A 144,179-nucleotide genomic window follows, 5' to 3' on the forward strand; every position below is an offset into this window, starting at 1 on the left:
ACTACCATTGACAAGCAAAAAATATTTGTAAGTTTTCAGTCTAAACTTTTCCTTTTCTGGATCAAGTGTGCGCTGTCTTGCTATAGTTTTATCTTGAATTTCCATTAATGGTCCCATAAATGCTGCACGTTTGGAATATGATCCCAATTTCCAGTACTCTGTAAATATAGCTTGCCGTATCTCAGCTGATAATCGTTCTTTGCATTTCATTCGACATATTGTTAACTCTTTAACTCGTCTCTCGGGTATTACTTTCCCTTAAAGCGTTTTATATTCCAGACCTAAGTTATGTTTAAATTTTTTTTTCTTATTTCAATATACGTGATTGTGTGGAGTTAGTGCTAAGTTGTGGCGGATGTAAGGGCTGTTCCACGGTTTCTTCATCTGAAGACGTTGAGTCATCGGCCGACGGTTGATACTGAGAGTCTTTTGTCGAATCATCACTAAAAAAGTCACTTTCTTCATTACATTTAGTAAAAACACCGGATGAAGTTTCTTCTATTTCTCCTCCTTCAATACATTCAGTAAAACCACCTGATGAGGTTTCTTCTGTTTCTCCTCCTTCAATACTTTCTTTAATACATTCAGTAAAAACACCTGATGAGGTGTCTTCTGTTTCTCCTTTTTTAATACATTTAGCAAAACCACCTGATGAGGTTTCTTCTGTTTCTCCTCCTAAAACAAAAAAATAATTATAACATATCGGCATACCCCTGTTAACAAACAACCCTACAAATTTCTGCTACGATATAATTATTATCAATGTAAAAGACTTCTAAACCATTCAAAGTTTATAAGAAACGACAAATATATCCAATGGTAAATTTTTCTAGAGTTAAACGAAAGCTAGAGTATAAAAAAATACTTATTGTAAATTTTCTAAAATAAAATTATTCCTTTTAAAAGTTGTAAATTAAAAATCGACATGGCACTAACAATCATAATATGAGATGTTTATGCGAAAGAAATAATTATTATGTATTATAAAATTTATATATTATTATAAAAAATATTTGAACGAAAAATATTTAAAATTGCTTTACGGAATTATGTAGTTTTGTATCCTGTGATTTAACCTGTATACTGAATAATTGTACAATGTTTTCTTAGCATTCTATTGCTGCATGATTCATTCATTAGTAACCCAAGAAATCCAAACAAACATACATAATAATTACATACTTATTAATAAAAATACTTACTTTCGTTATTTTCTTTAGATAAACACATTTTAACCAAACGTCTGGCTCTTTGTCCCAACATGCCGCTGTTTAACGATAACTATTATAACTTAGCTAAACAATGTTCAATATGCAATATCACCATATTCGCACACAAAATGTTATGTGAGACTACAGCTGAGACCTGTGTTTATCTGAGATTTAAGAACGTTTGACCTTGTAGAATCAACTACGATTTGTGTATAATATGCCTGAGTTTGTTAGGTGAATTACATATCTTACAATTTCATTATAACATGTCATATATACAGACGCCATTTCGTTTAGGTACCTTATAACATAAGTCGAGTTATGTGATTTAGTCGGTATTAGAACTGTAATGTAAGTGTATGTTGAAAAGGTACAATTTTCAGTGTGGTTATAAAGGAAGTAGATTGACTTATGTGCTTTGGTCAGTTGATGAGTCAGATCGAAATGCGATCATTTATGTAGAAAACCAAATTTGACAAATTTTGACTTATGTACTTTAGTCCGCCGACCTGACAATTATACTTAAAGATTTTCTAAGTTAAAGGAGACCGGTACGAAATCCTTTAGCTTATCATGAACGGTATCTTGGCTCCAAAACAGTCGCGACTGGAAAAAAAAAACTATTTTGATTAGCTGAAGACCGTGAACAACTCGTAAATGTAATTATCAACGTTAGGAAGACCTGATATTGAACAGAAAGAAGAAATGAATGTCTTTTGGCTTTCTATATTTTTTCACACTTGACCTGAAAGATCTTTATACGTAGGTATGTATATATGCTTTATAATATTTGGTTGAACCGTTCTAGGCTTCTGAAATGCCTACTATCAGTTTCAAAGATACATTTGGTCTCTGGTCAGATTAAAATAAAGCTATTCTAAATCTTCTTTTTTATGTAGTTAGCAAATTTTCTAAATGTCGCTCGTGTTATAAAACAAGTACCATATAGTTATTTATCAGGACTATCAACCATTTCGTCATCTCATCATCGCCAATATTGTACCGTCATAGACATATGTAATCTATATATTGGTCATGATCTATCTACAGGAATAGAAGAGTAGGAATCGTGATCCATCAATGAAAAATTAATTCCTTAACGTAAAATTAAATATATAACACGTTTATTCAACCCATTTGCGTCAGTTTTTAACTTTTATTTTTTTTTATTTTATTCTATTTTCATGAACTTCGATTCCCAACTACTCACGAAATCATGACACAAATTTATGGCTTAACGCCAACAAAGATTATACTGGTTAGTATATAAGCTACCGTTGACTATGTATTATAATAATATTGAATTGTCTATCCTAAGATTTTATAATGGGTACTCAACTGTGGAATATTGTATTTTTGGTTTTTATTTTTCTGGCCAAAAACAGCCCTGTTGAGGCAGGTAAGGCACAATACTATCGTGAACGTTAAAATATCTTAAATAATTTATACAATGTTATTATTATATTATATATATTTATATTATATTATTAGATTGTAGTAGATTTCTGGATTTTAGATATTATTATGCATTAGCATGGCTAATCTAGTAAAACCACGAATTTCTACATTCTTTTTAATTTCCTACCTTTTTTCAGAATTTGTAAATTTATTTCTTTATAATCGCTTTTAATTATTACTTTCATATTTATTTAGTTTTTTATTTTGTTATTTCCTGCTCATTTATTGATTATAACTTTCGGTATTTATAATGGTGACAGTTTCAAAATATGACCAACAACCTTAATCTCTCTGTTTTTGTTATTGCTTTAATGTTGGGGTATTAATATAGCTTTGCCATAACTTATTTTTTTTTTAACTATTGCTATATTTTTCTACTGAATATCTTCCTTGGAAACCTTCATCAGACATCTTTTTAAAACATTTATCATACTTTTTTTTTGGAACCCGTTTGTTATAAATCGATCGTACTGGAGCCAAATCACTCAATGAAAGTGTATACCAGCTTGTATAATGTATATGTCTAGTGGATTGGTACTATCTAACATGAAATGGTTTTTGCAATACCCTGGAATTAAAAAATGTTTGCCGCCTATAGTCTCGTACCTCCTAGTCAATTCTTTCAAGTTATCTGCTACACCGTCAGCAAAGTTTTCTCAAAACAACTCTATTTTATGCATTTGTAGCGTGACTGTCGCAGTCTAGGCGCAGACTAGTCAGGAAAACTGTTGCGACTATGATCTGATCCATAAAAGTTACATTTTGTCATGTGCTTGGGAATAGTTGTCCAGTGAGAGTTAAGTTGTGTTCGAATCCATGCTCTTTAACTTGTTATTAAGAATACTTGCCACTTAAATATGAAACAAATTACTTAAATTATAGCTAGGAACATTAATTTGTAGAGTACACACATTGCATATATGTATATATATATATATATATATATATATATATATATAAATATATATATATATATATATATATATAAATATAAATATATGAATATAGTATTCATATTTATATATATATATATATATATATATATATATATATATATATATATATATATATATATATATCTTCTTTAAGTTCCATCTTCTATAGAAGGTTGGAAATCATGGCTATACGGACTCTGGTGACTGCCGCTCTAAAAAGTATCTATATATATAGTGTGAGTTTAGAACCTTAATATATATATTTTTTAGTGGATTTTCTTGGGCTTAGGTTCATAAAAAAAATTTGATTTGATACTAAGACATTTTCATATATTTTTTCGACGTTTCGGCAGGAAATCCATGCTTTTTCAAGAAGTAATATTGACTAAAAAAACATTTTATGACAGACATAATATGGTTTAAAAGTTAAACTTTTGACTTACCAAGCATGTAAAAATTCGGTAATAACAAGTAGACGTCACAATTAAAATAATATTACGGTTGCGCATAAATGGCACAATCTTTTGAAAAAGAATTTTATAAGATTAAAAACAAAAACCCCTCTATAAAAAAGATCGCATGTTGTATATGAAATTCCCTGCTCGAATTGTGATGGAGTTTATATTGGACAAACCAGTCAGCTACTTAACTCAAGAATACGTTCCCACAAATATGACAAAAAAAACTCAACCGCCCTCACAAAACATGAAAACGAAAAAAAACATTATTTTGATTTTAAAAAAACCAAGATCCTGAGAAGTGAACCCAACAAGAAGAAGAGAGAGCTTCTAGAGTCTATACAAATAAAAAAAATAATAATGCGATGACTGATAAAAAAGATGTCAAAAATTTGAACAAAATATATTTTAACTTAATTTAAAAACACATAATAAGACAATCTCAGAACGCCTATGATGTTAAAATAACTGATTGTTTAAACGATAAACTAACATCAATAAACAACACATTAGATTTAAAATACATTTTACATGTAGTGACTTAGTGGGTATGTCCTATGTTTTTAATATTATTTTAATTGTGACGTCTACTTGTTATTACCAATATTACTTCTTGAAAAAGGCATGGATTTCCTGCCAAAACGTCGAAAAAATATATGAAAATGTCTTAGTATCAAATCAAAATTTTTTTATGAACCTAAGCCCAAGAAAATCCACTAATATATATAATAATTTCAAAACTCAACAGCTTTCGAGATAATCGCATTTTATAAATCAGCTGAATTATTTTGATTTAAGGCAATTACTCCAGGCAATGAAGGAAAAATAAACAAAAACGTTAATACCTTTAAATTTTGGTATAAAATACCTTTAACTAAAGTTAATGGTTCACGAAAGATTAAATAAAACAAATATATTAGCAGGATAATTAATAATAGGATTTGACAAAATAACAGAATAATAGGATTTTACATTAAACATTTTACGTTTTATGTTAAATTACATTACATTACAATACAAACAAAACATTCTGTTTACAAACCAAATTAAGAAATAGTTAAACTAAATAACATAATTTCTCTTTTTGTTTTTAGATGGCGTAGTTACGTCCGTATATAGTTATTTTGATAACTATTGTCTAGGACGGGAAAGATTTTTGTTATGGTTCAGAGTAGTGGCTATACCGCTCTGAGGAGATCTAAAGAGGTCGAAATACCTATAAGCGGCTGTCGCTGCCCTGTATCAAAACAAAAATCTAATACCGTCATTATGTTTTATTACTTTCCTCCGCTTGGAGTACCAGAAACTGAATTCACTACGAATTTTGACCATAATGAACGGCATGTGGAATGCAATTTTAGATTCCCTTGCCGAGTAATTTATCAAGCTGTTTGCTTTGCAAGTTTTAGAAAGCACAGTGGGAAAAATTTGAATTCGGTTTCGCTAGGTAGAAATCGTTTGATTTCTCTTTTTGTTTTTAGATGGCGTAGTTACGTCCGTATATCGTCATTTTGACAGGGAGAGATACAGTTTTGTGTCGCTTAACATAACTCACTAAAGTAAGTTCAATGGTGGAGATATCTCAAAACAGGCAAAAATGTAGTTACATTTTTGTTTTACTAACCGATGAAAATTTGTTCTTTCCCTTTATTGAGATTTTTTAGATAGTTAATCCATGTATATTTTTTTTATCTGTTTTGAGTCTACCAATTCCTCTACCACCATTTTTTGACCTTTTATAAAACACCATAATTCTTTTTTGCAGATTATAAAAATCATGTTCCATTTCTTTCGAAAAATTTTCGCAGTGATGATTTTGTATCCTTCTTACAAGTGTTTGTGGTTTTTTTTATTGTCTTGTAATAAGAGTCTACCTCTTGTATTTTGGTTAACGTATTTCTTTTCTTTACATTTTCTTTTCTTTACATAACGTCTGTTATTTCCTCTGCAGGTGAAGGTTAAGCTATTAAACTTTTCAATTTATTTCTGTTTTAGGTTCTGTGTTTTTAGGTAACAGTTTACGAATAATTGGGGGACATAAAGCCTACATTGAGGACCATCCGTGGATAGTTTCTATTAGAGGTAATTTCAAAAGACATAAATGCGGTGGATCTCTTTTAAATGAGGACACAGTTGTTACCGCTGCACATTGCCTTAAACACTGGTAAGTATTTTAAGTTTAACTTAACATGTAAGTACAACCCGCTACTAAAGGTAGCATACACTTTACGATCCCGGTAAGGTTAGTTCTACTTCAGAGGTCGCCACCCTCTCTACGCGAGCCGTGATTCACTCTCACTTCCTTTATCCGAGAGGCAACCATGTCTCAACTTATAAACCTTGTAAGATGACATCAAATTTCCTTACGCATCCTAGCATCCTTTTGCTAACCCACACAGGCCAGCGTGGACGAAAATTGACCAGAAATCCTCGTAAAATAAAAAACGAAAAAATTGTAAGGCTCTCAGTCTCGGTGGTAGAGAGACAGAGGGTGCTAAGAATCCCCGAAATCGACCAAGTCACCTTTACAAACGGCACCGGCAAATAATATGGTTTATAGCAACATAGCACCAGAACATGGATGGAGAACAAAAAACTTGAGGAACTTGAAAATGAGCTGAAGCATACAAAATGGGATATACTTTGATTATCCGAAGTAAGGCAAAAAAGTGAATAACAAATGGTACTTTGGTCGGGAAACCTATTGCATTAGAGGAGAGTCTTATAATGGTGGCGTCGGATTTTACAAAGTTACCGAAAAAAATCAGTTAAAGATTATCCAGTTCTACGCACCTACGAGTACCCACACAGACGAGGAAGTTAAATGATTATACGATGACGTTAACACTGCGATCCAAGAGGTAACTTCCAACTATATTATACGGATGGGAAACCTAAACGCCAAAATATGCCACAAGTAAGATAATCCGTAATCAGATAATCTCATTTTAAAAAATACTTGGCAATTACCAAATGGCTTAAGCAAAAACGAAATTTACTTTATCCTTTCTTTTCGGTTTTTCCTTGACAATTGTTGCCACAATAACATTATTCATTAGCCTTTTCACAGCCAGTCTCGTTCCAGTGTACAGTCTAGGTTGATTAATGTTAGGTAACGTAATAATAACTGATCCTACTTTCAATTGTAAATTTTTAGGTGGGAGTTCAAACAAAAGTTTTATCAAACAAACGTTGGTGATGTTTGAAGGAGACAAAATATTAATTTAAATCTTATAAACAGAAATGCCCCTCATAAATTATTACCCTATTATTTACATCTTTATTGAAAGTTTAATATAAATTTCTCTCGATGACCTCGTAAATATATTTAAAACTGATCTTGAAATTAAATGTTATTAAAAAAATAGTGATCGCATTAAAAAAAATACGAAATGTGCCCCTGTACCCCTGTTTAGATCCCCACCATTTAAAATATTCAGCATATGTAGTTATTTAATCTGCAAGATATAATAAGAAATAGGTAAAACTTATTGCTACTTGTGGGCTTGTTTAGTTAAACCCCTTACAATTAAAGCTGGCCCATTCTGCAGAAAATTAATCTTTACTTTTGATTTACCGCATACAATTAGTTTACTGAAACCAAAACCATACTGTCAGTACAGTTGCGCACCCAGAATTTGCCTGAGGGAGGGGTTTCGAAATTTTTTTATGCTACCTCCATTTTAAGTCCCTAAATTTGGGTTTTAGTTTAATTTAAAGTACTAAAGATAGCAGTGCCAAAGATTCAGGTATCTATTAACCTGCCTACCAACTAAAACCACCCTCTCTTATTTGTGCGCAGTTGACTGTCGCAAGTACCGTACTCTGAAAGTGAGGTGGCCGCTGTAAGGCTGAAGACATTTTTGGAACATTCCCATCTCTTATATAGGTTTTATCTATTGTTCTGAAGCTATTTTCTTGTGGTATTTTAAAGTAATTACGATTTTAATGGGAATAAGCCACAATTGAAGGTTAAACTAAGTTTATTGACGTTGGACATTAATGTTTTTAAGGTAAGTGAAATATTGCCACCTTTCCGTTTGGTTCTAAATAAATCCTACACTTTTATTAATAAATAAAAACAAATTTGAGTAGTAGTAAAGAAATTTATTTTCTTTAACAATAATAGATTTTAATTATATCAAAAAACTGAATAAATATTACTTTTTTATTGGGGTTGTGAATGGCAATATTCAGATTGTAGACCTCCTATCATTGCCACCCATGTCAATATTAGGCACTGCAGAACTACAGTTAACAGTAACACATTATTCTAAAAAAAATAAAGGCAATTAAATAATATAAACCTAACAAACATTTCTGAAAAATATAACTTAAGAACAGTGAGAGCAAGTAAACTTTTCTTTGTCATCTTTAGTCAGTCCTACACAAGCCTCGTGAATATAACGATAGCACACCATGTACAAGCGTATATCTTCTTTCCTGCAAATGTTATAAAAAAAAATACAAAGATTCTTCATTACTTGATTTTTTTGTCGTACTGCTCGTTGCCTTTTTCACAACTTTGATTGGATTATTCAATTTTGGTATTGGTGCTAACAAATCTTTGGTAACTTAATGAGCTTTACTGTTTAAAGTTGGCTTTCTTTTTACGGTAAATAGTTTATTTTCTGTGTAATCAGTAGTCCTGTATCTTTAAAAGAGATGTTTAAGCATTTGGAATAAGAAGTTTAGACTAGCTTGATTAGACCCCGGATTACATTTTGTTGTTTTTTTTACCGTATTGCCTCTTTGTTTATATTTTAATTTAGTTAGTGAACTGTCATATCAAAAGCTGCTGTTTCTCTTAGATCTTTTCATAGGTACATCTTAACTAAAGACATCGTCAAGTGAGTCATCGTAAAGACTAAAATCTGATAATAATTGAGACAGTAATTAAACGCTTCTTTTTTTTGTTATTAGTTTTCTCTGGCATTTGATATCCGCTTGTACTCGCCTCGTTTTTATATGCTTGTTCAACCGTTTTGTTAGAACTTCTAAAAACATCTAATAAATCTTGGAAGCTACTGTGATTTACTTTGTCTTTTTCTCTTTAAGTAATCAAACGTGGTGCAAAGGTAGCTTTAGGTATAGCGTCTGGTTTAAACGGATAAATGCCGGTAAATTTAAAACCGGAAATAATGTTTGTGGGTGTCATTACTTTAAGCTAAAATAGAGTAAAAAATGTCTCCAAACATCATTTTGGTAATCGCCTTGCCAGGGTTTGTTGTTAGAAACTGTAGAACTTCTTGGTCCCAAAATGTCTTAAAGCTTTCAAACACTAATTTGTCCATAGGTTGCAACTCTTGTGACGTGTTGTTAGAAAGACAAAATGAAGTTATGTCTATGCAATTATCTGCCTCAACTATGGAAATATTTAGGTGACTTTAAGCTCCGTCAAATATTAGTAGGGTAGGACCAGGGTTTCTGAATGAAAAAAAAAATGTTCAAGCCACAAAACAAATGTTTCGCATGTCGTACTACCTTTATTTGTGACAATAGGTTTTTAGCCAATGGGCAAGTGATCAGACCATTTAGGTTTAAACCTTTGGCCTTTAAATAGCACTAAAAGTGCTACAGGTTGACCAAGCGCATTTCCGCAACCTACAATTGACATGTTTTCTCCGTGCTCAGGTGCTGTTAAATGTACCCGTTTTGCTCTCCTTTTAACAAAACAATTTGTTTCTTATGGATTGTCAATCTGCATCCTTTTTTCGTCCATAATATATATGCTACCAGGTTTGTCAAAGTGGTTTTTCTATGATATCTCTCAGTTTATGAAAGAAGTCATCAACGAATAATATATTCATTTTTTGGGCTCGTATTCATTAGTTAAGCTTTTCGCCTAGCTACATCAGGACAAGAATTACTTAAGCCATATTATTCTACCAACTTTATTTGACTCTTTAGAAAACGTATTTGGTATATATTTTGTTGTAGCGTAAGAAAACACTAATTAGAAAACGTATTTGGTATGTATTTTGTTGTAGCGTAAGAAAACACGCTTTTCATTAGAATCTTGCTTGTAATAGGCATACCTACTTCAACTAATGTATAAATTATTTCGACAAGATTATTTTCTTGTGCTACAGATAACACCGGTGATCTTCCAAGCTTTCTTACAGGAGTAGTGTTCTGTGATAAAGACCTAGCGTTGACCGAGGAATGTTATAATGCTTAGCAGCCCCTTTGATTGATATTCCGCTCGCTATGATTTGCAGCCCCAAGCGTAGATCTTCTTCTGATTACTCAGTTCGTTTTCTTGGCATTCTGCAAAAGAGTTTAATATCTAGTCCCTAATATTGTCACTGGTATTATTAGAAATTATTAGATCATCATTTTGGCTTTACAACCCTGTGTGGGTCCTAGCCTCCCCAAGAATTTTTCTCCAGTCGTCCCTATCCATCGCCTTCCTCCGCCAAGCACGTATTTCCATATTTCTCATGTCTTCATCGATGTTATCTGGGAATCTTGTTCTGGGTCTTCCTCTTCTTCTTTGACCAATAGGTCTATCAAGGAGCGTTTTTCTAGCTGGGTCGGTTTGCTCCATCCGCATTACATGGCCTACCCACCTCAGACGTCCTATCTTTATGTGTTTTACGATATCTGGTTCCTGGTATATCCTACAGAGTTCGAAGTTGTATCGTCTTCTCCAGACACCATTTTCATTTACCGCTCCATAGATGCGCCTAGTATTTTTATTTCGAAACATCCTAACATGTTTTCATTGCTTTTTGTTAAAGTCCAGGTTTCTGAACCATATGTTAGGACTGGGCGTATTATTGTTTTGTAGAGTTTTACTTTTGTATTTCTTGATATAACTGTAGATTTAAAAAGGAAATTAAGCCCAAAATAGCATCTATTAGCCGTGCAAATTCTGCGGTTTATCTCTGCGGTAGTCTCATTTTCAGTATTGACGAGCGTTCCCAGGTATACAAATTCGTTAACTGCTTCGATGACGTCATTTTCTATAACAAGTGGCCGTAGTGTTTTTGGTTGCGTACCTATTTTCATGTATTTTGTTTTGTTGGTGTTTATTATTAAACCCATTTTTGTAGCCGCTTCCTTTAATGCTACGTACGCCTCTCGTGCTGCGTTTTCCGTTCTCCCAACAATATTGATATCATCAGCATATGCTAAGATTTGCACAGATTTGTTATATATTGAACCGGTAGTTGTGATTTGTGACGTACGAATTACTTTTTCCAGAGCTAGATTGAATAGTATACAGGAGAGTGGGTCTCCCTGACGTAGCCCGTTATTTGTTTTAAAAAGTTCAGAGAGTTCCCCCTGGATTCGTACTTTGCATTCAACTTTTTCAAGGGTTAGTTTGGTTAAACTTATCAACTGATTTGGTACTCCTAGGTCTATCATTGCTCTAAACCATTCTCTTCTATTTACAGAGTCGTAGGCTGCCTTGTAGTCTATAAATATATGGTGCGTGTCTACACCGTATTCCAGTGTTTTCTCTAGAATTTGTCTTAGGGTTAAAATCTGATGAATTGTTGATTTACCACCTCTGAAACCAGCCTGGTATTGTCCTATTATTCGCTCTGCATATGGTGTTATACGATGGCATAGTATATTGGAGAATATTTTATACGCTGCATTTAGGAGTTTAATTCCTCGATAGTTAGAGCATTCAAAGATATCACCCTTTTTGTGTATGGTGCAAAGTATTCCAATATTCCAATCATTGGGAAGGGACTTCTGTATCCATATTTCTTTTATAAGCTGCTGTAGGGGTATTATGATATCGTGGCCACCTTCTTTATATAATTCCTCTGGGAGATTATCTATTCCGGGTGATGTGTTTCTGGCTAGTTTGTTTACAGCGTCTTTAACTTCCAGGATCGTTGGTGGATCCTCCTCCCTCTCGTCTGCTCCGCTTACCTCGCAGCTTTCGTCTTCTGGGTTTTCTTCTTCCTCTGTATTAAGTATCTGGTTAAAATATTCCGTCCATCGGTTTAGTACGTCTGTTCTTGTTGTTAAGAGATCGCCATTTAAACTTCTACATTGATTTGTGTTTGCCTTAAAATTCTTTTCTGTTGATGTTAACTTTCTTATAGAATGTTCTGAATTCTTTCTCTCTGTCGAGGTTTTCTATATATTGAAGTTCCTTTTTAATTTATTAGATAGTAATGGCAATATTAGGAACAAATGACGTTCAGAAAAAAAATCCGTAAGTTAAAATTTCATTTGAAATAATTCATGCAATTCATAAAATAATAATTACTGGAGTGTACTTACCTAAACTTAATTACAAAAATCCAAAAAATTTTAATATATCTTGCGTAGGGTCAACGGGAAAAGCAGGTTTATTTAAAACGAGGACACGAAAAACAAATATCGAGCTTCTACATCTGATGGATACCATAGACTAAAACCGCCGAATAGAAAACACGTTTCTGATAGACAAAGATACTTGCCACTGTTGTCACCGTAGTTGCAAAGTCGATACTATCTGTAATACACGGGTCGCATTATTAAGAACAGTGGCAATATTTAGCGCACCTATCTTATTTTGGAAACGAATTCCAAAGTGGAGATCCAAACGTCAATAAACTTATTTTAACCTTTAATTGTGGCTTATTCCCATTAAAATACTAATTAGATCTTATCTCTGTCGTTGGTCCGGTTGGTGTTTCTCTTCTTCTTCTTTCTTTTTAATGACTGCTAATTGTGAACTGTATTCCATCCCTCCGTACTTCCCGTCATCTCCACGATCATCTCTTTTAGTCACAGAGTTCATACCTATTTCTTTATACATTCTATTTCTCTCCACTGTACATCTATTATTACACTCCAGCATTGTGTGAGTAACAGTGTCGGAATATTCGCAGTATAGGCGTTTATCTGTATCTGTCTTTCTGAACCTATGAAAATAGGCCCTAAAACAGACAATATACCCAGTCCCTTAGTCTCGGGATCAGCATGTTGGTCCACAGGATAACATCTTCCTTGTTATTGCACTCTTCTTGCCATCTTTCCATTGATCTTTCCCTTTCTTCTTTTTTTTATAGCTGTTGTCAAATGCTCTCTTCTCTCATAGAGATGTCTCTTTTCTACGACTTTCCCTTTTCTTGTACTGCTAACACATGCAGAGGAACACAACCCATAATAGCCCACAAGGCCGCCACAGAGACAGTCCTGTAGGCGCATGCTACTCGCAACGGACTCTATATCTAAATCTATCTATTCTAAATCTATATCTAGTATCTATACCTAAATATAATGAAAAATGTAATTAATTATTGTGTATTTATACAATAATTATTGTATTCTACATATTTAAAGTGGTAATTTATGTAATGAATTAGCGTTTTGGATTTTTTCTATTATGTGTGAAAGACAAGTTACATTTTCCTACTATTCTTTATCTATTTTAGTGTGCCACAGTGTCACTAACACAAAGATACTTTTGTTCTCAAACAATACTTAAGCAATAAACTACACTCTTTTTACCAGCTAAAAAGCCGTGTTAATGTGATTTTTCTTCCAACTATCGTTCCTAAATGATCTCAATTCTCACACATGTATAATTTTTATTGGTAAAACAAATCTCATGATCCATTCTACTTAACAAGCGATTGGTCAATTCATAGAAATATCTCTAAGCATTTGGTAATTTTTAAAAAGTCACAAATGGTGCTTATCTGTTAAAACAATTGTTACAGAGACAACTATTTAAAACACAGTAATTAAGAGCAATTTCAAAGCACTTTAGACGTACAAATAAACACTCATCTATCCGTTTAGAATTCAAATGTTTATGATAAACTACCGTTCGAATATATGAGTGGAACACGCAGAATTAAAAAAACTTAACACAGGGTCAAATAAAAGTTACTGCTTTCTAAATTAAAATGAATTTAAACTACGCAAATTAACAATTTAGAATGGTCGCATTCGAATCAACGGCTTCTAAATTTTTTGCCACCCGGTATTGATCGTACAGTTATGGTTTTTTAACTAGTGATTTATGTCCGGTAAAACAAGCTGAATAAGTTCGACCCAGCAAATAAATAATAAATTTACTTGAAAATTACACTGAAAAGGTAAAATGATAATTGTTAACATTACTACGATGGTAGATGCATAAACAATAATAATGGCCAAAAACTGTGTAAAGTTTTCTGAGTTAGAGAATTGTTATTTTAGACAGAGAGAGAAGACGAGGATAACTGATCTAGTGATAATTGATCAGTTATCGACCATAGCTAAATTAATTAAATTTTTAATATGACTATTAAAACATAGTGGTTAGTCATAAAAAGGTAAACATTAAAAGTTGTATTTAATAATACGTAAAAGAAAATTTATACAAAAAATTTAAAAAAGTGAAAAAGTGGATGTTTTTTTTTTTCAGTGGTAAAATCGGTTGTCAGGGTATTGTTTTAGGGCCGATTATCAATAGTTATTTTGAATTGTTGAAGTTGAAAGGCTTCTTCGCATCTTAAGTTCTACCAAGGAACAATTTTATTGGTCGATAATAAAACTGTTTTTCCTATATACTTACCTAATGCTTGAAGAATGGAATCCGTTATCATTTTAAGAACACCATTTACGTATGTGGACGTAACTAAAGCAGACAGTGTATTTTCAGTTTCTATCATATTTTTATATACTTATTTTAACATCTAGCGGTTCTAAGTTCCAATAACAGTGGGTAATTCTGATGAAATAATAATGACATAATAATGAGAAAGCGGTTTCTGCTTTGTAAATCATCGGAAGTATGCCATAGGAGGAAAGGCTCTGATTTGAAATTACAGATGCTAAGAGTAATTGCCGAGAATGTATTAATTGATATGTTGAAATGTGTATTAGAGCAGTGTTTCATACAGAAGCATCTGATATATTCAAACAAATTTCAAAAAATCTGTTCCTTCTAAGCGTAGGATTAGATCCACCATATTTTTCAAAACATTAAAGTCCCTTACGGCGATACAAAGCTAAGAAAACTGGAACATTAAATCAGTTGGTTCTTTATCTTTTTTTATGGTTAGGGAAAGACGTATGTATTTATGACTAAAGGAAAATATGAAAACACCATCACTGGGTTTACCGCAGTTGGTACGTATGTAGTCAAATCCTTTAGTTTTTTAGAAGAAAATCTTCTTCTTTTTCTTTTTCGTCTTCCTTAGCTTTTCCCTTTTCAGGAGTTGCTGTTCTTTACTCTCTTTGTCGCCAGTCATTTGTGTCCAACGGGTCTTCTTCACCGTAACCTTTCTCTCTCAAGTCCTCTGCCAAACAGTTCTTTTACCTTTTCCTGGGTTTTCTCTACCTCTCTTTTCATGAACTTCTACCAGCTTTATCTTTTGTTCTACATGGTTTTTAATTTTGTGTCAGCCATGATTAAATTATTGCTCAAATTGTTCTTAAATATTTTTTGAAACTGTACTCACCCTGGCGTTTTCCCTAATTAGGTCGTTATTGATCCTGTTCCTTCTAGTTTTACCCAACATCCACTGTAACTTTTTATTTTAGCTACCTCTATCTTATTCTTCTTAATCTTCTTTACAGTCCACACTTCACTGCCGTACAGGTTTTACCACACTCTTGTATATCTTTACTTTCAGCCCATCACAAAGTACCCTACTTATTCGCTTACAGTTGAATCAACCAGCCTGTATTCTATGACCTTTTTCTAGATCTAGTGTCCGATTTCCCTTATGTAAAAGCCAAGGTATTTAAATTCTCCCACTAGTCCTAGTTTTTCTCCAAGCAATTATATGTTCCCAACTATTCCTTTTTCCCCCAATCACATATACTCTGTTTTCGACCAACTAATCGTAAATCTCTTTCTCTTCAATAGTCTTTCTCTAAGCCTTTAACTTTTCCTACATTTATTTGCTCTTTTCTACTATCACAATATCATCAGCAATGAGCATTGATCAAGAAACCTCTTTCTTGCTTTGTCCGTCAGTAGATCCATAACAAAATTAAATACGTAGGGATTCAGCAAAGAGCCTTGATGCAAACCAATTGTCAATGAAAACTTTCGTCAATCCGACACAAGTCCTTACTTTGTAGGCTTCTTCATACATATCCTTCATGAGCCTTACGTACTTTTTAGGAACCCATATCTCTCTCATACATCTCTGTAGCTCTTGCTTTGGAACTGTGTCGTACGCCTTCTTAAGATCTAATATTACGAAATGCAGCTTTTTTTTTATTTTCGCCGCATTTCTCTATCAACTCTCTCAAACTGAACGAGGCATTATTTGTCCTCCTTCCTGGCACAAAACCCAAACTGTTCTTTTCCTATTGATGTTCCTTTTCTTAACCTTCACTTTAAAGTTCTCTCCCAAATGTTTATTGTGTGCGACATACGCTTTATAACTGTATTGTTCTTACAGTTCTGAATGCCGCCTTTATCTTTATACAATGATACCATCACATTCTCTCTCCATTCATTGGGCATCCTGTCTTCCTGATATATGCTACTCATCATTTGCTACAAAATATCAATCCCTTCGTCTTCTAGAACCCTGCAAACCGCTACAGGTATTCTATCAGGTCCTACTGCCTTATTATTTTTTATCCTATATCATGACTACACAGCCTAATCTCTCGCTATCTTCAGTATTACATTTTCATTTAGGATCCTGCATCCTTTGTTTCTCCTCTGGTGTTCTTTATTTTGCAATTTTTATAAGAAAATAGTCATTTTTTTAAAGTGGCCTTTCATATACATTCAATATAATGTAGTCGAAAGAGATTAAAGAAGAATGGTGAAGCTTAATATGAATTTTACAAGTCAGTGGACTAGCAATCGTCGGTAAGTAAGGTCTCCATAATATGTATGAGTCTTAATTAATTTGCTCTTTTTTTTTAATTCGGAATAAGTGATTTTTTAAGTATTCGCTAAATTTAATGACTTCATTTAGATCTTGTAGTAGAGAGGGGATATAAGTGGACAAGGTGTTGACTTCAATTAGGTGACCAAATTACACTAAAAGTCGGGAAATCAATGCAATTTCAGACGATTTTCTTCAAATTAGTTATAGCACGTCATATATCCTCGTAGGTTGCCCGGTCTGTATACGACTTCCTGGTCACCATATACAGCAAAGATCGAGAACTATCTTCTAATCTCAGTACTCTTCCAACTTTAGGCTGCTGGTTTTTTAACTCGTCCAAACGACCGAATTTCTTATAAAATACGGATGAGATTCCTTTAGTCATCTCAAGATCTTGGGCAACACAGTGGGCTAGAGAGACGTTATGCGGAACACTAAAAAGATCCTGCTGAACTTCTGTGGTCACGCCGAATCTAGCACTTTTTCTCTCTGCGTAATTTGACATAAATTCATTAAAGCTTGGTCGCCGATCATCTTTGATCTCATGTTGAAGGGTTCGTGCTTCTTCTGTTTCATTTGAGCCAGCATATGGTGCAAGACGATTTATGTGAACTATGTTGTAAAAACAACCTGTATAATATTGTAATCGTAGTATAGTTATTTTATCAAATTGTGAGCTCAGGTCGGCAGCTCTCGTGTTAACGTGTGTGCGACTGATGCCCTTCATAAGGGACCCGTCCTCCCCTCGATATGTAACTTAAGACAGACAGTGCCAATTTGCCTCTCGGCAAGAAAAGGCCGTGTGTGGTGTGATCGCGAAAATGTGCATGGTGCGTAAGCGATAAATGCGCTTGTAAACCCGGTGTTTTGTGTTAAAACGTATATAGTTGGTCTCTCTCAATTTTATCATTTCATGTATATCTGTTACTGCCTCCCCGCACTCACTGTAAAGCTAATATTTGTATAACTCTTTATGTAACTGTCAGAATTGCGATAATTGTCAATGTTTGAACCAGCCCTTAAGTCTATTGTGTAAATAAATCGAAGGAAAATACATTTTAATTGTTTTATTGCTTCAGTGGTCCTTGATAAATATTTTGAAGCAATTAGGTGTTCAAATACGCCTCTCTTAAATGTGGATAGTTTGGCAACAAAGTTTACCCTTTCCACCATTTGTGGTCTCTTCGAACCGCATATTGTTTATCGCAATTCCTCTTCCGATTTATCTTCATAAATCAAATTAATTTTCTCTTATTTAATTCTCTTCCCGTAAAAATTAAAATAAATATCGTTACTGAGTGCTCTTCACAAAATAAAACGTATAAGATAAACAATCTCACGGCACATGGAACATTACGTCACCACGCAAGTGTTTGAAGTGTTTCCACCCAACAATCTTAGATGTTAGATTTATCGCTCTTCGAGGTGCATCTCAAGTGAAATTGCTGACAAGAAACATGTGATGTGACTATGGATTTTTATGGATTTTTTAGATTCATGTCTATTTGGTGAGTTCGTTCCAAAATATATTTTTATAATCACGGTACAGGGACATTCAAAAGTTCGAACGCATATAATTAGTATACAGGACGAGTTTATATTTCGCAGGATTCGTACAGACATTATTTTCTGAGACTCTTGTTTATTATACGGGGTGGACTAAGCTGTATTTTAGACTCTAAAATTGTTTATTTTTCGTGTATCTCTCATAGATAAATATCTCGCAAAGCTTTCGATACATCTCTAACCGCAATGGATCAATTAAAGAAACAACGCAAACCGTTGAAATCAAAAATCTCTCGTATCTCTAATTGGTTAAGGGATAACTCTACTCAAGAAACGGATCCCTTGCAGTTCCAACTCCGTCGTACTGAATTAACGAATTGTTACGCCAAATATGATGACCTCATGGATCAGATTGAGGAACTGGACGAAGACAACACTGAAGAACGCGATAGGGAAGAAATTGAAGAAAAGTACTTCTCAACTCTGGCAGGTCTTCAACATAGAATGGAGATGCTCCAACCTCCTTCACACCAGTCCAGTTCCACTTCTCCACGTTTAGCTAGTGCTAAAGTGACTCTTCCCGAAATTAAAATTCAAATTTTCTCAGGATGCTTCTCAGAATGGAGTGCATTCTATCAGCTCTTCGAGACGTTAATTATTATTAACCCGGAACTCAACAACGTCCAGCGCTTTGTTTATCTCAAATCTTTTCTACGCAACGAACCTCTCCAGTTGGTAGAAAACATCCAAGTTTTAGAAGAAAACTTCCAAATCGCGTTAGAGACTCTTCGAAATCGCTACGAAAACAAATCGCGCGTAATTAGTTTGCTTATACAGCGTCTTTTGAAAGTTCCATCCTTAGTCAAAACTAATGCAAAGGCCTTACGTGAATTTTTGGTCACCGCAAAACAGACCTTACTCGCGCTAAAAAATATGAATGTACCCATCGAGCATTGGGATCTCTTATTAATAGAAATATTTTTGCAAAAAGTGGACTTTACTACTCACCGGTCTTTCGAATACGAGTTAGGGTCAAAAGATATTCCTACGCTAAATCAATTCTTTGATTTTTTAGAAAAAAAGTGTGACATTATGGAAAAGTTAAACTCCTCAGATAATAACGATAAAAAAGTTATTAAAACAAACTCTAAAACGGTTCTCTTCTCTTCGGCAAGTAATAAAAATAACTCATACTCCAAAACATGCGTATTTTGTAATAATGCTACACACACTATTTATGCATGCACAAAATTTGCTAATCTTTTCTTACAGGATAAGTATAAATTTGTTAATGAAAACAAACTATGTCGCAACTGTTTAGGAACTAAACACTTTTCACAAAATTGTTCGTCTCAACGTTTATGTGGTATATGCAAGAAAAGGCATCACACACTCTTGCACAATGACCATGAAAATAGCTCTTCTTCTAGTAGATCTTTTCAACGACAAAATCACGCAACCTCTCGCAATGTACAAAACACTTGGTCTGATGGTGAAGCCGGTCCAAGTAATTCTGTCTCTCTCTCTGAATCTCAAACCTCTCAGGTGTCAAATGTAATGACTTCTCTTTCTGCTCTGTCAATAAAGCAGGATGTTCTGCTGGCAACCGCTCTAGTCACTATTTATTCAAAGCATGGCGTACCCATACACGCTAGATGTATTTTAGATAGTGGATCTCAGTCGTCATTTGTCTCTAAAGATTTGGTTCAAAAATTAAATATCTCTCCTTACAGCAAAAGGTTACAAATCTCTACTATCTCTGAACATAGTTCATTCTCGAACAAAATGGTCGATCTAGAAATTTTTCCATACAAAAGAAATGGTAATGGTTGTTGCAGTTTCGCAACGATATATAAACAGTTATATAATATTAACAGACTTTGTGGTAGTTTTGATTCTCCCCGTATATCAAGATTCCATGTACAAGGGTGCATCTGTGTTAAAAACTACATATTACGAGACGGGCCATCTGCAAAATGACACACATTTGAGATAAGAATAGGAAGAGTCGAGTTTTATCTCTCAAACCACACACATGTGTGTGCGTTTGGATTAAGAGTACCTCACCACACTTGCCAGCGGTCCTTTGACCGAGGAAGTCGGTTTGATGTAGAAAAGTTGAAATTAGAAATTTTGTGGTTCCTGGTGTACGTCGATGAAGACGTTGGTAATAGCGGCTGGTGCTGTGATTTATGGGGTAAGCTACAATACACCATAATTTTGTTGCTGCATATATCAAGTACGTTTACTTGGTATATAGATGTCATATTTGCTTCGAACTTTTATCTGTTGTGCCGCGATCGCGATTGAACTTGATTGAGAACATTTCATTACCTTTATGTAGATTTGTATATTTTTCATATTATAATAATTTCACTATTCTTTTTGTATATATATATCACAGTGTTGTGTATTTTATTACCTAATATTAACTCATAATGTGTATTATGAGTATACTTTTGCATTGAGTTTAATAATTTGTTTTTATATGACATATATATTCATATTTTTATTTCTTTTTTGTATATTATTTCTATCTATAACGTGGTATATATACAATCGACAGTTTTGTTTTGTTTATGGTTCTCTTTTTGTGTGTAAGTTTGTACTACATATATTCTTCTTCTTTTAAGTTTATATTCTTCTTTATTTATAATTGTAGGTATATTGGGTTATGTATATTTATGGTTTATTTCACCTCTTTTTAAAATAGAGTTTTATACAGTCCACTTGCTTTCATTTCTTTTATTTTAATATACATACCCAATCCAAAAGGGGGCAACCAGCGTGTTCTAGATTGAACAAAATATCTTCTCTCCCCCTTCAGGATGACCCCAATTGTTATATTGAGGTCATCGTATGTGCAGAACGCAATGAAGACGTTGGTAATAGCGGCTGGTGCTGTGATTTATGGGGTAAGCTACAATACACCATAATTTTGTTGCTGCATATATCAAGTACGTTTACTTGGTATATAGATGTCATATTTGCTTCGAACTTTTATCTGTTGTGCCGCGATCGCGATTGAACTTGATTGAGAACATTTCATTACCTTTATGTAGATTTGTATATTTTTCATATTATAATAATTTCACTATTCTTTTTGTATATATATCACAGTGTTGTGTATTTTATTACCTAATATTAACTCATAATGTGTATTATGAGTATACTTTTGCATTGAGTTTAATAATTTGTTTTTATATGACATATATATTCATATTTTTATTTCTTTTTTGTATATTATTTCTATCTATAACGTGGTATATATACAATCGACAGTTTTGTTTTGTTTATGGTTCTCTTTTTGTGTGTAAGTTTGTACTACATATATTCTTCTTCTTTTAAGTTTATATTCTTCTTTATTTATAAAAGTTTATATTCTTCTTTATTTATAATTGTAGGTATATTGGGTTATGTATATTTATGGTTTATTTCACCTCTTTTTAAAATAGAGTTTTATACAGTCCACTTGCTTTCATTTCTTTTATTTAAATATACATACCCAATCTGAAAGGGGGAAACCAGCGAGTTCTAGATTGAACAGAATATCTTCTCTCCCCCTTCAGGATGACCAAAATTGTTATATTGAGGTCACCGTATGTGCAGAACGCAACAATGGTTTCAAAATCTCCTGTGCTATTTTAGACAACATAACTTGTAGACTCCCCCAGGTATCCATAAACAGAAGTAAATTTAATATCCCCTCTACAGTCACTCTCGCAGATCCCACCTACTCTGTCCCTGGAAATATAGATCTTCTTCTTGCCAGTGACATATATAGCGAATTGTTATCGGATGGTTTAATACGTTTAGGTAAAGGACTCCCTGTTCTCCAGAACACACACTTAGGGTACATTATGTTTGGTTCTTTACCTCCTTACGCACTTCACAAAGGAATTTATCGCTCACAGTTGTCTCCTACACACTCAAATGTCTCTTTATTTGTCCAGTCCACATCTGAGGAAGATAAGCTCGATAATATAATTCGACAATTCTTCGAAGTCGAAGAAGTGACCCCCTCTGTTAAAATCTCCTCCTCTGAGGATCTGGCTGAACAAATATTCACTGAAACAACTCAAATTCTACCTTCTGGTCGGTTTCAGGTAAGGCTTCCTCTCATTTCTGAAACAGCACATAAAATGCTGGGCAATTCTTACAATATGGCGAGGAAAAGGTTTATTAGTTTAGAAAATAAACTCTTAAAACACGAAAATGTATACTCTCAATATAAAGCATTCATCAATGAATATGTTTCTCTTGGACATGCCAAAAAGGTTCCTCTTTCTCTCACAAATGTGCACTTAGAAAATAAATACTTTTTACCTCATCACTCTGTCATAAAAGAAGAATCATTAACTACCAAATTACGGGTGGTTTTTGATGGCTCCATGAAAAGTTCCAGTGGCTATTCTCTTAATGACATCCTGTTGAAAGGAAAAACTCTTCAGCCTGAACTTTTCGACATTCTCCTTCGGTTTAGATTGTATACCTATGTCTTCACTTCCGACATACAAAAAATGTACAGGCAGGTACAAATTCATCCTGATCACACATTCCTCCAGAATATCCTCTGGCGGGATTCTCCAGAACAGGACATCGAATGTCTTGAGCTTCAAACCGTAACTTATGGAACAAAAAGCGCAAGCTTTCAAAGTACTCGTTGTTTGATGGAATTAGCTAAAACTCATCAAAACAACTCCCCATTGGCTTCCGATGCTCTCTTAACAGGCTGCTATGTAGATGACATTCTATATGGGGCCAATGACACGCAAACTCTTCTTAAGGCTCATAATGAGATAACTGACCTACTCAACAAGGCATGCATTTCTCTTCATAAATGGTGCTCTAATTCAAAAATGTTTTTAGAAAATGTTTCTACTCTCTCTACAAACTCTGCCTATGTTATTTCACCAGAGAATGCTTCTAATAAGGTTTTAGGTCTCTGTTGGAACCCCAGTACTGATACATTTTCAATTTCTGTACCTCAATTATCAATAAAGGATAATTACACAAAAAGGGAAGTACTCTCTATTATCGCTCAAATTTTTGATCCACAAGGGTTCATTAATCCCGTAACTGTTCTTGCTAAAATTATTATGCAAAAAATTTGGATTTCTAAAATTAATTGGAATGACTCCGTGGATTCAAATATTTTAAATGAATGGTTGAAGTTTATAACTGATCTCGCTGCTCTCAAAGACATAAGCATACCCAGATGTCTTTTCTCATGTCATGAAATTTCTTCTATTGAAATTCACTCTTTTTCTGACGCAAGTTTGAAAGCATATGCTGCTTGTTGTTATATACGGGTTATCTACAAATCAAAAAATGTCTCGTGCTCTCTCATTGCTTCGAAAAGTCGTATTGCTCCTTTAAAGACCATAACGCTTTCAAGGCTGGAACTTATGGGTGCTTTATTGGCTAGCAAGCTCACCACAAAGGTGGTTGATATCATAAAGGATAAATTGCCCTCTATTACCTCTATAAACATGTGGAGCGATTCTGAGATAGTTTTGGCGTGGCTCAGATCACATCACTCCAGATGGAATCAATTTGTCGCCAACAGGGTAGCTCAAATTCAAGAAAATTCTTCCCACTCTCATTGGAGACACGTAAAGTCTAAAGACAACCCTGCTGACATCCTCTCCAGAGGAATGATGCCCTCTAACATACTCAACTCCACTCTTTGGTTTCACGGTCCTCAGTTTTTGCAAACATTTGACCTAAATTTGTCTGAATATAGGCCGAAGTTTAATTCTAATAAATTACCTGAAGAAAGAAAAGTTGTTCTTCACACTCGAAGTGCTCAATTTGATTTCTTTGTCATGCTTTCTGAAAGGTTCTCCAGTTTCACGAAATATGTAAGGACTATAGCTTATGTACTCAGATTTGGTAATAACGCAAAGTCTGGCACTCAAAAATTATCCGGTGCACTTGAAGTATCTGAACTTCAAAATGCCGAAATGAAAATTATAAAATTATTGCAAAACTCAAGTTTCTCCTCAGAAATTGCTGATCTCAAAGGCAATAAGATTATTTCTAATAAGTCTCTCTTACAATTTGCTCCTTTTCTTGACAAAAATGAAATGCTCCGTGTAGGTGGACGTCTTAGGTATTCCGAAGTTACCTTTGATCAAAAATATCCTCTCCTCCTCCCCTCGAAAAATCATGTTGTTCGTCTGATTCTCAAAAAAGAACATCTTAGGCTCCATCATGCAGGTCCTCAGAATACTCTCTCTCAAGTTCGCCTCAGATATTGGCCCTTGAATGGTCTACGTGAGATTAAGAGGATAGTCCACGAATGTCATGTTTGTTTCAAGTTTAATGCCAAACCCTTAGCTCAAATCATGTCTGATTTACCTAAGGAACGCTTATGCTCTGCTCAAGTTTTTGCTCATGTAGGTTTGGATTTTGGTGGTCCCTTTCTAATAAAGGCCTCTAAACTTCGTAAAAGTCCCTTGATAAAGTCATACATAGCTCTATTTGTCTGTATGTCCACACGTGCGGTTCATATAGAATTAGTCAGTGGGCTCACAACAGAAGCGTTTCTTCTTACTCTCAAGCGCTTTATCAGTCGAAGAGGTCACCCTCAGACTATATTCTCTGATAATGCGACAAACTTTCTTGGGGCTAAAAATCAGTTATTCGAACTCTATAATTTCTTGAAAAATAAGGAACCTAACTCTTCTATTCAGGCATTTTTAGCCTCCTCTCAAATTCGGTGGAAAACAATACCACCTCGATCTCCTCATCATGGAGGACTCTGGGAGAGCGCTATAAAGAGCGCTAAACATCATATCTATAGATTGTTGGGCAATCTCAAAATTACATTCGAGGAATTCAGTACCGTGCTCACCCAAATTGAAGCCGTACTTAATTCTCGGCCCATTTGTGCCCTCTCTAATGATCCCTCCGATTTCACATATCTTACCCCTGGTCACTTCCTAATTGGAAGGTCTCTCACCTCGCTACCCGACCAGGAGTATACATCTATCCCGGAAAATAGACTTAGCATCTGGCAAAATCTCTCCAAGCTCCAGCAACTTTTTTGGAAAAGGTGGTCGACTGATTATCTGAATCGACTTCAAAATCGTCCAAAATGGTTTCTCCCATTCAAAAATTTAGAACCCAATGACCTTGTGTTAGTTAAAGAAGATAATCTCCCTCCTCTCTTCTGGTCATTGGCACGAGTGATGGATGTCTTTCCGGGTAAAGATGGCCGAGTGAGAATTGCATCTGTTAAAACTAAGGATGGGATTTTCAAACGCACGATAACAAAATTGTGTCCCCTTCCTAGTGAAGGATTATGTTAATGTTATTAGGTTTAGTACCTTTACTCATATGTTGTTTGTATACTATTACTCATATTGTTTTTTTTTATGTACTCTTTTCTTTTTAATGCTTTTTATAATGTTAAAGCTAGTGCTTCAACTGGGGGCAGTATGTTGTAAAAACAACCTGTATAATATTGTAATCGTAGTATAGTTATTTTATCAAATTGTGAGCTCAGGTCGGCAGCTCTCGTGTTAACGTGTGTGCGACTGATGCCCTTCATAAGGGACCCGTCCTCCCCTCGATATGTAACTTAAGACAGACAGTGCCAATTTGCCTCTCGGCAAGAAAAGGCCGTGTGTGGTGTGATCTCGAAAATGTGCATGGTGCGTAAGCGATAAATGCGCTTGTAAACCCGGTGTTTTGTGTTAAAACGTATATAGTTGGTCTCTCTCAATTTTATCATTTCATGTATATCTGTTACTGCCTCCCCGCACTCACTGTAAAGCTAATATTTGTATAACTCTTTATGTAACTGTCAGAATTGCGATAATTGTCAATGTTTGAACCAGCCCTTAAGTCTATTGTGTAAATAAATCGAAGGAAAATACATTTTAATTGTTTTATTGCTTCAGTGGTCCTTGATAAATATTTTGAAGCAATTAGGTGTTCAAATACGCCTCTCTTAAATGTGGATAGTTTGGCAACAAAGTTTACCCTTTCCACCAAACTACTTTTGGTGTACCTTTCGGCAACTTCTTAATTCGGTATATTACGTCATTTATTCTCTTTTTAATTTCATACGGACCTTCCCATTGTCTTTGCAGTTTGGGAGACAAGTCTCGATGACGTTGTGGATTATAAAGCCAAACAAGATCACCTACTTCATAGCTTTCATTCTTGCATCGAGAATTATATTGATCTTTCATTCTGTCACTGGCTAACTGGATGTGTTGTCGGGCAAGTTCATGAATGTTCAATCTGATTGAGGATGCAGGGGTGTCGTTCTGGTCTTATTAACACCAATCAATTTACAAACGTTTTGGAAAAGGTTTGACTCGAAGTTTCGCCCTTGGTCAGAGTGGATCTCCAAGGGAACACCAAATCGGCTAAAGAATTCTTTAACAAGTACCTCTGCAACGGTAGCAGCTTCTTGATTTAGTATCGCATAGGCCTCAGTTCATTTCGTAAAATAATCCATAGCTACCAGGATATATTTATTACCATCATTCGTATCTGGAAATGGACCTGCAATGTCGATTGCTACTCTTTCCATAGGACTACCAACATTGTACTGTTTCATGGGTGCCCTCTTTTTACCAACTGGACCATTACTGCTTGCACAGAGTTCACATTTTCGGCACCATCTTCTTACATCATCTTTACAGTTTACCCAATAGAACCGTTCTCGAACCTTTTGCAGAGTCTTCGTTATACCAAAGTGTCCACCTGATGCACCATCATGCAACTGACGTAAAACTTCTGACACTTTACTTTTAGGTACAATCAACTGAAGCTTAGTTTCTGTACCATTATCGTTCTCCAAGGTTCTATACAGAAGATCATCTTTCAGCATTAGGCAATTCGATTGGCTCCAGTAACACTTGACTTCAGGACTACATGCACTAATGTCTTGCCAAGAAGGTCTTTCACTTCGACGCATCCAATCCAATACTCCTTTTATACATAGATCATCTGCTTGAGCATCTTGTAGCTGTTGAGGCTGCCATTGATCATTAATGACGGTGGTTCATCTCCCGGGGCAAAGTCGTTCTTCTAATTTAAGACAGTGATTACAATTTGCACTGCACGGCTGTCTCGAAAGGGCATCAGCATTTAAATAAACTTTTCCAGCCCTGTGTTCGATCTCGTAATCATATTCTTGTAATCGTTCTAACCATCTTGCCATCTGGCCCTCTGGACTACAGAATTGTAGGAGCCATTTTAGAGCAGCGTGATCCGTGCGAAGAAGAAACTTTGTGCCATACAAGTATTTATGGAAATGCTCGCAAGCCTTTACTACGCCTAGCAATTCTCTCCTGGTAACGCAATAGTTTCTTTCTGGTTTCGACAAGACTTTGCTAAAGTAAGCGATGACTTTCTCCTGCCCATCTTGGATTTGGGAGAGAACAGCTCCTATTGCACTGTTGCTTGCATCGGTGTCCAACACAAATTTTCCTGCCTGTCTAGGGTAGCTTTAAATCGGTGCCCTGATCAGAGCCATTTGTAAGTGTTCGAAAGCTCTTTGACACTCTTCGCTCCATGTATATTCTTTGCCTTCTTCTGTCAACTTTGTTATTGGCTTGGAGATGTTGGCAAATCCTTTGACAAAACGTCAATAATATGTACATAGGCCAAAAAACTTCTAATTTCGTGTTTATCTCTTGGTACTGGCCAATCCTTAATTGCTGCAAGTTTTTTAGGATCATCTGTTACACCATTACTTGCTACAATATGTCCTATGTACTTCACTTCTCGTCGAAACAAGTGACATTTCTTCGGACTTAACTTCAAAGTCGCTGCCCGCAATCGTTGAAAGACTTCTTTCATTCAGATTATTGGCATATTCATCGAAGGATCTTCCAATTACAATTACATCACCCAAATAAACCAGGCATGTTTTCCATGTTAGACCTCTTAAAACTGCTTCCATTAATTTTTTAAATATGGCCGGGGCATTACATAAACCAAAGGGCATAACTGTAAACTGCCAAAGTCCTGATCCTATCGAGAATGCGGTTTTTTCTGTAGTTGTTAATAGTGTAGCTAATATTGAAGGATGGTGTGTTAGACACATTCCTATTCTGGATAGCAGAATAGAAATGTGTCTAACATACACTGTTGTTTAAAAAACCGGTGTAGCAGTCCAGTGGGACTGCCGGTAGAAGTTATACTTCTATACACGCGTTCGTCGTAACAAATTTATATGAGAGTCAATCTGCACAAGCATTACATATGTAATGCTATAGGTAAGAGAGAGCAGAAAGAGAAAAATAATTAGGTATACAGGTATATGGTGCATCGTTTGCTATATATAAACATTTGACCTGTAATAGGAGTATAGTAAGTAAATGAAGGATTGAATCAATATTTTAATGAAAATATATATATTTTTATTTTTATATATGCATAAAAGGAGTTGAATGCAAAAAAATTTTTTTACACATACTCTGCAGTAAAATTCATTGTTAATTTTCTTATTAATATAAAAAATACAATACAATACACTGCCACATAATTCAATATTATAATACAATTCAAATTAAAATGCAATAATAATAAGTATTTAAAAATGACAATATACATAACTTACGCATATATTTAATTTACCATGATATTAATAATAATAAAAAAATAATAATATTAATAAATATTAAATATGTTTACAACAGGAACATTTTTATTCTCGAGAGAGAAAGAGAGATAAAATATATCTTCTATCTCTCTCTTACCTATATCTTACATATATGTTTTGATTTTGCCCATTCACTCAATATATACGAATACACACAAATTTCCAACGTCGAACGCGCGTATAGAAGTACAATTAAAAACGAAATAAGACCAATAACTCGGAATATGTTGTAAATTTTCATTTTATTTTAAAATTTTGCATTTTTCGTATATTACATATATTCAATAAAAATAACGTGGGGTTTTTAAATATTTCAAAAATAAAAAAGGGAATTCATATTGGGATTCGAACTCACATACACTAGCGTATGAACCAAACACGTAAAATATTTGCCAATTAGACATGACACAAACGTATTTCAAAATTGACAGTTCTCAGTCATACAGTGATTTATTGAGATTATTATTTTAAAATACAAAGGACTAAAATAATTATGAACATAATAAATACTACAAAACATATCACATAAATAATATTAATAAATAATATATTATATATATATATAATATAATATTATATATATATATATATATATATATATATATATATATATATATAATATATATAATCATTATCATATGTAATGAAATCATTACATATGTAAGATAATGAGTAAGAGAGAGACAGAAGATATATTTTCTCTCTCTTCCTCTCTCAAATACAAAAATGTTCCTTTTGTATATATATTTAATATTATATATATATATATATATATATATAATATTAAATATATGTATAATACAAAAGGAACATTTTTATTCTCGAGAGATGAAGAGAGAGAAAATATATCTTCTGTCTCACTCTTACTCATTATCTTACATATGTATACTCCATTCGCTTAGCTCGGGCATATTTTGACAGATTCATTGTCGGAAACCTACAACACAACAATTCCTACTTCTCAGTATTAATAGCTCAAGTATCCTACTATTGCAGACTTCTTTCTTTAAAAAAAGAAGAATTATTCTAAATAGTGGAAGTGCTGAACCCATCAAATTTTGGGTAGTATATATTTAAAAAATATATTTTATTTGTTATAATTTAACATAACTATTAATTTATTATATATGATGCAAATAAATAAATATTGATTGTCGGTAATTTGTAAAGTTCTATTTTGTATACTATTTAGTTTAAAAAGGTAAAAGAAATAATAAATTAGACTTACTTACAAAGTGAGTAAGTCTAATTTATTATTTCTTTTACCTTTTGAAATGGACTCACAGAAGCAACACATTCATGATTTTACTATTTAGTTTGTTTACTGTTAATATTGGCTATAAGTACGTATGCTTGGTTGTATAGTAATTTCCAGCTACGTCGAGTCTGTCAAAAAGTAACTAACTTCGCAAAAAAATAATTACTAAATTCACTAGACAGTTTGGACTGGAGATAGCGAACCGAGTATAATGATTTCACCGATTCACTCTTGTACAAATTTCCAACGTGGAGCGCGCGTATAGAAGTATAACTTCAAAAATAGAAATGTACTTTCTCTGGAACTTTAATATTTCCATTTTCTTCTTGGATCACACAAAAAAGTAAATTACTACGTAAGTTTATTATTTTTGCAAATAATTTAAAAATATTTATATAATTGTTGACAGTTTTCAATATTTAAATAAAACGTTTATAATTTAATTTTATTTTAGGAACCTTAGAGTTGTAGTTGGAGTTTCCGATTTTTCCAGTGGTGTAAAATCTGCTATAAAAATTAAGAATTATACAATACATGAGAAATTTAATCAAGAAACATTTAATGGAGATTATGATATAGCAATTGTTAAGGTAGGTTTTTGTAGTCGTGTTATAAAGCAACTTAATTTAGCTTTTTCTATTTCGATTGATCTGTTTGAACCATGATTTGTTTTTTATAAACTTTTCTTCTTTTTCTGCTTTCACTTTTCTTATTTTCGTTTTCTTTTTGTTGCGGATGTCCCATTCTCTTGCTGATCTCGATATTGTTTTTTTGGATTATTCGTGTTTTTATTGCAATTATTGACTTAATTCGCAGAGAGAATACTTGCGAATACTAGATGCCTTGAAAACTATCGCCGACATGATATTTCTGTTTAGTGACTCAAAAAACCCCGGGATAACGAGTTTTTGCACTGATTTTGTATCCAAATTTCCACAAAACTCCAGAAAACGTAGCCCGTCCTGGGCGCCAGGTGTCTAACAGACCATCGTCATCATGATATTCGTGATCGCAGACCTCTTAAATAACGAGTTTGCACTTCAAATTGTCATAAAACTCCAGTTGATGAGACCCATCTTGGGCACCAAGTGCCTTGGAGATGATTGTTATCATGATATTTTAAACAGAGATCCTAAAAACCCCAGAGTGGTAATACTGAACTCATTTGCGACAATTAGATACTAATTGCAAATTTATCATTTTTCATTAGGGTCAAGTGCGAAGTAAAATTTATAAAAGTTAACTTTCTCATAGTCGTATTTTTTATGCTATATAGGAATAAGTTATACTTTCTATGACGACATAATTAGCTTGTTTGTAGTACATTTCTAAAAGGAAAATCCTAAAAAATTGATATATTGAAAAATTTCAGGAGCTTTGACAAAATGAGCAATGGTTACGCACTTGCCCAATTAAATGGGGCAAGTGCGTAAACTGATGTTAGTACGTGTACGAGATTATATTAGTTTACTTTGAGAGAAGAGCGTAATCTCTATATCTTCAGTAACAAAACAGTTTTCAAAATTTTTTAAAATTCATTTTATTTAAAAAGCTACAGCGTTTTAAATGTTTGATTTGTTTTAAATTCAAAACGAATTCATTTTTTTTTTCGTAAAGAACAAGTGAAAAATACTTTATTACTCAACCTTGTAAGTCGAAAATGTTACGTGGAATTTATCCTCTTCGATCCATAATGGACGGCAATAAGACAGAAATAATATCCTCTCGCAAAATTTCACTTCTATCTTCAACCTGCAGATATTGAAACAATGTAAAATTTTTAGTTTCAGACACTTTTCTTACCAGCTTCACAACAGGTTCATCGATAATCTCAGTAATTTGGCCGACAAAAAACTTAAATGTTTTCTTTGTACAAAACCTCACTTAACCCAGTCGCTTATTTTTGATTCATGAGGAATATCTATTCTTTCTTCTTCATATTTATTTTGCTCATTTTCAATAATTGTCGTAGTCTTCGTTCTCAGACTGGGAGCTAGAAATGTTTGGTTGCTCATCTTCGGAATTTTCATTTTCGCTTGTTATTTTTTTTTGCTTTAATTTTTTTTACGCTTTTCTTGTTTTTCTTTTTTTTGTTTTTTAAATCGTTCAAGTACAGCTTCCGCAGTAATAAGTTCCGCACCATTGCATATTTTATTTTTTTTCTGTTTCTCACTATTTCCATTTTTTATGCACGCTAACATAAGGTTTTCGAATGAAACAACAGACATTTCAGTTAAAATGTTCTTGTATTCGGTTGATTTTTTCGCTACTCGAAAAATTACTAAAATAAAAAATAATTACTTTTTATACTGGGTACAGTAATTAAAAAAAACTACCTAATACATTATGGTACTTGTTGATGGGGCTTGAATATTCATTTCAATTTCGGATATTTCCTTTATTATATCGTCTAAAAATAGCAGATTAGAGTTACATATTTTATAAAAAACCAGTCAGCTCATAAAAAAAACCATTAAAAAATTACCTTCAAGTTCATTTGGGACTGCAACAGAGGCAGCGTTTTATGTAAAGATAGAAGCAGTCTCGTTTGACTTAGCTGGTGGGTTTAAGACTTTTAACTGATCTTTTCATCTCTGAAACGCATCAGAATCAAATGTTTCCTCGGGGACTACTTTATTATTAAAGGACTATATTTCTGCTTTTCCAAAACTATTTTAAATAATTTTGCCTGAAAAGCTAGTTCATATTTTCCCCAAGAGTACAGAAACTTCGGCCTTTGGTAGTTTTGGACCAATATGCAATCTTTGTCGTGATACCAGTAATAGATCCCATCTATCTTTAATTGCTTTCATTACCGTCAAATTAAGCTGCTGGAGAATATGACTGCTATGCGGCAATAGTTTTATAATCGTCACTTGACTATCAATTGCCATTTGGATAAGGTTTATACTAACATGACTCACATGCCCATCAAAAAACCAAAGTACTGGCCGTTCAGAATCTATGGCTTTTCAAAAACTGTTTTTTAAATAGTTTTCGAAGATGTCGGTTTGCATCCATCCATTGGGTGAGACAGCATAGGTACTTTTGAAAAACGCTTTTCCCTCTGGAGGTATCATATGTGTCCATATTTGCTTCCGTTTAACTATAATCAAAGGAGGAGATTTTTCACCTCTCGAATTGCATGTAAAAAGCACTGATGTATTGTCTCTGCCGGAAGTCCTTGCAGGCTGGTCGCATTGGCGCATTTTTTCCTGCGACATCGGTTTTTGACGGATCCCATACTTTTTCATAGAGACCAAACCAATCGTTTTCATCCTCTGTAGAAAGTGTTGTAGCACGGCCATATGACGCTGACTTCTTACCTCTTCTTGCTTTAATGTGATTGAGTAGAGTATGTAGACGAATTTTGTATAACTTACTTAACGCATATGCAAAGTACGATCCACTTTTAACATCTTCTATAGTCTGAACAAATGTTTCCTTGAAATAATTCTTGCAATAAGTCTTTCAGATTTTCGAATATATTTTTGAACCATAATATTTAATTAGTCTAACCTAAAAATAAAACACACTTTATCACCAAAATTACACTGTGGGGTAAATGCGTGCTACTAAAATTACACCGCACTTACTACTACGCACTTTCCTTCGTATACAACTACGTTCTTATCCCATAACCTTTAAATAAAAAAGCAAATCAAAATAAATGATTCCCTAGTTACATCAAAAAACTAACTATTCCACTCCATTAGATTCTACGTATTTAATAGTGTATACTTACGATGATTTTAATTAAAACAACAAAAATATCAGCTTAATTTGTCACGACAAAACCACTGAGTACAATCATCACCCGGTAAAAAAGTTTTCGACGATCAGCCGGTAAGTCGGTCAGCGCCACTCTTTGTCAAGTAGATCAGTATACTTGTAGGTAGAATATTCTTATTTGCAGTATCAATGCATTTTGGAAAATTACATTTTCCTTGTTCAATGTTGCATCACTTTAGTTTACAACATTTCCTGACGCTCTTAATAATTGAACGCAATACGGTTTCGGTTCATTGTGAGACATTTAACCACAAAAAATTGGTTTAATGCTTTATTACCTCGCCTATTATATTTTTGGACGTTTTCTTTAATTGCTTTATAAGGCTACCGGAAAGATAAACGGTAGATCTTTCATTTTAACTTTTAAAACCTTGATAATCCATTCCGAGAATAATGAATTAGTTTTTTGGTTAGTACACTTGCGTTTAGTTAGTATAGTAAATAATAGTAATTTACGTCACAAGTTCCGAAAGTGATATTTTACGAGACGAGTAGGAAGTTTCCAGGGCGAGCCGTAGGCGAGTCCTGGAATCCTGCGAGTCTCGTAAAATTACTTTTGGATCGTGTTACGTACAATATTTTTCTGCAGCTGTTTTGTATGTTAAAAAGAATATATGGATAAACTTTACTTATGAACTTTTATTAAACACTTTAAAGTAACTCTCGTGAGTTCAACATTGGAAAAATCTACTTATGAATATTAATAACACAATTATAACAATTATTTACATTGATATTGTTAGGAATATTAACAGAAGTGAAAGTATTAAAATTAGTGTTAGACGTGTCCGTACATGTTGTACTTTTACTATTTTTTGAGATATTAACTTGGTTGCGGCCATTTTCAATATGTGAAACTGAATTTCATTTCTTAAAGAATTTTCTATGTATCTCTCTGCTACATTAGTTTATTTCCATCCTCCGTGTCTTTTCAAGTTGGTTATAGTACCACCACTATCAGCCAGTAAAGTGTCTGAGCGCATTCGTAGACAGTGCCCGGTGTATTCTTTGGGATGTGGTAATTTAAGAAATTCAGCAATAGTGCAGGCGATTTTTCCAAAAGTGTGAATACCAATAGGATGTATAGTACACCTTCCATTTTTGTAATATACAAATAATCTACGATGCTGTGTGTTTGCTTGACGTAATGAAAAATATTTTCTGTACAAAGGTTCTTTCCATGTTCGTTTTAGAATTAGGAATTTTAATCACCAACATGGTTATCTTATGTTCTATATCATCTAAACGACAAGCGCCTGCCTAATCCATTACTAATGCAACCTAAAATTTACAAAAAAAAGATAATAAAAAAAAAGAGGAATTAGATTTAATTATGTAACATTTGTCATTAAATATATCTTATCTTCAGCTTCTGAAAAAAATTTATCTATTTCTTCTTTATTCAATACTTTCGATTGTTTTGGTTTATAGCCGATGGATTTTCTTTAAAGGAAAGCAATAACTTTTGGATAGCGGCTTATATCTATATTATTTTTAATGTTAAGTGTAGACTTAAGCATCGAGTAATTTCTTCAAAGGCTTGAGTGCTTGTTTACATTTTTATCATTGCTCCATTTTTGAAATAAATCGTTGATCAATAATTCATACCTCTTTCTTGACTTTACCGACAATAATTCATAAATCGCGGCTTTAGCAGTTTCTCTAATTTCATCTGTAATAATTTCGGCTTCACTTTCACTGATGATTTCCATTTTTTGGATTAAAAAACGAAAAACTGAGCGAAAATACACGAATCTTAAATGACAAGCTTTATCATAATAAAATACAAAGTTGATATTAGAGAGTTTTTAAGCCCCTTATTTCAGTAACGTTAAACGGTGTACGTTATTCTGCTCATGCGCATTAACAGAACAATAGCAAATTACTTTATTAGCGGATAAGGTATTTCCTTATTTAGGTAAAAATAAGGGTCACGTTATTAAGGAATTACGTATTTGCAATGTTGTCAAATGCCATACACCTAAATTGTAAAAAACAAAAAAAGTCATATGAGCTAAACGTCATATGATTTGGAATACGTAAGGATAGAGTTAGTCGAGGAATATCCCTTTTCTTAAATCAAAAATTTAATTCACCATATTTGTCTTTAAATGTTTCCAACACAAAATATGGTCTTGATGCAAAAGGTATTACAGGATCAAAAATATTGTGAAGAATTAAGCCTCTTATCAAATTGTGATCTATTAGTTCTCCGTGTTTTCGTCGTCTTAATATATTTTCAATATATTCTTTCATTATGACAAATACTTCAAATAAAATAGGTTATCGAACTGCCGTTTTATAGGTTACGTTTGTCAAATGCCCATTAACGTTAATTTGTGTTAGCGTAATTTCTGAAAGCATTCAAAAACGATTTTAAGTAAAAACGATATCCCTTATTTCCTACTCAATGCGCATGACAAGTATAACGTTTTACGTTTGACGTACATGAAAAAGTAGAGGGCCTAAAAACTCTCTATTATTGTCAAAGCCGTTACCTAGTTACCCAAAATCGTCCCGAAAGTGAAAAAATTAGTCCCGAAAGTAACTACTTTCGGTACAACTTAGGTAAAATGGTACTTTAAATTTATTAATCATAACGAAAGTTGTATTTTCGAAACGGCTGCAGAAAATCAATATAAAATAACAATTTTTATAATTTGAACTATGGGATTTAATACGTTTTTGAGTATTTCTTTCGTATTTTGTAAAAAACGATAGGATGTTGTATTATATTTTTATATATATTTTACATTTACAGAATTATTATCTTGTTTAATAATTATTTTAGTTAGCTAAAAAAGTTGAATTCTCCGATAAGATTCAACCCATACCTCTACTAGAACAAGATGCTAAAGTACCAACGGGTACTGTTGTTACCGCTGCGGGTTGGGGTGAAAATGAGGTAAGATATATGTTTTGTATTTTGTATAAAATAATATCGTTTCTTTTTTCTTATCAATATCTTTATTTTTGTCTATTTTTTTATACGTGTACAGTTAAGTTCATGGTTCTTTACCTGTGCGTCGTCATTTAATGCATACGAAATAAGTCGGAAATTTACTTCTCGCAAGAGCAATTGACAGAAAGAGGCTACTGCTCCGATCACAGCTACGTTTGAAGTAGCTTAATAAATCTTTTTAATATCATTAGTGGTTAATAAATAAATAAATAAACAATTAATAACAATATAATTAACATTATTTATTTCAGATAATAATATTAATGCAAGATTTTGAACATATATTTTTTGTTTCTCATATTTAATTTTTTTCACTTTCAGAATCTAAACTGTTATCTCCAATGTTAATAATTACAGGTTCGATAATAATGTTACACACATTTTCTTCTTTAATATACCACTGTTTAATTAATTTGTTCGTATGTTCTACACATTTTGCCCAGGCGACATCGTTACACTTTTGAATTGCTTTTTTCACATACTTTAAACTGGTTTATCTCTATATCCATACATTCCTTTTTGTTTTTTTGAATTTAAATAGAATCGGCAATTACAAATTGCTGAAAAGTCAGGTTACTGTAATTTTAGTACAAATTCCAATAATAAACCTAAAGACTGATGGAAAATAGTAAATTTCAAAAGAAGAAACAACACAAGATCCAGTTCGGTACAACCTGATCTACCTCCAGACGAAATAATTTAATTTTTTACTACAATTCCGGAGAATATAATTACATCCCTTCCCTCTATTAATGTCGATGTCCTCTTCAATTATAAATTATAAAAATTACCCTTCCTTGAGCAAGTCCTATTTTTTCGTACCGTTGTGAAAGAAGAGGTCTCTCAAATAATAAAGTCTCTTAGTAATTCTAATTATAGGAACGTTCACGAAATTAATAGAAAAATTTTTAAAGAGACTTACCATATAATATCCTATTAATTTAATTCTATCAATTAAAGTATTTCCAGAAGTAATACCAATCTACAAAAAAGCGTTTTTTTTTTCAAAAACTGACAATTACAGACCCATAAGCATTATTTCTACTTTTGGAAAAGCGATTGAAAAAATTTTCAAATAACAATTTTATCCCTATGTTAAGTCAAATAATTACTTCAACAACTCACAATATAGTTTCAGAAGTGCTCGACCTACTACGAACGCGGTACTTAATGTTATGTGCGAGGTGATTGAGAGGCTTGAACCCGGAAATCCCATAGCAATTTTCTTTGTGACTTGACGAATGCTTTTGATTGCGTTTTACACGACATTTTGCTCACAAATTAAATTACTATGGAATCAGAGGTATCCCTCTTAAGCTTATAACTTTTTATCTATGTGGCAGACACCAGGGGTAGTGTCAAAAGTTTATCTCTCCGACTTCCTGTCCGTAAAACATGGAGTCACACAAAGTTCGATCTTAGGACCTCTTTCGTTTATTTTTTATGTAAACGATTTGCTTAAATTCATATCTCCGTACAAAATGATACAATTCGCAGATGATACGACATACGTTATATCAGGAAAAAATAATGATGATTAAAAAATGTCGCATGAGGAAGTTTCTACCAAATCTAGCTCATGGTTTGCAGCAAACAAACTAAAACTTGTTTCTGTTCTGATAAAACGCAAAATTTGGTTATATCTGCAAATAATTTACACAATGATCCAGATAACAAAGAGACTGCTAAACTATTGGGAAAAACCATAGATAATCGACTCAACTGGTCGGCTCGTATCTCAAAACATAAAAATTAAAATCTATTAAGTTCATTATTTGTTATTCGCCAACTAGCAAGGGTTGTCAACTTTAAACATAAAAAATAACATATTTTTCTTTATTCCACTCTCACCTAAAGTATGGTGTAATCATATGGGGCAATTCAACAAATGCACTTCAAATTTTTGGAATGCAAAAGAAAACTGTCAGGAATTTAGCAGGGTTTTGGTTATCTAGAACACTGCCGACCTTTCTTTATCAAACTCAAAATTATGCCGCTACATACTCTGTTGATATTTCAAGTTCTAACTGAAATTCACAGAAAACGTGCCCACTTAATAAAGCAGTCTGATGTCCATGTTCACAATACCCGCAACTGTGAGTAGCTACGTACAAATCGCTGTAGATTAAAGTTAGATTAAAGTTATAAAAAATATCTTGTAAAACATTGTTTTTACTGCTCAGAAGAATATTTGACTCATCGCAGAACATCCACTGAACTGCTTCCGTAACTTTGCCATAAATATTTTACTGTTTAATGTGTTCTTGTTTGTATATATTTAAGTGACGTTTGATATTTCTTTTTTATTTACTATGTATTTTTTTACTTACTACAAATAATATTTATATCTGTTATTTAGTTAAATAAATACTCGAATTTCTCTTCTACTTTTTTATTTTTTAAAGTACTTATTAAATTTAAAACAAGTTAAGTTACGGTTTCTTAGAATAGTGCGCAGCGCACGGCATACACATAATAGCAGAATCTGTTGTACGCGACTCACGGCAGTTTTGGATGAGTCGGTTTGTTAGAATAGCTCGCAACATCTCGCGCTCAAACCAAGTTTAGAAATTAGTTTCACGTTTGTCCTCTAGGTTGTACGTTTAGAAAAATGAATTCTCGCAAACTTAACGCAATAATTTTATTACTCCAAGAAGAGGTGGAAGAAGAGTTGATAATGTCAAATCTAAATAAAAGAAATAAAAATGAAAACCAAATTTTTTAATGTCGTAATACAGATGGTGCTTTTAGATTAACAGTCGAAAGAAGATCGTTTCAAAATGAGGAAAAATTTCGAGATTATTTTAGACTTTCCAGAGATTTATTTGGAGTTGTCTTACAATTTATAAGGGATGATATTATCTAAAAAAACCCTAGAACAGAAGACATCACTTAATTATTACAATAATAATAACTATATAAAAATTAAAATTTCAGTATAATATAGTAGAAACCCTCAATTCAGAAGAGTGATATCATAGTTTAAACGTGGAATATCCTCAAATTTAAATGTACACAGCGGCCCTCGAAAACTGCCTGTTTTCTCGATTGCAATTTGCGTTTCCTCATAAGAAATTACAGAATATATAAAGTAGTATATTTATTTGTGCTTCTCTATAGAAAAACTGACCAGGAGTTGTCGTACAGTGTAGCCAAATCTTGTTCACAAGTAGTAATTATGGTCATACAAAACCTGTATTCTTCCACGCAGCGATTATTACCGTCATAAAAATACAAAAAAAACATGATTTTTTCAATAGTAAAAATTAAGCACAAAATTGTAATGAAATAAATTTTATTTATATGTTCCGTTTCGTTACATATTTAAATTTATAAAATAAAAATCGATATTTTAAAACATTATTTTTCAATCGTTTGGCAATGTTGGAATTAGCGAGGAAATTCCGTTTACAATTCGGACGCAGACATGCCATAAAAACTAGTTTTTATTATTTTTTCGCCGAAGGAATGGTTCTTTTACATGGGCGTTTCTATGGGTAATGTATTTTGTGAGTATATTTTATGTGATAAGTTGGTAAACTTATTGTTGTCAATACTGTTTTAACAATAATGTATTGTAGTATTGATAAAACGTGTTATTGATAATAAGAGTGTTATATTTTGTCGTTTTATAGTAAATTTTTAGTTATATTCTTATACAGAATTGTTCAAATTATTGTATATACAGTATATACACAGATTATTGAAATACAATGGACGAAAAACCGAGTTGTTCCAAGAGAAGACAGCAAAATTCTGATGTTGATTCCAAAAATGAAAAGCCGCAAAAGAGACGGAAAATGTTAACGTCCGAGGGAAGGTAATGATACGAAACGTTTATGAAGGAATTGTAGGCAGAAAAATGGAATTAAATGTTAGCCAAGCGATCGACATTTGTAGCAGTTTAACAAAAGTATCCGTTAGCTGTATTTATCGTGTACTTAAAAATACATCGGAAAATAAAAAACAAGAAAAAGGTAAAACTAGAGGTAGGAAAAGCATTGTTTTCGATGACGAGACAAGGAATATTATACGTCGAAAAATTCATTCATTTTATTTTCGAAGTGAAATTCCAACACTGAAAAAAATTTCTCAAGAGCTCAAAAACGATGACTCTTTACCCAAGATATCTGATAGGGTGTTAATCAGAACCATGCGCGAAATGAACTTTCGATATGTAAAACGCAACAGAAAAAGTATGCTATTACAAAAAAATGAAATTATTCTGTGGAGAAGAAAATATTTAGAAGAAATACGAAAAATTCGCAGCACTGGATGCAAAATATATTATTTGGATGAAACCTGGATTAACGAAGGTCATACAGTTGGAAAAGTTTGGCAACATTTAAATGTCAAAAGTAAACGCGAAGCATTTATAGAAGGCTGGTCTACAGGATTAAAAGCTCCATCAGGAAAGGGACGGCGTTTAATCATCACCCATATAGGAAGTGATACAGGGTTCTTTGATGATGGTTTGCTTCAATTTAAGTCAAAAAAAACAGGTGATTATCATAAACAAATGACTTCCGAAGTATTTGAGCGCTGGTTTAAGAGAATCTTACCAAAATTGGAATCTGGGTCTGTGGTTGTTATGGACAATGCGACAGAATTTTATTTTATTTTATAGGATTTTATTTTGTTTTGTTTTATACTGTTTAAGTGTTTTGTTTATTTTATTTAATGGGACAGTATGGCTCTTGGCGAACACCCATTTAAAAAGTGACGCGCCACAAGACATACCTCTCGGGTGGTGGGGAAACTGTCTTAAAATTTGTTTTAAAAAAAATTCATTGTGTAACTCTTTAAGGACGGGTCACGTCAAAAGACGTTTTAGCGTAACTTCCGCGACAGCCTGGTGGCATCAGTAAGCTTTCTGCAAAATTACTTGTTTTTTATAGCTTTTTGTTTGTGTCATTCTCTATTTTTAGGAGACTGTATGGAATAAGCCACAAAATATTTATTTATAGGTTTAATTTACTGATTTTTCGATCTCTATATAAAGACATCGTTTTCAAATATACAAGTGATAGTAATATTTATTTTTCTATGGCTTTTTGCTTGCCGTTTTGTATATTTAGAAATAATGGTGGGAATAAGTAACAATATATTTAATTGAAATGTTTAATTTACTGACGTTTCGATGTCTATATAAAGAGATCGTTTTCAAATATACAAATGATAGCAATATTTATTTTTCTGTGGCTTTTTGCTTGTGGCATTCCGTATTTTTAGGGAGAATGTTGGAAATAAGCCACAATACATCTATTTACATGTTTATTTTACTCACGTTTCGATCTCTAGTACAGAGACCGTTTTTAAAGTTAAAAAAAAAGAAAATAATATAAGAATATATAAATATATAATAATAAACAAATAAAATAAATATAACTTTAATTTATATCTTTGAAAACGGTCTTTGGATATAGAGATGGAAACTTCAGTAAAAACCTGCAGATAAATATATTGTGGCCTATTTTGAACAATAATATTTAAACAATATAATATAATTAACGTTGAAATAAAAGTGAGTGTACGCCACTGGATTTTCATACGTCTTTCCCCACTTCTACGCCTTCAAACGATGACTCACTCTCCCAAATAGTGAAATTAGAGTTTAGATGTGTACATTTAGCTCAGCTGAACGTTTGCATCCAAATCAAATCGCAATTGATTCCAGCGCACACCGTCGACGTACACTGCTATCGCTCTGCAGTGCCGCGCAACTAAGCAGAACCTTTATCATAGAGAACCATTTCTTTGATTTTGACGAACGTGCGCGGCGTTCGACTGACTGTGAGGTTAACACTGTTCTAACAAACCATAGCTTTAATGTGCTTGTGAGGTAAAGTGCATTTCACTTTTGCGAAAAACTAAACAAAACTATTTCTTAAGTGTTAACTATTTCTTAACTAAACTGGGAATAAGGTTAACTTTGTAAATTAATGACAAAATAAAATACATTTACTAATTCAACTCCAATTTAAAATTAGTTGTGAAAATAAGTGTTTGTGTAATAAAAATACTTTTTTATTGCAAAAAACGGGATAAAAACAGCAAAAAATACAACAAACTGACAGCCACAAGTAAACAAACCAGAAACGTCACAAATTCTACTTAAAATCTGAAAACTTTCTCGCGTGTCTTATTTGTACCTATTTCTTTTCGATGTATTAAATTTAGAGCGTTCATAAAAATAACATGTGTCTTTACTTAATAACAGGTGGTAGTTTTTGTTTCATGCTCGTGAAAGACAATGATGCTAGATAAAAAGTATGTGTTTTAAGGTATGTCTTATCTCGCCAGGTATTAATGACGCACAGGTAAAGAACCATAGACTCAAGTGTATCAAAGGTAAATAACTGAGAATTTAGTGACGGTAGGTATTTAGGTAAAAAGAGGAATTGTTATAAATGTATAATGACAGAAATAGCAGTTAGAAATAGTTATTCATTTAAACTAAATCAAATTCTTAAAAGTTATGTATTGGGTTAATTATAGAAAGTCGTAGAACTTGTACTTAATGAGGCAGAAATTTGGACTTTTACAAGGACGACTAGAAGATTAATGACGTAGATGGACGATTCCGATTTTAAGCAAGTTCTTTGTGTACTTTTACAGAGTCCTGCGCAGAAACAAAGTAGATATCATCATCATCACCCAGCCCTTGGACTTCACTGCTAGATATAGGCCTTTCTTATTTTTATTCATTAGGCTCCATCTTGAGCACTTTTCATCCATTCTCTTGACATTTTCTTGAGATCATCAGTCCAACGAGTAGGGGGTCTTCCTCTACTTCTTCTGTCTAACCTCGGCCTCCACTCAAGCATTCTGTTTGTCCACCTTTCTTCACTGAATTGGGCGAAGTCCGGTCCAGATCCATTGCTAGTGTAACAATTCGGGAAATTACATCGGTAACTCCTGTTCTTCGTCTTAAGTCTTTATTTATAACTCGGTCACTTATATATTCTCAGTATTGACCTTTCCATTTTGCTTTGAGCTATTTGCAGCGTTTTAAAAGTTATAGCTGTCAATGTCAAAGTTTCGGCACCATATGTCATCACAGGCAACACACATCGCTCAAATGTTTTACGTTTTAAAGAAATTGCTTTATCGCTTTTAAAGACACCTTTGAATTTTCGATAGGCTGCACATGCTAGGTTTATTCTTCTTCGTAGTTTGCATATTTGGTTGTCTCTTGTGATCTTTGTTTCATGTTCAAGGTATATATATTTTTCCACCGGCTCCACTTCGTTGTCTCCAATATTGATATTTCCGCTAGGTACTAGGTTTGCCATGAATTTTGTTTTGGAGATGTTAATTTTAAGACCCGCACTAGCACACACTAACTAAACTTCATGTAGTATTATACATATCTTCATATTTCAAATTTGTTAATCTTCTACCGTCAACGTTCAGGCCTTTCTCTTCAGAGTTAAGTTTTTTACAAGCATATTCTAGTACTGGGGTAAACAGTTTAGGTGATTGAAATGAAACAAGGTATCACTCTGTCAGACTTCTCTGCTGGTTGAGATATGATCCGTGTTTTTATGTAGTTTCACCACCATAAAACGCAACTGAAGTGGATATACTATAGGAAAAATCTACAGTATCAAGGTATCAGGTTTAGATAGCAGATCACACGGAAAGAATCCCGAAAGTGTATTCGGTTAAGAAACTTTGCGGACGAATACCAGACAGAACACCTCGAGTAAAGCTCGATTAATATTAACTTCACCAAGACATTATAAAAAAGTGCTCGTCACTTAGTTTAGTTATTCCATGGTATTTTTGTATTATCTGTACATCGAAACGATAAGACACAATGTCACATAAATGCAAATGTTGGTAAAGAGCAAAAAAGAATGACTTTCGTCACTCTTGATGTTTAATTTTTTCCAAGTTTTGAAAATTATTTAGTATTTTATTAGTAAGGTAGATAATTTTGTACTAAATAATTGTACTATACCTGAGAGTTGAAAGTGCATAATGTTATATATATATATATATATATATATATATATATATATATATATATATATATATATATATATATATATATATATATATATATATATATATATGATAAAGAACAAAGAGTTTCACTTTCCTGCCCTATTAATGACTGCAACCTCATAATAAAACTTTATTTTACATAACGTGTCAGTCAATAATACCTTACTACTTTATATATATATATATATATATATATATATATATATATATATATATATATATATAAGCAATCTTTTATTTTAGTCTTGGTTAAAGACATGTTTGGTGCTTTTTCTCTAACAACGTGCTATGGCATGGAGCGTTATCCATTTTAATTAGGAATGGGCAGCCAAATTTTTATTAGTAGATTTTCAAACCACGTTTTAAAAGTTGATAAAAAATTTGCTTGATCCATTTCCCCTTGGTAGTCCATTAAAGCCGATTTAGAGAAAAATATGGTCTCTGCACCCTCAATGAAGCAATTTTCATTACCATTGCCGGTACAAGTGATACATAGTTTGAACTATATATCACGAATCATTAACTAAAAATTCTTGTACCGGCATCATTTAATTTACTTTGAACCGTTTGACCTAAAGATGCTTTGCAAAGTGTAGAAAGCGAAACCGGTCGTTTTGGTAGTAAAAATAAATTGATTGTGAGTCAGTCTTATTTTATTTCTTTTACCTATTTAAAATGGACTCACACAAGCAACACATTCATGATATTTCTTAGTTACTTCTTAGTTTTTTTTCTGCTGTAATTACTCTCATAGGCTAAAATAATTGCAATATGCATCCTGGCACTTTCCTTAACCATTTCAGCTGTTTTAGTTGCTGGTACATGTTTTATTTATTGGGTTGTATGAGAATCCCTGTTAACGGTTTTTTATTGTGTTGACAACAACGGTGTTTGAAATACAAAGAGTATTCAAGAATATTACCTTATAAAGATCGATCTATCGTTTTTTTTAATAATAAAACTATAAATCAAAGTAGTATTTTTCCACCTCAGATTTTCTGTTTTTGAAACGTGCTATATCTATGACATCTATGAATGATTGCAAAAATTGTCTCATCAAATCACTGTTCCTATCCTCCTGCCAGTAATTAGACAATATTAATTGTCTGTCTGCTATAGATAGTTTTTCGTAACATTTCATGAGACAAACACATGTGGGCTTTAGTCTTCTTGGACCAACTTGTTTACCTTTAGCCGAAATATATGCCTTCAATCCTGCACACAATGCAGAATTAGATGCATCTCTTGTAGAAAGTGTAAGTCAGTTTTCGAAAGCAGGTTACATCTAATTGTGGTTTACCATGATCATCATAATCTTCATCTGAAAATGTATGTAGTTTACTATGCCAGCAATTATACTCACTTTCTTCAGCAGCTTGTGCTGGCAGTACAAGTTTTTTAGCTCGGAAACTCATTGAATTTTCGAAGAGAAACTTAAAATATAAAAGTTGTAATTACCAAACGTCAACAAAAGCATTGACACCATCAATGCGTCTTGCTAAAGTCTAGTTTAATTTTAACATGTGGACATAATGTTTTTAAACAGATGTAATCTTCTTTGTTCCTTAAGGAACATAACACACTAACTACTTATAGTGTTGTATGCCTCTATCTAGAAAAGGCACATAGTGTTTTAATTTTGTTTATAATATAGATTCTAGTGGTACTAGTAGATAGATAGTGCTATGTATCTTTAAAAACAATATTAAAAAGAAGAACAGAATGCACAAAATATGCTTCTGATTTACAGATATATTTTGTACTATTACACAAGGCAAAAAACCCAACCAAAAATTTTGTTAAAATTTTTTTGAACAATTTTTTTTTACCAAATTGTAACAATTAATTTTTTCAAACTGGATTTTTTTTTAATTTTTCGACCATTCTAAACAAAATAGGTCTCTTGTAATTTTTCTGCAAACTTATAAAGAATTATAAATAATTAGAGTTATAAATAGAGTTACAAATAATTTAAAATAAAAAATAAACGCAAAATTACGATTTTCCAGACTCAAAACCCAACTAAAAAAAAATTGTTTTAAATTCACCAATAACCTAAATTCAAGTCCAAACATTTTTCTATCATTTCCCGATAAGGATTTTTTGGGCTTATTTAATTTTAAAATTTTGTTTTTTAATCGTTAATGAATGCAGCGTGTATAAAAGAGCCAAATAAGATCTATGAGACAAATCTTTGCTGGTTTGAATTCTCTTATACAAAATAGCGCTAGGGCTGCCGTACGCGCTTCATTAGGTTAATTTTTTTAGGGATTTATGAACAAAAAAGATTTGTTGTACGTTTTTTCTAAAGTTGATCGTTTTAAGTAATAAATAATTAAAAACTGAAAAAAAAAACACAAAATTATGATTTTCAAGGTTCAAAACCAGTAGCATTTTAATTTTACCCCGTATATAAAAAGGATTTTCACACCGACAAAGGATTTTTAATCTTTTTGCGTCTCCGAGAATGATAATATAAACATTTTTAGTCTGTTTATAATAATTACAATTGCTATTTCGTTTGATCTTGATTCCGCCTAGATATTTGCGCATTATAAATAGAAATCTTTCCACTTAGGTTGGTGAGAAAGTGTATGCTTACAAGAGAATGATGTTGGGAGAATGATATTCCTCTTCGATAAATGGTCTGCGAGAGCAGTCGATTTAATTGTTGAAGTCATACGAATTTGTTATCGAAAACTCGAAAATATAGTAGTCGAGAACGGATTGGGTTCTGAACGGAAAAACATGGCTCTCGGCAGGGAGTTTTAAAAATCGGCAAATTTTCGTTTAATTCCATGGACTTTTTATGTAAGAACCTTTTTCAGAAGTACGTTGGATATCACTGATAGAATGATTTACACCAAAATTACCAACACTGATGAGATAGGCCCAGTTGCTGATAAACGCGGAACATACGGCAATAATCATAGATTGGATCCTGAATTGTTAGATGATATCAGAAAACATATTGATGCAATTCCAAGAATGGAGGGAGACTACGTTAGGGCTAACAGTTCAAGACAATATGTCGAGGGTGGTAGGACAATTAAGGATTTATATAGTGACATTAAGTCTGCACAAACTGAAAAAAATAAACAAATTGGCAGTTACATAACTTACTATAACATTTTTACAAATGAGTTCAACTTAAGTTTCCACAAACCAAAAAAAGATCAGCGCGACCAATGTACTGCATACGAACACATTGATCGCAATGGTTCTAATTTCGCAGTAGAAGATGAAAAATATCAAAGCCATATTAAAGAAAAAGAACTAAGCAGGAAGGAGAAATTTAATGACAGAATGAATATAAACAACAAAAACAAGGTAGTTATTTATGATTTAGAAGCAGTCTTGCAATGTCCTAGAGGTGAAACTTCAGGATTTTAAAAGTAAATTGAATAGTTACAACCTAACATTAATTGAATTGAATAGTAAAGACGACAAGCATGCATACGACAAAGTTTATTGCTACTTTTGGACAGAATGTGACGCCTAACGTGGTGTAATCGAGATTGGTTCGCGTGTTTGGTAATATTTGATAAATATAAGCTCTGACAATGAAGAAGGGAAAAACGTCATCTTCTATTCGGATAATTGTTGTGGACAAAACAATGTTTGTGGACAATAAGTTTGTCTCAACCTTATATATGTGTGCCGTGTCTAATTTAAATATTAAGAGTATAACGCAACAAATTTTTGATCAGGGGTCACACCCAAAACGAGGCAGCGATAGAACATCATTCATAGGGAAATTCTCCAATCTGGTATCTAAATGCGTAGACCTTGTCTCAAATCTAGCAAAAGCAGCCTTAGTTGATTGTGCATTCATTGATTGAGCACTACTATATAAATCTTCCATAATTAACTTAATCTCTCACAACTCCTCAGGATCTACTACATTATTAACCTAATCAACTAAACTTGAAGACGAAAGTGGCCTTCTTGGCCAACAAAGGTCCTAAAATCTTTCTCTTATCATCAACTGTCTTATTTGGGGCATCTCTACCTCTTACGAAAAGCTCATAAGATAACTCTCCTGTTTTCAAATGATTAACCTGGGTAGACTTCATTTTTCAAAAATTGGATGAAAGCAAAAACACAAAATAACTAAGATCAAACTCAAGAACTAGTAGAAAATATGACAATTCTAAGAAACAACCGTTTCCATAAATGTGTAATGTTAATCGGCGTCCATTTTAAATAGTTTAGGAACCTTCTTATGTAGTGTTGCCCTGAAAATCTCTGTTAGTATTGTTTTAATATCTTTTAGCCCTCCCAGTCCCTCAAATAAATAAACCTTTATCCACGACCTAGGTAGTCAACTAAAACACGAGTAGCCGTTCGCAAATGTTTCAATTTATTTGCTTACCCCATCTCTAGCACAGTAATTGTTTAGTCCCCCTTTCAACCCCCAATAAGCAAATAATATATTGTTACAACTGGCTCCCAACGTGATTAGCTGTATAAATTGTTACAAACCATAAGTAAAAAAAAATATTTTTGAAAAAATCAAGTACCTAAATTCAAGTTCCAACAATTCTTCTATCAGCTCCCGATCAAAATTCTGGGCTTATTTAGAACAATTTATTTAATTTTTAATGAACCACGCTGGGCTCAATTTGACAATGAAAATTTAAACCAGCAAAACTTTGTACCATAGATCTGGTTTCTCTCTCCAATATACGCTGCAGCCCGAGCGCCTGTCCTGTCATGAGAGCTTCATTAACGATTAAAAATATTGTTTTAAACTTAAATAAGCGCAAAATCCTTATATTAAAATGATAGAACAAGGTTTAATTTTAAATTTAGGTCATTGGTGAATTCAAAATATTTATTAGTTCTGTTTTTGAGCCTTGCAATTGCTATTTTGCTAATGTTTCAGTTTTAAATTGTTTATTACTGGAAAACCATCAAGTTTACAGGTAAACTACAGGAAACCTATTTTGTTCAGAATGGTTCCAAAGATTAAATATTCATTATTACAATTTGTTTAAAAAAAATTGTTAAAAAAATTTTTCGCCTGGGCGACTTTTTCAACCTTATTTTGGGGTATCTCATGAAAGTGAATATGCAAAAAAAATCTTATGGCAACATTTTTCCGAATGAACTCGAGTTAATCCCCTTGTCTATATTTTTATTTTTAGTATGGATCTATTTTAACATATTAATTATAATTTTTTAGGAGGGCAAAGAGTTGGACTATCTACTGGAAGCATCCATGAAAATCGTAGACCAACAAACCTGCAAAAACCTTTTGAATGAGGATCATATATCAGTTACAGACCGAATGATATGCGCGGGAGATATAGAAGAAAAAAAATCAGCATGCCACGTAATATTTAATCTAAATTTTTTTTTTAATATTCGCGAGATTCATACGAACACTTTCTTATTTGTATCTTTTGTTAATTCATATTAGACTGGTTACTTTTGTTCGTGTTTACAAGATAGGATATTTTTATGTTTATTTGCATCTATATATATATATATATATATATATATATATATATATATATATATATATATAAGGAAAAGAAGTCTTTGCTGACAACGTTAGAAAACGGAGCTTTGAGGTTTATTGGGATTTGCAGCAGTGAAGTAAGTGTACTTTTAACTAAGTTTCAAGCTTTCGAAAATGTTTATTTTCATCATCAGGAAAAACTGAAATACAGTGCTACTGTTAGTAAAGCATCTTCGAAACCTATTAAGAGTGTAAAAGGTTATAAAAACTTACGTTATTGAGATTTGTCTTTCGTGGATGTTCTACTCAGATGTGACAATTTCACGCACCACTCATTGATTGAGTCAATAAATAAATAATATATAAATTGCATGGTGTAAAAGACCAAACTTGACAATTATTTTTACTTTTAACACATAAGAAAAAGACAATTACAACGATTTAAAACGGCCACGTGTGCCGGCTAACAGTGGAGTGTAAGGGTGGCCGCACACAGAAAGAGCAAAAATGTTTTAGTCAAAAACGTTTTTGTTTGAAACGAAAACGTTTTTGTTTCCACAAGAAACATTTTGTTTTCAAGAGAAACAAAATGTTTGCACAAACCATACTGCAATCTGTTTTATTAAAGATGTCGACAGATAACGAAATTTCACTAGTTTTGTGGCAGTGGTTCCTCCTACAGGACAAAAAAACGCAAAATAAAAGACAATTTTGGGTGCATCCTATAAATGAGAGAAGAATCTGGTCTCAATTAGTACAATTAATTTTTCTGCATCCACTTCCATGATACATACAATGTAAACAAACAAAATATCGCTGTTTCCACATGTGCTTCTTGTTGACTACTCGAGCGGTTTCAAGAAAGGAATTTCAAAAACACGTTGCGCCTGCGTACATTGAAATGTTTCGACGCAAAACGACGATCCGGTAATCAACATCAAACAGACTGACTGAAACTAAATGAGCGTAAACATGCTTTAGACACACGACTAATCAGTGTGCGTCAGCTAATTTCATTTATATGGAAACATCAGCATCAGACTCGTTTAGTCAAAAACGTTTTTGACTTAAACAGTTTTGCTCTTTTTGTGTGCGGCCACCATTAGCATGAATTATGAATCAGTCAAAGTTTTAGCTAATGAATCCAATTACAAAAAAAGTATCATCTTAGAAATGGCATTCATTGCTCAAAATTCAAACGCAATGAACAAAAGGAGTGACATTAATCAGTTAAGCTCCATTCACTCCTACCTATTATATTTGGATACACATTCACATTTCAATGATGTTTCAACATCTGAGGAGTTATTGTAAAGTTTCCAGGTTTCTTCATTTAGTATATTCTCATCTTAAAAAATTGTTGTTTCAACCTAAATACAATCATTGTTAAATTGTGATGTGTAATATTAGTAGTACTACATAAAACAAAGAAAACAAGAAGTTCTGTCATTTGCCATGTTCAGGAATGACAGCTACTCTTAACCTAACACTCCACTGTTGGCCTACACACGTGGCCGTTTTAAATCGTTGTAATTGTCTTTTTCTTATGTGTTAAAAGTAAAAATAATTGTCAAGTTTGGTCTTTTACACCATGCAATTTATATATTATTTATTTATTGACTCAATCAATGAGTGGTGCGTGAAATTCTCACATGTGAGTAGAACATCCACGAAAGACAAATCTCAATAACGTAAGTTATAACTTTTTACACTCTTAATAGGTTTCGAGGATTCTTTACTAACAGTAGCACTTTATTTCAGGTTGTCCTGATGATAAAAATAAACATTTTTAAAAGCTTGAAACCTAGTTAAAAGAGTACACTTCTTTCACCGCTGCAAATCCCAATAAACCTCAAAGCTATATATATATATATATATATATATATATATATATATATATATATATATATATACATATATATATATATATATATATAAATATATATATATATATATATATAGGTATATATATATATATATATATATATATATATATATATATATATATATATATATATATAAATGTGCACTCGTAAGTGAATGGGATATTTTCGGTCAATTTGGAGATAAAAAAGACAAGAGTTGTGCTACTTTATCTGTTTATTGAAGACGTTTCGCCCAATGTTCATTGGGAATCATCAGTTCATCTAAAAGAGTATTATTCTGTGTTTCGGCGTTCTGTGTTTCCGTGTTTTTGCTGATTTATTTAGTAGAATAATTTTTGATGTTTCTTCACAATAATAACATCTTAATGCTACAGATCTTTTAAAGGTAAGATCATTTACTTAATTGTTTTTCATATAGATGTATCGCTAATAATACTCTTTTAGATGAACTGATGATGCCCAATGAACATTGGGCGAAACGTCTTCAATAAATACATTTTTTTATATTAAATTAAACGGTCATATTCCTTAAAGATATATATACATATATATATATATATATATATATATATATATATATATATATATATATATATCTATATACATATATATATATATATATATATATATATATATATATATATATATATATATATATATATATATATATATATATATTTATTTAGCGGTATTCTATCTATTGTGGGATATATCCATCTTCTTATTTCATCATCAAATTTTACACTTATTCCTATCCAGTGCTAATATAACCCATACTTTAGCTTTTTCTTATTGCGCCGTCTCCTTTCGAAATGGCAATTCAAATGGCAATTGCAGCTTTGGAAACTCCTGCACCAAAGATTTATGTGGATGGGCGGTCAAACCATCTCCTCAGGTCTTTCAGCCACGAATTCTGGCGTCTTCCAATTGATCTTTTGTTCTGTACTTTACCTTCGAATATTATTTAGAGTAATTCCTATCTTTTAGCTCTCAGCACATTTTCTCTCTTTGTACGTACCTCACCATTAGTAACTTTTTTATTAATAAAATTCGTAGCATCCGTTGTTTAACATGTTGTGATATATATCAAAGGCATCTATTGTTTTTTCTGTTTCAGAGTCCATTGCCCAAGTTCTGTCATTTGCCATGTTCAGGAATGACAGCTACTCTTAACCTAACACTCCACTGTTGGCCTACACACGTGGCCGTTTTAAATCGTTGTAATTGTCTTTTTCTTATGTGTTAAAAGTAAAAATAATTGTCAAGTTTGGTCTTTTACACCATGCAATTTATATATTATTTATTTATTGACTCAATCAATGAGTGGTGCGTGAAATTCTCACATGTGAGTAGAACATCCACGAAAGACAAATCTCAATAACGTAAGTTATAACTTTTTACACTCTTAATAGGTTTCGAGGATTCTTTACTAACAGTAGCACTTTATTTCAGGTTGTCCTGATGATAAAAATAAACATTTTTAAAAGCTTGAAACCTAGTTAAAAGAGTACACTTCTTTCACCGCTGCAAATCCCAATAAACCTCAAAGCTATATATATATATATATATATATATATATATATATATATATATATATATATATATATATATATATATATATATATATATATATATATATATATATATACATATATATATATATATATATAAATATATATATATATATATATATAGGTATATATATATATATATATATATATATATATATATATATATATATATATATATATATATATATATATATATATATATATAAATGTGCACTCGTAAGTGAATGGGATATTTTCGGTCAATTTGGAGATAAAAAAGACAAGAGTTGTGCTACTTTATCTGTTTATTGAAGACGTTTCGCCCAATGTTCATTGGGAATCATCAGTTCATCTAAAAGAGTATTATTCTGTGTTTCGGCGTTCTGTGTTTCCGTGTTTTTGCTGATTTATTTAGTAGAATAATTTTTGATGTTTCTTCACAATAATAACATCTTAATGCTACAGATCTTTTAAAGGTAAGATCATTTACTTAATTGTTTTTCATATAGATGTATCGCTAATAATACTCTTTTAGATGAACTGATGATGCCCAATGAACATTGGGCGAAACGTCTTCAATAAATACATTTTTTTATATTAAATTAAACGGTCATATTCCTTAAAGATATATATACATATATATATATATATATATATATATATATATATATATATATATATATATATATATATATATATATATGTATATATCTATATACATATATATATATATATATATATATATATATATATATATATATATATATATATATTTATTTAGCGTTATTCTATCTATTGTGGGATATATCCATCTTCTTATTTCATCATCAAATTTTACACTTATTCCTATCCAGTGCTAATATAACCCATACTTTAGCTTTTTCTTATTGCGCCGTCTCCTTTCGAAATGGCAATTCAAATGGCAATTGCAGCTTTGGAAACTCCTGCACCAAAGATTTATGTGGATGGGCGGTCAAACCATCTCCTCAGGTCTTTCAGCCACGAATTCTGGCGTCTTCCAATTGATCTTTTGTTCTGTACTTTACCTTCGAATATTATTTAGAGTAATTCCTATCTTTTAGCTCTCAGCACATTTTCTCTCTTTGTACGTACCTCACCATTAGTAACTTTTTTATTAATAAAATTCGTAGCATCCGTTGTTTAACATGTTGTGATATATATCAAAGGCATCTATTGTTTTTTCTGTTTCAGAGTCCATTGCCCAACTTTCACAACCATACAGCAAAACAGAGAAAACATAACATCTGATCATTGTAATTCTGAGCTCTAGACTAAGGTCTGATCTCGTAAAAAATGTTTTTATGCTCATAAGTGTTTTTCTAGCTGGTTCGATTCTTGACAGAATTTCTTTTTGTGGGTTACACTGGCTATTGATATTTGCTTCCAAATATTTTGTGGAAGTTAACTGTACTATTATTTTTTCCTTGGCATGCAATGTATGTATGTTTTTAGTATCTTTGAAAATACTAGAATTTAAGTTTTAGAAACATTTCGATGTAAACCGAACAATTCGCTACGTAAAACTTCCGCATTTACTACATTTTGTAATTCTTGTGCGTTGCTTGCTAAACGATGGTATCATCAGCCTACCTGATGTTGTCTATGTTGATTCGTCTAATGCTTTTCTAAATGTAGATTCCGAATACAGATTAAATAATAGTGGTGATAAGACGCAACCTTGTCGCATCTCGTCTGATTCGTATATCTTTGGATATTGTGTGATCTATTTCAATTGCTGCCGTTTAGTGCCAATATAGTTCTGAGATAATTCGCAAGTCTTATTCGTCAATTTCAGTTGTTCTTAAAATTTCGATCATGTTTTCATGGCTAACGCAGTTAAATGCTTTTCGATCATCAATAAAATATGCATAGACATCTACATTCTTGTCTTTGCATCGTTGTGTTAACAAATTTAGGCAAATAGAGCTTCTTGTGATCACTCATCTTAAACTCCCACATCTAGTAAATTCGTTTATGAATGATTCTGAGAAAAGATTTAAGAACATGAGACATCATGCTTAATATTCGATAGTCATTGCAGTGTGAGGAATTGGATTTTTTTGGTAATGTTACGAATGTTCTTCCGTCTCTTCAGTTTGTCTTCTATATCTATAATTATCTTGTTATTATTATTTCTTAATATTGTTTCTTGTCTCTTTCCATGTCTACCTGTCATTTTTTTACTTTGTTATGGACATTAAAGGTGTCGTATCTTCCTGAAATTGTTGAATTTCTAGGCATTTGGTTGACGTCCAGTTTTCTTTAGCTTCTCTGCACTTTTTTCTAATGATTTTATTGACTCGTTTGTATTCTATTGGGCTTGTTTTATGTCTTCCTTATACGTCCATTAGGTTCATGATGTCTTGCGGTATCCATTCTTTTTTTCCATTGTTTTTTATGATGTCGTCTTCTTGTATCATTGTTATTTTCGTTGTTAAGTAGTCCATGTTACTTCAACGTCTATCTGTACAAAGTTCTCTACCGTTTCTATTTCTTTCTCATCCTTAATACTTATTTCATTTTTTTTTTCAAAGTTCTTAAGTTCTCTTATCTCATCTGTTTTATTATTATTTATTATTTATATAGTATTATTAAATATAGTATTATTTATTTATTATATGTTTTACCTTTTTGGTAAAACGTTTGTCTGCAAAAGCATTTCGAAGTATGTTTTGTTCAAGTAGATCTAATATATTTGATTTATAGATTTAAGATACAGGATTATAATCCAAGATGCCTACTTAAATAACAATGTAAAATTTAGTCAGGCTTAGATTTACAATTATTGATTTACAATTATAATTATACGACTAAGACCAGGAAATACAATCTCACTCAAAACTCGCTGGTGCTGGAAGATATTTTCAAGTGCACATATTATAGGTATAAAATAGGGAAACCTCCATCAACGGAAAATATCTAAACAATCTTAGGTTTAAGGATGGTTCTTATCTCCTGATTGTTGGTTCATTCTTTATTTATTATAATTCCGAGGTAGTTATACTGCGTCACTCTTTCTACTGGTGTTTAATTGACGTAGAGTTAACCTTTAATCTTTTAGTTAATCTTTACTTGATAATTATCATGAGCTATGATTTTCACATATTCCATGTGTTTATCTTTAATTTTAAGATTTGTAGACTGATGTCAATAAATATTTCTAATTATTTTGGATCTTGGTTGTTAATTCCTGCTTCTTTAGTATCTTTGCATCATCTTAGCGTGCTGTTCTCGATTAATCCCTTTCTCGCAATCAACCAGAAAAGCGTATATAACGCAATTGATATTTCTGCATCTTCAGAATAAGACTTTGAGAACAATGCCTTTCTCGTACCAACAGCATTGACCCTGAAATGTTTTTTTTTTTTAATTGCAATAAACTCAAACTTCAGCCAGTCAGTTGATATTTTTTCAAAGTTGTATATGTTGTTAATCATCTTTGTTATTATTGCGATTGATTTGAGTAGTTCTGGTTGTATATTATTATATTATGGGGACCTGCTTCTTGAACATCCTTTGGCTGTGTTCTTGCAGAATAAAATTTTTCTTGTTGAATAAACTCAAAGGTGTTATCTCTTTGTGTTATCTGGTCTTTAAACAGTATCTCCAGGATTCTTTCAACGTTATTATTTTACTCTGTTTATCCAAAATAATGTTTGTATCAGAATCAGTTAGATTTCCTTTCTGTCTCTATCTTAGTCCACCTGTGAGTTCTTTAATTTTCGTTTGTACATTGTGAGTATCGTACTTCGACTGTAGTCATAATTTCTTTGCATGTGTTCATTGCTTGTTTTTCTTGCACTTCTCCGAATTTCCTTCTTATAATTGTCATTTTATATATGTCTGAGTAAGTTTTGGCTTTTATTCTTTCGTTCATTACTTTTAGAACCTCTGTTATTCACGATTAATGTATCTGCCTTTAAGTGTTTATTCTTTACATTTTGAACTATTTGTGTAATCTGTTTAATAGTTTGATTTCCGCTGAAGACCCTCTATTGACCACTTGACCACTTTATAATACCAAATGAATAGCTCAGCGCGGAACAGGCGTACGTATTTAATGCCTTAAACAAATTTTTACTATTAAGATATGACCGATTTAGTTGTCTTACTCTTCGCACGAACTCCAAAGTTAGTTCAGTTTTTATTTGTTTATGGTCAATTTTCCGCGCTTGTTTTACTCTGAGATATTTGTACATATCATTTTCACCCATTGCCTCGATGTTTTGGCCATCTTGTATATCAAAACCTCCGGGCTGAACCTTTCCTCTGACTATATTTAGTATACGGCACTTGTCTAGTCCAAAATTCATACTGATATCATTTTAGAAATTGTCTACAGTTTTTAGCATCTCAACTGGGTGGTTTCGAGTGGAAGCCATTAATTTTAAATCATCCGTATACAACAGATGATTAAGCTTCGCTACAAAAGTGTTGTTATTTTTGATGCTAAATCCTGAGTCAGTAGAGTTCAGCAGCTGAGATAGTGGGTTCATTGATAGGCAGAACCAAAGTGGACTCAACGAGTCCCCCTGGAAAAGGCCCCAGTTAATAAGGATATCTTTAGTTTCGATATTAATTTCACCAGGTATTTGAAGGTGAATTTTAGTCTTCCACTCTGTCATTATATGTTTTAAAAAGGTCACGAGATTATCATCGACTTTATATATTTTTAATATACCTATAAGCCATTCAGGCAGCACTGAATCAAAAGCCTTCTTGTAGTCAATGAAGGCAGTAAAAAGGTTCCTTTTTTGAGTATGCCTAATTAGAAATGACTGAGTCGATAATAAGTTATTATTTGCAGCCCATGGAGCCCTTAGCACATCCTTTCTGTTGAGGCTCTATGATATTGTTCAGAGCACAATGTTGGTAGATACGGCGGACGTGTTAAACAATATTTCTTCAGCTCTTTTGATGAATTTTCTGCTTCTTACTCCTCTTATGTATTCTGTTATTTGTCCAATGTCCCTACGCAGTAATTCAATCTTCCCCAGCAGTCGTTTTTCCCAGGGTGCTATTCTGTTACCAGTCCTTCCGATGTTGGTACCCCGTCGTGTTCTGATCTTAATGCCCATGAGATTAGCAATTGCCGTTGCTGCACAGTAAATCAGCATATGCAAATATTCTAATGAGTGGGCTTCTGTGATATAATTAGGTAGGACTTCAGTATTCACAATTTGTAACAGCGCTCCTAGTTTCTTAGAAGAGTTTATTTTTGGTAGCGGTGGTCTGCTAAGTGGGTTTGTTCCACTAAACTCTTGTACAGCGCGTGCCATCTCGTTTACCAGACTATCGTGCAACTTATTATTGCCCTGCTGTGTATTATTAGGTTGAGTTTCTTGTATGAGAAGCTCAGGAATCTGCTCATTAGGGACTTTATTAGGGACTTGGTCTGCAACTTGCTCTTGGTTATGGATCTCCCGTTCAATTTCGCTTCTGATAATGTCGCCTCTAGTCTCTATGATAAGATTTTTTCTTAAAATTACCCGGTGTTGGTCTCCTATTTTTTGTTCATGTACTTGGATTTCTGGGTATTCACTGCAAAATTCGGCATACAGTTGTTGTCGATAGCCGATCGTTTCTTGACCGAGGTTTGTCACCTTATAATAAATGCGCAAAATATTTTCGTTTATGGACACAGTCCATTTTATGCGCTGCCTCGGTCGTCCTGCTTAAGTGAGCGCCGGCGGATGTTCCAGCGCAGCACCTTCAGCGAGTGGAGCTCTTGTTGTTGTTTGGCTCATTTATGGTTCTTCTTGTTGTTGAGCTGTAGCTGATTGTATGACAGGGGCCCGCCTCCTCAACACCCTGCCACCGACGTCCCTCATGCTGTCACGTCCAGCGCCAGCTCCAGACGTGCCCTGGCGATCCCCAGACAGCGACCCTAAACATAAATTATTAAACTCCATTTTCATGGGTGTTCATTGTATACCTACTGTCAGGTGTCAGTTTTTGTTCCTCGGCAGGTATTCCTGCTGCCCTCTGGGCATCGGTTCTAAGAATACTCAGAGAGCATCCCCCATTCGCAGGGGGCCGCGCCTGATAGAAGAACTGACAAAAACTCCCCGCAGGAAAATTTTAGATTGTTATTATTATTATTAGTTCCCAAGATTATCGCAGATTATTATTATTAGTTCGTAATAATTCGATGTCTTTTTTCTTTTTTCAAGCATTTTTAAACTCCTTGCTATAAAAAATAGGATACCTATTTAGAATTCAAATCATTCAATAGTCTACTCAAAGATCTCTAACATTTTTTTTTTCTTACAATAGCATAGTTTGCTTTAATTTTGCTAAAAAAAACATTATATATTATATATTGGACTTAATTAATTAAGTGCTTTTAATTTATGCTCACAGTATTTTTTCTTTAAATGTAAACAGAAAAGACCAAGAGCCTCTTGTAAATATTTGGGGATTTCTTCTTTTTGCACAGTCATTTCTTGACATTTTTAAGATTACTACACCGATTTTTATTTGATTTAATTTAGATGTTTTAATTGTTATGCAAAAACGGTTCATTTTTAATTTATTTTCAATCTTAGATTTTAAAAATGGGTACAACTATGGAATATTTATATTATTTTTTAGATTTGATCTAAAAAAAATTTCAAATGGATCAGCATGTCAGAACCGCGAAACATTTCGCTAAAAAAGTATGAACCACATTCCGTGAAAAATATCAACCTTCAGTGTCCAAGTGCTTTCAGTCAAGTTCCAAAAAACAAACCAAACAAGAAACTTTTAACGAAGAGTTGTGTCTTGCATTAATATCTTCTAATATACCGCTTTCAAAATTATCTAATGAAAACTTAAGTTTTATTTTAAAAAAATATTGCAAACAAAACATTTCTGATGAACGAACTCTAAATGGAAATAATGTCAATTTATTATACTCCTCAGTTATCCACAAAATAAAAGCCGAAATAGGTAATAATTAATTTTACATATGTGTGGACGAGACCAATGACTTGTCAGGAATACATTGTGCACTTACTGATTGGTATACTTAGCGATGAAACCTTTCCAAAATCGTATTTAATGTCCTGTAAGCAGGTGGAAAAAACCAACGCTCTAACAATATTACGGTTTCTACAAGAAGCATTAGCAAACTTTTTTTTTCCTGCTGCTGTGCTTAATGATAAATTATTGCTTATTTTATCTGATGCCGTACCGTATATGGTGAAAGCAGGACAAAATTAAAAAATATTTTATCCAAACTTAATACATGTCATTTGTTTAGCGCATGGAATAAATAGAGTTGCGAAGGAAGTAAGAGAAAATTTTCCACTAGTTAACAGTTTAATAGCGAGCGACAAAAAAGTGTTTCTGAAATCACCTGTAAGAATTCAATATCACAGAGGTATGCTTGGTGCTGTTCCACTGCCACCGCAACCCATTTTAACACGTTGGGGAACATAGTTGGAAGCAGCTAATTTCCTTGCTGATCATTTTGTTGATTTAAAAAAAATAATTAACCTTTTAACGGATGATAGTTGCCAGTCTTTATAACAAGCTAAGCAAGCCTTCCAAAATAACATCCTCCAACAGCAACTATCATTCCTAAAATCAAATTATAGTTTTTTCCAGAAAACTATAACTCAATAAGAATCCTTCAAATTATCATTGTTAGAAAGTATAGTTTTAATAAAAGAATTTAAGTCATTGTATCAAAACGTTAAAGGTACTATCGAAAGAAAATTTTTTCAAAAATTTAAAGTAACCATGGAAAAAAATAGTGGTTACCAGGTTCTTTCTGAAGTGGTTCGAGTACTAGCTAGGACATTTTACGAACCACTTAATTTAGAACCATCTATTATAGTTAATTTGAAAAATGCCCCAGTTACATCAGTTGATGTCGAAAGAAGTTTTTCTATTTACAAATATATAAATTCAGATAGAAGCCATAAGTTTTTATTAGAAAATTTTGAACATTATTTGAAAATCTATTGTTACCACAATTCAAAATAATATTTATATGTTATAAAAATTGTAAATGTTATGTATTTATAATATTGTAAGTATTTTTGTAAATAAAAAATATTGTAAATATTTTTTATTACATGCATATTTTCTAGATAAATATGCATATTCTGCATAAAATACTGCATATTTCTGCATACAATACTGCCTATTTATGTGCATATTTTATACTTTTTTATTTGCGTATTTGCCTAAGTCTATTCATTACACAGGTTAGCATTGATAAACATTCTAGGTTCTGCCACCAGCAATTACTGACGAAAGACAGTTATTACCGTTTTTCCTGTATTTCGTGAGATTTTACACAGATAAACTCATTTGCAAGCTTTTTTGGTCCTCACAAATGACGAAGAACCTATTGCGCACAATCTTTGCTGTTACCCACTTTGTGTACGATACTATGAACAGATCCTTTACTCACACCAAGATTTTCTGGAATTGCTCTAATTGAAATTTGACGTTTTAAAAATCATAGTGGCGTTAGTAATATTGCTGTTATTTATTTTTATTATTGGTTTGATCAAATAATGGGATGAGCAATGAAGCACAAGATGCTGTAATATATTTTTTCACAGTTCACAAGTACCGACGATAAAAATTATTCGTATCTCTTTATCTTTTACAGGGTGATTCGGGAGGACCTCTAGTACACAACGGTACATTAATTGGGGTTGTATCCTGGGGAGATGGAGGCTGTAGGAAATATGTTGCAGCTTACACCGATGTCGGGTATTTCTCAACATGGATTAAAAAAGAAGCTGGCCTTTAATGCTGATCGAAGTATTATCTTTTCTTATAAATTTATTATTAATTTCAGTTTTTTGTTTTATTTACAAAATTTCACAACTAATACGTAACAGTGAATTAAACTTAAATTTTAAAATATAGAAATAAATACATGCAACATTTGGATATTGAAAAATTATTATTTTCCCAAAATACTTTTCCCAAAATTTTAATTATAGAATGGAAATAACTGATATAAGCAACAAGGAGTGTTGATACCAAGTTTCGCTGAATGCTATGACATTTATAACTTGAAATTGCCAATGTACAACATCACACAAATAAGCTGAATTTTGCTTTGAATGTCATTCTTGGGACCTCAAAATTATGCAAAAAAGTTTACCATTTCTACCCCCGGCTACCTCTTAAAACCCCCCTCGTGGGAAGGAGAACACGTAAAAAATCGATATATCAAAAATTTGCAAGCCATAAAAAATGTTCCAAATAAAAAATGTAACGTATCAATATCTCTGCAGAAAATGTCAGTTGTTTTACCATACTAAAAATATTCGCAACGGTAGAGAGAAATCAACAAGAAAGAATGTAGAAAGTGGTAGAAGATATAAGAAAGCATATCGAACATAGGAACACTGACAGCATAACGATACATTATTATTTTAATATAACATGAAATTATACGCGGTGTAGGATATAATATTTAATTAACCATCCGTTCATCGGAGGGTTAATTAAATTTCTTATTTTATTTTTTTAAATTTCTACCTTTTCAGTACCTACCTAGAAACTAAATACCATTCGTTTTTTTTTATACAAAACTGTTTTTAAAATTTCTAAATAGCTGCTGCATGGCCGTTTGTCCTGACAGACCCCACCTGATCAAATGTGTAACAATATTTGCACTTGCCCTTAGTTGTATTTTTCTTGCAATCTTGTTTCACTTGGCAACCCTGTGCATTTTTGTGAACTGGATTATTGGTAACTGGATTATATGTATTTGGTTGGATTTCATCAAGCATCAAGAACAAATCTGGAAGAGTACTAGTCGTCAAATGGTATGGGATATGAGATATTTCCTGCTACAATAGCAAAACGTAGGTTTATATTTTTACTGAAGTGTATCCCTTTTGATGATACCACGACTCGAGACGAAAGAAAAGAAGTGGACAAATTGGCAGCAGTTCATACTATCGTTGATAAGTTCAGTGAAAATTGTAAGAAGAAAATTACTCATTGGGAGAGTTTGTGACTTTGGACGAAATGTTACTTGCCTTTAGGGGTAGATGCAGTTTTAAAATGTATTTTCCCAACAAACTCAACAAATATGGGCTCAAAGTTTTTTCAGTTGTTGATGTCAAAACTTTCTTCACCTCGTACATTGAAATCTATGCTGGTATTTACCCCAGTGGCCCATATAAGGTTGACAATTCTACTGCTGCAGTAACTGAAAGAATGTGCTTACATGTATCGGGTTCAGGAAGAAACATAACCATAGACCGTTGGTTCACAACACATGTAATGGTGTACTAAGAGTACACCGACTCACCGTAATTGGTACAATTAGAGCCAACAGACGAGAATTACCTGCAGAAATAAAGCAAACCAAAAACAGGCAGGTATATTCTGCAGTTTTTGCATTAAGCAACGATATGACTACCGTATCATATATACCGAAGAAAGAAAAAAATGTGTTTCCACTGTGCACAGCGATGATCGGATTAATGAAGATACTGGTGATCAGAAAAAACCAGAAATAATTACTGTTTATAATTCCACAAAGAGTGAAGTAGATGTTTTAGACAGAATGATCACATCATATAATGTTTCCAAAAATACGAAACGTTGGCCAATGGTAGTAGTTTATAATCTCCTTAATCTGGCAGCAATTAATGCATTTGTAATTTACAAAGGCAACAACTCAGATGGAAAATTTTCCAGAACGTGAAGATTATTTCAAAAAAACCTAGGTATGGAATTGGTACAGGAGAGTATACGACGGAGAGCAGTTGACAAGCATTTAACAAAAACTGTGCGTGCTTCGGCCTTGAGACTCTCAGGCATTGAGGTCGACGTTGTGCCAGAGCCTCAGCCAGGTAAGAGAGGAAATTGTAAATATTGCAAAAGACGCAAAACTTGCTTTTTTGCAAAATTTGCAAATCCTGGCTGGCTATGTATGGACCACATAATGGCATGCTGCAAAGATTGCTTAGAACATTTTACTACCAAAGTTTGACAACTTTAGTTTGCGTCCACAATTTAATTTTTTAGTTTATATATGTTTTTAACGCTCAAAGAGTGTGGTTTGACCCTCGAAAGAGCTTAAACCAACGTTCAAATGAAGCCATCGGTTAAAATTAAATGAACTAATGTTCTTACAGTTTTACTTGTATTTTTTGTTGTTTCGTTTCTCTCGTTTAGTTTTTAATCTTTAATGTTAAGTTATCGTAGAGTTTTTATAACATCTATAAAAAACCCTACAAATTGTTTTTTGAACTGATGATGCTTTTAAAAATAAAAGCGAAACGTATTCGAATAAATCAATAAAGTAGTTGACGACTTTTATTTGCCAATTATTGACCGATAAAACCTCTGCTATTCAACCATTGAATACATTCCATATATATATATATATATATATATATATATATATATATATATATATATATATAAATCTATATATATATATATATATATATATATATATATATATAAATCTATATATATATACATATATATATATATATATATATATATATATATATATATATATATATATATATATATATATATATATATATATTTAAAAATAGTCGCTAACTTCGTTCCTGTTGGTCATAGAAGATTTTTTTTGTTTTTAAAATGTGAGTTTTTTTACCAGCTATCCAATGGTTGTAGGTACAAGTTTGTAGCTTGAAAAATATAAAAGTTATTACAATTGTTTATAAATAAAAAACATACCCCTTTTTCGAACGTTTATTTTGTAAATAATTTCGATGAAAACGTAATATGCATTTAACTTATGAGATAGTTTAAGTCTTATATATATATATATATATATATATATATATATATATATATATATATATATATATATATATATATATATATATATATACCTACCTCTAACTTGAACTTAAATTTAATCCTCTCCCAATGAGCATAAACCGATTAGTCTAATTTGTAACAACACCATCGATGTTAAAATAACATCCCCCGTAAAAATCCATTTGTTTGCGTTTCATTTTATAAATTCTCTTACAACTGCCAAATATTGATACAGGTATTATTTTTAGCGCAATATTTTTTCGGTAAAAGTGTGAATATATTAAAAAAAATCGTTGGCAGGTATATTTTCTAAATTGTTTCACCGTTTATTAACATGAGCATAAATTATTTGATCATAATGTTATCATTATAATATAATGGAGCCAACAAATAACAGTACTAAAGTTATATAATAGGTATGTAATAACGTATTACATACACAAATGGAGTGTTGCTAGCTGCTGAATATTTTTACGATGTCTTAATGAGTTCAGGTATCATCTATTTTGCTTTTCCTAAATCTTTAAATATGTATAATAAGTATATCATCAGCTAAACGTAAGTTGTAGATATATTTACTCTTTGTTTTTATTTTTTTTTATTTTACAATCTAATTCTTGAACCAAAACTTTTATCATCATCAATCAGCCAATCCCGTCCACTGCTGGACATAGGCCTCCCTCAGTTCTTTCCAGTGTTCTCTACACTGGGCCGCTTGTAGCCAGTTTCCCGCTACTCTTTTTATGTCGTCGGTCCATCTAGTCGGTGGTCGTCCTCGGCTTCTTTTATAATTTCTGGGCCTCCATTCCATAATTCGTCTTGTCCATCGTCCATCGTCCAAAACTTTTATACTGGGGTTGTATTAATTTTTCTCTATAGTAAAATGATACGAACTATTTCGTGTCGTGACGATCCGCCACGACGTGAAAACGTCACTACTATTTATACTATTGTAATAATTTTTTAACGTTCCTTAATAATAAATTTCTTTGAAACTAGACACAAATTTTATTTTTAAACATCTTATTTGGTTGATATAATTTAAATTTAATTTAATTTAATTTAAATTAAATTTACTATCAAATGATTAGAATCTCTAAAAGTAGAAAGTAGAATCCGGATATAAAATGAATTAACGGAAACAATAGATGTGAAAAAGGGACTACGCCAGGAAGACGCTCTATCATGCATCTTGTTCAACATCGTAGTCGAGAAAATACTGACGGACACAACAGTCAATACACGAGGAACAATCATTAATAAAAGCGTGCAAATACTAGCATTTGCAGATGATGTTGACATAATCGCAAGATCAAGAAGAGAAATGATAGAAGCATACAACCAAATAGAACGAGCTGCACAAAATAGTGGTCTTAAAATCAATCAGACCAAAACAAAATATATGCAGGTAAGTAAAAACGCAGAAATAAGGCAGCCACAAAATATAACAATAGAAGAATATAACATAGAGGGGGTAAAAAACTTTATATACTTGGGATCCCTAGTCACGTCTGATAATAACGTTACGGAGGAAGTGAAGAGGCGAATATTTATTGCAAATAAATGTTATCATTACTTAATTAGACACCTAAGATCAGATAACGTCGCAAGAAAGACAAAATGCCAAATATATAAAGCCCTAATAAGACCGGTACTCACATATGGCTCAGAAACCTGGAAACTCACTAAAAGAGAGGAAACGTTGTTAGCCACCTTCGAAAGAAAAATCTTGAAACATATATATAAGGGCACAAAAGAAAACGGAATATGGCGAAGACGATACAACTCTGAACTATACAAAATATAGCAGGATCCGGATATTATAACATTCATTAAAATAGGACGGCTGCGTTGGATAGGACATGTAGAAAGAATGGAAGAAGGCGAAATACCAAACAAAAGATTCAAACAGATGCCAGTAGGAAAAAGAACAAGAGGAAGACCGAAACTGAGATACTTAGAACAAATAGAAAATGATATAACAACCTTAAAAATAAAAAACTGGAGAAAAAAAGCACGAAACAGATCAGAATGGAGAAGAATCTTGGAACAGGCCAAGACCCAAAAAGGGTTGTCGAGCCAGTGATGATGATGATCAAATGATTATTTATATTTTATTATTAATATAATATTTCGTCTAAACTTAACGTGTCTGTCAGATGTTAACAACATAGCAAAAATTCAGTTCAACGCAAACAGTAATTTATTGAATTGTTAAATAAAATATAAATCATGAATAAATAAAATTATTAACTCAATTTTAAAAATACACGAAAACATAGTTTTAAGCTTTGCGCTAGTCTACTGTACCACCTTTTTTAACATATTGACTCCCATATAAAAATCGTAAAAAATGCCTCTGTTGCCAAGAAGAAAACAATAACTATAATAGAGTAGTAAATTTTTTTTAATGCATATTTACAATCTACTCATAAACAGTACATTGAGTAACTAGTAAATGTGATGGCAATATTGACTTGATTTGGGTACCGTCCAGCGACAGTTCTCCATTTTCACTATGTAACCAGATCTTCTGATCAATTCCTCTTCAGTATTCGTTCCTCCATTGGTGGCTAATATAATTCACTGATAATTTGGCTGTGGTGCGTTGAATTACGAATTTTGGCCTTGGCTTGAAGTGATCTGACATGTTTTACGGTTAGTACTTCCAGGTCATTGTGGATGGTTGCTCACATACCAAGAGACGTTAGCTATTATACGCAGTGTTTTTGATTGGAAGGTCTGCAAAATTTTTGTGTTTAAAGGCTTGCTACAGCCATATAGTTCTACGCCGTAAGTCCATAGTGGATTTAGTATGACTTTGTACAGCAGTATTTTGTTCTCCAATGACAGTTGTGTCTTTCTTCCAAGTAAACAATTCATTTGTTTTAATTTTATATTGAGTTAAGTTTTTTTGGCGTTATTGTGTTGCTTTCAGGTAAGCTTTCGGTCTTAATACAACCCAAGATATTTTATAACGTCTCTGGCAGGAATGGGGGCATTGTTTAGACTAACTTGTGGAAAAGTTCCTCTTCTTGTTGTAAATGTGAATTGGGGTGCTTTTTCGTTATTGACATCATTTTTCTCTCTCATCTTCATTTCATCTCTGGTTCTTCTAGTACTTGGAATCTGTTGTTTGTTATGGTTTGTGTATTTTGCTTAGTAGGTCTGTTTATTTGTGATTTCTTCCTTTTTTTGGTTACTTTTTGCCACGAGAGAGTTTTATGTTCATTTTTATGATGTATGAAAGCAAACACATAATAACATAGGTGACGATTATCGGGTATCTTGATCAGGTACCTTGATATTTGAAACTGTGTTGGAAATTATCCTACAAAATATTAATAAACCTAGAAAAAACCAGGTATGAAAATCATGTACAATTTTATACACAGGTTTACTCTGCATACACAGGTTTATATAATATTTACGCTGCGACCTTCATAACAAATTTATCCTCTATAACTCTTTCTGAACTTTTTTTTTAAGATAATAATATTAAAAGACATGGTAAATTAAACCAATTTTTATGCGACTCAACACCTTTGTTGTTCTAATTATATCAGAAGTGACATATCTTATATACTAAAACGCTAAGCCCTTTTCTTGTCCACCACTTTACTCAAAAACCATATTAGATAATTAAAATATTTTTTCGAAATATTATTAGTATTACATATGAGATTGTCAACATATACTTTTGGTACAAAAATTCACTTCCGGTTTTGAGATGACCGGAAGTTAAAATTTCTTTAAGTTTTAGACCCCACAATGTATATATGGATCGAAAGGTCTCGTCGAGTCGAATCTAAATATGTACTTCCGGTTGCGATCCGACACCGAAAGTGACCTGAAACGTGCATAAAACGTCAAGATAGAGCAAAACTGACACCGGATTCGTGATCAGCATGCAAAATTAACTGCTAAATGATAACATTGTAACAAAAAACATTGTTTTCGACGAAATATTTCGTGATATTTAATACACTTTTTACTTGCATTATTATTGATGAATGTTATGTATATTCTTGCTTATATTGTTTGTATTGATCTCTTAATTTTTCTCGCAAAATAAAAATTTCATTTAAAAAACTCGATGTCGAGTTGCTCCGCTAGTATGTAATGTTTGTATAAATGTTTATATACAATATATTATAATAACTGTCTACACCAGGTCAAATATTTGGTATGGACTCCTCCTCCTCCTCTATCCTTTATCCTTCGTAAGGATGTGGTGACGTTATGGTATTTGACGAATGATTGCTATCCATTCTTCTCTCTCCTGGGCGCGGTGTGCTGCCTCAGACAGAGAGTAACAGGTAGCGCACTTTATTTGGTCTGACCATCGGAGTGGCGATCTTCCTCGAGTTCTTTTACCATCTACCTTGCCTTCAACCACCAACCTCTCCATGCCTTCCATTCGTCTGGTAATGTGTCCAAAGTACCTAAATATATTTTGGTTGATGATTGTGGTAAGCCTAGTATTGATGTCGAGTTCTGTCAATATTAAGACATTTGTGCGATGTGCTGTCCAGGGTATGCGCATCATCCTACGATATACCCACATTTACTCAAATTTTTGACGCATAGGTAGCGATAGAAAAGATAAGCGTCCGTACTAGGCGCAGTTTCTTGTTCCTGGTTATGTCCGTTTTTAAAATCCAGATTTTAGCAAGTTTGACCGTTGCTGATTCGGCCATTGTACGGCGTCGACGTATCTCTTCTTGAGCATCCACCATTGTTTGTGATAACAGAACCTAAGTAATTAAAACGGCTTACCACTTCAAACCACGGTACGTTTCGTATTTCCGGCTGGTTATTTATAATTCGATCGATTATCATTACCTTGGTCTTCTGTACATTAATTTAGGTCCATATTCACGACTAATAGTATTTAGTCTGTTCATGATGTATTCAAGGTCATTTGTTGATGATGCTAGTACTAAAGTATCGTCATCGTAGTGGAGATTGCTGATTTTTCGGCCACCGACTGATATTCGTCCCTTCCATCCGTCGAATACAATGCATATGATGTGTTGTCTCTCTCTCTCTCTCTCTCTCTCTCTCTCTCTATATATATATATATATATATATATATATATATATATATATATATATATATATATATATATATATATATATATTAATGTGATATTAAAAGTCAGAGGTACGCCAAGCAATTAATTAGCTAATCAATTAATTAATTAAACTTATTTAAATGATGCAAGTATGATTTTATCACACTATTTAATTCTCTTATCTCAGGCTTATATTCGCGCTTCAATATCTATGCTTTACATATGATAGGTAAGGTCTAAGGAATATCGGAATAATAGTCATATATGATACAAAATTATATATTGAAATAAAACTCACACTTAAATATCTTAAACCAAAAATATCTCATATAAGGATTATCAAAATTTTGTTCTACGTACGTGAACCTTCAAAATTTAATGTTATACACTATATAAATTAAAATTTCAAATCAAAATTGTTGTTCTATATCTCCTGATAAATATTTCTATCTTTTCTGAAGCAATTAAAAAAAAACTTTATTGATAAAGAAAAACTGACGAATGTTAAAAAAAAAACTATCTCTCTGATGATGAGTTGTCCAAATCCTTGTTCCTTGTAGCCTACACTATCTATTCTTAGCAGTTCCCTAGGTAATCAGCAATCTTACAACAAATTATTGCGAGCCTCTCGTCTTCAATGATCTCCTTCAGATGCACGTATCGTTAAAAAAAAAACGCTAGCTTCTTCTCCTCTCGATAAACTAAATCTCTCGTTCTGGCCTGAACAGTGACTCTTGGAATATATAAGTAGAAAAGTATGACTTACAATATTTTACTGGATCAACTTCCGTCAGGATACACTTAGTCCACGAAAACTCACAAACATTCACTTCTAATGCTTACTATCATTTGAGAACCGCCAAAGAACTACGACTGTTCGCCTTGCACCCTTGGAAAACAACTGATGATCTTTTTTTCCTCTAAAATCTAGCTAAACTCTCATTCATCTATCTCTCCCACTTTTTTTCACTCTTTGCCAATCAAAGTTCGTCATATTTATCCCCTTTTAGATAACAAACAACAACCTTAACTACAGTTATAACTTTCCTAAAAACTATTAACATGTTAATCGTTTCTACAAATTCTTAAAAACTAACGGAGAAATATAATTTCTAAATTCTACCCTATTGTCTTTATTCACTGTATTTTACAAATAAAATAATTTATGCATATCTTAAATTTTGTTTACTACAGGTAATACAAAGATAATGGACTTTCATTTCTTTGAAATATCTTTTATAGTTTATCAGTTGAAATATTTTGAATTATTATGTTTTATAATTTGAAATATATTAAGAGCAAATCAATATTATTTTTAATTTTACATAGCATAACAATATATATATATATATATATATATATATATATATATATATATATATATATATATATTGATACGATTAGGGTTTATAGAAAATAATTTATAAGTTATATACTACATAATATTAGATATTTGGTTGTTTTAAATAAGTTATATACTAGAGAATTTAATAAAAATATATTTATGTGAGGGTATTTTTAATAAATTAGCATATAATAAGTGTAAAAAGTTGTATTTTAATGTTGTAAATATATGTAAGTGAGCCATGTGCCTAGGCAACCAAAAATACTCTCGAATTGACAGATAGAAATTAATCATAATACGAATATAAAGTGGGGTTATAATAATATATTGTTTGAATTGTGTATTTTATTAAATTAGAGTGTTAGTTACTAATTTGAATGTTTATTCTGATCTGAAAAGCCTAAATGTCAACAAAATTATCAATGGAACATTAACGAATTCTCCAGAGTGCAGAATTTGACCATTGTTTACGGTCGAACATTCTGGAATAATGATTATTTCGGTGGATGGAACAGATATTTTTTCGAGAACATCGATATCGAAGAAATAGAACAAATTGGAACATGATTTCTTACCAGATGGTTCTGGAATATCCAAAAAAGGATATAAATACCCGTGATTTGGATTCAAGATGGCAGTTTTTTAGTCAGAAGTCAAGCAGTTTATTATGAAAGTTAGTAGATTAGTTAGTGAAGTTTTAGTAAGTCAGTCAAGCAGTTTAATAAGAAATATGAAAGTTAGTTGGAGATAGTCCAATTGTTTAATATAGTGAGTTAAATGAAGATTAAAAATTATGCATACATTTAATGCACATTTATAATTATACACAAATAATTATTGAAGATTATAAAAGTATATTAGAAGAATATTGGATGGACATTGGAAGGAATTAAAATTATATTATGATTGGAGATTAGTATAAATCAACTTATAATAATTGGATATTGGTATATTGAAAAGAAGAATAAATATAAATGGTGTTTGCTTGGTGGTGTATAAATGTTGGTGAAGAAAAATATATCTTAAATTGGTAGAAGCTGATAATTGGAAAACGAAATTTCACAAAAACAAGGATAACCGAAGTACGAAGACATTCAGTGGTGATTAGAATATATATAGTGGAAAACAGTTCATTTAGGCATTCAGTGAAAGAAAGGTACAAAATTTTGTTAATATAATTTAGTTAGTGTTATAACAATTTCAATTTTGAAGATAGTTTGTTTAAATTTTACATTGTCTATAGAATTTAATTAGTTTTATAAGACTATCAATTTAAAGATAGTTTATTTTAAATTTACATTGACTAGGTTAGATATATATGTGTGTTTCATAATAGTTATAATAAAGATAATTTAAAAAAGTACTTACAAGCTAATTCTTTGAGAACCGCGATAAAAACCCTATATATTATATTATTAAAAATACTCATTGCTCATCATTCAAACAAAAAACACATCATAACAATATATATATATAAATATATATATATATATATATATATATATATATATATATATATATATATATATATATATATATATAGAGAACACATCACATAATAACGTGGGAGTGATAATACATCCTTGTCGGTATAGACTAGTCTATCATTATTACTATTAGTGGGAGAAGGCGGAAAACTCTTGAAAAATACAAATACATCTCGACAAGGAAAAATATGAAGTCAACGTTTCTTTTTTACCAATATTGTATTCAATATATTATAGTGAATCTATTTTTGAAGAAGCATTACTAAATAACGGTGAAGGAATAATAATTAACTAAAAAACTATTAACAACATAAGATATGCAGACGACACTGTATGACAAGGTCTGCTGAACAACTCCAACTACTAATATAAGAATTACAGTTACTGTGAAAAATACAGACTACAAATAAAACTGGAAACCTGGATTTCATATCAAATCACAGAAATAAGAACAAGGATAGAAATAGCAAAAAATAAGTTAATAAAAATAAAAAAAAATCTCTGCAACAACAATCTTAGATAAGAACTGAAAGTAAGAGCTTTTGCCAAGGCCACACAAATATCTGTCTACAAGTCGAATCTCGTTTTGTTCTGCACCAACATATAAATACTTTTTTCTTGTCTATATTGAGATCTACTCCTTATCTTGAGCATTCTTTGATCAACCCATTAGCGTCCACTGTACTCATTTAAGTACAGTTGCTATTATGACACACTAGTGCCATCTACAATAAAATATGTAGTTGCAATTCTTAGTAACTTCAGGAAACTAAATACCCCTAAGACGACAAACTAATATATGTCGTTGAGTGATTTGTTGTTAAAATTAGGTGTATCTAAAATAAGTACAATGAGCTACTACATTAATTTTACAAATTCCCAACCGTAAACGCACGTGAAAGCCAAACAGAGTCGTACTGAGGTGTATCATATGGCTTTTAAAAATATTTACTTTTAAAACTATTAGTGTAAGAATTTCTTTAAATTTAATCATTGTAAGCAAAATTTTATTTTCCATTGAAAAAACATGTTCTAAAATAAAATATTCATTAACTAAGAGATACATAACAAAGTGAACATTTTGAATAAAGTAGCATTGCTATAAGTTTATCAAAGCATAAAAACATCCCATTTAAATTACTCAAAATCTAAGGAGCTACATGTGCTGCTGTCTTCGTCTGGATTTATTATTATGGGTTCGATATGGTTCTCTATTATATTGTCCATCTATCACATTTTGGACTTGACTTTTTGTTGAACGTGTTGCACATATTTCTGCCACGTATTTGAACTAATATTATTTATTGCATCATAAAAAATATGGTTCATATCTGCAAATTTAAAAGTAGTGTTTTTGGCTGCTACGTAATTTTTTATTTCTGCCCAGATGAGTTCAATCTGGTTGAGCTCAAAATGGTATGGGGGCAGCCTTAACACTACCTACTTCGTTTTTTCTTTTTGCTATCTTATCAATGATAGATTTATTGTATTGTCCTTTATGTTCCTTAATGATAGCCAGCAGTTGCACTTTTAACATGGAGTCCTCAAACCCTATATTTTTTTTATTTCAGTCACGCTTGGATGTCAGCTTTTCTAGAAACAGTAGTTGGAATTTTTTCCATTTTTTTGGAATTATAAGACGCGTTATCCAATACGATGATGGAGTTGTCTTCTAATCGGGGCAGTATCAATCCAATTAAGTCTTCACTACACGCCCCAGTCTCCACGCATAGGGTGGAAAAAGATCAAACATTTTAAGCTCTTTTTAAAATTTGTTTGTTGATTATAGAGCTCCAGCTTGAAGCTTTACCATTTAACATTCAGTAGTCAGATTTAGTTCCCTCTACGATAATTTATTGCCTCATTAAGCGGATTTCGTCGCGTTTCTGTGGTATAAATTCAGTTGAGATTTCTGGTCTTAACTTTCTATGCTCTACGTTATATCCGCCATGGAAAATATTTCAAGGATTTTATGTCTATTATGAAATGTAAGGTAATTGAAGTAAATGGAGAAAATGTAATGTGAGTATTAAGTTGAGAAAAAAATCCCTGTTGTATCTTCGGATACAAGTTGACAATTATAATATTATCTTCGTTTACATTTTTTCTTTTAAACACAAATCACAGTATGAGAAGTACCAGACTGCTTATACAATTTTAATCGAGTTTTTAACCTTTAACTACTCGCGCATACATAAGTTATAACATATGTAAGTACACGCGTGGCGTACTTCATACACCACAAGAGAATACACTTAAAAACAGCAGTTTTGTTTATTTTTTTTTTGAAAAAATACACCTAGTTGTTTGTTATAAACCTTATTTATTAATATATTATTAATATTGAACATTTTGAGTAAGTCAGATAGAATGAAATTGTTATAAACAAATTTTTTGAAACCAAAGAACCATAATACTAATACTACCATATAAAAAATAACAGTCAAAATGATAAATATTTATTGCACTAGTATCTTCTAAGCTGTCATCTTTATTTTGACATTGTATGCAAGTAACAACAGAATGATCCTTGCAGAGTTTTCTAAGACAAATGCTGCATGTTATCGTTGTAGTCCAGTTTTACTTTTATCTTGTCTATATTGAGATCTACTCCTTATCTTGAGCATTCTTTGATCAACCATTAGCGCCCACTGTACTCATTTAAGTACAGTTGCTATTGTGACACACTAGTGCCATCTACAATAAAATATGTAGTTGCAATTCTTAGTAACTTCAGGAAACTAAATTCCCCTAAGACGACAAACGAATAGATGTCGTTGAGTGATTCAGCTGGTTTGTTAGTTTTGATTTATTGTTCATGAAGTCAACATCTGTGTGTTTTATTTTCTCGACATCGACTTTGTAAATTTAGAGTAAGTTTCTCTCCTTTACTTCTTTTTATCATTAAAGGGTTTAAGTAGGTTTATATTAACTTAACTTAATGTAAAGGGCATAGGTGATTACCTTTTCAGAATTTTAAATATAACATGACATATTTGTTGTTAAAATTAGGTGTATCTAAAATAAGTACAATGAGCTACTACATTCATTTTACAAATTCCCAACCGTAAACAAACGCACGTGAAAGCCAAACAGGGTCGTACTGAGGTGTATCATATGGCTTTTAAAAATATTTACTTTTAAAATTATTAGTGTAATAATTTCTTTAAATTTAATGATTGTAAGCAAAATTTTATTTTCCATTGAAGAAAAATGTTCTAAAATAAAATATTCATTAACTGAGAGATACATAACAAAGTGAACATTTTGAATAAAGTAGCATTGCCATAAGTTTATCAAAGCATAAAAACATCCCATTTAAATTACTCAAAATCGAAGGAGCTACATGTGCTGCTGTCTTCGTCTGGATGTATTATTATGGGTTCGATATGGTTCTCTATTATATTGTCCATCTATCACATTTTGGACTTGACTTTTTGTTGAACGTGTTGCACATATTTCTGCCACGTATTTGAACTAATATTATTTATTGCATCATAAAAAATATTTTTCGTATCTGCAAATTTAAAAGTAGTGTTTTTGGCTGCTACGTAATTTTTTATTTCTGCCCAGATGAGTTCAATCTGGTTGAGCTCAAAATGGTATGGGGGCAGCCTTAACACTACCTACTTCGTTTTTTCTTTTTACCATCTTATCAATGATAGATTTATTGTTTGTCCTTTATGTTCCTTAACGATAGCCAGCAGTTGCACTTTTAACATGGAGTCCTCAAACCCCATATTTTTTTTATTTCTGTCACGCTTGGATGTCAGCTAGTTGGAATTTTTTCCATTTTTTTTTGGATTATAAGACGCGTTATCCAATACGATGATGGAGTTGTCTTCTAAACTAATTTTCGAAAGATTTCCTGTTCATCTCTACATGGTAGTCCCCAATTTTCTTGAGTCAAACACCCACAGTCCTTCTGGAACAAACCGATCGTCACTGCCAATGTGACAGATTTTTAGTCTTTTTTCTTTTTCTGAAAATTTTATTATTATAAAATGTACTTGAAATGAAAAAGCACATAAACATTTACCTGCAGGATTTTTTAACCCCGTAGAAAGCCCATCTATGCTATAATTTTTTTCTGACGGATATTCTCAAGTTAAAGTTGATTTCATGTAATCGAATGAACTATCTTACAAGTAAAGTCGTACCAGGAACGCAACTCAACAATATTGGCAATATCATTTTAAAGTAGTCTACTTTAAAATGTATAATGTATATCTAAATTGTCAATATAAATGAGTCAGATAAAATTAGATTAGAAGAATTTTTCATCAAGTAACAAAAAAATAAAATTTGTTTAGTTTACCAATGTTTGTATTTTGGGAACAATTTCCGAAGTGGAAATTAAAACGTCAATAAATTTACTTTTACCTTAAATTGTGGCTTATTTTCAAATAATATAAACATGTACAAACAAATAAAAATTGATAATCCTGGAAGGAAAATAACAGCCATGGTAGCAAAAATAAAACAGGCAACAGGTTAGTTTTGCAGGATGGTTATTGTTAAAATTAAGACTCACTAAAGTAATGTGCTAATTAAATAATAGAATATATTCTCTACCAAAAGTTCTTTGAACAATATGAACAATTTTAGAATATTTGTAATAAAACACTTTGTATCTCGGTAAGCAGGAATATTATATTTAAGTGTTTTAGATTAAATGTACGTATTTTGTGTTACTTTATGGACAATTCTTAATCATCATCAGCCTCTCTTAATCCACTGCTGGACATAGGCCTCCCCCGTTTGTCTCCAAAGTGTTCTATTATGTGCTTGCTGTATCCAGTTTTTTGTTGTCTTTCGTAAGTCGTTTTGCCATCGTGTTGGTGGTCTTCCTCTGCTACGTTTATTGGCTCTTGGTATCCATTCAACTAGTTTGCGAGTCCATCTTCCGTCCTTCATTCTGGCAACATGTCCAGCACAATTCTTAATAAAACACCCTATATAAGCAACTATTGATTACCAGGACCTTAATTATATTTTCTTTCCCGTTTTAAACGTTAAAGCTGCTGCAATGTAAATGCAAAATCAGAATTACACAGATACAATGTCCTTGTTTATGCCTTTTGGTTATTGCAAATCTGTTACCAAGAAAGATGTTTTAGATTTTTAACTGTGAATGTCAGTACTGCATAAAGAGTTTTTAACAGTTTGTTATCCCATTATTACTTACATGTTTATTTATTATTTACCCCTTTCCCTCCCCTTACCCTATTTTTTTAAGTTAATTCTTTATTTCGAAATCAAGACCGTTCCTGATAGTATTCAGTTTCCTCGATATCACCCTAATCCAATTAAGTCTTCACTACATGCCCCAGTCTCCACGCACAGGGTGGAAAAAGATCAAACATTTTAAGCTCTTTTTAAAATTTATTTGTTGATTATAGAGCTCCAGCTTGAAGCTTTACCATTTAACATTCAGTAGTCAGATTTAGTTCCCTCTACGATAATTTATTGCCTCATTAAGCGGATTTCGTCGCGTTTCTGTGGTATAAATTCAGTTGAGATTTCTGGTCTTAACTTTCTATGCTCTACGTTATATCCGCCATGGAAAATATTTCAAGGATTTTATGTCTATTATGAAATGTAAGGTAATTGAAGTAAATGGAGAAAATGTAATGTGAGTATTAAGTTGAGAAAAAAGATCCCTGTTGTATCTTCGGATACAAGTTGACAATTATAATATTATCTTCGTTTACATTTTTTCTTTTAAACACAAATCACAGTATGAGAAGTACCAGACTGCTTATACAATTTTAATCGAGTTTTTAACCTTTAACTACTCGCGCATACATAAGTTATAACATATGTAAGTACACGCGTGGCGTACTTCATACACCACAAGAGAATACACTTAAAAACAGCAGTTTTGTTTATTCTTTTTTTTTTTGAAAAAATACACTTAGTTGTTTGTTATAAACCTTATTTATTAATATATTATTAATATTAAACATTTTGAGTAAGTCAGATAGAATGAAATTGTTATCAACAAATTTTTTGAAACCAATGAACCATAATACTAATACTACCGTATAAAAAATAACAGTCGAAATGATAAATATTTATTGCACATCCTCTAAGCTGTCATCTTTATTTTGACATTGTGTGCAAGTAACAGAAACAGAATGATCCTTGCAGAGTGTTCTGAGATAAATGCTGCATGTTATCGTTGTAGTCCGGTGTTTCTGCCGACCACAAGAAAAGCAGCTTTCTCGTACTTTTTCTGGTGGTTCGTCATTCTGTTGATCTATTTGAGGCCGTTTATATGTGTTTAGAAAAAGTCTTGTGTTTGATGTCAAAGTATTTATGTCAGCTCGTTCTAAAAGATATGCTTTCATCAATGATATTGCTAACGATTTTAAAAACTTTCTTCCAAAGTTGGTTGGACTGTTAAACTGAGCAAAATTATATAATATTTGACTATTTATTCCTGCCACATTCAACATCTAAAAAAATTTAACTTAAAGCGACCTACGGGTACGTCTTGCTACTGAATACGAAAGCACATTTTATCTACGGTGTCATCGCCATCTTTGTGAGAATTATAGTAAATAATAAAATTGAGCTTATTAGTGACCTGATCTATAGAGGAACTATAGTGCATCGTGGAAAGTAAAATAACTGCTCCATTATTTTTTGGAAGAAATGATACAAGTGTAGCGTCCTGTTAAAACCCAAAAAGAGATGAATTTTCTATTCGATTTTTATTAGGTTAAAAATTTTTTGGGATCTCTCTTTTATTTTTTTATTGTTCCAACTATTGAAGTATTTTTTTTTAACAGATCTATTGCTAACTTATAACTGATGTACCAGTTACCACAAGTTAAATTGCTGTTTTTTCAGTTCCATTTTCAACCAATCATTGTGTAATATCCTCTGGCTTATTCGCTTTTTTTATAACGTATCTGTTTATCACACACAGGTTTTTACAGTGCAACTCGATACCGCTTACATAAAATGTTTGTGAGTCAGACAATACGAATGCTTTTATCCCATATTTTGCTGGCTTATTTGGGATATACTGTAAAAAGCTGCATCTTCCTTCTTCAAAAAGGAATAAGCATTTCGTCAATTGTCAGATGTTAAACTAATGTGTAGCTGTTATAACAATTATCGAAAAAGCGGTCCAGCATAAATTGTATAGGGCAAATTTGTCAATAGCTTTTCTCTAAGCTCTTGTATCTTTATAGTCGAGCTTAAGAGCACATAAGAGAAATAAAAATCGGTTGCAGCTCATGCAAGCTCTGAAAATTTCTAAGCCCATTGCATCAATTGTCCACAATTCCAAAAAATGTGTGTGACCTTGTTTTTTAAGCCCAGTTAAAAACAAAAGTCCTATCGTTGCCCTAATTTCAGATTTGGTTGTATTTCTGGCGTCTCTTTGGTGATTGTAACTCGGGCGCATCTTTTCTATTTGCAGGTTGGTACATGCCACAATATATTTTCAACAATGTCATTTAATGTCAATAGTTTAGCGAAAGCACTTGCCTCATTTGTAATATCTTTAGCGTACTCTTTGGGTCAAGGAAGTACTTTTACAATGTTCGTTTTGTTAGTTTTACTTACTTATACTTATACCATTTTGTTCCATCCTTGCCTTCATAGAAGTCTCCTGAACTTAGTTCATTTTCATTTTCACTAGAAGTTTCACTTGAATATCCATTTGAATGAGAACTGGGCTCTTCGTTAAAAATAACTTCTTCGTCTGAAATATTAGGATTTCTTCCAATTACTTCTTCGTCTTCTTCTTGAAATAATGCATTAGCGAATGATTGAAGTTATTTATCAGTAAGTAGATTGGGATTTCTAACTGAAATCTGATCCCTGAAAAATAAAATTACTAATAAAAAATGTTTATCTACATGGGAAAAAGTATTGTTTATAAAGAAAAATATATTTTGTGCCATAATGACTTAAAAACAATTGAAAGATGTACTTACATTACTACACGCGTGGCGTATTTTGTACACCAACAGGAACAACAAATAATAAACAGCTTATTACGATCTTCTCAAAACGCCGATTCTAACGAAACTAATACCAGTTGTAAAGCACGTTCCAGTGGTTAGATAGATAAACAGGGTCGGTCTTTAAATTTTAAAATATATTTGTAGTAGAGTACAGTGCCAGCGCGTGTAGTTAAATGTTAAAATAAGTAGGTCTTTATAATTTATCTTTAAAATTTTTGATTAGAGTAAAAATCAGAAATCCAACAAACTTTATGTCTCCAAATTAATTCTAAAGATATAAAACAATAAACAACAAAGTATGGACCACTACTTACTCACAGTTATGGGTTTGGTCAGAGATGTAACTAAAAACATCACGGCAGAAGAATTCTTTAAAGAACAACAGTCCATCAAGAAAATATTAGGAACTAGGATATTCTGGAAATTAAGTAAAAGAGTAAAGGGAAATGATGGTATAATTGAAAGTAAGAATATATAGGAAAGGAGTCTAAGTCAAAAAAAGATATGACCGAAACGTTTAGCGTACGAACTCACCACGAACAAGTACAATGCAAAGAATAGAAACCAAAATAGTGCACTCTTTCAAAGTGAAGTATTGTAAAATAACCGAGTTCTTAAAACCCTACTAATTTAAATAAACATTTGCAAGCCAGCGTGCATTTTTTTTATCGTTGTATGCAGGGTACTCAAAAATGTTTTACCAGCCATTAATTCAGGAAGTGGTAAATATTTTTGTTTGAAAATTAAGAAATGACAATGAGATCTACAATACTATCAATTGATGTATACATGAAATCTGTGTCGTCATCACGGGCGCTGTGACGTCATTAAAATAAAAATAATTTAATGAATCAGGGAGATGAGTGTTATGTCAGAAGAAAAGCGTTTTGATCCCAAATTCAACGGTGTAACACAATTAGAGTATTAATTTAAATAAGTACGCTACATTGTCATTCATATTTACTTTCAAGAATAGTCAATAACACTTGAAATGTGAAATAATGTTAGAGAAGGTGATTAAAATGACCTCCTTCTACTTCAACACAAGCGTCAAACTGTCTAGGGGGTTCACGTGTACATGCCGCATGTTTCATCTCTGACGTAATTAGGTACGAACAAGTACAATGCAAAGAATAGAAATCAAAATAGTGCACTCTTTTAAGGTGAAGTATTGTAAAATAACCGATTTCTTAAAACCCTACTAATTTAAATAAACATTTGCAAGCCAGCGTGCATTTTTTATCGTTGTATACAGGGTACTCAAAGATGTTTTTAACAGCCAATAATTCAGGAAGTGGTGAATATTTTTGTTTGAAAATTAAGAAATGACAATGAGATCTACAATACTATCAATTGATGTATACATGAAATCTGTGTCGTCATCACGGGCGCTGTGACGTCATTAAAATAAAAATAATTTAATGGATCAGGGAGATGAGTGTTATGTCAGAAGAAAAGCGTTTTGATCCCAAATTCAACGGTGTAACACAATGGGAGTATTAATTTAAATAAGTACGCTACATTGTCATTCATATTTACTATCAAGAATAGTCAATAACACTTGAAATGTGAAATAATGTTATAGAAGGTGATTAAAATGACCTCCTTCTACTTCAACACAAGCGTCAAACTGTCTAGGGGGTTCACGTGTACATGCCGCATGTTTCATCTCTGACGTAATTAGGGTACGCTTGTCTAATTTTAGTTTTTAAATTGTCTACATCTGTATTCATTATAAACGATTCCTTTTAAATAGCCTCATATAAAAATACTATCTGGAAATGTTGCATAAAGGTAATTGATCGCAATACCGTTGTCATGTGGTCGTGTGCCACCTTGTTGTCCTACATACCACACCTAACTCCTTTTTTGCTTAAAGGAATATTCTCCAGTAACAAAAGCGGCTTATTTTTTTGAAATCTTATTATTATGGAAACGAGCTCTACCACTTCACAAAATTCTAGTTAAAACGTCATAAGTGTCTTGCATTATGGCATTAAGCTTAGTCTTTGATCCAAATCAGTGGATCAGCGCAATTGATTAACCAAACACAGTTTAAATGTATGGTAATGGTTTTTTAAAATCTTTTTAACTCTACTTAAAGACATTTCAGTTTCTTCAGCAATGGATTTCATGGGCACATGTGGATTAATCGTTATATATGTTAAAACATTCACAAAGTTTTGTTCGGTCTATATTGGTTTGACATTAACCTATGTTTACGTTTCTTCCTCTCTTCTCTTCTCCTTGGCCATAGCAAACGTTGCACGAGACAGTTTTCTTCTTTAGGGAAAGCGTTTTGTATATAATTGATTTCGAACATTTTTACATTATTCATTATTCGTGAGGTGTGAATTGGAAATGCATTTTTTTTATTACATGAACTTCGATATTTTAAAATTGTAGTTTAAATTTACAATAAACATATTAGTGAGTAAACTTAAGCAATGATATTAGTTTTTACTATTTGTAGTTATCAAAAAACGATTTAAATAAAATCTTAAGGTCAATTTGTGTTTCTTGTAAATTTATAAAAGCTGTTCAAATATGCATTGTTGTACACAGTTAAATTCGTGACAAAAAAATCCTTTTGTTTAACCTAACATTTACCCCTATAACCCATTTATTTTTTTTTTCATTATAATGACGTCACAGTGCCTCTGATACCCATGGGTCATAAATCTTAATTAGTAAATCCAATTGACATTTCTCAATTTATAAATAAAAATATTTATTACTTCCTGAATTAAAGGCCGTTAACAACATTTTGGAACACCCTGTATATGAAAAGTGTTATTTATTTTTAAGAGGGGAGAACTAGGCTATTTTAATAAACATTAGAAAATGATACTTTAAGCAATATTTCAATTCTGATTATGTTTAAATATGTTAAATAAAGTTATTTATTTGGATAAAAAATCTGTTACATAAACAAATTTTGGGCAAAACACGATTTCATACTTCTTTAAATCGTTCAATGTTAAATTTAATGATAAATTAAAATTCCTTCATTCCCTGCAGTTTTTTTTACAAACTCGCATAAGCATGTATGGATGAAAGAAAAATATTAAATGTCATAGAATAAACTGTAATAGATTCCGAATTCACATATTTCCACACTGTGTAACGGACACTTCAATCCACTAGAAGTGTAACGAGTCCGTTACTTAAATAATCGTTTACCCTTTTTTGTGACTGGAATCTTTTAAATTTATTTCTAAATTAAATTCATATTGAAATATTCTTAAACTAAATATTTAAATAACTCCCAGTAAATCTTATTTTCTAAGGTTGGCATTAAACTGCGCCACCAGTGGTAAGATTCTGAAAGTACATCCACTCGGCGACGTGTAGAACCTTCACAGGGACTTGTCAACTGGATGTGATCGAAGAAGGATCGTTTCGATCATAGTAGTTGCGGCTGGGAAGTGCCATTTTTTTCCCGAATTGAGTTTAAGTTTATTTTATTGTCAAGAGCTGTTTGTTTTAGAAGAAATCATTTGAGTTATTTTGTTGTTTGTACGAGGATATTTTCAGTTGGGTCACCCTAGCCGCCTACTCCCAGAATCCAGTTGCAAGTCAGGGGAAGAAATTTTTTTTTAGTTTTTGGGTTGTACTTAATAAGGACAAGGGGAAGAAGTTCCAAGTTCATTTATGGGAAATTTAAGTTGACTTATTTGTCTAAGAGTACCTGGTACAGGGAATCCAGGTTTGGTGTACCTTTTACCACCTGAGTCTAGTTCTCCACCGGATCATCTTCAAGGGCAGCCTACAGAAACCGGCAGGAAGAACTTACTTTTATTTTTGTTTCTCATTCAATTATTTTAAATAACTTTTGCTACGTCCTCTTCAAGGTTTTAACTTTTGGTTCCACTTTTAATTTAAATATATATCCTTAATAATAAATATCTTTAATTTTCTTAAAACATTAATGATTGTAACTTAATTTAATTATTTATTGTCTACCAAGGGATGAGGTTATAACTCTCCCTTGAATCTCTCTTTGTTAGGTTATCGTGTGCACACATATCCGGAGAATTTTCACTTAAAAACCTAAACAATTCTTGAACGAAAACTAAACTATTAGTGAGTAGTATATAATTATATTTATTATTTATACATTATTATTGGGTATAACTTTTGTCACGATTTGAAATTAAGGGGTATATCAGGGGTAAATTGTTTAATAATTATATTCAGGGATTTTACTGTAAATATAGCTATAGTTAACTGTACATAAGAGGTGGTGGTTTAGTTTATAAGCATTTAAAATAGTCTGTACCTAAGTTTGGTAATTATTAAAGTTGTGGTTAAAAATTTAATATTTCAATTAGTACCTATCTTTCATATTTCAGCAATACAAGATATCTCGGAAGAAAACATTTAACTTCCTGGCGCCCAAGCATTCATTAGAGCAACTTTTATCTTTCATCTGTTTATTTCTTGGTAGTTTTCTTGTCATTAGTTCTTATATCTTACGGTCTCTGTAGGGCATGCAAATTGGCCGAATCCTTCTTTGAGTGTCAAGTGGTCATTCTCCTGCATATTCGCTAGCCAACACTTAATTCTGCTATATTTTAAAATATATATTTACCTTATAGTTTATTTGCCTTCCGGGTTTGGACCGTGTCATTTGTGAGTGACCCAAAAGTGGGTTCATCTCGACGTTTCGCTACAATTGTATGTAGCTTCTTCAGGAGAACAAAAAAGAAAACAAAAGACAGGAAGATGGGTAGTTAGCAACGGTAACTCAGTTACTCAACGCAACCAGAGGCGAATACTAACTACCAAGATGGTCACATTAACTCAACTACTTAACGCAGCCAGAGGTGAAAACCAAATGCCAGAACAGGGATTCACGTCCAACAGCTCAGAACACTAACGCGTCGAGAGGCGGGGAGTGAATCCGACGGTTACTCCGCTACCGCTCTATTTATAGTCGCGGTGACCTGTCGTGTCGGGACGTATCGGCACACTCCGTGGCGCGAACGTCAAGAACCGCGCACTGGCCAATCATGTGGCTGCATCGTGGTAGCGGGACCGGACGGCGGCTCTAGACTAAGATTCCAGATGGGAGACAAGTAGCATCCTTCCTCTCGATTGATACTACTTGTCTCCCATCTGGAATCTCAGTCTAGAGCCGCCGTCCGGTCCCGCTACCACGATGCAGCCACATTATTGGCCAGCACGCGCTTCTTGACGTTTTTCCCGGCACGGAGTGTGCCGATACGTCCCGACACGACAGGTCACCGCGACTATAAATAGAGCGGTAGCGGAGTAATCGTCGGATTCACTCCCCGGCTTTCGACGCGTTAGTGTTCTGAGATGTTGGACGTGAATCCCTGTCCTGGCATTTGGTTTTTACCTCTGGCTGCGTTAAGTGGTTGAGTTACTGTGACCAAACGCCCATCTTGGTAGTTAGTATTCGCCTCTGGTTGGGTTGAGTAACTGAGTTACCGTTGCTAACTACCCATCTTCCTGTCTTTTGTTTTCTTTTTCTTTTTTGTTCTCCTGAAGAAGCTACATACAATTGTAGCGAAACGTCGAGATGAACCCACTTTTGGGTCACTCACAAATGACACGGTCCAAACCCGGAAGACGAATAAACTATAATTCTGACTCTGGCCGTGGAAGCCTACGATTTCATTTGACCAACCTCTACGGGGAGGTTATATTCCGCAAAACCTCAGAGTTCTCCAATCTTCGCTCTAAAGTTTCATCTCTACTTTCTTCGCTCACCTTCCTCTCTAGATGTCGTGATAATAACTTGGTTCCCAATTTTCTTGTTCTAAAACATCACATTTCCTCTTCATCTTCTTCCCGAATTCTACATCGAGCCAGCCTATCTCTACTTCGTGAACGGATTCAACATATTCGAAAAACCCTTAATTTTCAATCACAAAAACTTTTTAAGCTGCATCTTGAACTCTCCAGTATTCTTAGTGTCGATGATTGGTCACTTTTAGACCGCATTTCCTATCATCAAGCCGATAAAATCCTTCTTCTAAGCAACGAAACTCACAAAAAGAAATTCCAATCCCTTGTGTCTAAGAAAAAATCACATTCCACCACTTCTACTTCTCATTCACCTCTTACTAACACCGTCGTTAATCTTTCTTCTCACCAATTAACAAGTGCAGAAAGCAGTCTTCTATCTAAAGGTCTTAATTTTGCTATCACTCCTTCCAGAATCCCTACCGAAGAAATAGTTTCAAATGTGGAAGCGGCACTCCGCACAATTCCCAAAATTCCAGCCGACCGTATCCGCTTTGACGTAGCTAAATGTCTTGATACAGCCAAAATCCCTACTTCCAATATATCTCGTGAGGAATTCATAGCTCTCAAAAATCTCCGTTCTCTTTCTGAGATAATAATCCTTCCTGCAGACAAAGGTAATGCCACAGTCATCCTGGATACTCCTTCCTACATAGAGAAAGTAAACGACTTACTTAGGGATACATCCTGTTATAATACAATTTCTCGAGACCCCACTCCTAGAGTCGAACGCGAAATTTCCCATGCCATCAAACAATCCGATCTTTCCGATGATGTTAAGAAGTCCATAGTTCCGAAAAACTCCATCTGCCCCAGAATTTACGGTCTTCCCAAAATCCATAAAGACAACGTACCTCTTCGTCCCATTGTGACTACGATTAACTCTCCTACCTACAAACTCGCAAAGTACTTGTCGAATCAGTTTAAGACCTATACTGGTCGTACCTCTTCTTATGTCCGAAATTCCACACATTTCATCACCTTAATCTCCTCCCTCACGGTCGATCCCCAAGACATTCTCGTCAGTTTCGATGTATCATCCCTATTTACCAATATTCCCATACATGACTCTCTAGTTGTTCTGCGAGATCACTTGACCAATGATAACAAGTCTTTGGTTTTGGCAGATCTTGCGGAAAAATGCCTCCTTTCAACATATTTTTCTTTTAGAGGCAATTTCTACAAACAAATATCTGGAACACCAATGGGTTCTCCCCTTTCCCCTGTCATTGCTGACATTTTCATGGAAGCCTTTGAGTCTTTAGCCCTAGAATCTTACCCCTTAAAACCTAAAGTCTGGTTCCGCTACGTTGATGATACATTTATCATCTGGCCCCATGGTCAACATACCCTTTCTCCTTTCCTAGATCATCTTAACTCACAACATCCGAGTATAAAATTCACAATGGAAGTAGAAAATAATCGGTCCCTTCCCTTTCTCGATGTGTTAGTCACCTCCAAGCCCAATGGCCGATTGGGTCACTCTGTTTATAGAAAAAAGACTCACACGAATCGTTACCTACATGCTTCATCACACCACCATCCTGCCCAAAAGAATTCTGTGATCAACTCTCTCATCCATCGGGCCATTTCGATTTCTGAACCTGACAACCTTAGAGAAGAACTTGGCCATCTGCAAAAAACCCTTGTCGCCAACGGTTACTCCAAGTCCACAATTCAAAATATTACACACCGACATCTACATCCCCCTTTACACCCTAGGACGACAAATTCAGAATCTTCGGGTAATACTCCTGTGGCTTTTCTTCCGTATATTCGAAGTGTCACTGATAGGATTGGCAAAATTCTTCGCAAAGAAGGTATCAGGACTACTTTTCGATCACCCAAGAAAATCTCACAATATCTACCCTCTCCTAAGGACCCATTACCGCCCCTATCTTCCTGTGGTGTCTATTCTATTCCTTGTTCATGTGGACAAGTGTATATTGGCGAAACTGGTCGCTCCGTCAAAACTCGGATTCAAGAGCATCAAAGATGCATTCGATCAGGTCTTTTCTCCCATTCTGCAGTTGCAGAACACTGCCAAGAAACCGGTCATTCCATATTGTTCGAAAAAACCCATATTATTTCTAAGAGCCCCTTCTTTTATTCCAGGAAAATCCGCGAATCTCTAGAGATCCGAAAAAATCCACATAATATCAATCGAGAGGAAGGATACTACTTGTCTCCCATCTGGAATCTCAGTCTAGAGCCGCCGTCCGGTCCCGCTACCACGATGCAGCCACATGATTGGCCAGCGCGCGCTTCTTGACGTTCGCGCCACGGAGTGTGCCGATACGTCCCGACACGACAGGTCACCGCGACTATAAATAGAGCGGTAGCGGAGTAATCGTCGGATTCACTCCCTGCCTCTCGACGCGTTAGTGTTCTGAGCTGTTGGACGTGAATCCCTGTCCTGGCATTTGGTTTTCACCTCTGGCTGCGTTGAGTAGTTGAGTTACTGTGACCAAATGCCCATCTTGGTAGTTAGTATTCGCCTCTGGTTGCGTTGAGTAACTGAGTTACCGTTGCTAACTACCCATCTTCCTTTCTTTTGTTTCTTTTTTGTTCTCCTGAAGAAGCTACATACAATTGTAGCGAAACGTCGAGATGAACCCACTTTTGGGTCACTCACAAATGACACGGTCCAAACCCGGAAGACGAATAAACTTTTTACCCTTGTTTGCAAATGTTATATATGGGCGAAGTTTGCTTTTGTAAAACTACCCATAAGTTGATAAAATAGGAAAACACGTATTTAAGCATTTTGTGCATTAAAATCTATTTGAATTAACTATAATAAACACATTCAATGATAACTTATACTTTAATATAAATTTTCTGCCCAAAGGTCAAAAACTACCGCTTTTGACGTTTCATTGGTTTCAAGTTTTTATCTCCTAGAAAGTACCTTTTTATGCCAAAAAAAGCCTATTTAAAACATGTATTTAAATCAATCAAAATTTATTGCTAGCTTTTTTAACCCTTAGAAAATACCCCCTATACTAATAACAGTACAAAGCACTCAATATTCAAAAAAAAAATTCCGAAGTAAAAATTAAATTGTTTACAGGATGCAAGGGATAGTGATGCGCAACGTATAACCTCTCCTATCCAAATGTCAACCTCACCTGCCCGCGAGATGATCTTGATTATGGTCATACGGTGCATCCTGCTAGAAAACAAATAAGGCTCTGACGTGTCCGAGTGATTGCCGGTATAAGCAATGCCACAATAACAACTTATTTGTTGGTGAGTGGTAGGGCATTCTTTTCTCCTGGGATTGAGAAATCGGCCCCGAAGGTGGATGAATCAACAAATAATAGTCAGCGGCATAAGAATGCAGAAGGCAAAGGGGAACCACTGCATTAACGACTCATAGAGCATCCCCAGTAAAATCACCATCGAATTGACACTGCAATTGCAAACCGTTACTAATCATGAAAAGCGGAGGCCAAGATTCAGCAGGAGAGGAGAAACATATTTATACCACAAGGCCTCTCAGGTCGTAAACATGCGAAAACCTCATGAAGAAATCCTAAAAGTAAAGAAATTCAATTTTCGAATGTGCACATGAAACGTTAGAAGTCTATTTGCGGCTGGGAAACTTGACAACGCAATTCAAGAAATGAAATGAATCAATGACCAATTTCTATCAGTCTCGGATAAAATAATATTACTCCAAATAAATACTTAACGAGGACAAAGATTGTATGAATATTTTGTAAAGAAAACGATATGATCATTGCAAACACCTGGTATTTGCAACGATCAACCAAGCAACGACTATACAATTGGAAAGCCCCATTTGATGATGGCAATAACCCTGAGTCCTCAAGAAATCAAATGGACTATATACTTGTAAGCATTTCCGAAATGCCGTCAAAAAAGTCACTACATTTCCTGGGAGAGATATTGGATCTGATCATCAACTACTTGTAGCAGATATTAAACTAAGGTTAAAACGAATTCAGCGACAAAAATCAAAAACCAATGTACTTAACTTTGACGATATAAACATAGAACATAACATTAAAAAATAATTTAACAATAGAATAAAAAACATCGGAGCACAACTATAAGATCCAGAAGAATTATGGAGAGAATTTAAAAACCAAGTTAATGAAATCTCGATAAATAATGATTATAGAAAAACTTAATCAAGAAAAATAAATGGACCACTGATGACATCTTGAAATTAATGAAAAAATGTCGACTGATAAAATCTAATTAAACTGAATATAGGCACCTGCAGAGAAGAATAAAAAAGGACATCAAATTAGCCAAAGAAAAATGGATGAGAGAAAGGTGCGACGAAATGGAGGATATAATATCTAAACACGACTTATTTAATATGCACAAAAACTGAAAGAAATGAGTAACATATTTAAAAAACGAGTTCCCTCTGTACTTGTTGACAATAATAACAAAATTATTGTAAATGAGCACGAAATAAGAAAATAATGGCAGCTGTATATATCAAAGTTGTTTGAAGATGACAGTAATAATATTGCCGAATTCTACCAAAACTGTACTGACGGCACAGAAATTATGAAAAGCAAGGTAGAACACGGTATAAATAATGCTAAAATTAGAAAAGCCTATGGTCCAGGCGATACACCAGAGTTGTTGAAACTAATAGAGGATGATAATATAAAAGTAGTAGTAAGACTTTTTAATTCAATATATAACACCGCAGTGAATCCTACAGATTGGCTCAAATCCATCTTTGTCGCAATACCTAAAAAACACAATGCGAGAAAATGCTCAGAATATCGATTAATAAGCCTAATGAGCCACACTCTTAAAATTTTCATAAGAATACTTCACAACAAAATTTGACGCAAATGCGAAGAAAATCTCGAAGATACCCAATTTGGTTTTAGAAATGCTATGGGAACCAGGGAGGCAATTTTTGCACTTAACATCCTATTACAAAAATGCCGTGACCAAAGAAAAGATGTATTTGAATATTTCGTGGACTTCGAAAAGGCATTCTATAAAGTACAGCATGTCAAATTAACGCAAATGCTAAAAAATATCGGAATAGATGACAAGGATATTAGTATCATTAAAAATTTGTACTGGAATCAAACTGCTATCGTAAAAATTGGAGATAATTACACCGATGAAATCTCCATACAACGAGGAGTCAGACAAGGTTGCATATTGTCGCCAACATTGCTTAATGTTTACTCGAACCAGTTATTTAAAAAGGCACTTGAGAGACAACCATGTGGAATAAAAATCAAAGGGGAACCACTTGTTATTAGATATGCAGACGATACAGTAATTCTGTCAGATAATATTGAAGGTCTCCAAATTCTGCTTGATAGTATGGACGAGGTAGGAGAGGAAATGGGAATTAAAATAAACTCAAACAAATCCAAATTTTAATGTTTAGTCGTGACCCATATCCTTATGCAAAGCTTCAATTAAATGGAGTCTAAGTTGAGAAGGTTCACAAAATGACATACTTGGGAACTGTGATAACGGACCAACAAGATCCAGACATAAAAATAAAACGTAGAATAGCAATGACTAAAACTACTTTTATGAAAATGAAGTCATTTCTTTGCAATAATTATCTCAGTTTAGAACTAAGACTAAGAATGGTTAAGTGCTATGTTTGGTCCGTACTTTTCTATAGTGCAGAACTGTGGACGGTAAACGTATCGATCATGAACAAAGTTAAAGCATTGCAAATGTGGGTACATAGATTTATGATAAAGATACCTTGGACGGCAAGGAAAACTAATGAAGAAGTACCAAGGAGCGTCAAAAAAGATAGAGAACTGCTAAAGACTTTTAAACACCGAAAAATGTCTTATCTGGGACATATATGTCCCTTCGTGCTGGACCGTCATTCGGCAAGTCAGCTCCTATATACGGATTCGAGCGCTTACCGAGCGGCTTCGCGCGGTCTGGTAAAATACAGTATCACACTATAATTAATTAAAGTTAATGTAATAACACTAATTTGTTAATGAATAACACTAATGGATTTGAAATAACTTTCCAATCCCCAAATTGTACTGGTTCATCATCTTTCTCGTCTGTAGGAATAATCACTTTCTGAACTTATATCATCGTCAGAACCTTCGTAATCGAAATCTAGGTCGGATTCAGAATCGCTGCTCTGAGACATTATCAACACCTACTTCTCTGACAACAAAAACTCAACTGGTAATTTAAGTAATAAAAAGCAGCACAGTAACCTCACTTCCCACACAATCCCATCAGTCAAACATCCAAACAACCTTATCACCAATCAAATTAACTAAATTTAATCTCCTTCTAGACATCACCCATTTTTGGGCGTGGTTTCTCCACTTTTAGATTCGAATAAGGTAATTCGGACGAAAAATACCTTCAATATGATGCAGGCGGTGGCATCGCCGTTTATGTCGAACGAATACTCATGATGCACCCGTTTGCATCACCGTACTGAGCGGACAGTCAAGCATGATGCACACGGGTGTATCACCGTACCGAAGAGGTTAAGAGGAAGTCGATTTAAAATATTACAAATGATCCTTAAAGGCAAAATAGAGGACCGTAGAGGTGTAGGAAGACAACAAGTTGCTGGATTAAAAAACATTCGTAAATGGACACATATGTCAAATGCAGGACAATTATTCCATATTGCCGAAGATGGAGAAGCCTTCGCAATGGTGATCTCCAACGTCGGATAATTCTGATATGTTACGCGAAGAAGAAGAAGATATTTTTTACGCTCCAAAATTATCTCCCAAAAATATTATTGGTCTTTTTTTAATAAATCATTTAATTTTTATGCTTTGATATATGTCATCGAGTTTAGATTCTAACTTGATGATATATGTATACATAACCGTTTAGAAGTTAATTTCAAGGGCTACAAGGAAAACTTTAGGTTTAAAGCACTCGAAACACTGGGTATTAACAATAAGACATATACTTTAATGGGTGATATCTCCATTGTTTTTGGACAGTATACAAATCGGATATTTGTATACTGTTTCATTCTTTACGTATAGATTACAGTTTTTAAGTTATTTTGAAAATGTAAACAAATTTTTAGAAATTTTTAAAATAGACAATACAATTTAATATAACTTTTAAATAAAAAAATACATTTTAAACCTATCAAATTGGATCTAATGAAGAATATTAAAATAAAATGTAATGTAAAAATAACGATTAATTTTGATTCTGGTGGATATAAGGTTAATTATACTCATTTGTAAGGTCTCTTCACGGACTATAAAAAAAACTTTATTATATTATTACCCCCGAAAAATCAACTCCTTTTCTTAAAACTTAATGTTAAATACATTGATCCAAACATACGCAAAAAATGTCTCGTTTCATCGACTATATCTCACTGTGTACTATATCTAGAACATGTTGTAAAAGATAAATCTCTGTCTTCTTTTATAAGCTTTATTTCTTTTTTGCATGTTTTCCGATCAAAGGCATATATTTTAAGTTACTCATGTAAAATAGTTAGAAAACGTGACTTTTTTCAATGAAAAGTTTCCGTTTTCAACCAGAAATAGCTCAAACAGTATTGACTTTCTGAAAAAAACACATTTGAAGCACAAATCGGCGCTATATAATTTTTGTCGCTTAATCACTTTTTCCATCAACTCATCAAATTTCAAGTGAATCGGTTTAGTCTGACAAAATTGTAAGGTCAAAAGCACGAGTGACTGGAGTATAGCTGGTAGAAATAAATGACAGATAAGTTTTCTAAAGATTGTGCCTTCCGGTGACCTGATAATGACCAGAAAACTGTAGTGGTCAAAACCGGTCGCTTACTAAATAAATATATTGTGAGTAAGTCTGTCATTTATTTCAAATACCTACCTAATTTGATAGATATTGTAACTTTGAAGTTGTATTACTGCGTGATGTATAAATAAATAAAATTATTAAAGAGGTGAAATACTACACACAAAAGGTTGTATTGTATTTTAATTGCCTCAGTTAAGGACATTTGATATTTGACATATAAATCTGTTCCAAGTTTGTGCGCCCACAGCCAGCAGTAGTGAAGATGACATAGAGAATTTTTATGATGGTATAAAGAAGGTAATGAGTCAGCTGAAAAACAAAGAAATTACTGTATTAATGGGGGACTTCAATGTCAAAGTAGGAAAAAGTAGACAAGGAAACATTGTAGCGAATTTTGTACTTGGACAACGTAATGACAGAGGAGTCCGTTTTGTAGAGTTCTGCGTAGAGAACAATCTTTGTGTGACAAATACATTCTTCAAACTACCCAAGCGTCGTTTATATACTTGGAAGTCACCAGCAGATACTAAAGAAAAGATCATAAGAAATTAGATCGATTATATAACAATTAACGAGAGGTACCAAAATTCAATCAAAAAAGCTAAAACACTACCCGGAGCCGATGTCCCCTCAGATCATAACTTATTAATCAGTGACATAAAACTCAAACTTAAAATAGTAAAACGCCAACAACCGACTAACCGAATAAACACTGATTGTATTCAAAATAATAGTCATAAAATTTTACAAGAGATAAAAAAGAAGTTAAAAAAATCGAAAGAAACACATAACGTCGAAGACCACTGGAATCATGTCAAAAGCATTATGCAAGAAACAACTAAAAATATAAAACTATTAATAATCGCCAACAACAATGGATGACTGATGAAATATGGGGACTAGTAGAAAACAGGCGAAAACAAAAAAATATAAACACTGAAGAATACAATAAAATCCATAAATAAATCAGAAGGAAAATCCGGGATACAAAGGAAAAATGGTACAGCAACAAATGTATTGAAATAGAAGAACTGCAGAAAAAAAATGACAAGTTTAATATGTACAAAAAGATGAAACAAATGGAACTGGGACATATAAATAAATTGCAAGTAGTGTACTTGATAAACAAGGAAATATTATAGTAAATGAACAAGACAGATTAGAGAGGTGGAAAGAATATATTAAGGAGCTGTTTGATGATGATAGAACAGAAATTCAAATTAAAAACATATCGATTGGTCCAAACATAACTCTCGATGAAATGGAAAGAGCTATAAAGCTATCAAAGAATAGGAAAGCAACCGGTCCAGATGAAATTCCAAGCGAAATAATCAAACTGCTCGACGATAAAGGCAAACATTCTCTTCTAAGTCTCTTTAATAAAATATACGAAACAGGACATATACCAACAGACTGGCTACTGTCATCATTTGTAATGATACCGAAAAAAATAAATGCCAAACAGTGTGGCGATCATCACACTATCAGTCTGATGAGTCATATACTGAAAATTTTCCTAAGAATACTGCACTCGAGAATTTACAACAAAATAGAAGTACAACTAAGTGAAACACAATTTGGTTTCAGAAACAACCTCGGAACCAAAGAAGCACTCTTCAGTTTGCAGGTTATGATTCAAAGATGTAGGGATATAGAACAACCAGTATATATGTGTTTAATCGACTTCGAAAAGGCCTTTGACCGAGTAAACCATGACAAACTTATAGGTGTCTTGCAACAGGTGGGAATTAATGATCGAGACCTCCGTATTATCTAAAATTTGTATTGGCATCAATGTGCAAACATACGAGCTGGACACAACACGATGGAAGCAGTGAAAATACGACGTGGAGTGAGGCAAGGATGTATTCTATCGCCTTTACTTTTTAATATCTACTCCGAACTTATTTTCAAAGAAGCCTTAGTTGAAGATGCAGGCATTAAAATCAACGGAATTAATGTCAACAATCTCATATATGCAGACGACACATTACTTATTGCCTTCAATGAAGAAGACCTGCAACGACTTATAAACAGAGAAACCGAAGCATGTAATGAATATGTGCTAAAACTTAATACTTCTAAGACAAAACTTATGGTTGTCAGCAAAACGAAGTTACAACCAACGAACATCAGAGCGTATGGAATAGAGTTAGAAAGAGTCCACAATATTGCCTACTTGGGTGCAAACGTTAACGATACCTAGGATATAAATAAAGAAATAAGAATACGCATTGAAAAAGCCAGAGCTTTTTCTAAAATTCTAATTAATAGAGATATTACGTTAAACCTTAAAGTCAGATTAATAAGCTGCTACATATTCTCCATATTGCTGTATGGTATGGAGAGCTGGACCCTTACAGAGACATTAATGAAAAAACTGGAGGCCTTTGAGATGTGGATTTATCGACGAGTATTGCGGATAAGTTATGTTGATCGATTAAGAAATGAAATAGTTTTACATCGAATGAAAGAGAGCACATAAATAACAAAAACATATAGGGTAAGATCGCCGGAAGGAGAGGCCCAGGCCGACGAAGAACATCCTGGCTCCGAAATCTCCGAGAATGGCATCAAGAGACCACTGCTACTTTATTTAGAGCCACCGTAAACAAAGTTATTATTGCCAATATGATCGCCAACGTTTGATAATCGGATAGGGTACTGAAAGAAGAAGAAGGACATTTTTGGGCAGTCAGTGTAGGAGTCGCGCATGATGTGATAAATGCAAAGAGTCACATAATACAAACGAATGCCAAATAACTAACTTTATTCCAAAAATGTTACAGTGCCAAGGAAATCATTTGCCAAAAAAATATCAACTTGTGCAGTGTTTAAGAGACAAAAACTAATTAAGGAGGCTATGCGTTTTTATAACATAATTTTTTTTAATACAAACAAACTGGTTCGCAATACTTCCTATGGGGATATTTTAAATAAAAGGAATACAAGTCATTCACTAGACTCTAAAAATATTTAACTTACTTTAACTTCTACTTCTATCCAGAATGTTTCAAAAGTCAACTCTTCTGAACAACAATGACTGCACATATGCTACGTTACAACAGCAACAATAAAATAAAAAGAAATTCATATAAAAGACAAAGAAAACATACTCCTGATCCATCTGAACAGATTAGGAAAGAGATTATTTTTTAGGTAAATCTTCCCACTAGTTCTAGAAGCATATTGCAAATAAAAAGCCAAGATCAAAACCTCAGACATCAAGAAAAAACATCAGTTACATCTCATACCTAGAGAAAGTCGTCAAGACATCCAAAACTTTACGACCTACCCAAGGTACATAAGGCAGGATTACCATTACCACCAATAGTTAGTTCTATTAGATCTTCTCTACAACCACTGGCAAAATTTCTGGCTGAACAGCTACAATCATATGCAGAAAAAGCCGATTCTGACGTCAAGAATGCAAGCCAATTCATCAAACGTATAAAAGATGTGACTCTTGAGCCGGGACATTTGTTAGTCAGCTTCGATGTGGTTTCATCATTAGAAATTATAAGCAGAAAGTATCGAATACTACAGAATACTCTAAATCTAACAGAGCACTGCTTAACCCACTATCACTGGTAATAACAAACCTGTTTGTGCAAGAAATAAAACAGCGAGCAATAGAAACAGCCGAACACAAACCTAAACTTTGGCTCAGGTACGTGGATGATACTTTAATAATCTGGACACATGGAGAAGAAAAACTAAAGGTATTTTTAGAACATATCAATAATATACACCATAAAATCCAGTTTAGTATGGAACTGAAAGAAAACAAACAACTACCATTTTTAGATGTGTTAATAATAAAGAAGGAAGACGAGCACATAGGACATAGAGTATACTGAAAATCTACACATACCGACAGATACCTACATGCCGAATCACATTACCATCTTGCATAATTACATTAAGTCATTAAAACCCTGATTCGAAGATCCGCAAGACTGACAGATTAAGAACATAAAAATACAGAAATGCATATTGTGAAAACAGCGCTAAGAAAAAACGGCTTTTCAATATTATACCATTGAAAACGCTCATAATGCTCAAGAAAGAATTAAGGACCCAACAGAAGATGAAAACCCGATTTCAAAAGGCATTCTACCATACATATATATATATAGTAAACTCTTAAATATTGGGGAAATCTGCAAGTAGACTTGCAGATTTTCCCAATATTTAAGAGTTTACTATTTAACTAATCTGCAAAGATTAAATTTCTTTTCTATATATATATATATATATATATATATATATATATATATAGATATATATTATATATATATATATATATATATATATATATATATATATATTGTTATGATGTATTATTTGTGAATGATGTTTTAATGAGCAATGAGTGTTTTTTAATATTATATATATATATATATATATATATATATATATATATATATATATATATATATATAGGGTTTTTATCGCGGTTCTCAAAGAATTAGTTTGTAAGCACTTTTTTAAATTATCTTTATTATATCTATTATGAAACACAAATATATATTTAACATAGTCAATGTAAATTTAAAATAAACTATCTTAAAATTGAAATTCTTATGAAACTAATTAAATTATATAGACAATGTAAATTTTAAACAAACTATCTTTAAAATTGAAATTGTTATGACACTAACTAAATTATATTAACAAAATTTTGTACCTTTCTGTCACTGAATGCCTAAATGAAATGTTCTTCACTATATAGATTTTAATCACCACTCAATGTCTTTGTTCTCAGCCTCGGTTATCCTTGTTTTTGTGAAATTCCTTGTTCCAATTATCAGCTTCCACCAATTTAAAATATTTTTCTTCTTAATAGCATTTATATTTATTCTTCTTTTTAATATACCCATATCCAATCACCATTTATACATAACATAATTTTTAATCTTCAATAATATTCTTCTAATATACTTTCCAATACTATCAAATTTTAATACTAAATCACTGATTATTGCATACTTTATACTTGACTAACTAATCTTGAACTTACTGTAACTAACTGTCTGACCGACCTTATACTAACTTTCTGGCCATTTTGAATCCAAATCACCGAGTATTTATACCTTTTCAATGTTCCAGAACCATCTGGCAAGAAATCCTATTCGAATTGTTCTATATATGAATGTTCTCGAAAAAGTATATCTTTGATCCACAGACATAACCATATTCGAGAAAGTTCTTCCGTAAACAAAGGTTAAATTCTGTATTCTAGAGAATTCTTTACTTTTCTATCGAGAATTTTATTGACATTTAGGCTTTTCAGATCAGAATATAAACTTATGTGTAAATTTAAACAACCTAAATGAATAAACTACACTATTTCAAATCCGTAACTATATGTAAACTAAACATTTCAAATTAACAAATAACCCCACTTTATATTCGTAATTATTATAGGGCAGTCCAACGAGCTGTCAAATTAAATCCAATATGGTGTCTGGAGGGCAAACAAACTATTTAGCCGTATTGAAAGTTAATAGTGTTTTCAATTAATTATATAAATTGTGAGTAAAATTATCAGTTCAGTGATTGGAAAACGGAAATAAACGGCTTAAAAAATATTTAAGAATAGGACTTTTTCAAAAAAACTTCTGTTGTGAAACTGAAAAATTAGTTTAAAAGGTTTGTTTACATAGTCTTTAAATTAAATTCAATGTGAATATGTGTTAAATTTTTAGGTAGCAAATTATGTCAATCGTTTGCTTTGTTGTGGGATGCTCCAACAGATCTAACAGGAATCATATGGGGTATTTTAGGATACCGACAGTCCCTTTTAAAAGGTTTCGGCAAGATGACGAAACCATAAGCCATAAGGTTGGTTCAGCAAAGAAGTGCAGTCTGTTAATAAATATTTAAAGATCAACAAACTAAAGTTAAATGTGTTAAAGACGAAGGCTATGATAATAACAACTAAATACAAATACTCAAATATTGATATAAATACTATTAATCTTCAAATTAACAATGATAAAATAGAAATCATCACAATTAAGTACCTTGGTTTTCAATTGGATAATTTATTGTCTTTTAATGACCATTTTAATTACATATTAAAAAAGATTTCTAAAAAATTATACCTGCTTTTTTTCAAGAATATCTAAAAATTTGTCAACTTGAACTAAAATTACAGTTTTTAATGCAATTATTCAACCTCACTTCGATTTTTGCTCATCAGTTATTTTTCTATTTAATTTAAATCAATCCGCCTAGTTGCAAAAATTACAAAATCGTGAAATGAGAATCATTCTTGGTGGAAGCAGATATACACCTATAGCAACAATGCTTAGCATGCTGCAGTGGGTTTTAGTTCAACAAAGTGTCTTTTACCTCACAATGGTGTTCATTTATAAAATTTTAAATAATTTGGACCCTGCTTACTTTTGTGAGTTACATATTATGTTTAAAAGCAAATTAATGGACCATTTTAAAAGCACCAATAGTTAGGTAGTTGTTTTGTAGTCATGTTTTATGTTATATATTATTGTTTTATATTTTTAATAAGTGTAGGTACTATATTTTAAGTGTAATTGTTATTTTTATCTTATTATGTATTAATGTTATAAATTGATTATTTATTTGTATGTATTAGGGCTTTCCCTATTTGAATAAATAAACTTATTTTTATGCTTTTAGTTTGCTATTATTATTTAAATTATGCTCTCAACTTGTATGTACATTCAGTTCTGTTAATATAATTTGATTCTTGTTTTTTCCTTATTTTTTGAAACTTAAATTGTAATGTAAGCATATTATTCTCTCTCATTTTCAAAGTAACATAATAAATTGTACTTTTATTTTGGAATTTGTAATTGAAGAATAAAGAAGCATTTTTGCCCTAAAATTTGAAACCTTTTTTAAAAGACAATCACGGAATGGAGAAAGTTATATTACCATTATTATTATATATTGTTAATATTGCTTAATAAATGTTATTTAATTTCTGTGACATTTAATTTTGATACATTTGTAATAAAAAACATTTATTTTGAATTTGTTTTATTCACAACTATATACCATATTATATTCGAATACAAAAATGCTACAAAATAAAGATAACGCCAATATTAAAAATAATAATTTGAGAAACAAATTTACTATATTTTGGTTTTATTGATAATTTAATTATTTGTTTTAAAAATTAATAATTTAATATTTACAAACAAAAAATTTACTTGACACAATAAAAATTAAAGATTCCATATCTAAAGAGAACAAGATCACAAAACCATAAGTTAGTAGGTAGGTACCTCTAAGAGATTCACATATTTAAAGTGGAACCAAGAAATACTGCAGTTTTCATTTTCGCATTTTATCATTGGTTGGCCATCGTCAATTCCTTTACATGTACACCATGTTAAATTGTTTTTAAGTTTGCTAAAATATTTGCAAAGTAAATCGGGAATTATAATTTTTTTATGAAAAAACTTTAAAATTTAAAACTGTAAAATTTCCAAAATTCTTTATTAAACATAATTTTTTCATGATATAATTCAGTTGGAGACCATATTACAAAATAGCAATATTGAACATTATAGAGAGCCATTTGAATTTGATAGTGATATTTATGTTGTCTATTTAATTGAACTTCTCCATCAGAATTTATAATAAGACATGATGAAGGTAAGTTAATGAACTCTGCTATTGACATATCTTTTCACTTCTAAGCATCCCCTACTGCAACATTTGCAAAAAACCATTGCATCAGGAGTAGCACCAAGTTGTGGAAATTCAGGCTTAATGAAAAATCTAGCATTTTTTATGACTAGATCTTCATGGGTACTATATGAATATTTTCGAAAAGCTTCTACTGCATTTTTTTCATTATTTTCCCACACTCTGTTGCACTTGTTTTGAACAAACTTTGTTCTGGATAACATATAGTTTTAATTAGGGATAAGCGGTTTTTCAATGCGAGAATTGGCAGCTGCTTTAAATTTGATGCTTTTATTCTTCCTCTTCTTTGATGAAACCATTGTCCTGACTTACTTTGGTCTAGTGTACTCTTTTCAATGGTTATACATTCACTTTCATCCAAACTTATAACTAAGTTATTAACAACTTCCATTAACTGAATGTATGTGTATGAAATGTACTTGTCATTATATAATGAAGAAAATGGGTTAATTGGTGATATCAACATTCTTCTTAATGATTCAGCAAATGGTTCTGTCACTCTGCTTAAAATGGATGAACTTCCAGCTTCTTCAATGTGAGTCAAAAACTGCACAATATGGTCATCACTCATGCAAGGCACTTCTAAGGGAATTCTTGATCCAGAAAATATTTTGCCAAAATCAATACCTCTAATTGGTTTACATTCAACCTTTGCAGTTTTGGGCAAATTCCAGAGGGACCTCACATCTGTACATGATACATTATCTTTTGATTCAGCTATATATTGTAGTCCATACAATATCGCACCAACATGGCTACACACTTCTCCTGCACCTGCCATGCATGTACAATGTCCTGTTTCTATACTTCCATCTTAGTTACACACAACCCATGCTTATAGTGGTGGCTTGTTCATTTTTTGTGAATGTTTAATCTGTAACAATAAAAGAACAAGTTCATATATTGTAACAACTAGCATAAAACATTTGCTCCTCAAATACGATACTCACTTTGCCTAATGTCATAAACTTGTCATGTACAACTTTTGACCCACAAAACCTGCTTCAAATTATTTGTATGCTTGCAGGCTTTTGTAGGCTTTCATTTGCTGTTGTGTATAAAAACTGGTGCTCAACACTAAATAGCTCACTACATCTATGCTGCTTATTGGGGAAAATCATTTGGATTGTAACTTAATTCCCTTTCTGAAATAGTATATATGGATCTATGTTGTTGATTACTTTCAATTTCTCTAGATATCTGCTTGCTACATCAGGATTCTCTAATTTCAAGTTATTAAAGTAATGACTTCAATCCATTTCTGAAACAAAATAACATTCATCAAATTAATAAACATTTAGGTTTCTTATCAATTAAAAAGGTGTAAATGTCTTTACTATATTATAAAAAAATGGTTTGAGTCTCACCTAGTTCAAAAATATTAAAATTGTATTATTATTTTAATTTCAGCAGCTGATTTTGTGTAATACTAAAATGCTTAAATGAAGCTAAATCTATAACTGAGAAATATTAGCGATATGCCGAATACGCTAATATATATAAAAGTAAATTCTTATCAATCATTATAAGTATATATTGATAATAATTGTGGTTGTTAAACGACTTAACTAAACTATTAGGAACTTTTCAACTTACCTCATTAAATTATAATTATCTTCATGTAATCAATGTGAATAAGAATTATATTAAAGAAAATTGTTTTTTATCAATTATTAGGTCATCTACTAATTATATTTGAATAACTACAATTAAATATTTGTCTATTACTGCAAATCACAATGCTATTCTATCCATTGTTTGCCCTCCAGACATTTTGACAGTTCGGTTTGAGGTTATGTGTTGGACTGCCCCATTTAAATGTCTGTCACTTTCAGAGTATGTATATCTGGTTGCCTATGCACATGGCTCACTTCAATATATTTAAAATATTATAATTATTAAAAAAAAACTTTTTACACTTATTATATGCTAATTTCTTAAAAATGCCCTCATATAAATAATTTTTATCATATTCCCTAGTATATAACTTATTAAAATAACCAAATACTTTTTATATCTAATATTATCTAGTGTGTAACTTATAAATTATTTTTAATCACTATTTTTCTTTCTCCTATTTCCAATAACATTTCAATATATATATATATATATATATATATATATATATATATATATATATATATATATATATAACCTGAAATAAAACATACACCATTGTACGTACATCTTTATATTTCAACGACTCGTTTCTGGAAATGTACCGCCTGTTCGTGACGGATATAACAAAGTATTTGATTAGGAAATGATAAAACATAGGAGGAATTAAATGGAATTAGCTAAAGAACCACATCATATGTCAAACCACTCGATTCGAAAACAAAATTTAATCTACCAAACTGAAGGGTGGTGTTTTAATTAACGAGCAAAAAAAGGTCAGGTCGGGTGTAAGTAAAAATTTCCCAATTTTTAAAGATATTACAGGATATATCTAGTGGTAATCTTCTTTGCAACATTCAATTTATTTTATCAACTGCAGTTCTCAAAAGTTCGATGTGATATTCAGGTTTATTAGTAAATATTGTTTAGCCATGATGTTGTTCATTTAGCTTGAAGTATTAATAATAAATTGTAGCAGATCTTATTTTTAAATTTTTGCATGTGTCTTACGTATCCTGCTTTTCTAGATTTCAGTGATGCTAGGATTTTTGGTTTAATTTAGATTCGATCTTAAAAAGTCGTTTTATTAGTGTTACTTTAGGTTCAGGTAGAAAATAGTTGATTATACAAATCCAAAAGTAAGAAAACGAATAAAAAAGTACAAAAACTTTCTTACTTAAACTCGCTTGAATATACAATAATAGAATTACGTAAATACAAAACAAATCAGACGAGTTAGCAGAACAGTATGGTGGTCGAGTATAGCAAATTAATGAACAGAAAGAATTTTCACAAATCATAAGAGTATAAGGAGAACATAATATAATTAAAGCAATAAAGATAAGAAACTCTATAGATGTAAGTAAATGTATAGATAGATTTAACGAGGTAGCTTTTGGCCTATCCTAGTGGCAACCATTTTGGATCTATTGTGGTTCTCTTATCCTAAATTACGTTATCTAGCATAACACTTTTCAAAAGGTCTAGTAACTTTAGGACTAAACTTTTTATACGGATTTTTGCTGGTGGTTTTTTTCGCCTAATGTATACAACATCATACATTTGCCTGGTTTGTAACGATTTAATTTGACTTGAACACATTGGGTATCACTTATAGAGGGTTGAAAGTAGGGACTGAGCAATTCTTGGAATGGAGATAGGGTAAGCAAACAAATCGAAACGTTTGCGAACTGCCACTCTTATTTGGGTTGGAGAGCTGGGTCGTAAGTATGTGAATAAAGGAGGGACTGGAAAGGGGTAACTACAAAGAAAGAAATAAAAAAAAATACTCACATAAATTACATAGGCATTAAAACACAAGAAGGTTCCTAAACTATTTCAATTTGGACGCCGTTTAAAAGAATCCTCTTGCTGGATAGAAAGAAAGGTTTTTCTTTTTACCCAGATAATTCTACTCAGACAAATAATTTTAATAAAAAGTACCTGGTATCATTGACTGGTGTATATCCTTTAAGAAAGTTTTTGGGATTGGAATGGATTAAAAAACACTGCTAACAACACACAACTGTGTCCCACACAAACTGCAATTGGTCTGAGGTGACCATGGAACACAAATGGACAATTCTTGGGAATTTGGACACTGATTCGGGCTTCGAATTATTATGGATGACAACAAACTGCAATCTTTAAAACTCGACCACTTAATTCCGTCTTAAAACAATGTGGACCTCTCAAATAGTTAGAAATGCCGTCTTACAAATCTCCCACATACGGCAGAACACAACCAATCGGTGATTGACTCAACAAAAACTGCCAAGTAGCATTTTGAGCTCAAATTCACCTCTCAACTTAAAAAATTGCCGGCTTTTGCCTATTACACTATATTTCCATGACAAAAACGAATAACGAACAACAATAACGAATTTGAAAAAGAAAAATCCGGACTAAACAATGAACTGACCACTTTGGCGACACATCGTAGAGTGACATCATTCGCTCAACCCGGTATAAACAAAGCATAAACGGAAAGATTCCTGTTTATTTAACGCGCAAAATATCCTAAAGCGGCATCAACATCAAAAGAAATACTTATCTGTGTTATATAAACACACTAAAAATGTTTATATTATCGAAATCGAAATGCTACAGGTTGTCTCACTGATACAAAATGTGCTCTGCTGTTTCTTCCTCTAGGTGACAGAATCTGCATTTGTCATCATCTGCTAATCCCGTCAGCTTCTACTGCCTATTGAGCTTACAATGCCCTATTAACAGACCTACTATGGCTTTGACTGTTTCCCTGTCTTGCATATTAGGTCTGTTGTAAATTTTGGCAAATGTTGTATTATAATGAACTGTTTCAAATTCTTTGACCTAGTGAATTCCTCCACCATTTCAGAGATTTGTGAGCTACCCGCTTTCTTGTAGCCGTTCTTGTTACTACCTTAGTATACCGGCTTCTAGATCGTCAGATGTTTTTGAGCTATCAGTGTACCAGGCAGCATCTGCTTGTATAGGTACACCTTCCTTCCAGTTTGCCCTGCCTGGTATATTAATTTTGATTTTTTTGTCAAAGCTATATCTCATAGCTGTTGCGTTGCTTATCTGCTTCATTACGATATCTGCTTTTAGGTCCTCGACTGGCTTTCTATTGTCAGCCAAATGAGTCTGCCTTATGTGTTGCTGACTATGTATTTATGCTGACTATATATTATTTTTTGCATCACAGATCTAGCTTCGCCCTGTATAAAGATATGAAGTGGTGAAAGATTCAGCAGGACTTTCAATGCCACTCTCGGAGTTGTTTTTATGGCCTCCGTAATACACAGATATGCTAGCCTGCTAGCCTTTGTGTATTACTTAGTAGCCTTATTACTCCCACTATAATAAAAATACGTCCACAAAAGATATTTTGTTTCTTCGGCAAATGCAATCTCTGTTCCTCTTAGCATCGGTGGTTTGGGTTTTGTAATGCTTTTATGTGAAGTTGATGATTTGTGTTTTTACATTCACTCTCAGTATCTCTTGTTTACATCAGTTATCAACCATATTTAGGGCTGCTTGCATTCTCCCATATAAAACTTGGTCAAATTTGTCCCTGTCGATTACTCAAATATCGTCAGCTTATCCTAGACAGTAAGAGTCTTTTGTGGATAGATTTTTGAGAAGATCATCTTTCAAACTTACTCAAAGTAAAGGTAATAGATCTTCGCCTTATAGACAGCCTCTACCTGCTCTTGCTTTACCCAGAGTGGATATTACTATCTTATTCTCCAGGGATGCACTTATCCATCTTTATATTACCGCAGGTGTACCTTATCTTTTAAATACTTTAACCAAAGAGTTGGTTGTAACAATATTAAATGTCCCTTCAATATCTAAAAAACTGCAATATCTAAAAAACTGGGTCGTCTATTGACTTTGAGACAAGTCTGTTTAGATCGTCCAACGCTGAGTCCGAAGATTTACTAGAATGATATTGTGGTATTAAAGTAGTAAACAAGACATATCTTAAAATATTGAGATAAATACAGTAATCCAAAAATATTAGAAGTATCAAAATTATTCTATTGAAATAAATAATAGTTTTTAATAGAAAATTAGGGCATACGTATTAGATAACATGCGTGTCTAGTTTCAAAATACTCTCGGTACACTTTAAGTTAACCCTGTAGATTCAGCAGTTTTATAAACATACTTGGTCTAGTAAAGAGTCGATTTGTAATAGAATCTTGATGTTACAAAAAGGTAAACAGAATCCAAGTTAATCACGTTAGAGAAGAATTGTGTGATTTCAACGTTTTTACACAGCCTCATCTAAATTTAAACTCAGACATAATCTAACAAAAAACAGTGGTGTTCGGTTAACGAGTTAACTAAATAAGTTTGAAACTAATATTACAAATGGTTAAATTGTAAATTTTCTCGATATTGGTGTGTGGTGTAGACATCTAAACACTAAACAAACAAAGCGTAGACAAATTGTGGCATTTAAAATGTGATAATATCAAAAGATCTTGAAAACCTTATAAGGGGATTAAACAACTCAACAAAAAGGATTGCTAATTTAAAAACCTAAGACACTGGTTCGCTTGTAGCTTTATAATATGTATAATCTATGTATGTATTTGAAGAAAAAAGTTTAAGTTACTCTAATATACGACGATTACACCATATTTTAAAATACTTTAGGCTGCTATACAGGGTGTCCTCGAAAATAGTACGTTCTTAATAGGTATAGGTAGAAGGCACCATTTAGAGCAAAAACGTCTTATACCATTGTTTTCTTAATTCAACCGTTTGACCAAAAAAGTTTTTGTTATGCAAAAAGAAATCTGTAAACTACGTGCAGTACGAAAATCTAAGCGTAGACAGTTCCAACTTTAGTAAATAGATATTTTGGAACAATTGTGTTTAGTGTCAGCGCGAAAATGTTTTCGATTCGTGAGTAACATGATAATATGTTGATTATGGAGAAGCGCAGTGTAACAGTAATTTAGCTGTCCAAATTTAGGTCGGGAATTTATGTATATTGGAATGTCAAAAAAACGTTGTTCATAGAACATTTAGGGAACAACTTCTACATCTATACCACTACTAAAGAGTACAAGATTTACAAGGTGATCATCCTCTAAAATTAACATTTTGTAGGTGGTTTCAAGATACACTCGTTAGAGAATCTGAATCCATCTAAAGTGTTATGTACGGATGAAGCATATTTCACCAGAAACGGTGTGTATAATTTTTATAATTGCCATATATGGGGTGAACACAACCATTATTTAATACGTAGAACAAATTTTTAACGAAAATTTAGAATAAATTTAAGGGCTGAAATAATTAAAAATTGTTTGATAGGACCAATTAGAATTAAGAATTACCCAAACACTAAATGGAGAGGCCTACTATAATTTCCTATAAAATGTTTTGCTGGTACTTCTTAAAAACGTGCCTTTACAAATACGCCGTGAAATGTGGTTTTTTACGACGGAGCCCTAGCACATTTTACTTCAGCTATTACAAATCTTCTTCACTATTTAATTCACTTAAAGCCCTCGACATTCAACACCTCTAAAGCCTAATAAATATATAATACTATTCTCCAGCAAAGAAATAATGAAATAAGTCATACGCGTGATATCGTATAATTTAGCTGTCCTATTGAGTTTTACCAAGAAGCGTATCAGTAGCGAAGAATTCCTTTTTTATTTGGCGTGTGACATATAAGAACACATATTAATTAAAAAAATTGTTTTTGTAAAAAACGTTAAATGGAGTATTACAAATGAACATCTAATATATCAATATAATCTAAAATATTTTTAGTCTCATCCAGGAATTCTATCTTCGTAGTTTTTGTTGCTGTTCTGACAATATAATACCTTCCTTATCTCTTTACTTCTTTTGTTTGGATTTCTTTTTGATTTTGTTCAGTTTCTGGTGAAATTTTCTCTCTATTGGCTTACTTAGATCTTGTAGTTCTTGAAGTTCTTTGTTCATTGTTTCTCTCTTCTTTCTGGGGTAGATTTTATTTTTTCTTGTTCTATCTTTATTCTATTTTATTCTATTCTATTTTATCCTATTTTATTTATTCTTCCTCTGCTTGTGGGGTTCTGTTGCATTATTCAATATGCACTGTTTTTTCTGTCCATTATAATTTGATATTCTTTATTAAAATAGCCATTGGTTCTTGTTCTTCTTTGTTTACCTTTCATACCTAGTAACTCTTTAACTGCTTCTTTTATGATGTTTCAAAACCCATCACGTCTGTTTTTTAGTTTAATTTATGTTTATATTTTGTTTATATTTTCTATTTTTGTTCGAATTTTGAAGTCCTTCTACATTGTATCGATTATGTTTAGAACCTATTTTCTTTTTTAAACGTTTAAAATTCTGGCCCTTAGATTACTTTCAATCCAGTAGTAATCAGAACCCTTATTTGCTCGTTTTCTGGTACGAACGTTTATTATACTAGATTGGTGTCTTAAGTCTGCAATAGAATAATCTATCATATTTACTGTCGATACATGACATAAGTACATCTGTTGATTTCCAGGTACCTTTGTGTATATCTTCGAGCGAAGTTAAAATTATACCATCGAGTTAAAAAAAAAATAACTACTAAGAAAAAGAAGTCACTTTTGAAATCAGAACATCAAAAATATTTAAAATTTGTTATTTCTCAACAAGATTTTTTCTTTTTTTTTGGGCTGTGTTGTCATTTCTGTTTTATACCATGCAAATTAAACGTTTACTTTGTATTTCAGTTTTTCCTTTGACGGAATTTTTAGTTTTTTGTTGACGCTTATAAAATAAAAGTATTTGCTTCGTTGTGTAGTTGCAGCAATCTGCTGATTCTTCTGTAAATTTATCTGTTGTGTCTTTATTTTGCTGTGTAAACACATTTGGACATAATGTCAGGACATTGATTAATGTCGATATTAAATAGAGTTTTCGGTTATTTGACAATCAAGAGAATTAAATTTTTCCGAGACCTAAACTTTGAATCTCGATAATTGCATTTCATTTTGTTTACTGATGTAAACGCAATGTGCACAATTAATTGCGGGTATTGTATTTTTGAAACACGTTTTGGCATGTTTTTAAAAGACATTATGTACATACACACCAAACAAGCATCTGCGGTTGCTAGCATTCTTTCTATTGAGAGGTTAAATATTTGAATACCGTTCTAAAACAAAAGGAATATACTACTTATAGTAAATTATAGAAAACTTATTTTATAAACTAGATCTAATGTATTATTTTTATTATTATAAGCAGAAATATAATATTCTTCTGTTACAATGTAAAGTGATAAGCAAGGAAACATATTTTCTTATGCGCCGCAAATGATCGAATTCAAAATTTTCTAGAATGTATGATAGACAAGTGAGTTCGGCTACTTTTGTCCATTTGCGATGCGTGATATGTGATGGCAACAAGAAGCACAGAACCGTGAAGAGTGGCGAAAAATGGGAGGTACCTATGTCCAGCAGTGGACAGAAGAGGTTGCATGATGATGATGATGATGATTTGTGATTTACAGTTTTATTTTTTATTTTCCAGCCTATAGTTCAGTTAAAAGATGAAGTGTTTTTACTTGTAAATAATTGATATTTTAATAATTCGTTTAAAATTATCCCATATTTTAATACAGTTTAGAAAAACATTGCAAATAATTTTTCCTAGTTGCATTAATTACTTTTTAGGAATTAAATCGTAGTACTTACGCATATAATTCCTCAGATAATAGCATACGCCACATTATTAAAGCAAGAAATAATTATTTTGCAGATATTACTTACATTTCCTCAGATGACAACAACCTTGAATAGTAAATAAAAACAAGGGTACATTTATGTTAAATACCCTAATGCTGGGCATTCACGGTCCAACTTGCGGAACCCCTTAGTAGTACTTGGTAGTACTACTAGTTGAATATTCGTCTCCACTCACGCTCCGACTTTCTATCCAACTGGTATTCCAACTTCAGTTCTAGTTTGTTTTTAGGACGGTATACATCGCTTAATCAAAAAATATATCGATTAAACACTACGCAAAATATAATTAGGAGGAGGAAAATGGCAGCATTGTGCTTGTTATCCTTATCATTTGAAAAAAAAAGAAAAAAAATGTTTTTTCTTCTTTTCGTCAACGTGATGAAAAAATTATTCGTTGATCGTGTGAACTATTGTGACACGAATTTGCTCAATATCATTGATGAGGATGATTACAAAAATTGCCTCAGAATGGACAACTTCACTTTTTCGCTTTTGCTGGAAAAAGTTGGTCCACTCATTTCCAAAAAAGATACCGTCATGCGTGAATGTGACAGCCTGCTCTGGCTGGCCTCTGCACTTCTGCCAAAAAGCTTAATTCATTGTAGTGCACCCAATCAGGCACGTACACTTCGTCTGCTCCGGTACCAGTTCCACTTTCACTCACTTGAACTTTTTTATATTCTCTGAAGAAGATAGAACGTAGAGAGTCAATTTTTTTACGCACAGAAACTACTTTGGCAGTGCTTTCGTACTTCAACATTACATTCAGCAGCTGTTGTTGGGCTGTTTTTCGCGCATTTCGGTTCGCGTATAAAGCACTACAGCTATCCCTCAAACAGAAATTATCTCTGTAAACATCGATAAATTCGGAAATTCCTTCATTGTTCATTACGAAAGGCTTGAAGTAGATACGAAAGTTGGCGTTATAATGAGTTAGTAATCGGTCAATATGTATGTTTAAAATTAGGTTTCGTTTCTCTAGTTATTTGTCCAGGGCGGAACTAATTAATTTTTTCGACTCCTTATTTTTATGACTTTTTAAGATGTAGGAAAAAAATATAGGTCTTAAAGGCCCGTTTTCACACTACGTCTTACTGTACGTTTTGTGGGTCATATAAAACATACGACAAAATGTACGTTTTGTCCAGTGTATACACACTACGTTTTTCCTTCCGTTTTCTACCTCATTTCTAATTCAGTCTTGAGTTGTGTGAAGTTTGTTTAGTGATTTTTTTTATTATGGATGAAACACGGCTGCTTTCTTTTATTTTTTCAACCATAACGATACTATGACTGGGGAAAAAGGGGATGAGGAGGGAAAAGACAAGATGGTCAGGAGAGTGGGCTTCTCAAAAAAAGCCAGTATTCCCACGTCTCGTTACTAAAAGAACTGAGAGGCGAACCAGATGACTGGTGCAATTATTTGCGAATGGACACCTCAGCCTGTTGTCAATTGCTAGAGTTGGTAACACCATACATATTGAAATAAGACACCTACTGAGAAAAGCCATTACACCCCATGAAAGACTCACAGCAACTCTCAGATATCTTACAACACGACGCAGCGTCAAGGACTTAGAGTTCACAATCATAATATCCAATTAAGCCAAATAATTCCTGAAACCTGTTATGCAATCTACTTAGTTTTAAGACATAACTACTTAAAAACTTTTATACAATTCGATAAATTCCCCGAGAAAATCGTGGGTGCATTGCCGCAAATCTGACATTATTAGGCTTTTTTTGGGAAAAATGAAACGAACTGCAGTGGAACTAGTCGTCAAAAGTCAAGATCGGACAACTTGTCTGAACATGTATTTTCACGTAACGTTTTATCCTATAAGTTCTCGCAAAACTATGCTTCTCCCATCATTTCTACGATCTGACCTTGGATTTCATTTCGATTCGACAAGACGTACGTTTTGCTGTTTACATGCCACGTTTTATTGTATAGGATTTGTCCTATCCAACAAAACGTACAATAAGACGTAGCGTAAGGATTTGTGTAGACTTTTTAAGATGTAGGAAAAAATTATAGTTTTTAAGGATTTGTGTAAGTATATTCTATTTTAGAAAGAAATAAAAACTTGTTTTAAACTGGAACTGTGATTTATTTTGTTGTGTGTGTCGTATATTTTTAATAGGAATAATTTTTTGTGCAATTGAAAGTTATTTTCTATTATTTATTTGCAATCTAGGGATCTTTGCTACAACTTTAATTTAATTTTCGTTGTTTGTTGATAATTCTTCTGTAGCCAATCCGAAGTGTTGAAAATTTTACCTGTGTGGGACTGTCCGAAATAGATCTACAGAAAGGAAAATTATTTACCCTAACAAAAAGAAGATGATGATTAAAGATCGTGTATTATAGTAATGGTAGTTTTCGTGCAATTGAAAGTTTATTTTCTATTAATAATTTGCGAACTAGGGATCTTTGCTTAAACTAATTCATAGAAATCTCATACGTAACAGGTGCCGCAGGTCAACTGACCGAGGAAATTTTCGATCCGACCTGTGATCTGTGATACGACTTCCAACTTCATCATTCTCGCTTCGACTTCGTCGCCAGTCGGAAGTCGTCCCACTAGATGTTCCGACTCGTACCACTCACTAGTTGTTCATCTAATCCAATTAGCCCACTCACGGTCCGATTTCAGATCTAACTGTAGAAGTTGGACCACTAGTCGGACTAAAAGTCGGAACGTGAATGGCCTATCTAATGCTGGGCATTCACGTTCCGACTTGCGGTCCCACTTAGTAGGACTACTAGATATTCGTCTCCACTCACGCTCCGACTAGCTATCCAACTAGAGGTCCAACTTCAGTTTTTGTTTGTTTTCACGACCGACGGTGTACATTGCTTAACCAAAAAATGTATCGAGTAAACACTACGCAAAATATATTTAGGAAGATAATTGGGAATAAGCCACAATATGAGTTAGAAATTAAATGTATTTGACGTTTGTATTTCCACTTCGGAAATCGTTATCAAAATATTCCGAAGTTGAAGTCGAAACGTCAAATGAATTTAATTTCTAACTAATATTCAGACTTATTTCCAACTAAAATAGTAAATTTGCATAAGATGTCACAAGAAATTAACTTCAGAACAATATAAAGAAACAGTTTTTTCTAATTTCAGTACAACTATGATTTACTTAGGTAATCCGGAGTGTTGGAAATTGTACCTGTGTGGGAGTGTCCGAAATAGATCTACAGAAAGGAAAATTATTTACCCTAACAAAAAGTAGATAATGATGAAGAATCTTGTATTTAAATAGGGGTAATTTTCATGCAATTGAAAGTTTATTTTCTATTAAATATTTGCGAGAAATCTCATACGTAACAGGTGCCGAAGGTCAACTGACCGAGGAAATTTCTGATCCGACCTGTGATCCGACTTCCAACTTCACCATTCATGCTCCCACTTCGTCGCAAGTCAGAAGTCGGACCTTCAAGTCTTCCCTCTAGATGTTCCGACTCGTACCACCAGTTGTCCAACTAATCCAACTAGCCCACTCACGGTCCGATTTCAGATCCAACTGCAGAAGTTGGACCACTAGTCGGACTAAAAATCGGAACGTGAATGGCCTGTTTTAGTCACAAACGAGTTTTTATTCAAAAGCGCTTGTACTGAGTATAACATTGCTAGATTATTTAATTTTCTGAAAACAAAAATTTGGATATGGAAACTAATTTTTCGGAAACGGTTAAGTTTAGAAAAAAGTGTTAGGGGACTTTTTTGTTCCAAATTGTGTATTATATCCATACCTTAAAGAAACGCACTATTTTCTGGGACACTTTGTATAAATAATCAGAACCCAGGGCACAGCCTGCAGGATAGTGAAGACTAAACATCAAAGGGTCCTCGCTGCATAAAATTTAAAATAATTAAATAAAATAATTTAAATTACAAAATACATTTCTTAGATGAATAAACGCAGCTGTCGATATCCCAATTTTGATTTTCTATTTCTTATTTCAAAGTAGTGCCATTTCTAATTTAACATTACGTGTACAGAAGTTTTTATTTATGTTGTAGCTTAATGATATTAACATAAAACCCTCCTTGTAGTTGTTTTTGCTTACTAAAGTATAGCTTACTTTAATATCATCATAAATTACTACTAGACTTGGTCATGTTTACATAAAAACCTCTTTTATGTAAATAATGACTGGAATATTCTCATCAAATATTCTATTATTCAAAAAACCATAATCATTAAAGAAAAAATATAGATTTTACTTACTTAGGTAGTCCGAATTAAAGGATATAAACTAAAAGAATAATATAAACCAGACATTTAAAGCTTTCTGCATATTTTCGTTTTGGTGGATGCTGCGCCGTAAGCTTAACACCAAATTTATTTTTAACTCAACCGCAATTTTCCAAGTCAATGCTTTTCTTTTTGAGGAAGTCTATTGTTAAAATATCGAACTGTGTAATAAATAAAGATGTAGACTTCGTAAATTTTCGAAACGTCTTTTATATTTAAGATATTTAACTAAAATAACTGGCTTAAGGAATACATCGTGAATGAATCATTTTTATCCCTGTCTTTTATATTTTGAGAGATGTACGAAAATTTAGGTCAATATTATAAATCATTTTTTTTTTGAATATATTTGTTTTATGTATCTTTTACGGTTCGCAAAATTATTATACTGTGGAGAATAAATATACATGAAAACTGAAGGCAAGGTAAAAATATACAAGGTTTTTTTAGACGTACACTCACGTTTATTAACAGAAGCCACATTTGTTGCTTTTGCTTAAAATTATGTATACAAAAGTATACTAAATATTGGTTTAGTGAGGATAAATAAAGAGTATTACTAAACAACGTCCTTTCGGCTGCCGTAATATGCAAATATTTGTAACTTTTAGCAAAAAGCTTGCAAACTTCTTACGTCTGGCTTGGAATAGATTGATACCACAGTTATTTCAGTATCTCTATTTCGTCAGCAGTTCGAGTGGTTTCCGATTCAAATCGAAAAGCCCAACTAATGTCTTCTTCAAAATCTTCCCACTTTCAATGGTTGGAGTACACAGGTACCACCTGCTTTTTTTTGAAATCAGCTCGAACAGCTGACGAAGTAGAGATACTGAAATAACTGTTATATCGTTTGACTAATATATATATATATACATATATATATATATATATATATATATATATATATATATATATATATATATATATGTATATATATATATACTATATATATATATATATATATATATATATATATATATATATATATAAAAATTCGAGTTATAGAGTTTTGTGTAGACTTCGACTAATGAAGGATTTCGACTTAAAGCTTAAGTATTTAACTAAGCACTCCTCCACATCCGGAGATTTTGCAATTTGTCGTCTTTTGCAGGACAAATTGTGACAAAATATTTGATTTATTTTTTATTTCATTGACAGAGCTCATTGGTAGGCCAAATTGTTCAGCACCATATTTCTTCTTTTGGCAGCCCTTCACAATTTCGAGCACTTCTAACTTTTCAGCGAGATCCAAACTTAGTCAGTTTACGTTTCATAGCACTTATGCTTTAACAATTTTATTTGTTAACTGTTAACTGTACAAATTAATCAGTATTACAGTAGAATCAAACTACTTCTGACCATTTTTCAATCGGCATCAAAATAATGGCTTACCTGACTTAATGGACCATATTGTAAGTGGCTTCTATTGTCGTCACTAACTGTTAAAAGGTTAAGAACATTCCTTGTGTCAGCATGTAAGTAAAACTTATATTATTTAAAATGGTTCACCATTAAAAATGGTCACTTTTAGTATTGGTATAATTATTATAAATTTTGTACCAGACAGCACTTTAATACTGGTAATTTGTACCTGAGGTTGCATAGTAAATTGTACTATGCGAGACTGGTCGTCCGTGGTAGAATAAATTGATTGTGAGTATGTTTTTATTTATTTTTCTTTTTCTTAATTGATAAGTAGAGAAGGCGAAAAGCTCGGGTTCGGTCCGAAAAACATTCCCATGAGATTTTTTGCATAATCAATTTAATGAGATACCCCAAAATATGGTTCAAGAGTTTTTAAACAAATTGTAACAATCAATTCTTTTGGTCCGGACAATTTTTTTTAAATTTTTGGATAATTTATAAAAAAATAGGTCTCTTGTAACTTTTCTGTAAATTTGACTGTTTTTGAGTTATAAATAATTTAAAACTAAATAATAAAACGCAAAGTTACGATTTTCAAGGCTTAAAAACACAAGTGAAAAACATTATTTTTAAATTCACCAAATTAAAGTTCAAACTTTATTCTACCCTTTTCGATAAGTATCTTGGAATTTGGCCTATTTCATTTTAAACCATTTTTGATTTCTAAATGAAGCGCTTATGTTTTTAAGGCTTGAAATTTATAATTTTGCGTTTTTATCAGTTTTATATATTAATAACTCGAAACGATCAAGTTAACAAAAAACCACAGCAGACATTTTTGTTCAGAATGATCCAATGAACAATGATTCATCCTTAATTGTTCATTCTGAACATCCGATTCAGAAGAGCCAAAAAATTGATTGTTATAATTAGTTTAAAAAAAATTGTTTACAAAAATTTGCTTGGTAACCTCTTGAACCTCATTTTGGGGTATCTCATGAAAGTGATTATGCACAAAAATCTGATGTCAATATTTTTCCGATCGAACCCGAGCATTTCTTCTTACCTAAACAGACTATTTAACATTCCATAGACCATATCTGCCAACAATATTTAAAAAATAAAAATTCAGTTGGCTACCATATTTCAATGTCTAAATGGCTTTATATGTATATTCAAAGATGTAGAATAAGGTAAATAAATATATTTTTTATTAAATAACTTACTTATGACTACTTTAGGATCAAGTAACAAAACAAAAACGAACAAAAAACTGTAAGCATCATAATATATCCGTAAATAATTTCATTGTTATTTACCAAATAAACTACCAAATTTATAAATAAAAATGTTTAAATTCGGTTATTCGACGACTTTTTTTACAATACTAATACTTTAATTTTCTTATTGGTCTGATGCATAAAAGGGTCGGTAGGATACATTTGGTTAATTAATGCCCGAAGTTTATTTTTAATTTTATGACTCCGTAAACAACTTTACGATTATAACCTCCAATTTAATCAACTTTTATTCCACATAGTTTTCCTTAAACTTATTCTTTTAACGAGAATAAAAGCATAATTTGTGATTTATCCCTAATTTCTCTGTGGTATCTCAGATTTTATAAAATATCTTATTTTGACATTTATATTAAGACTGGTTTTTCATTCAAAGGTAAAATTTTACCTAATGGGAACCCAACAATATCTACAATGGAAAGAGTACTGGAGAAGAACTATTTGCCATCAATATATTGATTCACCGATATTGGGATGTAAACGAAAATACGAAATACGAAACTAAGAAATAGCTTTCGATAGAGTAAGACATAAAAAATTAATATTAATACTTATGAGTAAACACATAGACAGTAAACTCATAAAGATCATTTAAACATTATATTTAAACCAAAATTCCATAGTTCAAATTGATGGGCAATAGTCAAAAGAAATGAAGATATGTAGAGGGAGTTAGACAGGAATGCGTTGTATCGCCACCTTTGTTTTATTTATATTCTAAAGAAATTTTGAAAAACACGTTCAATAATATTAAAGCGAAAGTAACCATTAACGGAAAACTAAATAACAACTTATCATATGCAGATGACACTGTGATGTTGCAATTATTATAGAAATTTTGCATTAACTAATCAAAAACGTTAAAAAACGAAATATACACTAATTACACAAAGACCATATAATATACACCACATACTGACAAAGAGTGGTAACGTAATAGAACAAGTAGAAAAATATCAGTACTTAAGAACATTGATTAATGACACCAATGTTCTTACTGCAGTAATAAACAGGCGATTAGAGATTGCCAGCTCAGCATTTCTACGAATAACGCAACTCTTAAGGTGCAAAAATCTTAATTTGGAAATCAGATTAAGTACGATTTAATGCTGTATATTTTTAATATTATTATATGGAGCTAAGACTTGGACATTACAAAATTGTGCAACGTAAAAAGAATGGAGTCTTTCGAACACTGATTAAACCGCAGAGTTATAAAAATATCATGAACTGATAGACTTACAAATAAAAAAGTACTGGAGAGACTTAATAAAGAAACAGAACTAATTGCCTAATTAAAGGTAATTGAATTGAAGATAAGTTTATTGACGTTTCAATTTCTTTTTCAAAAATCGTTCTCAAAATACAAACATTAATAAATTAAACAAATTTTTTTTAATAAGTACCAATTTGCCAAAATACATTTCTATGTTTTACTTTGTACTTTTTCAAGGTGCTCTTCTGACATTCCTTTTTTCTATATAGTTTTTTTAAAGTGCTTTTATGACGGAGACCTTTTTCCGGTTTTTATAACCATTTATTTGCAAACCGTGTACAATATTTTATTACTTTTTCTTACTTTTATATTGGAGTATTTCTTTTGTCTAAAAATATACTTAGGCTGCCGAAAGAAATTATTACTTTTACTTGTTTCAAGTTTTGTTATGCTAGAGACCTTTTTTGCGGTTAGTATAACCATTTAAATTGGAGTATTTTGTTTGTCCACAAGATACCTAGTCTGTAGAGACATTTCTTCTTTTGTGTTCGTTACTGTTTGTGAGGGTGCAAACTTTCGGTTATTGCATCTATTTTTCCTGTCTGTAGGAACATTATTAGCATATTGTAATCATTTCAATTGGGGTATTTCTTGTCTGATAATCGGTCTGTAAAGATATTTCTTCTTTTGGATTTTGTTCACGGTTTCTTTGTTGTAGTGTAGAGACCTGATTTCGACTTTATAAGTTTTTTTTTCTGTAGTAGAAAATCTAGGGATTTAAAGTTACTTTTATTCTTTAGCAATCCTTTTCTTCTTTGTGTTGTAGATTTTGACATATTGCAGCTCGATTTTTTATGTAAACAATGGATACCGTCAAATTAAAGCAAAAGTCTAAAAATAATGCAATTATTCGTCACTGTAGTTGGATTAAAGAAAATGTTTTATTAGTTGATTTTGATAACCTTTAAAAGTTTGTTGTGACTATTTACAGGTTGAGTATGATAAATATGAATGCGCACAGGATGCAATCTTAAACTTATTAGTAGATTACTCTGCAGATAGCGAAGAATAAAACACTGTAGATGATTTATTTTGTAAGGCATTGGGACTTTAAATATGGGAGCCCGTCCCCTCATTCTACACGTATTATAAAGTAAGTAGTGCCGCTACAGTCATCCATCTAGAGCACACGTGCTTCTTAATATCATCTGCCAATCTCATTAGGGGCCTTCCTTTGCTTCGTTTATATTCCCACGGTCTCCAACTTATAAGAATTTTGTTCCATCGGTCTTCTTTTTGTCCTATATTGTATGTACTACTACTACTACTAAGGATTTCCACAGTTTTCACTGTCTTCCTTCACTCAACCGTTTTCTCCAATTTTCCCTGTCATTCCAGTCTCCATCTCGCAGGGTTCTTTTCTCCATAGCCTCGTCGATTTCATCTCTGGATGACCTTCGGGGTCTTCCTCTCTTTCTTCTTCCAATCGGGCTTCATTCTGTGATTTTGTTTATCCAGCATCCTCTGTCCGCTCTTCTGACGTGGCCGTACCAGAATAGTCTCTTCTCCTCTATATAGTCGATTATGTCTGATTGCACTCCCATTCTCCGCTTAATCTCTGCGTTTTCAATTCTGTCTCTTTTTGTAAGTCTACAGCTTCTCCTCAGGAACTCCATTTCTACTGCTCTTATTCTATCTCTATTTCTCTTGTTTATTGTCCAGTTTTCGGACCCATATGTCAGGATACTTCTTGTCAGGGTGTTATATATTCTCTTTTTTGTCTTTATCGTAATGTTCTTATCCCACAACACTGAGTTTAGTTGTCTTATACAGTTTCTTGTTTGTCTCAGTCTGTTGTTTATATCTTTATCTGTTGTTCCCTGGTTCGATATTATGGTTCCTAAATACTTGAATTTATCTGTTCCATTTATTTGTCTTCCCTCGTCTATCTCTAGGTTTCTCATATCCTTGTTTTCTGTTGTTAGGTATTCGGTTTTCTCTAAGTTTATTTCCATTCCGTTGTTTTTATATTCTTCTTCTAGTTTTCTGAGCATAAAGCTGAGATCTTCTTTATCTTGTGCGATGACTACTTGATCGTCGGCAAAACTTAAGGTGTATAGGTATTCGTCTCTTACTGGTATGCCCATTCCTTCGCACTTTCTCCTCCATGGTTTGAGTGTCTTTTCCAAGAATATTTTAAACAGAGTAGGGGACGTAGCACAGCCTTGTAGAAGTCCTTTTGTCGTCTTAAATGGATTGTAGGCTTTATTTCCACATTTAATAGCTACTTTGTTTTCTTTGTATAGTGCTTTAACTGCTTTTATTAGTGTTTGTCGGATTCCGAGATCATTCATTGCTTCCCATAATTTGACTCTAGGTATTGAGTCATATGCTTTCTTTAGATCAACAAAGGCCAGATGGACCGGTCTACCTTTTGCCATTTTCTTCTCTATCAGTTGTTCTAATGTGTACGTATGATCTAGGCATGATTTTCCTACTGTGAACCCTGCTTGGTCTTCTCCAATTTTTCCTATTATTTCAGTTTCTAGTTTTTCTTTAATAATTTTCCCGTAAAGTCTACCTACCGACGATATTATACTAATTCCTCTGTAGTTTTCATATTTTTTCCTGTTTCCTTTCTTATGTATGGATGTGATGTATGCTTGTGTCCATTCCGCAGGTATTTCTTCTCCATTTAGTCCTCTTTCAAACATTCTATGTAGCATGCGGAATAACTTTTCCGTTCCGTTTTTAATTAGTTCGTTTGGTATTCCTCCGGGTCCTTTGGCTTTTTTGTTCTTCAATGTCTTGATTGCTCTTTTAACTTCTGCCAGGCTTATTTCTATCTGGTCGTATGCCCCATTTCCTGCATGTTCTATATTCTCTATATTGTATGTACATAGCAAATCTCTATTTCAATTTTGCAACTTCTTGTCTAACATCTCTCACTTTTGTTTTCTCTCTTATCCACTTGTTTTTCTTTTTATCCATTAGTCTTATGTGCAACAATTGTCTTTGGGTTTTTATAATTTTGTCCATGTTTGCTTTTGTAAATGTCCACATTGATTGTATACTTTGGTCTTAAGATGCTGTGGATATCTTTTGTTTTTAAGAATGTAGCTTAGTTTGTCAAATAACGCCCATGCCAGTCTAACTCGTCTTTTTATCTCTGATGTTTGGTTTTCTTTGTTAAGTTTTATAGTTTCACCCAGATATATATAATCCTGAACTTGTTCTATTTCATCTTGTCTGATCCTCATTGTGATTTATTGTGTGTTTTATTTCAGCAGAAACTTTTGTAAAAAGAAAGCTAAATTACTTATTGTTCGGGACATAAAAGTCTTTCTTTGTATGTTAGAATCGTTGCCATCTGGTATAACCAATCCAGATATTTAGTTTAATATTTTAAATTGATGTTCAGAGAAAATTATTAACCATATAAAAGGTAATAGTGTGTTGAGGAATGCTACCATTTCTTAAGCTCAAAAGCATAATTTTCTTCTTCTTTCGAAATATCTAATTATTTCAAGAATGTTCAAGAAACACATAGGGTTAAGACATGTAGGACCAAGGTATCTCCGATTTTAGATATTTTAGACTGTTCATTTTACGAAATTCAACGTCCCATATATCATTGAGTTACTTGTTCTAAATTTCTGTTTATTACTATAGATTATGAAATTTCTTTTTGCTTAAAGCTTGCATATGTTCTCGCTACGTTATAAAAAGTAACGGCTTAAACTTTTGGAAAGCTAAATATTATATTTTCACATTGTCCGAATTTTTTAGGTACAAAGAATTTTTAGTAGCTGCACCATTTTTTTTTGTTCGTTTGGAATTTTCTTTTTTGTGGAAAAGCTTTGTTAACAGAATCTATTCTCTCAGTTAATTTAGTAATATTTTATCATAATTTCTAAGTCTACTCATAGCTATGTTTTACTTAAAATTGGTTACTTTTTTTACTTGTTTTACCAACAGGGAGCCAGAGTAACAACCTGAGATATACAGATTGAACGAATTTAAAACGGAACATACGAAATCAATGTATTTCGGCTCAACTCCGCTCTAGGTGGTTGGCCAACAAAAGGTTGTCAAACAATTATATTATAAAAATCTAATACTTCAGCGGGCTGCTGGATTCGGAACTCATTAAAGAACAAGTCAAAACTCCACCCAAATAGGTTGCCTAGAATCACTGAAAAAACTAGACTAAACAAGCAGTTATTATGCTGTCAAACCACTTATCGCTTCCTTATAGTCCAAGAGTTAGAGCCGAAATTTTGAACTGATCAGTAATATGACATTTCTCTATTGGAATATATTCATTGTAACTGGGTTAAGACTTTGCCTTACAGGCGGACGTCCCTCGTGGTACAGGGGGTGGCTATACAGGGATGAAGTTGTCATTTTTTTCGGAAAAATTAACGATCAATAATATGGCTGAAAATTTGCCCAGAGTAAGATTTTGGTATAAATAGACGAAATCCCAAAGGGCGGACGCGAGAGTGGATACATAAGGTGTGGCGGACAGGGGTGATACCGATTGATTTAAAAATTTGTATGCTCACTTCTGTTACTATTCTGAGAAGCGTCAAGTAGAGTTTTCCTCAAAATTTTCCAAAAAAACTTCCGTAAATGAAAATTTTCGTAATTTTTTGAGGTAAAATCTTATTTGTAGAATCCTTTCGATTTTCTGTAAGGTATACCATGATTTATTTTCCAAAAATATTCAAACGATTTTTCCGATAAGAAAAAAAAATTTAGAAAAACTTTTCTAAAACATTTGATAAAACTCTACGTCATCGTCTGAATCTTTTATAGAATATTTTGTAGTTTTAAAATGATATTGTGATAATGTTTTTTTTTCAAACTAAAGTCATATTTACTTTACAAATCACATTTTTTTCTTAAATATAAATATTTTACTAATTAATTTTTAATTGAATAAATGTTTGATATTTGATATTTTATTAAATTAAAGTAATTTTATAATGTTAACTATTAAATATTTTTGGTATAACAAATAGTAATTTTACTTATTTTTTATTACAATAAAATAGTTTTTAAATTTATATTACATAAATAATGATTGTTCAGATATAAGAAAAATTTGATTTATTATTACATTAATAATTAATTACAAAATATATTATTTCTATTTATCAATAGGTAAAATTCAATTTGTAGAATTCCTTTAACATTTTACAAATAATTATTAATAAAAATCAATTTAATAGTGGAATTATCAATTTTTTAAGTTTTGAAATTTACTTTGTAGATATTTTCAATATTTTTTTTTAACTTTCAAATTGATTGAATTTTTTTTCATTAGTTAATTTTAATTTTACAAATTCTGTTTGGACATTAATTTTGCATCATTATTATTTTAAAATATTAAAATAATAATGATGCGCGTTCATTTAGATCAGTAATTCTAGACGCATGCGCTAAATGTAATAAGTGTCAAGATGCTTTTATTCAACTTGGTGAAACTGACTTCGATTGTAATGAAGTTTTTAAAACCTTAGAAACTTTAATATGTCACTTATATGGAACAGAACTGACGAGAACAATTCCAAAAAGAAAAGTAAACGATGTCAGAGTTTCACTATTTAACCGGCAGTATAAGTTGCATGATGTGAACGAGCCTTAAAAAAAAACTAAAAAATTTCGATGCTTCAAGCTTACCACCATGTCAAGATGAATTACACCAATATCTACTGCGAGCTCATTATATTTCAAATATTTGGACAAATGCTCATAAAAAAGTACCAACAGAATTGATTGTTGAAGAACATGGTTGGGAGTTTGAAGATGAAACATATAAATTCAAATGATTTAGTGGACCTCAGATGCCAGAATCAGTTCGAGAAAAAGTGATTGAAAATGAAGCAGATAATGAATGTGATATTATTGAAAGAAAGTGACGAAGATGATGAATGTGATGACATCAATGAGAGTGAGAAAAATGACGAAATTTTTAAAGTTTTTCTAAATTTTTATTTCTTATCGGAAAAATCTTTTGAAAATTTTTGGAAAAAAATCATGGTATAACTGACAGAAAATCGAAAGGATTCTACAAATTAGATTTTACCTCAAAAAATTACGAAAATTTTCATTTACGGGAATTTTTTTGGAAAATTTTGAGGAAAACCCTACTTGACGCTTTTCAGAATAGTAACAGAAGTGAGCATACAAATTTTCAAATCAATCGGTATAAAAATATCATAATAAAATCAGTTTGAAAATTGTTACCGAGACCTAAAATGCGCAGGCAAGTGGTACATTTGACCCCGTTTTATGGCTCTCTGTACCAACCCAGCTGTCCGCCCTTTTATATTTAGAGTTTTTAGGGGCTAAATAATGAGCCATGAAAATGGCGGACATATTACTTATCGTTAATTTTTCCCCAAAAAATTGCAACCTCACCCCTGTCCGCCACCCCTTATGTATCCATTCTCGCGTCCGCCCTTTGGGATTTCGTTTAGTTATACCAAGATCTTACTCTGGGCAAATGTTTAGCCATATTATCGATCGGTAATTTTTCCGAAAAAAATGACAACTTCATCCCTGTATAGCCACCCCCTGTACCACGAGGGGCGTCCGCCTGTAAGGCAAAGTCTTAACCCAGTTACAATGAATATATTCCAATAGAGAAATGTCATATTACTGATCAGTTCAAAATTTCGGCTCTATCTCTCCGACTATTACGCAAGCTCCTCTTTCCTTTAAAGGAGACAGATAGTTGAACGATATTTTATACAATGTCTATCACCGGGTATGGATTTATTTTTGTCCAAGTTTTATATTGGTCCACTATTTCAAATGCAGTTCAAACAGACATATATTAAATTGTATGTTCCGTTTTAAATTGGTTCAATCTGTATAGGTAATTTGATTATTGATTTTACCTTTTTGAAAGAGTTTTATATAGTCCTTTTACTTTAATTTTCTACGATAATATACATACCCAAAGTAAAAGGGATACACCAGCGAGGTCTAGAATAAACATAGATAATTTCCTCTGTTTCTGATGCTCTCAATTATTGTTATATAGAGGTCTAGATTGAACATAGATATTTTCCTCCGTTTCTGATGGTCTCAATTATTGGTATATAGAGGTCATCGTATATTTAGATAACGACAGTAATTAATACTTGCTCAACATATTTTTATGGATCAAAGTCAATTAGATTTAAGTAAATTCAACTGTTTTTTAAAATATCCCAAATAATACAAGGAACTGTACATCGTAAATGATAGGTATTTACCAAATGTGACCAAAAGTAGAATTGAAAGTAATATTTTAACTCTTCGTGTATCTTTCCATCCATTGAAATACGATTTTACTAATTTTGAGTCATTTTTACCCAACTTCTATCAAATGTTCGAGCTCGACTTTTCAATACGCATTAATTGATATATCATATGTACTATTTCGTCGACTTTAAAACGGTAATACTGGTTGCAACTCTGAAACCGGAAGTCTAAGGTAAAATTTCTTATCCTTAATATCGATACCATAGGGAAACAAAGTTCGATAGGGAAATAACTCCAAAATTTCGTATTTGAAGTTAATTATAAGGATATGTTCATTATGTCTTGTTTTATCGATACCCTATAGAAACATGTCAAAAATAATTAATTTTCCATTAAAAAAGTTTTATATTTCCTTACGATAATGTCTCATTTCGTTATTTTACTAGACACATACAGCAACACTTCTAATAATTTCTTTATAAACATTAGAGTTGTAGTTGAAGACTAAAATTCATACAGAAACATTTTGAGTTGTTTCTGTATGATACTCACTATCTTAAAAATAATATCCTTGAAAACATTTCTGAGGCAGTGTTTATTCATTCTAATGCACTGGATAGAATATGAATCATTATAGAAGTCTCGCATTTGATAAGAATTGCATGATAAATAAAAATTATATTCAGCGTGGTCTCATGAAAAACTATAGTATAAATCAGGATGGAAGGATACAATTAAATTATAAGGTAGGTCATTTTATTTTAAAAGTTTAAAATATACAGCTCCTTTCCCATTTTTTAGCGTAAATGATTCAATAATTTTAACTTAAATATATAAAATTTTGCAGAGTAGTGGTACATGTTATATTATGTTATTTGCTATAAACGTTTATTATGTTTTCTTGGTTTAATTCTATATTTGTTCTTTTCAGGAAGAGGAAATTCAAATACTCTTATCAATTTCTATAACAGAACGCACTTTTGTTAAACTACAACCAGTAAAACTATTTGACAACAACCATTGTGTTCAAGAAAATATTGTAATCCAGAATGATTACTAACCAGTTTCTTCAGAAAATGAGCCGCCTATATATTGCACTGTTCTTAGTCTTATTCCAGAGATGCAGAGACGTCAACTACGACGTATACGCATGTCTGGTTGATTACGAGAAAGCGTTTGATCGAGTACAGCACGCCAAGTTGATGCAAATACTAAAAGAAACAGGAATTAACAACTAAGATCTAAAAATAATTAGAAATCTTTACTGAAATCAGACAGCTAATCTCAGAGTTGAAGGTGAACACACTGACTATGTGAAAATCATGCGTGGAGTGAGGCAAGGCTGTATTTGGTCTTCTCTAATTTTCAATCTGTACTCTGAAAGAATATTTATCGAAGCCTTGCACGAAACTGAAAAAGGTATTCTACTAAATGGTTACCAGCTAAACAACATCAGATATGCGGATGACACCGTAGTATTTATGGACAACGTAGAAGACCTACAAGTTCTTATGAACAAAATCACATAATACAGTCAACAATATGGACTTAATATAAACGTTAAAAAGACAAAGCTTATGATAATTAGCACAAAAAGAATAACAGAAGATCAACCAATCCCCAGTAGAAAAAGTGACGCACTACAACTACCTCGGCACTATAATAACTGAAGAATGGACCAAAAGCTAGATCCACCTTTAATCGAATGGGGGCCTTCTTCAAGAGTCACAACTTCTCTCTTGATACAAAAGTAAGAATGCTGCGATGCTACGTCTTCTCTGTCCTGTTTTATGGTGTTGAATCGTGGACCTTGAAGGAAGATATGTGCAGAAAATTGAAAGCATTTAAGATGTGGTTATATCGAAGAATACTTAAGATCCTCTGGACTGACCGAGTCACAAATGAGGAGGTCCTCAGAAGAATGAATAAGAACCGAGAGGTACTGACCACCATCAAATCTCGAATGTTACAATTCTTCGGACATATTATGCGAAATTAATCTAGATATGCTTTCCTTCAAGCCATCCTGCAAGCAAAAATAAATATTTAAAAAACGAGGTTCAGAAGAAGAAGAACATCTTGGTTAAAGAACCTCAGAATCTGGTTCAATATAACATCTGTGCAGCTTTACCGCGCTGCTGCAGATAAGATAAAGATTGCCATGATGATCGCCAACATTCGTAACGGACAGGCACATCAATAAGAATATATTGCACTTAAATATTATCTGATGAATTTCAGGACAATCAGACTTCGCAAAAATCAGTGGCAGATAAACTAGATTCCTACAAGGTAGATAATATTACAGTTCATTCTACCTATACCTACAATAATTAAATTGCAAATACGGACAATATACTATGTATCCAAACTAAACCAAGTCATACAGAAACGACTAGGAATGAAGCTAGCCAGTATGAAGGTGCATATAATAAGCCAACTTTAAAAGTACAAACAAGAAAATGAAACCGAGATCGTCGTAACTGGGCAAAAGAAATTGCTAAACGTAAGAGGCACAGTAGTTTTAAATATGTTAATGTAAGCAAAACGTCATGAATGTGTTGTCAATTGGAATTGATTGTAAGATACTTTCACATTATGCTCCAAGTAACTCTAGATTTTGTAGGTGTTGTTTTCTGCAATAACAAATCTAACCTACAACTTCTTCTTCAAGTGCCATCTCCGCGGCGGAGGTCGGCAATCATCATAGCTATTCGGACTTTTGAGACGGCTAACCTACAACAAATATACCTATATATACCTAAATCTAACCTACAATAGCTTGTCAAATTTACCTCTTAAAAATCTAGTAGACAACAAAAAACTCAATTTTTTGCCAGTTCCTCTCCTAATAAGTGATGTAGTGCCATTAAATGCCCCCTTTTTAAATTAATGTCTGTTTTTTTCTTTCTGATTGAGTTCTATTTGTCCCTAAGTGTCTTTGATTTGCTTTATTCGTTTTATTTTAATATATTTGACATTAAAATTTTCTGCCAAAATAGAGACCAAATTAATCTATGGCAAATTGATAATTACAATTTAGATTTATTGCACACCCACCTTCATTTATTGTCATATAGCTTTAATAAACAATTTAATAAATTAACACACATTTCTAAAATATATCTACTGAGCAAAAGTAAATAACTTTAAATAACATAAAACATAACTTTCATTTTTTTAACAAACAATTACACAATATCTACATCCTATTTCACTTATTAATATCTCTCCAATCAAGAAGTTTCCAATTAATTATCAGATAGTTACAATAGAATCGATGATAACCCATCACCAGCAATCTAGTATAGTTTGAACTATGTTATACAAATCACTAATTAATAATTCTTGTACCGGAATGTAAGTAATATTTTTAGTTATTTACTAATATATTTCAATTCATTAGATTATCTAATGCCATTTTATTGGTTTTTACTTTGTCTTCTTTCATCAATTTTATTCATATTAATAATCACAGACATATAATATTGGCATAATTGCTATAACTGTTCTCTTTATAAGACAACACCCTAATGTGGGTCGTTTGTAATTTCAGCATTTAATTTACCAGCTACCGTTAGACTTGAAGATGCATAGCAAATTGTAGTATGCGAAACCGGTCGTTGGTGGTATAATTAAATTGATTGTGAGTAAGTCCTATTTTATTTCTTTTACCTATTTGTAAGCAAAAAGATTGTACACCCTCGACAAGTAAAACCAATATGCTTAAACAAATGCCGTATCAAATGTTATGATTCCTTCAAGAGCAGAGATTGAGCATATTTAAGAGTTTTTGCAGAATTTTTGACATTAATATTTAAAGAAACTACCTTCTTCGGTGTACAAAACTCTTCTTCTTCTTCTTCTTCTTCTTCTTCTTCTTCTTCTTCTTCTTCTTCTTCTTCTTCTTCTTCTTCTTCTTCTTCTTTATAAGCAATTCTGCTTGTTCATTGGCGGATTAATACCTCTATGGAAGGTTGTCACTCCATCTTTTGCGCGGTCGTCCGACACTTCTACCGATTGGTGACTTATCTCTTGCTAGTTTGACGACACGGGTCTCCTACATTCTGCTAATGTGGTTATTTCATTCTTTTTTCTATTTTTTATCCATTCATTTATACATACATGAAACCCATATGTCCAAAATATCGTATCCAGACACAAAATAGCTCGAGATCAAATAATTATGCATATTTCTTTTAAGTGGACGACAAAAAAGTGAAGGTTTGCAAAACTTTCTGTATGAATAAACTTAATATTTCTAGCAAATTCATTTTTACCACCACCAAAAAGAAGGATAATAATGGAGTGCTTTCAAAAGATTGATGGGAGTTTGAATATAGCAACAACTGTTTTCTACATTATGTTCAGCACCATTTAACTGGTAAAAAAATTATCTTTTACAGCGATCATTGTACAGGACAAAATAAAAATGAGTTCGTCGTATCTGTTCTTTTACACAGCGTTTAAAAATAGAGACAATTAAAGAAATAACTTGTGGATCACACACAAAATGAAGGTGAGGCAATGCATGGTTTAATTAAAAAGGAAAGAAGAGGTACCTTAAAAGGGGGCCCTGCACAGTAAATTTCTATAATACAGCTAGCGAAAAAAAAAAAGAAATCTTTACAAAGTTCATGAACAACAATTCGACCGTTTCTCTGATCTGAAACTTCTACAAGCAGAGTTAGGCAAGAATTTTACAACAAACACAGACCATAAAAAAGTCATCTGGAACGAAGTTTGTATGGCCAAAGTTACTAAAGCTGAACCTTTTACTGTTTTTTATAAAAACTTATACGCTGTTAAAGAATTTATGAATATTGATATCAGATATAAGAGCAGAGGTTGTCCCATTGTTTCTCAACTAAAAGCATACACCACTCGTCCAAAGACATCTAATAGAAAAAAGAAAGATTTAGTAGAATTATGTGTACTAATACAATTCCTTAACAATACTGGGCATTTTTCAATAACCTTGCATCAACAAGTGCTCACGACAATAATATGGATTCCGAATGAAGTTTAACTACATTTTAGTCTCTTCGTAAATTTCATATTAAACTAGTGGGTTCTTTACTACATATACAACGAATTAAGTCAATTATCTCACCATATTACAAGATTCATAAAGCAACAACACGAAATAATACTCAGAAGTAAAATGAACAACTAAAAGTGTGTTAATTTCATAAGGAAACATCTAAAATTATTAATTAAAATAGCCTTTTATTTTAAAAAATGTGTATTTTTATTGGACCAATCTATTGCGTATAATACTACAATATGGTAAAAAAAAAATTTTATTCCTTTAAATCTGATTTTTAACACTCTTATGAAATCTTTGACTGCGAATTTCTCAAAACTCTAAATTTTGTCTTATTTCCCTATGGACCTGAGGTATCGATATGTTCTTTGGGTTATAAGCTTTCATTGGACACCTAATGGTCCCTACATGTTAATTTGTCAAAATAACGTGAACAATGCTCCTCCTATTTGTTAAAATAACGAAGGAGTGGTCTTCACAGATCGAAGCATAGACAGATATAGATAATTCAAGGTTTTCACCATTTTTTTATTGTTGTAAATTAAGTGAAAAAATTGAAATATTGTTTATAATCTGTACAGAATGTATGTAACTTAAACGTAAGTTAATTACATATTATATGTTAACGAATTAAAACTGCAAAATTTACTAAAAAAGTCAGTGGAAGCTTTAGTTTGCAATAATCAAATAAAATGACCAATATTATAAACTATCTTTTTGGAATCTGCTACACATCACATATATATTACTGCCATTCTAATAAAAAACAAAATAAATCGATAAAACGTATATCCTTGTATATTATACTTCGGCCTATGGTATCACAAAGCGGAGAAGGAAACGTAGAGATCACTGAGACACATTAAACGAAGTCAGACATGATATGGACGTAACCCGTAATATATTCTATAAAGTAGCCATAACTGTCACCAAGATAAATCGATAAGATCCTAAGAGACTAAAAATAAAATTTCAGTAAGAGACGTTATTCGAAAAAGCAATCACTTTATTGTCTAATAAAACTTTGAGAATGTTTTTGTGCTTATTACATGTTTATTATCTAGATAAAAATGAAATTATAGGCATATAATAGATTATATTTATCTGTTTTACTACTAAATTAACGTGAAATTTTTTTCGAATCTTAAGAAAAATATAGGAAAATTTAAGCAATAAATCAAATAACTTAAATTGTATATCTAGAAAAGTAGCAAATAGTATATTTCAAATAAAATGTAGCCTAAGTCCCAACGCAGGATCACTACGTTCATAACGTAGATAACCAAACTCGCATTTTAACATACATTTAAAATTAGAGCACTTACTCCAGTCGTCAGAGACGAAAATGCCACTAAACCTCTACGAATCATACGAACAAGCTGAATTTTAACAAAAATGTCAATTTTAGGATGCTAGAAAAGATGCAAAAAATTTTACGACCTTTTACCTCTGAGCTTCTCCCTAAAGTCCCTTACGTAGAGGAGAGAAAACAAAAAAAACAAAATCGATTTACCAAGAATCTGTACAGAAATCGGTACAGAAAAAAATGTTTCAAATAAAAAATGTTGCTAAGATAATTTTGAACAAAAACATTTATTAGCATTTTTTGTGTAGAATGAACCGTAGAATAAAATGTGTATGAGCTCGAAGGTAAAAATCCAATATCTTTTGATCCGAGAGTCCTATCGACAAAAATCAAGATGCGTTTTAAAAATACCGCGTACAGCTGCTTTCATATGCGTTATTTGTATTTTGCCTCGTATGAATTCAGTTTTTATAAAGGTGTCAAACAAATAAACGTGGCGCGATTTTTGCCATTTTTTATGATTCTTACGCGGTCAATACAATATATCTCTTTCATTGACCAACCACTTTAAAAATTTCATAACTAGAGCATAATATTGAAAACCTATAGCCTAAAATTTTAGTTTTGGTTTTGGCAACAAATGTAAGGCATTTGAAATACGCTTAAAAAAACGCTAAAATTAAACTTTCACATTACAAACGATCTAAAACGTTTAAAGCTGCACTTTGTTAATTACACTAGTACGTTTTTCAAAATAATATAACTTCTGCTATAAATTACGCTCAAAACCGTCTTCTTGGAGGCATTTCCCATGACTTGCGATCATTTTGTAATGTAAAAGTTTAAATTTTGCATTTTATATTTATTACCAAAAATCAAAATCGAATTTTTATGTTATATTACATGTTATATTTTACCACGACTAGTCAATAAATGTAATACATTTTTTTGATCCCAAGAGAATTGTGAAAAATGGCAAAAATTGCGCAAAGAGTTTTTATTGAACAGCTTTATAAAAACTGACTTCATTTGCAACAAAATACAAAAATTGCGTACAAAAGCTGCCCTCGTTGTCTTTAAAATGCATTTTGATTTTTGTCGATAGAACACTCTGATCAAAAGATATCGATTTTTTACCGTCGAGTTGTTATAAATTTTATTTAACACGAATTTCGCGAGCGGAACTTACATTTAAAATCGCCGGTCGCTTCAAGCGTTGTTTCTGAGAAAATGGTTTATTATGCGCACAAAGCGCACACATTTTACGTACAGATTCATGGTAAATCGATTTTTTTGAATTTTAGGGAGAAGCCCGTAGGTTAAAGTGGTAAACTTTTTTGCATCTTTTTAGGGTCCCTAAATTGATATTCATGACAAAATTTAGTTGGTTCGTAAGATTTTTAGGGGTCAAATCTTTGACGACTAGACAAATTGATATAAGTTGCCAGTCAAAAAGTGGCTGCAAATATTTTCAACTTAATTAATAGTAATTAATTAGAAAAAGAATTATTTCGTTCATTTATTTTTTAAATAAAATACGCTACTAATAACGTATATACATGTTTTTTTATATTAAATTAAAGCTAATTTTTTTCTTAATATTACAAGTTTGACTGAGCATAAACGGTCGAAAATTAGGGTTGATATACTCCATTCGCTTAGCTCGGGCATATTTTGACAGATTCATTGTCGGAAAGCTACAACACAACAATTCCTACTTCTCAGTATTAATAGCTCAAGTATACTACTATTGCAGACTTCTTTTTCTGAAAAAAGAAGAATTATTCTAAATAGTGGAGGTGTATACTAAACCCATAACATTTTGGGTAGTATATATTTAAAAGATATATTATAGTTGTTATAATTTAACATAACTATTTATTATATATGGTGCAAATAAATAAATATTGATTGTCGGTAATTTGTAAAGTTCTATTTTATATACTATTTAGTTTGTTTACTATTAATATTGGCTATAAGTACGTGTGCTTGGTTGTATGGTTGTATAGTAATTTCCAGCCACTTCGAGTCTGTCAAAAAGTAACTAACTTCGCAAAAAAATAATTACTAAATTCACTAGACAGTTCGGACTGGAGATACCGAACCGAGTATAGCTGTTAAAAACGCAAGGTATCAAAAATAAAATAAAAGACAGCTAGCGCACAACGCTACTCGTTTGAAGTGTCAGTTGTGTGAGTTTTTAAAGCATGCGTCGATAGATATATAATATTATACATGTTATCACTTGTGAAACCGTTGTCATTGCTTCCTAACTCTATTTTACTTTATCTTTGGTACCTCGCGTTTTTCCCAGCTGGCAACAATAATTTTCAGTCATTTTGTCCTGGTAAACATATATCAACAGATTAAGAAAAAAAACTCCCTTTATTTGATATAAAAAAACTTGGCTATACATTATGAACAGCGTATTATATTTAAAAAAAAATGAACTAAATAAAATATTTGTCACAAACTAATTACTATTAACTTAAATTAAAAATATTTGCGACCACTTTTTGACTGGCACCATATTACCAATGTATTCTCCTAATTTTAAGTGAATTTAAAAATGTGAGTTTCATGAACTACGTTATGAACGTAGGGATACTGCAATGGGATTTTGTACTAATAGATTTTTATTCTCACAGGAATGCCGCTCGTATCTCCAATTTTTTGTTTTATGTCGTCCTACACAAATGTATTTTCCAAAGTACCAAAAAACTTTTAAATATCAATTATATAGAGTTATAAATAAAAACCAATATATAATAGGTGAAAACTCAATCAGCGATGATTTTTATGAAAGTTAAAAATCAAGCTGCTATTTATATCAAAACGTCTTAGAAAAATACGCAATTTAACATGTTACATGCAAGCTTGGATATTTAAAAAATTTAATATTTAAGTAATAACCTTGTCGAATTATGAAAAAGCTAAAATCTTTTGAAATTTCGCTTTATATACGTTTAAAAATGCCATGGACAGATGATATTAGGAACGAAATGATGTTCCACAGAATGGGAAGGAACAGAGAATCTTCTAGTTCTGTTTCGAGCTTTATGTAGCTAGATGATGTGATCCATAGGTATTTGTCCATCACAATGTCGCTGAGAAGCCTGCAAGTGCTAACAAGACTTGTGTTAAAACTTGTCAGATTCTAGCATATAATCCAAAATATACGGTACAGAAATTTGAACCCTAGGCTTAAATTTAAGTGGGATTAATGAAAATCCATTAGCTGGTAGTTAGAAAACAAATGATCTACTTATGTGTCTTGTTTTCGTTTAAGTATGTGATGCTTTCCTATATAACAATACCAATTAGTTGTCTGATCAATGTCTATAGGAATTACCCCGCTGATCGGGGAAATACCGACTCATTGCCAAAGTTAGGGAAATATTTATTTTTAAATACGCAAATAACATTATTTTACCAATATTGCATAACCAATGGATGCGGAAGATTTCAATTGTAGTATATGTATCTTCACAAAAAAACGTAAGATAAACTATCTTACGTATCTAACGATCTAACGTAAAATAAATCGGAAATTTTTTTTTATTTAATTTAACGTGCTTGTGACAGCTTCGGCCATTAGCACGAGGCACCGTGGATACAATTATATATAAGGTACAATTGCATATTATAATATACAATAGTTATATATTATTTAGTAAGTTTTCTAGCTTCAGGAACTGGATAGCTGTGATCACTTGGCTCTGGTTCGATAACATATCTGTGATGTCGCCCTTCATGCTCAGTTCTTGGCGTCGTTTATTGTAATGAGGGCAGTCCACAAGAATCTGTAGAATGTTTAGTGGAAATTGGCAATAGTGACAGATTGGCTTAGGTGTAGAATTCATTAGGTGACCGTGTGTAAATCTGGTGTGACCGATAATCTTCAAGCAACAACCGCTCATTTCTAGTCATACCAGGAATCACGAACTGCTCAATCGTCTGATCTATTTGGTGTAAAAATGTAGTGGATTGTTTCCAATGACTCTACCAGTAATTTCGTTCGAGTTTCTTTATACTAGTTTTTAGGCAATTTGTATATTAAGTGGTGTACAATTGGATACAGCAGCTTGAAGACTATGAAGCGTTTATTTTTATTATAAAATTTTATATTGGGCTGTTACGAACTTATGCAAATATATATTTTATATTACGGTATTTTACTATGGAGATAATACTAACATAGTTGTATTAATTAATTCACATGAGAAAAATAATTCAGCTAAGAACGAAATAAGACGCGACAGTGTTGGAAATTGGTTAACTAATTAAAGAAGTTAAAACTATAGACATTGCTGAGATCTGGAACCACTTGGGTTCTATTATATTTTTTACATTGATCGATAAGATCAGTAAAGTAAGTTTCTCTATTTTATGGCCGAGCAAAGAACGTTTTTTTAAGAACGTGTTAAGTTTGAGTGTGTACTGAAAGTTATTTTTATAAATTATATAAATACAACATGACCAATATATTAACTTCTACCACATAATTTTTCGATTGTACTTTTCGTTCAGGTCTAAAGCGTTCATAAATTAGTTACTGACAGGCTACTAAACAACAGATGAGAATATTAGCTTTATAATGCCTTAGCAGTGATAGAAAATGACAATTAGTATTTTTTTAAGATAAAATAAATTCGTTTTCTCGGGTTTCAAGAATTGTACGCTTGGCTTTGGCAGACGGAAATAATACCAATGTCTTAAAAACGCCTGTTCAAAGTATCCAGGCTAGTATCGAAAATGTCAGAGTTTAAATCATCGAGCAAAAAGACAAAAGAGGGAATGTAAAGGTAGTGGGGGCAAAAATATTGTTAGACAGGAAGTTCCATCTTGAGAGGCCACATTAAACAAGGAAACGGAGTCTCTTTCCTTGTTTAAGAAATCAAATTTAGTTGGGTTATGTTATTGTTGATGTTATTGTTTGTCCCAGCTGTCACATGAAAGATTGTTTGTATTTTCTATTGAAGTTTTTTAATTGTTTCACTTTTAGACTATTATTGTTATTATTTAATTAAAACTTTATTGTGTTCTAGTGTTAAAAAAAGTATTTTAAGTGTATTATGTATTAATATTATGTAATATTAATATTATGTAATATAAAATAAATAAATAGATAAATTAGAACCCCTACACCACTGTATGATTATTGTGAAGTGTCATGAAATTTAAATTTGGCGCATTCGCATTTCCGGATATGTCCGCCATCAGAGGCCACTTTTTTGGTCTCCTTTTCATAACGATTAGATTCCCTCTTTTGTCTTTTTGCTCGATGGTTTAAATACACAATTGTTATGTTGAACCTAAAAGACAGAAACTGCTGTATTTATTGAAACAGCTGAATCTTTATCTCTACCAGATCTACAACGTATATACAGATAAAACAGAAACAAAATGTGTGTTAACCCGGCGACTGTGTGGTGAAATTTTCTGACGGGAGCTGTGTGTTGGGGTAATTATCACCCCATTTTTTTATTTATAAAATTGAGAAAATATTTTATTTTAAGATTACCTTAAGATTTTAAATCATGGTTATATTGTTATATAATCTTTTTCAAATTTAAATCATTTAAAAAATTTCCGTTAAAAATTCAACGATTTAAAAAATATACTAAAATTTAGTTTATGTTTAAACCACTACCACAATTTTTGTTACCAAAATTTTTATTAGAAATATAGAATAAAAATTAATACAAGTTTTATAAAAAGTAACTATGAACTTTTGTTTAAATACAATAATTAATAATTATTTGCACATTTAGAACAAAAATATACACAATGTTCAAGACAACGAAAAATTTTTTTTTTCACTTTCTATCCTTTCCACGGTGACACACTCCACATGTGGATGTTGTTCGTTGTTTCTTGTTTGGAGGTCCTTGAAAGTCCTCTCTGCTATCATTTCTTTTAAGTTTCGCTCTTATGTCTGATCGTATTCTTTGATTGTTACCTGTTTTTTTAATATATAGTTTAATTAGTGCAAAACCAAGTTCTTTTAAAAAAAATCGGCGTTTTAGTTTTTTAGTTGGCTTGTTATGTTAATAAATAACATAACTATTTATTCCTGCATTATTAAGCAGTTAAAGAAAATTATTAGAGGCCATCGCTTGCTATTACTAGACACATTATATAACGCAGACATTTCGTCAACCACGTGAAAAAGCTACTAACACTATTTTATTTTTCTTCGGGACCAAGGACACCCAAGAAATGTTTTTTTTTATTCCGAAAATTGCGTGGTTTTCAGCTCTGTTTTTGGAATTCAAAAAAATTGTCGGTATTTTCCTCTTGTTTTTAGGAACAGCTTTAACAGATGTTAACCGATGTTTATTAATTAAAGGTTTCATTAGCGATATGCTGGTAAACCAGTTGTCGAATGTAATGTTGCGGTAAGTACCACGGATTGGATATACAAGCCTGTTTACTATATCAAACGGTCTATTACTAAATTGAAAAGGTCCTTCAGGCTGTGAGCCAATATATACGTCTAAATTTAAAATGCAGAATGTTTTGGAATCCACTAAGGCAAATATTTTAATGCCATATTTGGACGGCTTATTGGGGATATATTGCCGAAAGGAACAACGTCCCCGAAAAGATTCTAATTTTTCATCGATCGTAAAGTATCGACTAGGAATAAAATATTGTTGACAATTGGATACAAATCTATTTAAAACAGCTCGTATAGAAGCAAGTTTATCCACTATTTTTGTTCTTCTCTTTTTCCATATTATCGAATCCTAGGCACGTTAAAAGTAATATAAATCCTTGCAGGGACATTGTTTGCCTGAAAATGTCAATTCCTGCTCCATCTGTAGCCCACAGATTCTGCAGATTTAACCTATTGGCTTTATAAACGCCTGATAGATATAATAATCCGAAAACTGCACGAACTTCTTCTGCGTCCGTAGACTTGGTGATATATTTATGTTGGTCATTATAATTCTGAGCGACTAAACTGATTTTTTATTAGTGCATTGGACAATATCTTCTACAATAATATTATCCATGAATAATTCCCAGCCAGAAATGGGCGACTTGCAATGTTTTGTATTATTTTGAACACCGGGAAGTAAAGTTATTAAATTTTCTTGTCGTGTTCTAACCGATTTATTAGGACAGTTCTTTGCCCATTTTGTTTTTCCATCCCGTCCGATAAAAAACCTAGATTGTCTCACTTTATTATCTTCAAACTTATTGTTTGTTGTCTTGAGAAGAATCTTCCGACGATGATTGATTTTCCTGATTATAACTTCCAGGCTGACAATTTTCCACTAATTGAAGTTGGTTTTCTAAAACATCCTTACTGGGACGAAGGCTAACCTGCTGACTTTTATTTTCAGATTTGCTTTCTGATCCTAACTCTGATCCAGTTAATTCATCCTGCCAAAGCTTCAAAAGAGCTTTTTGTTTTTTCTCCCAACTACACATATTTCTATATGTCTGAAATTAAGAATATCTAATCAATTTTCAATATTCCTACCAATTAAATTATGTTTCTGTTAAAAAAATTAAGATAAATTGTGCTAGTATAAGAACTTACCTGTTAATAACTAACCGGTGTTTTGGGGTTAAAATTACCCAAAAACTAAATATTACTGCACTTCAACTGTGTGGTGGGGTTAAAATCACCCAAAAATCCAAAGAACGCGACACCACAAGCGCCAATGAACGACGTGGGTAATTTTCACCCCACAACACAGTTGCCGGGTTAAGAAAAATAGATTATGATGTAGTACGTGAAGTTTCTGCTTATGAAAATGTAGAATCTGTATTAAATGTAAGCAATGCTGATTTAAACCTGAGTGACAATTCCTTCTTCTTCTTCTTCTGGTTCCTATCCGTTTCGGATATTGGAAATCATATTGGCAATCATGACCTTGCTCGCTGCGGCTCGAAACAGCTCCGTTGAGGTTTTCTTAAAACATGTTCTCAAATTCCGCAGTCATGATATTCTCCTTCTACCGGGTCCTCGCCTACCTTTGACTTTACCTTGTAATATAGACTGCAGCAGGGAGTAGCGGTGCTGATTTCTCATAACGTGTCCTAGATATTGCAATTTTATGCGTTTGATCGTAAACACAATCTCTGGTTCCTTCTTCATTTTTTCTAGAACTTTCTTGTTCGTGATCCTTGCTGTCCATGATATTCTCAGCATTCTTCTATAAAGAAATATCTCAAATGCTTCAAGTTTTTTAATAGTGGTGTCTGTAAGTGTCCATACCTCCGCCCCGTACAACAACACAGAGAAAACATAGCATCTCAAATGTCTCATTTTTGTATCTTGGGATATGTTGTGACTTTTGAAGATGGCACTCATTTTGTTATAGACCGTTCTTGCCTTTCCTATGCGGCACTTTATTTCCTGTACATTGCTCCACTGTTCTTTTATAATAGTTCTCAGGTAGCAATACTGTTTTACTCGCTCTATCTGCGTCCCATTAATGTATAGATGATTCAATAATTCCTCAGTTGATCTTAAATTTTCTTCATCTAAGTCAACTTCAAGTGCTTAGTCTTAAGATTTCTTATCAGACACATGCACGATTCTATAATATTTGTGGCGAGCATGAAATTTTTCTTTCATCGTGTGAAAGTTTAGATTATTTTTAATGTTGTAACACCTTATCCGTGGTCCAATTTTGTTTGTCTACATAAAATATCTTGATATGCCCCTACACGAGAAAAAGGTATGCTATATCTTCTAATAATTATCCATTATACCTATTGCAACTGGCTAAATGACTAATGTCTATGTCATTAAAAAAAGTGGTGAGTCATCATCAGAAAAATGGCGTACTAATTACTTTTACTGAGAGATCGTTTCCTAAACGTGAAAAGAAGAGACTATGTAGGATCAGAGCAAAAAAAAAGAGACAACAAAACGACTTCCAAATATGGTAAAAGAATACCAATCCATTTCTAAGACGTCAAAAATAATTAAAACCAGAGAAATTCTAGTTCCATGCACAGAAAAATGCAAAATTTCATGCTCAACCATGTTTTCAGAAGATGAAAGGAAAAATATTTTCACAAGTTTTGAACGTGGCAACTTAGAACGGCAACGGTCGTTTATTGCTGGTAATATTAAAAATGTTCAACCCAAACATCAGTACGCGTGTACAAAAAATCATATAAATTTGAATAATACGTGGTACTTCCATATAAAGGAAAAAAGTAACAGTTTACAAATTATTTTTCAAGAATAAATTGGAATTCATGAATCAACGGTAGACCTATAACAACAGTTTTGCCGATAAAGATAAATAGATTTCTTAAGAAAGAAGCCTGCGAAGAGAGGAAAATATTCAAATCCTTTCACAGTAAAATCTACTATAAAAGAATCAGTAAAGAACCGTATCAACTAGATATAACTTATGAAAAGCCATTACCTTTATCCAAATACTTGTAAATAGTACATATATGGTGATAAAAAAATTAACCTATTTACATAGAGACGATGTAAAATAACAGACTAAAAAATAAACAACCAGCCATAAACCTCCTAATGTACTTTTTAATAATAATTTTAATATTCCGTTTTTTTCTCCAAAAAATATTTGTGAGATTTATGCAAATCTTTTAAAAATGCATCAGAAGTACCAAACAGAAAGGAAAAGTACGCGAAGCATCAGGAAGAAACAAATTTGAGTCGTGAATCTAAAAAACAAGATAAGAAATGAGTTGAAAGTGTTGTGTTGGCAACATTTTACCTTCAAGCGGTGATGCCGTGTCCTAAAGGAAATTTGTCAATATCGATTACAAATCCAAATTAAACTCTTGTAATTTAACAATTTGCAAAGTTGGTAATGATGATGTAGAATGGTTTTTGGCATGAGAGTTAAGGACATTGTGGCGCCAGTAAAATAGGCTCTTGCATGTTCAAGACAGTATTTGAGGAAGAAATACGAAATTAAGAATGGCACTTTGGAATTCACGTTCTAATCTGACAACTGTCAGTAAAGCTATTACACACAAATTTTTGATCTCCAGCCATACTCAAAAAAAAGGTGATGTCATTTATATACAGCGGTATTTTAGGCGGTACACCCTTCCGGTAGGGATCTTTGGAGGAGTATCACCAAGCCGCAAGCCCTTATCTCTTGCCGTACTGCTCCACCATAGGCCGATCAGACACCAGCATACTCTAGT

General features: G+C 32.4%; 1 protein-coding gene and 2 long non-coding RNA genes across 3 annotated transcripts; 2 read left to right on the forward strand and 1 right to left on the reverse strand.

The window, feature by feature from the left end:
• The first annotated feature begins 2,487 nt into the window (after positions 1-2,487).
• On the forward strand, positions 2,488-62,851 carry LOC140439042 (trypsin-7-like). Its single transcript, XM_072528681.1, has 6 exons — positions 2,488-2,610; positions 6,058-6,226; positions 30,717-30,852; positions 36,846-36,959; positions 50,218-50,367; positions 62,565-62,851. Exons 1-6 carry the CDS (start codon positions 2,538-2,540, stop codon positions 62,706-62,708), a joined length of 786 nt encoding a protein of 261 aa, XP_072384782.1. The 5' UTR covers positions 2,488-2,537; the 3' UTR covers positions 62,709-62,851.
• Positions 62,852-100,603: 37,752 nt separating this feature from the next.
• On the forward strand, positions 100,604-101,842 carry LOC140439047 (uncharacterized). The gene is made up of 2 exons (XR_011950588.1): positions 100,604-100,832; positions 100,889-101,842. It is a non-coding gene; the product is annotated as an uncharacterized lncRNA (long non-coding RNA).
• Positions 101,843-102,199: 357 nt separating this feature from the next.
• Positions 102,200-104,679, reverse strand: LOC140439054 (uncharacterized). Its single transcript, XR_011950589.1, has 3 exons — positions 104,481-104,679; positions 103,835-104,145; positions 102,200-103,758 (listed from the first exon to the last, which is right to left on the reverse strand). It is a non-coding gene; the product is annotated as an uncharacterized lncRNA (long non-coding RNA).
• Between the last annotated feature and the right edge of the window lie 39,500 nt (positions 104,680-144,179).

This window comes from Diabrotica undecimpunctata, chromosome 1 (genome assembly GCF_040954645.1).
Source record: "Diabrotica undecimpunctata isolate CICGRU chromosome 1, icDiaUnde3, whole genome shotgun sequence".
NCBI classification, from domain to species: domain Eukaryota; kingdom Metazoa; phylum Arthropoda; class Insecta; order Coleoptera; family Chrysomelidae; genus Diabrotica; species Diabrotica undecimpunctata.

Coding starts and splice junctions, on each gene's coding strand:
- LOC140439042 (XM_072528681.1), top strand. CDS start 2,538: ATGGGTACTCAACTGTGGAATATTGTATTTTTGGTTTTTATTTTTCTG. Junction 36,960..50,217: donor CGGGTTGGGGTGAAAATGAG/GTAAGATATATG, acceptor ATAATTTTTTAG/GAGGGCAAAGAGTTGGACTA. Junction 50,368..62,564: donor AAAAAAAATCAGCATGCCAC/GTAATATTTAAT, acceptor TATCTTTTACAG/GGTGATTCGGGAGGACCTCT.